The sequence below is a fragment of the Cyrtonyx montezumae genome, unplaced genomic scaffold (assembly GCF_038088225.1).
Source record: "Cyrtonyx montezumae isolate F1298 unplaced genomic scaffold, pur_monq_1.0 scaffold_30, whole genome shotgun sequence".
Taxonomy (NCBI): domain Eukaryota; kingdom Metazoa; phylum Chordata; class Aves; order Galliformes; family Odontophoridae; genus Cyrtonyx; species Cyrtonyx montezumae.
Window position 1 is genome coordinate 6976698 of NW_027072035.1, and position 144179 is coordinate 7120876.

At 37.1% G+C, this 144179-nt stretch overlaps 1 protein-coding gene across 1 annotated transcript; it reads left to right on the forward strand.

Moving 5' to 3' along the window:
- Positions 1-118125: 118125 nt before the first annotated feature.
- On the forward strand, positions 118126-118798 carry LOC136053430 (adenomatous polyposis coli protein-like). Its single transcript, XM_065744135.1, is given in 1 exon segment — positions 118126-118798. A coding segment is annotated over 1 exon segment (582 nt). The 5' UTR covers positions 118126-118216.
- Positions 118799-144179: the final 25381 nt, after the last annotated feature.

Here is a 144179-nt window from a genome sequence, read left to right on the forward strand (position 1 = left end):
ATCTTTGAGAGTTTTTCTTGTGTAATCATTGTCTAGAGTTTTAGGACTCCTTTAACGAGTCACCAGAAGTCAAATATCAGAGAATTAGTTCTAAGGTTATAAACTGCTAACATGCAAAGAGAGCAAGCTAGGTAAGGAAATATGAAACACATCTGCAGAACCCAGTGGAACAGAACACAGAAATCTCATTAATATTGACTGAAGCAAGTTAGATTATCCATGTGGATACAGCATAGTAACATACAACATACACATGTACCAGCCACATCTGTAAGTAATACAGCTGCAGCTATATTGGTTAGACCACTTATGGAACCAACACAAAGCTTCTGCTATGTAGAAATATTCTTAGAGACATTACTGACACGTTAGGGTTTTGAGTATAAAACCAGCTCAAAACTGTGTTTAGAACATGGGAAATTCCAGTGCACTAAGCATAAATACAGTTGTATAGCAACAGAACCCATGAGTTGCTCAGCATCTGTCTCAAATGTAAACTCCAGAGGGATTCTGCAGCCTTCATACTTTGTGCAATTTCAAATACTTCTTATTTTGTTTCAGTGGACAAGCCAAATATGGGTCCTCAGAATTCATATCCAGTAACAGAAACAATTTCCTTGATTCATACTTTCAGAAAGCAAATGGGTCATCTAGTTACAGTGTTGGTGAGGAAATGCAGATGAATTGTGATAGCTGCCACAGGTAGCCAAGGCTATGTAGGAAGGCAGATGACAGGTTAGCAGCCTAACAGTAGAGCTATGCACTGGTTAAGTTTGTTAATTAGATGATTAGGTGTTAGACATGCAGAAGTAAAAAGCATTTAAAAATATTTAACAGGAGTCTGGAAAGGAGAGTATAAAAGTATATTTTTGCAGTGAAGACAATGAAGATAAAAAGGAGAATGAACCACTGATATTATTATCCATCAAAACACTTAAGACTTAATGGAAGAAAATTGAAGGGAAAATCCATTCATTTATATCTTCATAATCCCAAGGAATTTCCAAAGTGGTAATAAGAGATCACTTGTGTCCTTTCTCCAGCAAAATATAATCCTCACCTACCTGACGTGAATGTGAAATTCCTTAAGTGGCAAAATCTTGCATATTATTCTTGCATGGAACAGCAATTTAAGATGGAGAATCTTTCCCTAACACTAAGGTGCATGAAAAAATGCGTAGAAGATAAAAACAGAATTCTGGGGGGAGGGGGGGGAGGGGGGGAGAGGGGGAAGAAGATGTTAGAAGCTGAAAGGACTTCAAGGATTTTAAGCATTCTAGGAGCAGGTGATACTGACAATAGCTACACATTTAAAACTGTCATGGTTTCACCTGGTTTGATCTGGTTCCATGCCAAGGGTGCAAAGGGACCCACATATCCATGCCCCAGGGAGGGAAAAGGTAGGGGGATGGACCTAGACGAAGAACACAGTGGCAATGAGATAAGGAAAAACTTGGTATGCTACATGTAGCAGCAGAATATGAGATAATACAATATAATGCAATATAATTGAAATCGAAGGAAGTAGATAAAATAAAATGAGACAGGAAGTCCTTACTCTTGTGCTATAGGTGAGATGGTCACAGAGCAAATAGAGAAGTCTGGCAACTCCCAGACCTTTTTATCTTTCCCTCCAAATGGAAAACGTAAACAGAAAAAGTCTTCTGGGAGTTGTAGTTCATTCTTCTGAGACCAGGAGACAAACTATTGACAAACCACCAATCTGCAGCATTAACTCTTTAACTCCCAGTACACTATATGATGTTGTGATGAGGAATACTGATGACAAAACATAAAACCATGACAAAAACCTAAAGTAGTCTCTTTCATAAGTTGTCTAAGCCTAAGGAAACGTGCTCCAAATCTACTTTACTGTGCAAAAGAGGAAAAATGTTTTGGTCTTGACCATTACCCTCTTGGGGTACAGTGTTGTATCCCTTATGCAAACGAGTGAATAACAAATCCAAACCCACACTGTTTTGTGAATAATATCAAGGAATACAAATGTATTAGTGTAAAATAACTGAACTGACTGTATGTCAGCCAGTTTGATATCATTTTAGATGTCTGACAAATAAATATATTTAAATATATTCTGCTTAAGTATCTAATGTATATGTACCAATGTCACACTGCATGGCTTTCTGAGCACTCAGTTCTTAAAAGATGTAGATACCTAGAAGGTGAAAGATTTTGTCACCAAGACTACGAATCAGTTCAGCACAACTCTTTGCAAGAGGCCTTTTCCGAATTGTAAGATATATTTCCAATCAAGACTAGTCACTGATATTTTTAGTTAACATTTGGGAGCTCAGTTTTACAGTCTTATTTAAATCTATATCACAGTTCCTTCCAGTCTGAAAGACATCAAAATAGGTAGCTTGATGAATAACAGCTTGATGGTTATGTATAATGCTAAAAAAAATATGAAATGTAAGAAAATATGGATTTCAACTTTCCTGGAAGCAGCTCTGAAAATGGAGGGTTAAAGTTTCTCTGTTTTTGTCCTTGGCCTTAGTTTGAAGCACTGAGGGCACAAGAATCAATCAGTAGATTTTTCACGTTTGCAAGAAATGATAGTACTAACAATAAGGAGAATGCACTAAGAAATATGTATTATCTACTTAAAGTAGTACAGTACTCCAATAGGGTGAAGGCTCCCACCTTTTCAATATGTTCAGCAGAAAGCCTACTCTCAGGTGTCCTGTTCTCATTCTCGGTCAGAATACCAAGGATCCTGAATTCCATGTTTCAACTTCAAATTATTTTCTACCTTTGTCTAGATCTCTTCCTACCGTTGCTAGGCTGCTAACAAAAGCCTAAATACCACACAATATACATACTCATTGAACTTTACAAAGGATCAGTAGGAAAAAACAAAATATGCACTTGTAAGCACTCGAGATCACAATAGGACCAAAATCTTTGTAAGGCAGCTGCACTTCTTTTGTATTGACACGCAGACAAAGTGAAGGTGAAAAATAACTTTAATGATCACAAAAACATTGATTTTCTTGCCACTGCTGATTTTAATGAGTTTAAATTCTTTCTGCTTAAAATGATCCTATGAAAAAAGTTAAATTAAGTACATTGTCCATTTTTTATTTTGAAGTAAATAAAATGTCTATTTATAACCTTGCCACACTAAAAATAACAAAAATTAAAAATAAAATAATTTTAAACAAAAAGGTCTTTGTACAATGAAATATAGCAGAAAGTGGACATAATGACATTACTCAGTATTACATGCTATTGTGAGGCAAATGGGACTTAAAAGATTTGAGCTGTGTATCCAATTAAAAAAAATTGTATATTAATTTTAGATTTACAGAGAAAGCAATAATTTTATCTCAAAAAGAATAAGAATTCTGTTTGTTTAGGCTTAACAGATATGGAATTAAAAAAAATGGAGAAAGAGCAAAAGATCAATCCAGCAAATATTTATTTTTTTCAGTTTAAATTCCCTTGTCAATCTTTCAAAACCTCCTTATGTATTCTTCTGTCTCTTCTCACGATGCTTCTCTGTTCTGTCCTGCTCCATATGCATCTTTTAAGTAGCGTAAAGGAAAGGCTAGCGATCACTCTTGGCCTCCCACAATTCATTCTGTCCCTATAAGGCATTCACTAGAATAGTAATATTTATGCTTCTTGGTTCAGGCCATGTGCAGACAGCTGGAAGAATCAGAGAAAAGAATAGCCAAAGAATTGACCATGCGTCATTATCATGCCCTTGAAGCAGGTTCCTTCCACTGCCTCTAGAAACAATTACATTGAAATAGATCACTTTCTGAGTACATTCCCAAACCCATACTGAGTTGCACTTCAGTGCATATGGTAAGGAGAGATTGCGTTCACTTCTGCACACAAGGTCAGGACATGGCAGAAGGGGGAAAAGAAAACACAAAGATGCACATATATATGTAAATCTTTTTTTCCCTTTGCTTGTATGAAAAAATGTGTCTTATTTTCCAATTATTTTATATATCTTGGAATTGACAAAATATTGGGAAAAGTTTTAGAATTATTTTTTTTTTCAGCCTGGCAGCAGTATGGTAGAAAAAATTATTGTACCTCAACAAAGCATGACTTTTTCTTATGTGTGTTTATGTGCGTGTGTAAGTAATATGTATCATTCAAAAGACTGAGAGAAGGTGATTCTGGAAATGAGAAAATGACTACACCGATTTTCTTTGTTATTCTCATACATCTAATCTGTGGAACCTTTGCCTTGGCAATTTCTATAGGGACTTTTCTTGGAGTTTTCCTCCAAGAAGATTTCTTTAGTAGTTGGTTTCCACTCTTTCTGCTCCCAGTAACCTCTAGTTATAACCTCTGATCTCTCACAAACAAGAGACTGAGTCAGACAGCATGCAAACTACAACTGTCTAGCTGTTACAAAGACGATTTAAGTTGGCAGTTCTGCCACAGGAAGACTGGCTGTGAAAGCCCCCATTCTCCCTGTGTCAGAGTTCACTTCTGTTATGAGTTAATAACTGAGCTTTGGAAGTGCTGTCATGTGCATTTCTCTTGAGCACTTCTGTGGAATTTTGGATTAAATTAGAATTTATACTGTAACTCTTAGTGGACAGTATTCCCAATATAGCTGAACAAGACAAATTATTCAACAGCTGTTATTCATGAAATACTCCATTCTAACACATAATCTTCAAAAGGAAACACTAAACAATACTGGTGTATAAAACGAAGCATTTTTTTGTTTGTTTGTTAGATTAACATTTTAGCCTTGATTGAATGTCTGAACTTTGACCTGAACTTTTTATATCACAGTGTACACTATTAAAAAAATAAAAACAAAAAAGTAGAACAAAGAATAAAAATCTCAGTAATTATTTAGTTAAGGCATCCATTCTAGAACCTTTGGATATGGAATCAGGTGAAAAGGGAAAAATGATTATTTCTGTGAAACTCTGGACTAAATCCAATGGGAGGAATGATTCCTACTGGATTATGAAGAAAGCTGAGATGAGGAAAAAAAACAGATTCAATAAATTTCAGCTTCCCTTTCTCCATTATCTTTCTTTTATTATTTTTTTTATGTAGTTCAGAGGTAGATCCTTGTTACCAGTTCTAATATTTCCTCCTCTTTTACATACGTCATTTGTAAGAAATTCAAAGTTGATTGTTCCACATTTTTCCCTGTAAGGCTCCTCTGAGAGTTCATGGTAGAAAAAGAGAACCAAAGAATAGGGACCAGGTTAATATGCTTTGGAATGCAGTCACTATAATCCTCCTGAAAGTATAATATAAAGTTTTCATGTAAATTAAAGCTGACTTTGCTTCCCAGATAAGTAGAGCATTTAAAAATATGTACTGTGGTGAAAAAATAACCACACGTGAGACATACTGGTACAGAGATCTGGATAGCAGGGACTTTATTCTCATTGTTTTTTCACCATATATTTCCAACAGCTCTATCAAACTTCTTGATTTACACTATCACACTTGGTAATATATTCCACCCTGAAAAGACTCTGTGTTTAAGTACAAGATATTCTGACATATGTGATAATATTTTCTTTTAGTTGCAGTACTTCACGTAATTTAAAGAGAATTTGGAACTTGGTGAACTTAACAGTCCTGACAAAACATTCTGCAACAGAAATCCACCTGTGTTTGCAAAGTTGTGATTGATTCATTTTCATTTAATATTCAAAAGACTGTCAATTAAATACACTTATAGCACAGGGGTACATTTCTAAAGCAAAATAAATAATGAAAAAAAGAAAAAAATATATAATTCTGCACTACTGTTAAGCACTCAAAAATATCATCACAAGAACCATGGAAGTCCTTGGCAGTGGTTCGGCATCTAACTGGACTTCAACACACTGTATCACAAAATCTTTACATATATTCCATTTCTATTTTCAGTTTCTCTTCCAGACCCTATGATGACAATTCTTTGAAATCAACGTTCTATATTTTCACAGAAACACCAGTTTCACCATTTATTTGATTTCTCTTGATTGTAACTAAGACTTTATTTTTGCCTTCTCCATGTTTATGTTACAATTTCATTTATTCTTTGTTGCTTATAAGATCAGAAAAAAAGAAGGAAAAAAAATCAATCCCACTGATAAATAATTAGGAATTCAATCTTTGATGTAAAGGTTTACCTTGAAAGTTTACCTCAGCTAGCAGGTAAATAATACAGTTATCATCATTTTCACCTGTATTATTCTCATTTTAATTCTTTGGCAAGATAATAAATGATAAAACAATATTTCAGATTTTATTTTTTACCAATACTTAAATACTAAATACAAAGATTTATTATTTAAATTCATTTCTGTATTTTCTCAAAAGAAATTCAAGTTCTGCTGTCACAAACGCACAATTTCTCATGGTGATCAATGTATGTAGAATATTTACCTTCTCTGTATGATCACAGTCACACATTGCACTCTTTTTTCTCATCACACATGAAAGCTGTGGTACATAACAAGTACTACATTCAAGAAAGTTCTCATAGAGCAGAAAGCAGAACCACAAGACCTTTTAAACACCTCAGCTCTTGATCTGTCATTTGTTTGTTATTTAATGCAAAAACTTTTATCTGTACATTTTGTATTGCACATTAATTTGGCTCTTATGTGGTAGAATATTTTAAGTTCATAGATATTTATAAATGATGACAATAAGTTGGGCAGCCCAACATAAGGAAGGTAAAATGCAACTCATGTACTGAAGACTGCAGCAAATGTTGGATTTAATATCAAAATGAATTTCTTCCAACTCAAACCAACAGAAACCACACTATAATTTCTTCCAACTCAAACCAACAGAAACCACACTATCTGCTTTTCATCTCAATTATATCTTGCTAGTCTATATGCTGTTGTCCACTGAGTACTTTTAAAAAAAATTGAAAACTTTGTTCCTTTGTTGTTCTTTTTATAACAGCTAAGGGTTGGACAAAAGTTGCAGTAAATATAAAACCCAAATTATGAAAGATCTTCTCATGAGTGCTTGTTAAAATTACTGATTACATTCAAGACTAAATTACAATTCCTTTTGGTTAAGAACTATAGTTCAGTTGATCAAAGTTAAACTGAAAACTTGTTAATCAAAAAATCTCTTTTCCAGTAAGACACTTAGATTAGTAAAAAAAATAATAATAAATATTAGTGTTCAAAGTGATACAACAATGAGACATCTCTGGCTAATTCATCCCATAAAACTGTAAGAGTTTTTCATTGCATTTGTGGAATATGGCTTAGACATATTCTGACTTACAAACTAGTAACAAAGCAATTTCAGAACTATATGCATGTTTGTAATTCGTTCTTGGCAAGTCAACTTACATATTCACCAGATGCTCTGCATTTTGCAGTAGCAATCTGAATCTCATGTCTGTTATATTCTTTCCTGCCGTGCTAAACATATCCATTCATGCTCACAACATGTATATGCTAGTTGACGTGCAAGTGAGCAGTCCAGCAGTATAAACTGGCAAGATCAGACTTGTGTAAAGTTTTTATTGCAGATTTACAGATGGACAGTTTCTCATTTCTCTGTGTTATTCATCAAGGTAGAAATGCACCACTGCAGGCAGCAATTGCTTTGCCTTTAGACTGACTGGTGCATTACCATTTGTACCAGATTTCTCCAGAGGTTCACACTTTTGAAAGATGGAGTCACAGTGCTGCTGCCCTTATTACTGCTGGGAAAAACTAAACAGACTGAGAAATGGAAATTCTTGCAACGGCTGCCACCTGTACTATATAAGATTAAGCAGAAGTTACTGTCATACGAAGTCTGCCTGTGTTTTTCTATACCTAGAAAACCATAGCTAACCCAGTCCATCATGTATTCTTCATAATGTTGCACAGGACCCCTGACCACTGTATCTTTCATGGAATAACAGAACTGTAGGGGTTGGAAGGGATCTCTAGAGATCATCTAATCTAACCCTCTGCCAGAGAAGGCTCCCTAGACCAGTTGCACAGGTAGGCATCCACGCAAGTTCTGAACATCTCCAGAGAACGAGACTGCACAACCTCTCTGGGCAGCTTTGTTGTTGGGTAGCTTTTTTGGTATTCCAGGATCCAAGTGTGAACAGAAAGGAATATCCTTTCACCACCTTATAACTTCTTAACAAGTTACATTTTTATGTCCTAATGATAAACTCTGAAAAGCATAATCTGAAAGTTTTTCCCAGGAAATGTAACATTTTGTTGCATTTCTTAGGTTAGTATCTATAAGTCCAGTCAAAGATTTATCACTTCAAGATGTTCATGAGGTCACCTTTATTGCCTTAAGAGATTATTACCAATTGTTCTGCATGTGGTTCTCTTCAAGAGTAAGAGTTGAACAAATGACATTTTTAGTAGCAAGAAAATTCAATTTGACATTTACTGACATTTACCATTCAAATTATCACAAAATGAAATACTATGTATACTTCTCAATTTATATAATCCACTTTCTACTAAGAATTGGCAAGGGTAACAGTTTGCTCTGTAGTTTTCTAATACGGACAGAAAGTAACTGAGTAAGAGAAAAGTTAGAAAAATCTGATGGAGCCAGGAGCTTTAGTATTATGGATCAGATTATTTGCTAAAGTAATTTAGGAAGAACTAATACTGTTACAGAGTCACAGAATCACAGAAAGGTTAAGGTTGGAAGAGACCTCCAGAGATGATAATCTCATTCAACACACCTGCTCAAGCAGAGATTTCTAAAGTAGGTTGTCCAGGGCCATATCCGAGTGGCTTCTGACTATCTCCAAGGCAGCAGACTCTACAGCTTCCCCAGGCAGCTGGTTCCAGCTCTCTGTCATGTGTTCAGAAAAGAACTACTTCCTGATGTTCAGAGGAATCCTCCTGTGTTCCACTGTGTTCCCATCACAGAATCACAGAATGGCCTGGGTTGGAGGAGACTTCAAGGACCATGAATCGCCAATCCCCCTGCCAAAGGAAGCGTCACAACCTCCCTGTTTAATACTAGATCAGGCTGCCCAGGGCCCCATCCAATCTGGACTTGAACACCCCAGGGACGGGATATCCACAACCTCTCTGGGCAGCCTTGTTCCAGCACCTCACCACTCTCATTGGAAAGAACTTACCCCTGACATTGAACCTAAATTTTCCTTCCCTCAATTTAAACCACTTCCACTTGTTCTACTGTTATATACCCTTTCAAAGAGTTGACTCCCCTCCTGTTTATAGGCTCCCTTTAGGTACTGAAAGGCTTCAATTAGGTCACCCTAACAGCCCCCTTTTCCCCAGGATGAACAATCCCATCTCCCTCAGCCTGTCTTCACAGAGAAGGTGCTCCAGCCCCCTGATCGTCTTTGTGGCCCTCCTCTGGAACCTCTCCAACATTTCCCTGTCTTTCTTGTACTGGGAGCTCCTGACCTGGACACAGTACTCAAGATGGGGCCTCACAAGAGCTGAGTAGAGAAAGACAATCACCTCCCTGTCCCTGCTGGCCACCCTTCTCCTGATGGAGCCCAGGATACCATTTGCTTTTTGAGCTGCAAAAGCACACTGCTGGCTCATGTTCAGTTTTTCATCCATCAGGACCCCCAAGTCCTTTTCTGCAGGGCTGCTCTCAAGGACTGCACCTTCCAGTCTGTATAAATACCTGGTGCAAGACCTTGCACTTTGCCATGCTGAACCTCATTAGGTTCACCTGGGCCCATCTTTCAAGTCTGTTGAGGTCCCTCTAAATGACATCCCTTCCTTCCACCATTTCACCCACACCACTTAGCTTGGTGAAATCAGCAAACTTGCTGAGAGTGCACTCAATTCTGCCTTTAATGTCATTGATAAAAACGTTAAAGAACACTGGTCCCAAGACAGACCCCTGGGGTACACTACTCATTAAAAGCCTCCACCTGGACATAGAACCATTAATCACCACTCTCTGTCTGCAGCCTTTCAGCCAAGTTCTTACCCATTGAGTGGTCCACTCATCAAATCCAAATCCCTCCAATTCGGAGATAAGGACGTGGTGGGCGACCATGTCAAAGGCCTTGCTCAGTTCCAGGTAAATGACATCTGTCACCTTCCCCTTGTCCACCAATGCCATCACTCCATCATAGAAAGCCACAAGACTAGTTAAGCATGACCTTCCCCTGATGTAGCCATGCTGACTGTCTTGGGTCATATGCTCATTCCTCATGTAATCAAGTATGCCATCCAGGAGGATCATTTCCACGAACTTTCCAGATACAGAGGTGAGACTCTGGCCTGTAGTTCCCCAGGTCCTCCTTTGCTCCCTTTCTTATAAACGGGAGTGATGTGACCCTTCCTCCAGTCATCCCAGACCTCGCCTGACAGCCATGACTTTTCAAATATGATGGAGAGCATCTTGGCAACTACCTCAGCCAGATCCTTCAGAACCTTGGGATGCATGCCATCCGACCCTATAGACTTGTATGCATTCAGTCTCATGAGGCTGACAAAAGTGAAGTGGTCTCAGACTTCCTCTGCCCTTACAGTGGGGGGAGGAGGATTTACCTCTCTGGTTCCCACCTAGAGGTTTAGGGATGCAGGGCTCAGGGATGTGAGAAATACTAGAATCCTGGTCACCAGTGAAGACTGAGGCAAAGAAATCATTCAGTACCTCAGGCTTCTCTTAGTCCATTGAAGCCATTTCTCCTTTTATATTTCCCAAAGGAGGAACACTCGTTTTGGCCTGTCTCTTCTGGCTAGTGTACCTCTAGAATGTCTTCATATTGTTTTTCAGATCCCTTTCCAAGCTCAGATTCTGCCTGTGCCTTGGCTATCCTGACCCCACATCTGCAAGTCCAGACGGCATCCCTGTATTCTTCTCAGGTGACATGCCCTTGTTTCCAGAGCTTGTATACACCTTTCTTCGCCCTCAGTCTGTCCAGCAGGTCCTTGCTGAGCCATGCTGGTTTTCTACCTCCTCTGCTTGCTTTCTTATTCAGAGGGTTGGAGACCTCTTGTGCTCTCAGAAAGGCATCCTTGAAGAGTAACCAGCTCTCCTCAACTTCCATGTCTTTAAGGACAGCATCCCATGGGATCTTGGTCTACAATCCATTGAACAGCTTAAAGTTCACTCTTCCAAAGTTCAGGGTCCTGACCCCACTCTTTGCCAGGCCCACATTCCTCGAGATCATGAATTTGACCACGGCATGGTCGCTGCAGCTCAGACTGCCTCCAACTTTAACACCTTTAATGCTCTCCTCTGCATTGGTGAGCAGAAGGTCCAGCAACTCTTCACCTCTGGTTGGTCTGTCCAATACTTGAACCAAAAAGTTATCATCAATGGATTTCAGATGCCTCCTGCATCTGAAGCAAGAAAGCCTTGTCAACTCCCCTTGACCAGGTGGCCTATAGTATACCCATATCACTAGCTGACCTTTGTAGTCCTAATTCTAACCCACAGGCTCTCAGCCTGTCTCTGACTGTTTCTCAGAGGTAGCTCCTCACAGTCTATCTACTCTTTGACATAAAGGGCAACACCCTCACCCTTCCTACCTCACCTACCCCTTCTAAAGAGCTGATGCCCCTCAGTGGTAATATCCCAGTTATGGGAGTCATTCCACCGTGTTTCCGTGATAGCAACAAGGTTATAACTTTCCACATGCACCATGGTTTCCAACTCATCCTGATTATTTCCCAGTCAGCATGCATTGCTATAAAGGCACTTCAGTTGGTCTTTCTGTCTCACCACCTTTTGTCATACCTTGTCTCATCACCTTTTGTCTCACTCTGTCTTCTCTGTACCTTTTCAGGTATTTATATATTGATTAGATCTCTCTATGCTTCCTATTCTCTAGGAGAAAAGTCCAGCTCTCATAACCTCTCCTTGTAGGAGACATGTTCCAGTCTTTTGATCATCATGATATCTCTTTATTGGACTTTTGTTCTATTATGTCTCTCTTGCACTGAAGGGCCCAGAATCAGGATCAGTACTCAACATGTAGCCTAACCAATGGTAAGTAGAGGGGAATAAGGAAATAATGACAATTCATTAATGGTAACAATTCTGTCTCTCAGTAGAACTTTACTCTCCTAAGGTAGTCTATGCTATGGATACTGCAGAAATAAAAGAGCTGTCTACCTTTTTCAGTCTCTCAGAGGACTCTTGTGGAGTTTCTGAGAGTTGAAGAAAAGTAGGTGCCAATTGCTTACACAATGTTTTGCCTGTGGCAATACTGCACTACCTGAGACTTCCTGGTTCCCATTTGTAAGCTGATTAGATGACCAGAGAACCAAGAATTAATCAGCAAAACTCACTCACCCTTTAATAATTAAATATGGCCAGTGTGAAATTCTAAAGGAAAGTGAAAAGCTAACAGTGGACTACTGTGGCCTGAATGAAGTCAAACCACTGCAGAGTGCTGCAGAGTCAGACATGACAGAACTTCAGTACAAACTGAAATCAAATACAACCTGGTGTTATTCTACAACTGATATCATCAATGCATTTTTATCAGTCCCTTTGGTAGCAGAGTGCAGAACATGTTTGCTTTCACCTGGAGTATACCCAAAATCAAATGCCCCAGAGGCGTAAATACACACCTATTATTTCACATGGGCTGATCCAGACTGCACTGACACAGTAAAATGCTTCCGAACATCTGCAATACATTGATGGCATCATTACTGGGTAAATGTAGCAGCAGAAATTTTTCAGAACAGGAAGGAAATAATCCAATCCTTCTGAAAGATATTTTTCCCATAAAGCAAAGTGGGATCAAGAGGCCCACACAGCAAATTCAATTCTTAATAATAAAATGGCAAGATGGACATTATTAGATCCCCACAGATGTGATGAACAAAATAATTGTTATGTCTCCACCAACTAGCAGAAAGAAAACACAAACTTCCCTAGGTGTTGTGTGTTTATGGAGAAGGCATATTCCAAATTGCAGTTTGATTATAAGCACACCTTATCAAATGATCAAAAAAAAATCCAATTTCAAATATGTCCCTGGGCAAAAATAAAACTAAAAAAATAATATGGGAGATGCAGTAACCCTTAGACCAGTTTGGGCAGGATAAGATGTAAAAAATGCACTCTACACTGCATCCAGGAAGAATAACCCCACCTGGACCCTCTATCAGAGAGCACTATGGGAGACTTGAAGTTGACACCTAGGATTTTTGAAGAGGGATACAGAAGATACAAAGTGCCTCTACTGAAAAAGAGACACTGACAGCGTAAAAAGGGAATCAAGCTGTTTCACAATTGGTTGGTTACTTAAGCACAGCTTCTCCTGGCACCCTGACTGCCTGTTCTGGATTGGATGTTCAAAAGAAGAGACAGAATCATTAAGGTTGGAAAAGACCTCTAAGATCTAGTTCAACCATCTATCTAGCATCAATATTGCCCACTAAATCATGTCCCTAAGCACATCTACACATTTCTTCACCACCACCAGGTAGAGTGACTCCATCAGCTCCCCATACAGTCTGTTCCAGTGTGCAACCACTCCTATGAAAGAAATATTTTTCTAATATCCAACTTGAACCTCCTCTGGCACAACTCGAGGCCATTCCCTCTCATCCTTTCACTAGTTACCTGAGAGAAGTGGCCAACCACTATCTCAATACAACATCCTTTAAGGTAGTAGTAGGGGGCAATGAGATTTCTCCTGAGCTTCTTGTCCAGCCTAAACAGCCTCAGTTCCCTCAGCCATGCCCCATAAATTTTGTGCTCCAGATCATTCAGCAGCTTCATTACCCTCCTCTGGACATTCTCCAATCCCTTGATAGCTTGTAGTGAAGGGCTCAAAACTGAACACTGCACTTGAAATGTGTCCTCACTAGAACTAAACACAGAGGAACAATCACTTCCCTGCTGTTGACACTATTTCTCTTACAAACTAGGATGCCATCAGCTTTCTTGACCACCTAGGAACACAACTGGATCACGTTCAGGCAAGCATCAACCAACACTCCCAGATTCTTTTCTTCCACACGGTGTTCCAGGCACTCTGTCCCAAACCTGTAATGTTGCATGGGGTGTTGTAACCAAAACATAGGATCCAGTACCTGGTTTAGATTATCTTCATGTCATTGGTCTCAGCACATCAATCCAGCACTCCTGCTACATCAGTTAACCTCCCCAGTCCACTCCCAGCTCCCTTTTGCTACTCTACAGTCTTCTCTCAGTGACTTCATCATTGCCAACCTAAGCTATCAATAAAGGATAATAATCACAAAATCACAGAATTGTACAGGTTGGAAGGGACCTCTAGAGATCATCTAGTACAACATCCCTGCCAAAGCAGGTCCCTAGCCCAGGTTGCACAGGTAGATGTCCTGGAAGGTCTTGAACATCTCCAGAGAAGGAGGCTTCACTACCTCTCTGGTCAGCCTGTTCTAATGCTCTGTCACCTGCATTGTGAAGAATTTCTTACACATTTGAGCAAAACTTCCTATGCATCAGTTTGTGACCATTTCCCCTTGTCGTATCACCACGCACTACCAAAAATAGTCCTGCCCTGAATCTTTGCCTCCCGCTCCTTAGATATTTATAGACATGGATCAGATCACCTCTCAGCTTTCTTTTCTCAAGGCTAAACAGACCCAGGGCATTCAGCCTCTCCTCAGAAGAGAGATGTCCAGGACCATTATCACCTTTATCATCATTGTCACTTCCCTTGACCTTCTGGCCACATTCTTTTTAATGTACCCCAGGATGTGATCAGCCTTCTTGGCCACCAGGGCACACTGTTGGCTCATGGCCAACCTGCCATCCACCAGAACCCCCAGGTCCCTCTCCTCAGAGCTCCTCTCCAGTAGGTCATTCCCCAACCTCTACCAGTGCATGTGGTTATTCCTCCCTGGGTGTAAGACTATACTTACATCTGGTTCCCCTCTGCCCAGCTCTCCAGCCTGTCCAGGTCTCACTGAATGGCAGTACAGCCTTCCAGTGTGTCAGCTATTCCTCCAGGATTCCTATTATCAGCAAACTTGCTGAAGGTGGACACTGTCCCCTCGCTGAGGTCATTGCTGAAGATGTTGAACAAGACCGAACCCAGCACTGACCCCTGAGGAACACTGCTAAGTACAGGCCTCCAACTAGACTCTGTGCCACCGATCACAACTTTTCCAATCAGTCAGTTCTCATTCTACCTCACCATTCACTCATCTGTTCCACACTTCCTCGGCTTTGTTATAAGGTTGCTATGAAAGACAAATATGTCAAATGCTTGCTGAAAACAAGGTAGACTAGCAGACAGCTGGTTGCTATTCAAGAAGCGAGTCTTAAATGAGCAGGAGCAGGCTGTCCCCTGAGCCGCAAAATGAGATGGTGGGGAAGAAGAACAGCATGGATGAACAGGGAGCTTTTCTTGAGTCTCCAGAAAAAGAAAATCTACCACCTATGGAAGAAGGGATGGATAACTCGGGAAGAGTACCAAGAAATTGTTAAGATGTGCAGAGAGAAAATTAGAAATGCAGAAGCCCAGCTTGAACTCAATCTGTCTGCTGGGGTAAAAGGGAGCAAGAACTCTTTCACAGATATATCTACACCAAAAAGAAGACCAGTAAGAATCTCCATTCTTTACTGGATAAGGCTGGGAATGTTACCACTTAGGATAAGCAAAAACTTGAGGTTCTCAATGTCTTTTTTAAATCTGTCTTTAAGAGTCAGACCAGTTATCCATAGGGTACTCCACTCTCTAACCTGGAAGTCTCAGCTGGTAAGCAGAATAAACCCCCCAGAATTCAGGAGGAAACCTACTCCAACTGGATTACTGCAAACCTATGGGTCCGGATGAAATTCACCTGATTGTGCTGAGGGAACTTGCTGAGCCACTCTCCATCAGCTATCAGTGCTCCTGGTTGACTGATAAGGTCCCAGAAGACTGGGAATGAAAGGTTATGGAGCAGATTGTCTTGAGGGACATCTTGCAACATGTGTGGAACAACTGGTCGATCGGGCCTAATCAGCATAGGTTCATGAAGGGCAGGTCCTGCTTGATCAGTCTGATCTTCTTCTATGATTTAGTGACCTGCCTGTTGGATGAGGGAAAGGCTGTTGATCTAGTCTACCTAGATTTCAGGAAAGCCTTTGATACTGTCTCCCACAGTATTGTTCTGCAGAACCTGACAGCCCAGGCTGGAGGAGTGGGTCCAGAGAGTGGTAGTGAGTAGCGTTAAATCCAGCTGGTGACCTGTCACAAGCGGTGTTCCCCAGGAGTTGGTACTGGGTCCTGTCCTCTTTGAAATCTTTATCGATGACCTGGATGAGGGGATTGAATGCACCCTCAGGAAGTTTGCAGATGACAACAAATTGTCTGGAAGTTTCAATCAGCCTGGGGGTAGCAAAGCCATACAGGGGAATATGGACAGGCTGGATTGCTGGGCTGAAGCCAATGGGATGATGTTCTACAAAACCATATGCCAGGTCCTGCACTTTGGCCACAACAACCCCCAGCAATGCTACAGGCTTGGGGCAGAGTGGCTGAAGATTGTGTAGTGGAAACAGACCTGGGGGTATTAGTGGATGCTTGGCTGAACATGAACCAGCAGTGCGCCCAGGTGGCCTAAAAGGCTGATGGCATCCTGGCTTGTATCAGAAATAGTGTTGCCAGCAGGAACAGGGAAGTAATTGTCCCCTTGTACTCAGCACTGGTGAGGCCACACTTCAAGTACTGTGTTCAGTTTTGGGCCCCTCACTACGAGAAAGACACTGAAGCCCTGAAGCGTATCCAGAGAAGAGAAATGAAGCTGATGAGGGGTCTGGAGTATGGGCCCCAATGAGAAATGGCTGAGAGAGCTGGGATTGTTCAGTCTGGAGAACAAGAAACTCAGGGAAAACCTTATTGCTCTCTATAACTATCTGAAGGGAGGTTGTAGTGAGCTGGGGGTCGACCTCTTCACTCTTGTAATTAGTGTTAGGACTGGAAGGAATGGCTTCAAGTTGTGTGAGGGGAAATTCAGTCTGGATGTTAGAAATGCTTCTTCTCCAAAATATTGGTCAGGTGCTGGAATGGGCTACACAATGAGGTGATGGAGTCACCAACCCTGAAAGTATTCAAGGAATTTTTAGATGTTGTGTTGACGAACTTGGTTTAGTGAGAACAACTGGTGATAGGTGAACGGATGGACTGAATGATCTTATAGTTCTTTTCCAACCTTGGTGACTCTATGATTCTATGAAATGCTTTATGGTGGTGGTTAGAACAAATGAAGAAGAACAACTGGCAGCTCAGAAGCCAACAGATGTGAATTGCTGCATTGTAACAAGTTATTGCTGTGTGGGTTGAAAACCTGACTGTAAAAGTGCATCACATAGATGCTCACATACCCAACTGTTATGACTTCGAAGAACATCACAATGACCAGCTTGCTGGTCACTATGCTAAGATGGAGGTGGCTCAGGTTGATCTGAACTGACAGTGTAAGACTGAACTACTTATAGGTTGATAGGCTTTCAGAAAAGAGATACAGCTTGGAGATGGACTCAAGATTGCAGAGTACGCTTGATCATGGACACTACTGCACACATATATTATCCATAAATATGAAATATATGCTGCTATTAAGCAATTCAAGAATATAGAAAAATTCAGTTATAAAGGAAAATGGCTGAAAAATCAGCACAAGGCATGGCTGACTGATTATATCACACTGTCCCAAACCCAAATCTATACTGGGGGAGTTATTGTTTTCAATGAATAAAGTAATATTAAGACAGTCATCAATAAAGATATTCTTCATAAATATACATTATTCCATTTTAGTACTCTATCTCATGCATATAGAATTCAATTTTCACTGTTTTTCAGTGGTTTCTACTATTAGCATGATAATGCTATATAATCACAACAAATACAACTGTGTATGTACCATGCTGGGATGTGGTCATCTCTCATCTCACTGAAGCAATATCCCAGCAAGACACATAGAATATCTTATTCCTTTAGTGTTATAAATACTTTTTATCTGCCACTGGGAGAAAAAAAATACATATTTTGTTGATTTGGATATTGATGGCTGACATTAACTGTTATGCCAGAGCATTTGTTTGAATGCCAGCATTTTTATTTTTGTATGTTTGTTTTTCCTTCTCCCATTTTATTTTATTTTCTTCTTACTTGGGAATTTATGCTTGTTAAGTACACTAAGATAAATTCATTCTGAGAGCATATAGAACTGAAAGCTGTTTGGTATACTGGCTTTTGATGTGATTATCTACCTTATGTTTCATGTAACCTATGCAGAACTTGCCCAACTAACAAGGTTAAGTTTAGTTACTGGTAGGGTAACATCTGCAATCAACAGATTCTTCAAGGAAAAGCCAAAATGCCAGAGCTCAGAGAACAGAGCTTTTTAAACTCATAGGTCTCTTTATACGTTAGTGAATACTTCATAGGTCTCTCTGAAAGTAATGCCTCCTATTTATTCCCATGGAAATTACAACAGATGCAAGGAGCACAGTAGCAATATTTGATAGAGTAAAATCTCAAAACACTGTTTTTTGACATAATCATCGTCATAAGCTATGCATGACCAACAAGAACTCGAATGCTATACTAATACAAATACGCTTGGATGATCAGAATGTGACTTGTCTATTGTGTTGCTGCTATCACTGAAACCCACCACCCACTGCCTCACTGTACATCCACTGTTTAGTCTCAATAAAAACTTGGTACGTTCCAAAGAATGTGAATGGATGCATTGAACAGCTCTCATATGTCCTTACTTTTCCATCATTGCATATGTACAAATTCAGTTTTAGTAGCAACACATGGAAATGTTCTTGTAGCAAAAATCACCACCCAGCACAAGAACAAGGAAAAAAAGTCCTAAATATTTGACCTTTAAGAAAATTTACAAGTTATTTAGCTTCATATTGTTTCTTGTGCTTGTGCTACCAAAGGACATGTATAAAGTCCCAAAACATACTTCCCCAGTGCAAGTTAGATGTATTTGTACTCTAACCAACTTGTCTACAGAATTGCTTGTTGTGCCTACATGAGGCCACTAGGAATCTCCACAGATATCAGTCATAACAGACACATTACATTTACACCAACCACTACTGATCCAATCTCAGAATCTGTGCTCCAGTATAAAGCTCCAGAGATTTCCTGGTTAGACTCTATGAGTGGTTCTATTAAATAAAAGCAGTAGTACTAACTCTCTTCTACTTTCTTTTACTCAGCTGACATTAATTAGCTGTTTTCCTTTTAGTATAGAAATTCAATTTTCGTCAAGTGACTGCGTTACCAATAATGCTGTTCACCAAAACATCTTACAGAACACTTGCTAGAGAGCTACAGCGTGGCAAGTAGTAAACAGATATAGAGGTGAAAATTTGAATACATCCTTTCAAAAGTATAAAACTAAAACGTTATGAAACAGTATTTTAAAACACTCTCAAGGAGGTCTCTGTTTAGGATTTAGCTTTTTTGTTTGTTTGTTTGTTTAAGTGTTTTCTTTTACCATTTTGTAAAACAGAAAAGTAGCTTTCTTCCTTGCAACTCAGAATTCTTCTGTTCTTTCAGGCAGTAAATAACAGTTTGTATTGTGTTATCTGGAAAATAAAATATTATGCTATCAGATTTTTGTATTCAGCTGCAGATTTGCACTGGGTTTAATGCCTCTTTATTTTCCATGTAAATGGATTTTCAAAATTGTTTCTGTGGAAAAGTGAAGGCATTTTTTCTCTATTTTTCCACTTAATGTCATTGAGCTGGCATTTGAGTGAATTATGAAAAATCAAGAACCTGAAAGCTATGGCCATGCTGAAGACCACTGCATAGTCAGAAGCGATTTCTGCAGAACAGTGAGAAAAAATCCAATAAATCTGGAAATGTGCACAGAGAATGCAGCAGTACTTTGTTATATTAATAATTTAGTTCTCATTTTTATCTCAATTCTTCATATTTTGTGAGTTTTGCCCTCTTACAGAAGCAAAAGCAGCATGAAAAATATTCACTAGCACAAACATTTTCAGATGATTTTCACTGGAATTATACTTGACTTTCCTGGACTTTGTTGCAACAGAAAGCTCAAGCTATTTGTTCATACTCGGTTTTCAGAATGGCAGTTACTATGTGTGTCTTTTATTATTAAAATATGAGAAAAATAATAAAACTTCTTCAGCCAAAGTATTCATCTCCTGATTCCTAAGATTGTGTTTCACACTGAAATCAGTGATGGCTGAATCTGAAAATTTATTTGTGAACTGAAGCCTTTGTTGCTTTATTCTCATAACCAGATTAAGGTATGGTATGTGCCTCTTAAAGTATCCAAGTGTTTCACTGATTTTGTGTCATTTGTACACAACATAATAAAGATCTGAAAGAAAAAGAAATTAAAAAACAAAAGTGTCTCTAATGGCTGGAAATTCAATCATTTGTTTTCTGCTGGAAGAAAAGAGATTTTTCTTTATCTATAAGCAAAATAAATCATACATACCAATTTCTGTTAGATTTGATACTTTTAAAAAGGGGAGTAACATTTTCTTTCTGTACAACAAATTCCGTAATTGCAAGAGAGATGAGTTAAATGTATGCTTGTGACACTGATTTTCCATATGAAGTAAAAGCACATTTACTCATATCAAACAGAAAAAAGAGAGAGATGTAACAAATTCCTGACCCACGTGAATACCTTTGACAAACAACAGGCTATCATCTCATGCTGGAATGTGTTTAAATTGTATCAGCCAGAGCAATGCCAAAGACTTTTGGACCATGTAGTGTCAGAACAAGAATGCTGGAGGATAACAGGAAATACATTATAAAGACAGCAATCAGGTTTCAAGATTTCTAACACTTGTTCCAGTGGAATCTGTCATTTCCAACTTTTCAACACCTGCTCTGTCATATAATGCGTTTCATTTCACAGCTCTCAACCAAGTCCTGGATGCTGCTTAGCTTGTACTATAGCCGTAAGCTGAGTGGAGTGAGGAGGATACTGGCTGTTCATAGGGTTCTTTGGATATTGCATTTTTGTGTGATAGCTAAAAGTGTGTTTCTAGTTTCAGCTTGAAGATGGCAGTGGGACTAGGAAGTTTTGGCACCTGTATGGAGGCTGCAATTTTCAGTCAACAATCACTCTAAATTTATTAATTTTTAATTCTTTCTGTGGATTACCTTATGCAACTTTGAAAGCTTGCAGTCATCTTTAAGTCTTATAATAAAACAATTTTATCATCTTTAGAGTATATTTCTTTTTCATTGTGACAACAAATTTGAATGAAGAAAAAATATGCCAGTACTGCATACTGGGAAAGTAAGTACTGAACATATCGCCTTGAAAATCAAGCAGACAAGAACCTAGTTAAAAAAAGCTTCTAGATTGTTTGAAATGGCCATTAATTCTTGTAAAAGTTGTCTGTAGCATCATACTGGGAAATGCAAAAAGTACTGTGAATTTAAGCCTGTGTAAATCCTGAGTGTCCTTATGAAGCTTTCAAAGCTCGTAGTGCTATGCTGTGTCAGTACTGTGTTAATTAAAACTTCCTCAGTTTTACAAAGAGTCACACACTGGTTTGTTAGCATTTTCCTTAAAATTCTTTGGGAGCGACAGATTTAATCTCCCAAGAACAAATGAGGAACGTGCTGAGTTCTTGGAGAAAAAGCTTTGGTAAGTCTGTTCTTTTGGCTTCACGGGAAATCTGAGAATAGCTTATTTTAGAAAGCTTGTTGAGTGTCTCTACTTCTGTATCCACCAGTTAGAGTAGTAATAATGTTCTCTTCATAGATACTTTGGAATAATATCTATAAAAACTGATCACAATGAAGCTCAGAGAAGAGCTTTATGCTGTACATTTAGATTAGTGAGTAGGTAACTCCATATTGTGTTTATGATCTTATTAGAATATAACATGAAATATAACATGAGCTCTCAGAAAATAGAGAGCTCTGGAAATTATTATCAATCCCTTTCATAGAGGAAAAATACTGGATGTCATAGACTATTCACAGTGTTCTTGCAGTATTGCTAGCTTTTAGGGATGTTTACTGTGAAACAGAAGGGAATAAAAGAAAATATTCCTAGTTCGTTTCAACTGGAGGAGAGAAAAAGCAAACAAACAACAACAAAAAAAAAAAAAAAAACAGACAGGATATAAAGTTTGTAAACATATATTGTAAAGATGTTTGTCAGAGGATGACAACCATTTCTTTTTTATATAAACCTGGAAGCACTGATCTTTGCCACTTCAAGACACAAAATATATTTCTGTCATGCTGTCTTCTTTCCCTACTTCAGAAAGACAGGGAAATATACAATATAGAGTCTGAGTAGTCCATGTCTGATTTCAGTTACACCAAATATCTTTCGTGATTCATAAAACTTGCAATTGCTCTACTGTTGGAATTTCAGGTGCTGATATCCAAGGTACTATATATGCACACCCTGACATGTGGCAGTGACTCAAGAATAATGTATCTTTAGAGAATAAAGATAAATTAATCCCTTATTTTTAATTATTCAAGTTTTAAGTGCTAAAATTTATCTGTGTTGTTGTTTATTTATTTACTTTCATTGTTTCTGCTTTGTTTTGTTTGTAGTGGTGATAGTGTATTTTTTTTCTAAGAAGGAAATTAGGAACACAGTATCACAAAATATCTCAAGACAGTTTCCAAACAGTTCATCGTGACATCATATTCTGCTTAGTTCTACAGGGGTATTCCAGGCAGCACTGAAGATTTTGAACAAGATTTTATACATTTATATTCATTAGCGGTATAGAAAGTGGCAATATATATCAAGCCTAACTTAGCAGTGAAGTTATTTGTAATGGACAGATATGCAAGGAATTGGGAGATAGTATACTCAATTCTGCACTACTAAATGAATCAGGAATTAAGACACTCGTTTCATTTTTCTTTTCCTTTTAAGGCATTTTTGGCTGTCCAAGACTGATTTTGTATGTTTTGTTGAAAACCTAGTTATTTTGTCTATAAAGTAAAGTGAAAATAAAAAGCAACTCCACTGGAGCTTGGTTTTGGTTCTTATCATATCTCCTAGCAGAAATTTTATGAGCTGAAAAATTTGATGTCTTCTACAGACAACTTAAAATCTACAATCGCTCATAAATCTCATGAAGGTAAGCACTGCTGGAATATTATGCCCCACATAACGACTGGGTATCCATCACAAACAACTACAGTGTGCTTGAATTAGAAATTACTCCAAAAGCTTGCTGTCAGTATGGCTGTTTGGACTTCCCTGGTGTTTTCTCTAGAGGCTGAGTTCACATTACTCTTGCATGTTCCTTGCAGTGAGATAAAATTCAGACCATAACTTTTCAGACAGACTAAATTCTCAGTCACTGTGGTATTCACTGGTTTTCACTGATCCATCTGTATTTTTTTAAATAAAACATTCAGATATCATAATTGGACAATTTCATAATAAGGTTGTAAATGCCTTGACAAGATAACAGGTCCTGATATGGTATCATTACGTATTTCTGTAAGATGTATATTTAATCTGAAAATGCCTCAGTAATTTGCAATAGAACTCTACATATTTCTGAAGCTTTCATAATCACTTTTTCTCCTTATGAGAATCTAAAAATCACAGAATCACATAATTGTAGGGGCTAGAAGGAATCTCTGGGGATCATTAAACCCAACATCCTACTAAAGCAGTTTCCCTGCAGTAGGTTGCACAGGAAAGTATCTAAGTTGGTCTTGAGTGTATCCAGAAAAGAAGACTATGGAACCTCTCCACCAGTGCACTGTCACCCTCATAGTAAAGTTCTTCCCTACGTTTGTTGGAAGTTCCTGTGTAGCATTTTTTGCCCATTTCCCCTTGCCCTGTCACTGCACACCACTGAAAAGATCCTGCCCCCATCCACTTGAGTTCCACACTCACATTATCTGTGAACAGTAATGACTTCCCACTCAGCAGTCTCTTCTCCAGGCTGTACAGACTCAGGCTTTCCTCATATTGGAAATGTTCCAGGCCTCTTGTTGTCTCCGTGGCCCACTTTTGATCACAATTTTTAATGTATTTATCTTTCAGATAAGTTGAGATCCCAATCTTATTTTGTTTTGCTGACACATTCTTAATGTGTTCTATTGCAGTTATGAAAGCGTGTATTTAGTGATTTAGGGTAAAATCTGTAAGAGAATTTTAATTATTTGTACAAGTTATTTTTCATCCAGCATATTCTTGGTGCATACATACGGAGTGAAAAAGTTCATTTAAGAAGCTTTAGTTCCCAGGCTGGCACTGTAAAGTGCTAGAATATATACTCCAGGGGAAATTAATCTAGCTGAAGTAGTTTTGCAACAATCCATTACCTCAGAATAAAACCATCAGTGTCTGATTTCCTTGAGAAACTGTGGTTTCTGGAAAAGCAGATGTAAAAAGGGCTTCCCAGCCAAAAATAGAAATGAAAAATCATAAAATCTTTGTATACCACAAAGATTTCTATGACATAATTCTATTGGACTGAAAGAAGAACTGAAGTGAAGAAATAAAGAAATGAAAATGGAAAAAAAAATGAGAAGAGGAGAATACTGGGATCTACAAGCAAGTCTCTCCTCTGTTACCAGGCAAATCCCATATGGAATTGACCTTCTGGAAGCTGTATTAGGGCACATACAAGACAAGCAGGTGATTCAAGACAGTTATCATGACTTTACTGAGGTTAAATCATACCTGACCAATTTGGTGGCCCTCAACAATACTGTGACAACATATATGGGCAAAGGAAGAGCAACTGATGACATTTGTCTGGGCTTCCACAAGGTCTTTGATGTGGTCTAGACCATATCCTTATCTCTTAAGTTGGATAAATGTGGATTTGAAGGATAGATTATTCGGTGGATAAGGAACTGGTTGGATCCCCACAACCAGAGTGTTGTGGAACATGGCTCCTATGTTCAGTTAGAGTCCAGCTAAGAGTGGTATTCCTCAGATGTCCACCTTGGGATCATTGCTCTCTAACGTCTTCATCAATTATCTTGACAATGGATTGAATGTACTCTCATCAGATTTTCTCATGACACTAGGATGAATAGTACTGTTGATAAGACATAAAGAAGCTATGCCATCCAAACAAGACTGAGAAATGAATCTACATGAACGGAATGAAGTTCAACATGCTCAAGGGAAAGGTGCTATAGTTGTTTTGTGGCAGTAGAAGACATGAGTACAGACTGGATGAATAATTGAGAGCAGCCCTGTGGAGAAGAATAGGCATTTCTAGTTAATCAAAAGCTTTAGATGAGCCAGGAGTGTGCGCTAGCAACTTGGACAGCCACCTCTGACCTGGTCTGCTCTGAAAGAGAAGTGGCCAGCTGGAAGAGGAAGTTGTTTGTCCCCTTCTTCTGACCCCATGAGGATCCATTCAGGACACTCAGTGCAAGAAAGACGTGAAGAAGCTGAAGTGGGTCCTAAATAGCCCACGAAGATGGTCAGGGAGCTGGGGCACCAATCCTATGAATACAGGCTGAGAAAGTTTGACTTGTTCCTTTTGGAGAAGAGAAGGCTTCAGGGAGATCTCCTTGAGATCTTTCAATACTTAATAGGAGGGAAACTGGTTTTTTTTGCACTAATAGTGATGAGACTAGGGGAAATGTTTTTAATTAAAATAGAGCATATTTAGATTGGATTTTAGGAGGAAATTTTTTCAGTAGAGGCTGGTAAGGCGTTTGAACACATTGGCTGGGAAAGCTATGGATGCCCCCGGAGGTATTCAAGGTTAGACTGGATGGGACTCTGGGCAACTTGATCTAATGAGTGGGGTGAACTTGTTCCCAGAGAAGTTGGAATTAGGCGATCTTTGTGGTCTCTTGAAACCCATGCCATTTCATGATTCTATTATTTTTCTATTAATACCAATGGAATCCCAATTGTGCAGTATGATTTGATCTGCAGTTTATGAAAAATAAATGTTTCTTTTTGATCTTTACTTCATTCTTCACTTTATGACAAATACAGTCTTGAGAATTCATCATATTCATATCTATTACTTTTGTTAGTAAGCTTTGTTAGTTGCCTTTTTTTTCAGATAAAGACTTGAATCCTCTTAATTTTTTTACTTCTTTATGCTTCTTTGCCAGTCTGTGATGCATAAATAAATAAATAAAGATTAAAAATGCTGATAAATATTTAAACGCAGTTGATGCAGTAGAAATCACATTGACAGAAATCCTAAATGTGCAGGTGCTTCTAAAGTCAGTAGAGCCATCTCAGCAGAGTATCTAGAAAGCTTTAGTGGATCTGACTTTCTGTCTTGACTTTGTTTTACGAACATGTTCATACAAGCTCTGCTCTGAAGGTTAATACTTCGTATTTTATTATGTTGGCCTAGTATGTCAGAGGTGAATGTTAGTGATACGGCAATAGAGGTTGAATATTCCTAACAATATTTCATTAAATTTTTTTTTGTGTGACAAATGGCAGCAGAGGGGCAGTCAGACAAAATGGCATCTGACGTGGGATCTTGGGATAAGCAAAATATGAAATTGAATCCCTCAGCCTGGTAAGATTTTGCAATCACTGACATTCCCTAATGTTTCCTGAACATTTGTGGAGACCAAACAGTGGATGTGAGCAGAGTGAGGCAATGGGTGTTGCATTTCAGCAATGGCAGTAGCAATGATGGGTAGCCTCTGCTCAGTCAAATTTCTGTGAGTCGGCATGCAGGCTCTTGTTCACTGTTGATGAAAATAGTGTTGATTATGTTGAAAAACAATGTTTTGTAGCTGAGAATTTGTTCTATCAAATATCAAAGTATTATGCTCTTTGTATCTGTTGTAGTGACCAGGTGAAGAGCTTGTGGGTTAAAATTAGGGACCAGACCAAGAAAGAACATCTGGCAGTTAAGGTCTACTACAAGCCACCTGAATAAAAGTAGATGACGATGTCTTTTTGCTTCAGCCTGAAAGAGGCATCACATTAGAAGACTTTCATCATAATGGGGGATCTCAACCATTCAGATATCTGATGGAAAAGTAACACAATGAGCTGCAAGGAGTCTGAGAGACTACTGGATTCCATTGAGAGTAACTCACTTGTCCAGTTATTGGACAGAACAACCAGAGGTGATGCATTACAGGACCTGGTGCTCACCAGTGCAGAGTATTTACAAAACAAAATTCCATCTGTTTAAGGAGTTACTGGATGATATCCCCTTGGAACTTGCTCCTGGGGACATAAAAATATAACAGAGCTGGAAGGTATTCAAGGACTCCATTCTGAAAGCACAGGAGCTCTACATCCCTCAGAATCAGAAATCAAGCAGAGGAGGCAGGAAACTATCATGGCTGAACAAGCAGCTCCAGGTCGAACTGGAGGATGAGAAAGAAAAGTACAGGCATTGGATACAGGGAAAATACAGGGATGCCATCCATATATGCATAGATGGGATCAGGAAAGCTAGGGAACAAATAGAACTGAATATGGCAAGAGAAGTGCAAAATGAAGAATTCTTTAGATTCACTGGTCTCAAGAGATGTGCACTGGTGGGTGTGCCCACTCTGAAAATTGAAAAGGGAGAACTGGCTTCAGCATACACACAGAGGGCTAAGGTATTCAATGAGTTCTTTGCCTCTGTCTTTACTGGCAGTCAGGCTTCACACACCTCTTGTGTCCCTTATCCTCTAGGCAGGGGACAGTAAAGAAAAATCCTTGCTAGTGAAAGAGACAAGTAAATCTGAGATCACCTCACAAGACTGTATGTGCACAAGTCTATGAGGCCAGAAAATATGCATTCCAGAGTCCTGAAGGATCTGACTGATGCCAAGGCACTGCATCATATTTGAAAAGCCATGGATCCCATGTGAAGTTTGCAGTGGCTGAGGAAAGGGAAATATCACTTTGATTTTCCAGAAAGGGAAAAAGGAAGATCTAGGAAACTACAGGCTGGTGAGCCTCATGTCTGTTCCTGGGAGGATTATTGAGCAGATCCTCACAGAACTATGTTAAGATATGTATGAGATGAAGAGGTGGTTTGAGACAGGCAGCATGTCTACATCAAAGACAGGTCACATCTGACCAATCTGCTGACCTTCTACAATGGAGTGACTGCACCAGTGGACCAAGAAAGGGCATTTGACATAGTCTACCTGGACTTCTGCAAGGCCTTTGAGATGAAGAGTTCCACACCACATTCCTATTGTTAAATTGTAGAAATACGGATTTGAGGGCTGGAGTAATTGGTGGTTAAATAGTTGGTTTGATGGTTACAGAGTATTGTGGTCAATGAAACTATGTCCAGGTGGAGGCCCATGATGACTAGTGTCCACAAGGGTTCCATTGTGGTATGAGTGCTCTTGAACACCATCATCAATGGCATAGATAGTGGGATCAAGTGTACCTTCAGCAGGTTTTGCTGATGACATCAAGCTGAGTGGTCCAATTGACACAATAGAAGAAAGGGATGTGATCCAGAGGAGCCTGGACAGACTTAAAAAGTGGGCCCGTGTGAATCTCCATAGATCTTCCTAGACTGTCTTTCCTCCAGGCTGGACAACTTCAACGCACTCAGCTTCTTCTCAAAGGAGAAATGTTTCACTCTTCTTACCATTTCTGTGGCCCTCATCTGGACCTTCTCCAACAACTCAACATCTTTCTTTTGCCAGGGACCTCAGATTTGTATGCAGGCTTCCACATGGGGTCTCAGATGAGTTGAGGAGGAGAATCAACTATTTTGAGGTGCTTTTCATGCTTTTTTATGCTGCCCAGGTCGCACATAATTTCCAAATAATTGTTTATTTGAAGTATCTGAAGATCATAGATTTGTCTGAAGCCTCCATCACACTCTTCTAAAGAAACCTGCAAATCTATTACATAGCAATAGAATTTTAAACCTTATTAACAGTTTACTCTTTAAGAATTTGTTTCTTCTGTAATATACAGTAGTCAGTCAACAATAACATAAATTTTTTTTGAGAGAATTACAAAAAAGAAGAACCAACAATGAGTAAAGCACACACATTAATTTTGAAAAAGTAACAAAAACCACTGCTTAGCCCAATTCACAACTGTAATAGTTGAGAAATTCATTTTAGCTGAGGTGATGAGAACCGATGTATAGACCATTTCAAGGCTTCTCTATACATGCTCATCAGTTTAAATAAATAACTATTATCAAATTCTGAATCATTAAAACATGTTCAGCTCTTAGATTAGTTTATGTAGCCCCAGGGCACATGGTTCTGCAGAATTAAAACTCTCATTCATTTTACAGAACCAAACAAATGAACAACACATCACTTATGTCTAGCTCTCTCAGCTATGAATTATTTTCATCAGGTATCATGGTATCTTTAGGATCATATGTTGTTTGAACTAATAACGGGGCTGTGTGAACTTCATGCTGTACACACAATCTTCCACCAGTAGCATTTGCTCATCTAAATTTTCAGCTTCAAAAATACATGATTTGACTTTCAGTCTCTGAAATCACCATTCCTCACCAGTAGCTTTGCTGAATGAGGAAGTGTTTAATACAGGAAAAAGACTGTATGGAGCTGGAATGTGAGTGGAGAGGGACTGTAAAGGAAGATGAACAAAATGGAAGTTATCTGTCACCTCTTGAGACTGAGTGGAATGAAGGAATGAAGAATTAATGAAGAACAGTAGTAACTAAAGCTGGTTCTACTGTGGAAAATGAATCTCAGCCTTCCAAGAATAATTACTGTTTTTAGATGATCACTGGGGAGTAAGATACAGAGGTCTAAATTTCAGAAGCTAGGCAACCTAGATACACATACCCAGATTAATTCGTAGAAATTTCTTTTGACAAATTTGTTTCATCTACACAAGAAAAATAAACAACAGTCTCTCGTGTAACATTTACTGTTACTGATTGCTTTATACTTTAGTACCTTTAACAGTATTTCTGCAAATATTCAGAAATTTACAGCCATTTATCCTTATTTTTACCAGGGTACCATTTGGACTGACATTAATGTTTCAAAATCATTACTTTTTTTAACATACACAGCAATCTTTTAAACTTTTAAGTCCTACTCTGTACTGATTTGTTGATCTAAAATGTTTTCCACTTACAGTAGGTAAAAATTTGTATCATTTAAATAATGAATGATGTAACTTTCCCAAACTATAGTTGAAGATACAATTTTTCAAGACAAACAGCTTGTTTGTACCAAACTTGACTGTCAGAACCTGGAGGTTCGACTTAAACTTCTGTTATGGATGCAAATTGGTATCAAATTTAAACTGGAGTAATTTAAGTGGTCTGGGGATCATGCCCATTTGAAAACCTAAAAGCTGATCTGGGACTTTTGACAATTATTTTGGCATCTAAACAGATACAGTCATCAGCCCACTTAGTTAGAAATAGTACACACCATTTCACAGGAAACAAATAACATCAGGGAAACACAGATTATTGGTGTTATGGCCTAAATTAACTGTGCTTGCAGTGAGAGCAATGAGTCCACACATATATGAATTTGTAAGTAAAACAAAAGGAACAAAAAAGTCCAGACAGAATATAAACTATTTTAGATCTTAATTTGAACCTTCCTAACTCCTCAACACATCTAAAGATATATTCCCATAATCTGCTGAATTGTTTTTTGTCCTGATTTGGTCACCTGGAAAAAGAAAGGATAGGTCTTTTCTCTACTGTTCAAACTGTAGTTTAAATAGGGGAAGGATTGAATCATTTTATATTTTGCTGAGTAGCAAAGTGACTCTTTTATTTGTATTCCAAGGAGTTTATTCAGTTTGTTTTCATTGTTTGTTTGTATGTTTGTTTTTCCTAGTTTTGTTAGACTCAAAAATTCTTCCTTCAGGATTTGTTTGCTTGTTTTTTGTTGTGTGTGGGTTTTTTGTTTGTTTTGTTTTGTTTTTTAATTCATACACAGACTAATGATATCTAAGATCTAGATCCTCAATGTTAGCTGAAAAAAAATTAATGATCATTAGAGTCACAAAAATATTTAGATTCCGATCTGAGTCACAATACAGAGTAGTCAGTGTCTTAACTGTAGCTTGCATCCTAAGGGTATTTTCATATTTCCACTTTTCTTCTGCTTTGCCTGTTGCCATCTGTTAATTTTTATTTCATTGACTAATACTGCTCAACAAGATGTCTTAATTATTGCACCTCAAATTATTGCTTTTGTCTCATTATCAGTCCTTCTAAGCCCCTTGGCACTATTTTCCTCCTGAGAACTATGAATATTACATTAAACTGTCACACCAAAAATTCATTTAGCAAGTTTTCTGTCTCTCAGTACCCAGCAGATTTGTAGCGAGGGAATATAGAAAACAGTGACAACGATGATAACTCCAGTAACTAGAGATTTCTTGTCCAAGGATTATATGCAGAAAACCCACTTCTTTTATAAACCAGTAACATTTTATCTCAATAGTATCCTGTGACAATTAGTAATTATACATCACTGTATAACAGCATTTCATTCTGTCTCTTGTTCATAAGTTCATAAGTTCATAAGGTTGGAAAGGACCTATAAGATCATCTAGTCCAACCATCCTCCTATCACTATCTCTACCCAACTACTAAATTGTTAGTTGGCCATAACTCTTTTAGCATGATACATAATAAGTAATAATTCCCAACATACTTTTTCATTCATATATACATTTATTTACTTGTTTATTTATTTATTTATTTTCATTTATATGTATTTATATTTATTATTCATATCTCCTTTGAAAATTTAATTGTATGCATTCTGGTTTTCAGCCAACTGTAGGTCAGGAAAGGCTTAAACATTGTAGCTTTTTATCACTTGCACATCTCTAATTTCCTTCTTTCAACTTGTCTAATCTGTCCTACCTGGAATCCATTCTAAGATTAAAAATAATAATATAATGACAAATATAGTAACAAGGCAAAAACAAACAAACAAAAAACAACAACAACAACAGAAACAAAAAACCACCACCTCCACCAACAACAAAAAAGCCATAGCTGTTTTATATGACAAAAGACAACAACACCAATTATTACTGTTGAAACTTTCAGAATCTCAGGGCCTTGTTCTAATAAATAAATGTATTAAACTATGGAATATATAGCTCTGGTAAATAACAAAACTGTGCAAGCACTGTATGAAAGATCATAGAAGACAAAAGAAAATATCTCAGGTAAGAAGGTACTTTAAGTAACTTATTCAGTAGCATTCATGTGAAATAAATTAACCAGACAGACACTAAAAACAAAAGAGACAGTATGAAATCTAGTGTCTTGGATGCTGCAGCATGAGTGCCACTTCTTTCATGTTTTTTACGTGACTGAAACTAAGTTTACATCAACCCATAAATTTAAGAATCTAAATAAATTTTTGTTTGTATAAATAGGCTCCAAGTAACCAGAGAACTAAATGTAAACAGTAGTATTGTCTGTAGTTCATCCTGTGATAAATAGGAAGAAAATGGTTTAATAGTAAAGGCCATAATTATCCACGTCTCTCTGTTTACAACTAGTTTTCTTTCACAGTTAAAGTCATAAATGCCAGGTTTAATCATGTGTTCAGGTTGAACTAGGCACTGCCAATGCTGCAAGAGATCTAATCCTCTTCCATTCTTTCTCATTCCTTCTCATAATGAAATAATAATGTAAATTCACTTCATTGATGGGACGACCCATGTGAATTTATTATAGGCTTGGAGAAGTCTCTTGAAGGGGATAAATTCTTTCTGGGAACAGACTTGAAATAATTCAAACCAGACAAGAAAAAAAATGGAGCTGTCATCAGAGGCCAGGGTATGGAATGGATTTAATTTGTATGAATAGGCTTTTTAATAAGTATAACAAGGCTAAGCTCCAGCTTTACCAGGGGAGTATTACTGCTGTCATTTTACAAATCTTGATGAACTAACTTTATTTGAGGAACAAAGATCATCTGTAAATCCCATTTCTTGTTGTACTTCAGCTTGCTGTGGATGTAAAGATATTGTGCAGTCAGCAGGCTTAGTGACCAAGTCTTCTAATTATTAGAGTTAAGACAAATGTAACAATTAGCTCCTTGTATAACCATTTGTGGTCCTCAGTGACACATACCAACCTTTCCTGTAGAACAAACTCTATCTTTTAGTTAATGCTCAGATTTTTATCAGGTAAGGCTTGTTGTCAATATGATAGAATACTTAATTATCTTAACTTCCAAGGGCCATTTTAGCTAGTGTGAATATATAACAATTCCAAAAGGGGTAATAGCTCCCAGTAAATAAACATATCAAGAACATAGAGATTGAAACTAAAAATGACACAGCACAGATATATTAACCATGTATTATATCACTATGATATACCATATAATTAGTGAAATTAAAAGGTTTCCAAGTAAAAAGAAAGTCCCAATTTCATTAAGCAACTGTCACAAATTTCAAACTATCTCCACAGGGTTCATGGACATCATTACCACCACCCTGTTTTATGAAACTACTGTTCTGGCCACAGCAGGCAGGCTGCATTACTAACCCTAGGTTTCCTGAGAAAAAAATAAGGCTAGAGCAATCACACTGATTTAAATAGGCATGGCAGAATGAACTCTTTTCTTTTTACTATCTTATTTGTATGAATTACCTGAAATCAGTTTTAAAGTTTATCAAACAGAAAAAAAAAAAAAAAGAACCTTGCCTGCACCAGTAACGAAAAGTTTTTCTCATCTGTCTTCTATGTAGAATCATAGAATTGTTCAGGTTGGAAAAGACCTTCAAGATCAACAAGTCCAACCACAACCAAACCATACTTCCCTAACAACCCACTGCTAAATCATGTTCCTGAGCCCCACATCCAAATGGGTTTTAAACATGTTCAGGTATAGTAACTCAACCACTTCCCTCTGGAGCCTATTCTAGTGCTTAGCAACTATTTCTGCAAAGAAGTTTTTCCTTATATGCAACCTAAACCTCCTATGGTGCAACTTAAAGCCATTACCTCTTTTTCTGACACCTTTCACCAGTGACCAACCCTGCTCTTCACTGCAATCACCTTTCAGGTATTTGAAGAGAGCAATAACGTCTCCCCTCAGCCTCCTCTTCACAGTCCCTTCAGTTGCTCCTCATAGGCTTATTCTCCAAGCTCATCACCAGCCTTACTGCCCTTCTTTCAACGTGCTGCAGCACCTCAGTGTAATTTTTTGCACAAATCTTATGAAAATATCTTCAACATGAACATCAACTTTGTTCAAAGTCTGGTCAGAACTTTAGTTTATCCTAAATCAGATAAACTGCTATAAACATGGTCTTATTCAATGATCAGAATGAAACTCAATGCTAAGTGTTCTGTTATTACCTTTTATAAAAAAGCATAATGCTTTACTCCATGGACATTTTAATTTCATCTTCTGCTCAGCGTTGCATTCCTGAAAGCTTCCTCTTAATTTTGGTGGAAGAGGGATATATAGTAATCATGCTATGTGCTGCCAGGTTCTTCAGATACTACTGATACATGACTGAAGCTTTTTCCCTTTACCACTTAATCTTTAAAATATGTTAAAATTTCAGATGAAATACTTATTGCAGAAATCAGCTTTCTTCCAATAACAATTGCATTACTAATAATTTAATTACAATAATGGAAATTGATATAGCAATTCAAAATAAGAGATATGAAAGAATACAAAGTTATAGATATGTTTTAAAGAAACAATGGTTACCCAGTTACTTCCCCTCCTCAAACTGTTAATGATGTGAATAATTTCTTCTACTGCATCTTCTTAATTTCATTTTCATACCAAAATTATGGATTACATTTTGCACTAGAAAGAGACTAGAAAGAATATGACTGTTTAGATGTGAGGAATTAGATTTGAGGAAACATTTTTTCTCTGAAAGAGTGGTCAGGCACTGGAATGGCCTGCCTAGGGAGGTGGTTGAGGCACCATCCCTAGCACTGTTCAAGAAGCGTTTAGATGAGGTGCTAAGGGATTTGATTTAGTAGTTGGGTAGGAATAGTGATAGGAGGATGGTTGGACTAGATGATCTTGTAGGTACTTTCCAACCTAATGTACCTATGAACCTATGAACCTATTTAAATAAAAAAACCCATTGACAACCAATATTGTTTCAAGGCCTATATTCTTAGCATGCACCACTCAATCTGAATGTATGAGGGCATACATTTAAACAATGGAAAGTAAAATGAGTGTGGGCATTTTTGTTTTATGAAGCCATTGCAGGACTGTCTGAAAAATTAGTATTTAATTATAATGATAATAAGAGTGAGGAATTCACAACATAAACACTTCAGCTCTGTGAAGTCCCCTTACTGAACCACTACTTTGTACACACCATTATTATTGTTTCACATTTATTAAAAGCTATATCTGCTCTATTTTTGAACTTCTAACTTGAATGTTTCAGCAATAGGGAGTGTACAGCCTGTGTAACAGAAGTACAGAAACTAAGGGTCTGTATTTTCTAAAGGGAAGACTGAAAGCTAGACTTGTAACTCTTCCATGCCTCTGCTAATTTCTAATACAATATTCTCATGAGCATTACTGAACATAGAAACCTTCAGAAACAGAATCCTTCTGGTAGGATTTTCGGTATAAGAAAAACCTAAAATCTTCTGATCATTTTATCCAGGTCCCAAATTTGGCCAGGAAAAGATTTTAGTTAGTTCTGGAATAATCAGTGTCCTTGTTACTCTAGGAATAGATGTCACAGTTCCAATGCTTTCTAGAGAAAGTATTAAAACATTATGTATGCCTTATTTTTCTTCTGGCTTTCATGTATGCTTTTATTTTCTTGCAGTATTTCATGGTGGGATTTTTTTTGTTTGTTTTGTTTTTTGTTTATTTGTTTGTTTTTCTATGTATGATTTCATGATTTTGTCTGCTACTGTTCAGGTTTCCATTAAATTTTCTTCTTATCACTCACTACTGCATACTGGTTTTGCTTTTCTTTACAACAAAGATAAAGGCTTTTTTTCATTTTTGCTGTTCTCTGTCAAGTAATCTTTACATTTTATTTTTCCTAATTTATCTCATCTTCACGCCTTCTAAATTTTCTTTTTACCTTCTACCCAAATCTCTTGCCTTCATCCATATCTCTCTAAAATACAAGCTTCCTCTGGGCTACAGCACTCACAATTAAAAGGCCAAAGACAACCCATTTTTAAGGATTAAAACAGTTTTCAGAAATCAGCTACTGCATATGCTTATTTATTAGATTTCAAATGTTGCTGTTTTCCAAAATTCTGTGATTAAACCATTCTATAAATAGAAATTTGTATTGTTTTTTAAATTACAGCTTTTTTTTTTCTCTTAAAGAGCTAAAAATCATGACTGCAGGAAAACTTATGAATTTTCTCTCAAGATATTCCCCTTCTTTGCTCCTATTTCCACTCTTCTACCCTATATTTTGCATTATTTAATATTAGTTTGTGAACAAGAAAAGTTTTCCTGAAGCAATATTTTGTTTTATAGCTGAGTTAGATATCTTTAAAAATAGAAGTGCTAATGTCACAGTCTTCCACATGGAAATGCTACTAACACAAACATTGTATTTTTCTTCAGATAAGTAAAACTCCTGTATAAAAATGTCTTGCTAGTTAGGAAAGAAATCAGTTGACTTCATATCTCACACTTAGCCTCAACTTATATGAAACTGACCAGAGCATGAGATTTTCAAAGCGTATTCCTTTCTATAGCTGTTAATAGATCATCAAAGTGTGAGATCCTTTCAGAAAATAAATACATACATACATACATACATACATAAATTAACCCCCCTTTATACTTGCCTCTAATTATTTTTCCCTATACATGAAGATGAATTAGACTTTGGAGCATTCTGAAGTGTAGGTGTCACGGTTTTATTATTTTTTTTTAATCATTATTCCACATCATAATATCATGTAAGGCACTGGTAGTTAAAAGAGTTAAGGCTTAAATTCCACTGACTGCTGAATTTCTGGGCGCCTGGTTCTCATCACCTCATCTCAGCAGTGTGTGCTCTCTTGCCTCCAGCTTTAGAGTAAGGTCTTCAGTTTTGGACACTCTCACTTTATTTGATTTATTAACTTCAATTCCAATTATATTGTGTTATTTTCATTTTGCAAGTGGTGGGTGTCATGTGGCCTGTTACCACTTTGTGGACATTTTTACATTTGAAAGCACTTCTTTGGAGGTGCTTGCCTTCAAAAAAGAGTGCTTAAGAGTGTTTACTGGCAGAAGATCTGGCTTCTGATCAAACAAATGGTATGGGAGAATGGGGCATGATTCTATAGTATCCTGTTGTCAGCCGTTTGCGGGACAGTTTGTCCCGGTACTGTGACTACTGAGGCAGGGGACCAACAGGCTCACACCCCGGGGAAGAAAAAGTGGAAAAGGGAAAAAGGAAGAAGGAAGATGGGCCTAGGAAGAAAACAGCGGCAACGATCTAAGGAGGAAAACTGATTTACTAAATAAGATATCAGAAAACAAAATAATATAATGCAATATAATTAGAATTGTGACTAATGATACAAATAAAATGAGCAAGAGAGAGAGTGTCCGACAAACCGAAGGCCTTACGCTAACGTTGAAGGCGGATGGCTGCAACAAACACCCACGGCTGAGCTCGATCCCAAAGGGAAGAGAGATGGTCCCATGACTGCAGACAGTTTTTATCTTTCCCTCTGGGCGGAAACACATAAAAATACAGAGCACACAGTCCTCTGGGGAATGTAGTTCTTTGCTTCTGAGACAGATATACTTAGAACTATTGATGATCCACGCAGCTAGAGCATTAACTCTATAACTTCCACTACACTACATGATGTTATGATGTGGAATATCAATAATATAGCAAAAATCATAAAACCATGACACCTGTGATGGCAACATAAAATTTGGATTCTCCATGCTCTCTCTGGCAAGGCTTGGAAGTTGGGAACAAAAGAGTTCCTGCTGCGATCCAAAAGCCAGGAGCTGTCCCTCCAAAAGGAGCTGACTTGACCACTTCAGGCTTATAAATAGTTTGTACCTTTGTTAAGAATGAAAAAGAAGTCGTTGTCAAACAAACAACATAAGCTCCAGCTACCCATCACTACTGCAGATCAGTGTCTGAACTACAAGGTATGTTGGAATCCCAGGAGTGACTATTTTTCTCTTGCTTTCTACAAATACTTCTTGCTTTTATTTCCTATTTCTTCTCTATCACCCATCTCCCTTTCCCCATTTCCTTAAGCTGCTAGAATCTGTAATAAACTGATTGGGCTAACATTTGACCTGTTGTGTATTAATCTCACTGTCAGGTATACATATATCAATATATCCTCTCCCTACTATTGATTAGAGCAAGACACCTTTCCCAAGGCATGGGTCCATGGGTCCCCCACTGCATTAGTCACAGAGCTGAGCCTAATCACCCAATAAACCATTGATGGTATGCTAGACAAACAAGCAAAAGGCCTATATGGGCCGAAAAGGGCCAGCCCTCTTCAATATCTTTAATGCTGACCTGGATGAGGGGATTGAATGCACCCTCAGGAAGTTTGCAGATGACAACAAATTGTCTGGAAGTTTCAATCAGCCTGGGGGTAGCAAAGCCATACAGGGGAATATGGACAGGCTGGATTGCTGGGCTGAAGCCAATGGGATGATGTTCTACAAAACCATATGCCAGGTCCTGCACTTTGGCCACAACAACCCCCAGCAATGCTTCAGGCTTGGGGCAGAGTGGCTGAAGATTGTGTAGTGGAAACAGACCTGGGGGATGCTTGGCTGAGCATGAACCAGCAGTGCGCCCAGGTGGCCCAAAAGGCTGATGGCATCCTGGCTTGTATCAGTAATAGTGTTGCCAGCAGGAACAGGGAAGTAATTGTCCCCTTGTACTCAGCACTGGTGAGGCCACACTTCAAGTACTGTGTTCAGTTTTGGGCCCCTCACTACAAGAAAGACACTGAAGCCCTGAAGCGTATCCAGAGAAGAGAAATGAAGCTGATGAGGGGTCTGGAGCATAGGCCCACGAGGAATGGCTGAGAGAGCTGGGATTGTTCAGTCTGGAGAACAAGAAACTCAGGGAAAACCTTATTGCTCTCTATAACTATCTGAAGGGAGGTTGTAGTGAGCTGGGGGTCGACCTCTTCACTCTTGTAATTAGTGTTAGGACTGGAAGGAATGGCTTCAAGTTGTGCGAGGGGAAATTCAGTCTGGATGTTAGGAAATACTTCTTCTCCAAAATATTGGTCAGGTGCTTGGACTGGGCTACACAATGAGGTGATGGAGTTACCAACCCTGGAGGTATTTAAAGAGCATTAAGACATTGTACTGAGGGACATGGTTTAGAGAGAATCATTGGCGATAGGTGGACTTTTGGACTGGATGATCTTGTAGGTTTTTTCCAACTTTGGTGATTCTATGATTCTATGATATGAAGCTTTTATTCCCGTATGAGGAATGTAACTGATATAACTTCTGCACAATGAGATAAAACGTAGTTTATCTCATTGTGCAGAAGTAGGAAAACCTTGTGTGAGAATTGACATGTTTCTGATGCTTTTTGGCAGAATGCAAGCTAGAATAAAATATAATAGTTTGAAATATTAAAATGATGTTTACCGTGAGATGTTTTAAGAATTGTGTTGTATATGCACTTAGTATTTCAAAGACAATAAAGATCTCGTGAATACTGGCTATTGTCCCTGTTTCTCAAAAACATGGAAGCAACAAAGACTTAAAATGTGAAGCCCATTTGTAACTGGGATATGTACGGTGGGATAGTGCAGAATAAGACATCGACCTCTAAGGAAATAATCTGAGAGTCAGTGTCTTAAAAAACACCAGACCACTCTCCTGTTCAATTTTTTGAGTGTTCACAGCATTACAGAATATTCAGATATACCCCATGCACACTCACTTGCTAGATGTCATCAAAAGTTAATATACCTCTGATCATCACTCACATACAAATAGGTGGTGACCAGATCAATTAAGAGAAAATACACTAAGCATTTGCAGTAATTTATCTCCATGATCGGGGGTATATTTTCATTGCTTAAGCAGGCTTTAATGCATATTATTGGAATTCAAATTCGTCAACATACATGTGGCATTATCAGTCAGTAGGAGAAAGACCATAAATACAAGGTAATCTTCTGGAAGTAATGTCTCCTATTTATTTATATTGGCCCAGTATGTGGATATTCTTAGTATGTTAGGTGGATATTCTTAGTATGGCAGTAGAACTTGAATGTTCCACCAATATGCCATTACATTTTTTTGCTGTGTGATAAGTAGCAGCAGAGAGGAAGTCTCACAAAATGGAAATGACATGAAAGTGTATATGAAGAAAAGGCATGGAGTTGAATTCCTTCATGCAGAGAAAAATGTAACCTACTGAAATTCATCAACACTTGCTGAACATTTATGTAGACAAAACAATGGATGTGAGCTCAGTGAGGTAGTAGATGATGAGTTTTGGAAGAGGCAATAGCAACAATGCCTCATCTCCACTTACACAGACTTCTATGTACATGGCATGCAGGCCCTTGTTCTTAGGTAATGATGACAACTATGTTGGAAAACAGTGTTTTCTATCTAACTATTTGCTCTATCCATGTTGTTATTGTGCTCTTCATATCCATTGTAGTTTCCATGGAAATAAATAAAAGGCATTACTTTTGGAGTAACCAATTATACTTAGATCTGATGCTACATGCAATAGCAACAGCAACAAGACCTATAAATAAATGGTTTACTGTAATTCAGGCTATGCAATGGAGCTTGTGTTCTGTTCTACTTTCATCCCTCATTCGCCACATAATAGAGTTGCTTTGTAGTACTACAAAGAGCCTCCCTGTGGTGACCAAATGTAAAGCTGAATTTGTGCTTACAAAAGATAATTCTAATAGTACCTTTACAATTGCACGCTGTAAATGTACAATACTTATCACTGGAAGATTAATATGAGAAAAAAATATAAAGATTCTTTAAGTATAAAAATTAGCTTACCTGCTCCAACTTCAGTGCAAATCACAATTACTCTTTAAAGATCATCTGTCACTTTACATATGACACTGTTTCTGAAAAGAAGATGAAAAAAAAAAGTGAAAGATGTTCATCTCTATACTGAATTGTTCATTTCTCTTCCGCAAAGGAGCAAAATTGCTGGATTGTTCTGTTACTGATGTTACATTTCCTTTTCTGGTAAAATATCAGAGCTGAATCATGACTTCCTTAGAGTAGGTCTTTGTTGTTGTTGTTGTTGTTGTTATAATGAAATACATAATCAACAGGTAAAACAATTGAGTTGTTTTCTTAATTTTTTGTTTCATAGACAACTGGGACAGGGGATCCATGGACCCACGTCCAGGAAAGGAGAAGAGGGAGAGGGAAAAAGTAAAAGAGAGATGGACTTAGAAACGAAACTGTGGCAACAATTTGAGGAGTAAAGCTTATTTACTAAATAAGATATTGGAATGCAAAATAACATAATATAATTGGAATTGAAGCTAATAAATCAAATAAAATGAGCAAGAGGGAGTGTCTGATAAACCGAAGGCCTTACGCTAAATGCTGGAGACGAGACAGCAGTGAGCACCCATTGCTAGTTCGATCCGAATGGAAAAAGCCCATGTCTCATAACACACAAACAATTTTTATCTTTCCCTCTGTGTGGAAAACAGAAAAATGCAAATCAATGCAAAGTCCTCCGGGGTACATAGTTCTTCTTCTCTTCTGAGACAGGGATACCTGGAGCTATCAATGACCCATGGAGTTGGAGCATTAACTCTTTAACTCCCAATGCACTACGTGATATTATGATGTGGAATACCAATAACAGAATTCATAAAACCGTGACAAATGTCCTCATTTGTATGGTAAAGAAGGAAAGTAAAAATGTAATAGACAGGCGAGAAAAGCAACAACAAACAATGGAGACAGCTCAAATATTTTTTGTTACTATAATAGGTACACAGGAACATAAATGAGTCAAAGGATAAAAATTCCTGCTGTTTTCACATTAGTTGAAATTTAGAAAGAGAAACCATATGTTCTGTGTTGATCTACAACTGTTCTGTGTGGAAAGAACTCCCTTTCTGCCTGCAAAGCTTTCGAAGATTCAATTTAGCTAGGAATATCAGCTTTTCCTGAATAACTGCTTAGTTGAAAGATATGTGAGACTTGTTAATGTCTGATCCATATCAGCCACTAGAAAAAGACAGTCACATTTGTCTGCTGCTTTTGAAGGGCAAGGAAGACCTTACAAAGTATTTGACAAAAATACTGTGAGTAGAAACACTGCTAGTCAGTTCCTACATATTGCTTTCAGTGCATTCTATGGTGGGTTAGTCAATAGGTTGAGGAAAAAAATCATTTTGACAAAGTACATACATAGATACATGCCAGAAACTGCTTTTTTGTATATAGCAGAATAAAAGTTAATAGCACTGCTTATATAATTTGTTGCTCTAAAAGTAGTGCTATTTCTTTCCATGAAAAGTACAACGGCTATGAAGAACACAATGACAACGTTTGATAGAGCAAATACTCAACTATATAACAGTTTTTCAACATAGTCACCACCATTAACTATGCATTTTCACCAGTAATGTACAAGAGCCTGCACGCCACACACATAGAAACCTGCATAAGTGAAGATGAGGCACTGTCGCTGTTGTCACTCCTGAAACTCACCATCCACTGCCTTGAAGTGCTCACATCCACTGGCTGGTCTCCATAAATAAGTGTTGAGAACCCAATTTTACTTAAATATCTTATATCAAAACTTACAATATTGAAACATACAAACATCAAGCCTAACTTTTCTCTTTTTACTCCCTAGAAAAGGAAGGGATATTAACAAAACCATTATGAAGAAGATGAAATTAAATGACAATTTTTTGACACAGAGACAAAAGCCAGTGTAAATTCCCCTTTTGCCCCATAACCAAAGAAACTTAGGATTTCTCTCTTATGATACATTGTTCTGTACATATGATAGATCTTGTTTGACACGAATACCGTTTTGACAGATTGGAAGCCAGATTTCCTCTATTCTGACTTGAACTGAGCACTAGATTTCCCACATGTCATTTATTACTTGTGTTTTGAATGTGATAATATAATAGGATATTCAGGGAACTTCTGCTCCTAGTAATAGTATTCTCTTTTTTTACAATAATTAATTACCAGATGACTACTATCATTACTTTAATAGAACAATGGTGTAATTCAACAGTGTAACGTAAGACATACAATAGAATCATAGAATGACTTGAATCAGAATGAATATTAATTATATCTTTTTCCAAACCCTTCAATTCCAACCCACTAAATCAGGTTGCCCAGGGCTCCATCAAGCCTGGCCTTGAAAACTAAGGGTGGTCAATGTATGTTGGAAGAAATGTGTGATTTGTTTATTTTTCAGTGACACTTTTAATATCATAATTGATTCTACATCTGATGCTGCTAGAAGCATGGTAATTTCAACAGGTTATATTCTATATTTTGTTTTGTAATTGAAAAAAAGAGTGAGTACCTTAAATATATATATATTTTTTCTTTCAATACGGGAGGAGAAAAATTTAATTCATTTTTCAAATTATTACATAATTATATACATACTCTTAGGATTTTAATTTAAAATAGTTTTAGAAATCATACCTGACAAAAAATCATAGATATTGGAGACTTCAAAGCAGTCAGGAACTATGAGAGAAAACAGTGAAATATTTCATCACAGACAATCTAATAAAATTCCAAACAAAAAGTTTTCACTGAAATAAAGAATATAGAAATCACAAAGCCAACCACAGTAGTGACAAATGTCCCTTAGCTGCCTTCCACACTGTGAACCAGAAGGCCAGACACCTCAAGCATTTGTACAGCTATTGGGGGTCCTCTTGCATCCCTATAGGGAAACCTGCATTCTCTGCTGCCTTTTATTCTCTGAAGAGTCTGTCTACTGATGCATGCAGCATGGGGAATAAGCAGGAAGAATTAGAGACCTGTGTGCAGTCACAGGGCCATTATCTTATTGTTATCATGAAGAAATGATGACGACAGTTTGCATGACTTGAATGCAGACATGGATGACTATGCATTTTATAAGAAAGACAGAAAGACAGGCTAACAAATGGTGTGGGGGGGGGGGGGAAGTGGAGTTGCTCTTTATGTGAGGGAACAACTGGAATGTATTAGCCTCTGTCTAGGTATGGATGACAAAGAAGTGGAGAACTTATGGGTAAGAACAGAAGGGCAGGCTACTATGAATGAACTTTATGTGGGTGTTCATTACATGACACCTTATCAGGAGAAGAAAGTTTATGAAGTCTTCTACAGACAGCTTGAAGTAGTCTTGAGATCATAGGCATTGGTTTTCATGGGTTATTTCAACCAACCTGATATTTCCTGGAAACACACAGTCCAGGAAGTTCCTGCAACACGTGGAAGATAACATTCTGATGCAGGTTGTGGAGGAACCAAAAAGGAGAAATGTGCTATTCTTACAAACAAGAAAGGACTGGTTGGGAATGTGAAGGTTGGAGGCAGCCTTGATTGCAGAGAACATGATACAGTGGAGTTCAAGATCTTACATGGAAGAAACAAGGCAAAAAGTATAATTTTAGCCCTGGACTGCAGGAGAACCAAGTTTCACTTCTTAAAGGATTTGCTTTGATTTATCAAATCCGTTAGATTATAGGAATGTAAGATAGCTCAAGAGAGTTCGTCCACATTCAAGCATCCCTTCTTCCAAGCTTAAGACTGGTGCATCCCTAAGAGTAACAAATCTGGCAAAAGTGGAAGAACACACTCATGAATGAGCAGGGAGCTCATGGAAAAATGCAAACAGAAAAAGAAAGACTACAGAAAGTGGAAAAGTATAGAAACATGAGTATAGAAACGTCTGGGCATGCAGGGATGTCACAGAGGGTAAGGCCCACTTGGAATTAAAATTGACAAAGGAAGTTAAGGACAGCAAGGAAGGCTTTTTTAACTGTCAGTAGCAAAAGGAAGACTAGGGAAAGCCTAGACTCACAGCTGAATGAGTTAGATACCCTTGTAACAAAGGACACTGAGAAGGAAATGTTACTTCTTTTTTCATACTTTACTGTAAGGACTATCCATCGGGAATCCCAGAGCCTGGAGATGAGAGAGGATTGGGAGATTTCCCCTTGGTCATGGAGAAGCTGTTCAGAGATCATCTTGGCATGACATCCAAGAGAAGGTCCATTCTAACCACTGTGATTCTCTTATTCTGTGTTTAACAGAGGATATAAATATCTGTAACAACAGTAAGGTTATCTTTTTCCTAATGTAGACAGGTATTCTCATTGCTCACTGTGAGTACAGAGGGAGGTTCCAGTCTATTCTACCTGATTACAGATGACATGTCACATGGGAACAGCACAATGTTGTACCAGGGGAAGTTCAAACACAATATTAGGAAACATTACTTTAATAAGAGAGGGGTCAAACACTGGAACAAGCTTCCTGGAGGAACACTGATGCCATGTGTTGGTTAACATTCAGGAGGCATTTGTATAAAGCCCTTATTAATATGCTTTTCATTTTTTGGCTAGCTTACAGTGAGAAGAGGAGAAAAGAGGCCTCTACTACCTCCTCCTCCTCTTTCTTCTCTTCTAAGGGAGTTGAGACTCTTCATTTTCTGTCCTCTTACAGGGGCAACTGACATTGTTTTTTTTTTCACATTGGTTTTAATTCACGAATTCTGGTGCCTCTGAGGTTGATCAGGCTGGTCACTTTGAATGGCCATTCTCTCTAGCTTGGCTAAGAGTCTGTTTTGTTAAGCTAGGAGGGAATTTAGTTCAGCTTGGAGCAAGGCATGGTGAGACTGAATATGAAATTGATTCAGAAACCAAGTATTGTGAAATGGTAAGCATTGCACTCAATGCTGGGGGAGTCCTGTTCAGACTGGAGGATGTCTTGCTTAGATTGGAGGATGTCTTGCTTGGATTAGAGGATGTCTTGCTCAGACTGGAGGGTGTCTTGTTGAGACTCTCTGTCTCAGATTGGAGGGTGCCTTTCTCAGATTGGACAGCATCTCTTTCAGTATGGAGGCTGTCTAAATTGGACTAGAGAGTCTGTTTCTCTGCTAAAAGACTCTCTCTCTGGATCTGGAGACTGTCCCCCTCAGCTTAGAGACTCTCTCACTCTGTTTCAGAGACTCCATGCTTCTTTGTGATAGTACTGAATAAGGCTCGGTAAGCATAAATCAGACCCAAAATAATTTGGGCCGATTCAGATCTGTCTGAGCTGCAACATCCCTGTGTCAAACACCTGCTTAGGTTCTCAGTTTCTTGCAAGTGTTCAGGAGAAAAGTTCCATGACACCGGTGATGTCCATTCCTCTAAAGTCTCTCCCAAATCCCTCCAAGCTCCTTGCCAGTCAGTATTCTCTGGTTCTGGGGAAGGCTTCTCAAAATATTTTAAATACAGATACTGATGAGAAGTGCATTCAGAGAGGCTGACACCATGACCATTAGATGAGCATTCAAAAAATGTGTAATGAATTCAAGGATAGACCAGGAAACTGTTTAAAGATCACAAGTTTGGTAGAACTAGCAATTCTGTCTGGATTTGCTCCCTCTGAAACTGAGTGCCTCATTGTATACAAAGGCCAGGTAGGTATTTCCATCAGTATTTTTAGTTTATCATGTAGACACCAAGCTCCATGGATCAGACTGGCAAACTTAATCAAGTCCTAGTACATTATGAGCACTGAAAGGGAAAAAAAAAACAAGTAAATGTAGCCCCTTTAAGAACAGTTTTAAAAAAGAAAGCATTTTTTTTTCACTTTACTAAAACAAGTTAGCAGCACCCAAAAAAGTATACAAATATCCCAGAAAAGTTGGCAGTACTTGGACTTCAAGGCTCTGTTTTGGGTACTGCACCTGCAGTACAGATACAATTACTAATGAGAGAGAGATTCACTCTAAAAGTACATCTCTACCTGGTCAAGGCAGTTAATTGCCCCATGCTGGATGCCAAAAATGTCAAGGAATTACAGCCTGGTTCGGCCCTGTTACATGACAGTTTAGGTTGGAGGACCCACAGACCCACATCCAAGGGAAGGGAGAGGGAAAAGGGAAAAAGGGAAAAGAGAGATGGGCCTAAAAACAAAACAACTGCAATGATCTGAGGAAAAAAGCTTATTTACTAAATAAGATATCAGAATGCAAAATAACATAATTGGAATTGAAGCTAATAAATCAAATAGAATTAGCAAGAGAGAGCGTCTGATAAACCGAAGGCCTTATGCTAAACACTGAAGGCGAGACAGCAGCGAGCACCCGCTGCTGGGTCAACTCGAAAAGGGAAGAAACTGTGTCTTGTGACACAGTTTTTCTTTCCCTCTGTGTGGAAAACAGAAAAATGCAAATCAATGCAAAGTCCTCTGGGGTACATAGTTGTTCTCTTCTGAGACAGGTATACCCAGAGCTGTTGATGATCCACAGAACTGGAGCATTAACTCTTTAACTCCCAATGCCCTACATGATGTTATGATGTAGAATACCAATAACAAAAATCATAAAACCATGACATAAACATAGAAAAAAATAAATGACCATCAACTAAGTAACTCTTAATAGGAGAATGAAAGCACAACATTAAATCACTTTCCACATTTTCATAATAGCAATAAACAACTCAATGTTATAAAACAATGAATTCTGAATCTGTGTCTTTTTTTTGTTTGTTTGTTTAGTTTTGTTTTGTTTGTGGTTTTTTTTACATTTTTTCTCACAATTCTAGAAGGTCACATTGAAACATAACAGAAGTAAGGACTGATAGATGCAGTGAGATTTGAAATTTTTGAGATGATTATTTGTATTAGAAAAAATTGATACTCTCTGGAGGGATAGAATATTTTATAACAAATATATCTACATAAAACTAGTCACATTTTTATTCAGTATTTTGTTTCTTGGTTATCATAAATGAAATATCAAGCAAATATGGTGTGTGAAACTTTTAAAAAACTACTATCTGGTTTGAAATCCAATTTTAAAATGTGTAAAAGATATATAAAATAGAAAGATGGGATTCTTGATTGACTAAATTTATCAAAATAAATATGTTTGTTAAAATAGAGCAGAGTATATAATATATACTCTGCTCTGTACTTCCAGTCTTCCTCCAAAAAAGCCTCCCAAAAGAGAGATAAATACTTACTTTGTTTAATAGTCCTTTTATTCTATGTGTCTATGTTTGTCTGTTTTTTGTAACAAACATACTGTATTGTTCCAGTGCATTCAATGATGATGAATGAAAGCAGGAATGACTTTTTCTGGTTCATTTTTCAGTTTTTCCACAAAAGCATGAAATGTTGTCCGATGAGCCATTGTTCTCATCACATCTGGAGGAACTGATATTCTATTATCCTGAAGAAGTAACACTTCTATGTCTTGCAAAAAACGTTTCAGTAAATATCTCTTCCCAGAAGAATCAGTAGTGGAATTAGTATCCGGTACTGAAAATGAAAGACAGTCAGGAAAATAATCAGTATACAGTAACCTCCCAAGTAAGTATGCAGAAAAATATTTTGCAAATTTCAATGGTTTTAGCTTGCATTTAGCACTCATTGAAATGTTGAGTCAAGAGATTTTCCTCAAAAGAGCATGAACTTTCTTTTCTTTCACTGTTCTTTTCATTTCAGACTACATACTTTACAATATCTTCTAAATAGTGATTTGTATATTAAAATACTTTTTTTATACTCATTGTTACACCATATGAGTCATACTGAGCCCATATTTTGATTGCTTTTGGCAGTGTCCTTAACATGACATCTCTTGGTAATAGCAGCAGAGTAACCTCACCCTTTGCCCGTACTAAAACATTTACTTTAAAGAAAAGTTAATCAATCCTACAATTACCAACTGCTCTACACAGACAGCTTTGGAATTCCATGAAGATTTGCACTCATTCAGAAGAATCAGTGCTGTCAGGATGCTTCCAGTGGAAATTAGAGACTTTTTTCTTTTTTCTTCTTCTTTTTTCTTTTTTCTTCTTTTTCTTGTTTTCTTTTTTCTTTTTTCTTTCCATTTTCTGCTTACTTCCTCGAGCTCACAGAAATTACTTTGATGAGTATGCTACGTATTACATACTACTCTCCTTGCTTGAGTGATAAGCGTGATGAAAACTTCTGCTGTCTCAGGAGAACTGCTGAAAATTAAAGATTTGTAGAGCCTTTTATTAGACTCTGTAATAAGATCTAAAGGAACTTGAAACTGACAAAATCACAAAGGTAGAAATATCTAATTAACAAATGTAATAATATCATATGCGCAAAAACATGAACATATTTATGTTTGTATCTACACAGAATTTTTTCTGTGCATGAACTTGGGTGTTTATTGCAGTTGTTGGGGAGGTTTTTTGTCTTGCTTGGTTGGTTTTCTGTTTTGTTAGTTTGATTTTAATGTAGCCTGAATTTAGTTTAGTTGATTGCAAAGGAAATGCAGAGCACACATACACTGGGCAGGCTCCTGTTCTAAATATTTCTGCAGCCACCTCTTTTTTCTAACTTCCTCTGGTATTGTCAGGGAAATCCCAACTATAAAATAATTTCTCACACTGTAAAGCATGATTCTAGTGCCTTTGGTCTCAGAGTTTTTCAGCAAAACAAATACCTCAGAAATAATACATCTATTTCCATTAAAGTGCAATAGAAAAACATCATTGTATTCTTAGCTTTTCATAGGAATTTCTTATCTGAAAGAAAATTCTGGTAAGTGCAGAAAACCACAACTAAGAATACTGTATGAAGCTGGTAGCAATACAGAGGTGCAATATGCCATGTTGCAGGAGGCATAATTCGTCAGAACTGCCCTCTGACAAGTGGTGCTAGAGGAAAAACATTTTCTTTTTCCTCAGGAATTAGAAAATAACGCAGTGCAAGATAATGATTTAGTAAGTAAGTAGTAATATGTTTATAAAAAGTGTTAAACTGTCACCTCAGGACTTCAGTCCCCATTTCAACCATGTTTTTCTAAGTTCTGTAAAGGTCAGTTTGCTAATAAATATTGGTATTTTTACTATTATAATTAGTTAAAATAGTAAAATTAATAAAATAAGAACCAGGATAATAGCTTCAAAAATTGTTAGTATTTACATTTCTTGGTCTATATTTATGGAGTACAAAACATACCCCCTGGATGAACAAAGGTAGAGAAGAACAGAGCTTACTGTCTACTGTAGCCAGTATGTCTACAAATTCTTATGGTAAGAAGTTATAAAAGTGAGGGAAGCCAGAAAGGTTTGTCAAGTGAACAATGTGGAAAGCTAAGATCTTCCTTTTTTCTGATGAAAGTGACTTACAGCTAAATTCAGTCTTACTTAAGTGCTAAACACAAACATTGAGCTTCCACTAATTCTACAGTTCCAATTTTTTAGGTACTTCTCAAGTAACATCAAATCCTACAGATCCATACAGTACGGCAATACATGAATTTTCATAACATTTATGTATCTGAAATGATTAATTTACAGAAAACCTGTATATTCAAATACACTGTAACCATATCTTCCCTACATATCTCTGGAAGATGTTTGAATCAGGAATTGCTTGATTTTTGGGACTCTACCTGGAAAACAGCATTACAGCGTATGTGATTGAATTCTTCTTGTACACATCTTCTCTTGTTCTTGGCTTATGAATTTGCTCTGTTATACTCTATGCCCTCAGGATCACATTATTCAATCTGCGACGGAAAAGGTGTCTTGGACTAAGAGATATACCTACTTTTCCTGCCTGTCAGGAAAGTAACCAAATTCTGTTTCAAATCAGAAGATATTATAGTATGCTGCTTAAAGCCAACCTAATTCCACTCTTGAGTAAAACTGGCAATGTATCTTCTTTCTTCTGTATTTTACTGAAGAATCTGACAAGATTTGGGGTACAGAATCTGATGAAATTTCTATTGCTCAGCAGTGGTCAAGACTAGTCTTGTACATGCAAACAGTAACAACTTTGTTTCTGGTATAAAATGAAAGGTTGCAGTGTTCCTCAATACCACCGTTCTTACAGCTCTCTCACAGATTAGGCCCTCTAAATCTCAACAGTCCATCTGTAAAACAGTTGTAATATTTTTTCCCTGCATACACAAGGTTCTCTGGAAATAATAGATATTACAGAGTTTTGTATTCTCCATCCACTGGAGCCAGGGATGGTGCATAGTTTAGGTCTTCATTCTATACCTAAGAAAACAGATGCTGACAGTGGTTAATTTGTCATCTTTCTTTTCTTATTTTACTCATTTCAAGCAAAAAGTGGGTAAAATAACAATACTAGGGCTTTACAAAAGTCATACTGCTCAGAAAATTGCTCTTGAGATTTGGCCAACTTGCAATGAGTGTCTACTGAGATTTGAACATGATTCCATATTGAGCCAACAATGACATTACAGTAAATAGCTCAGAGTTCACTCACAATAATATCAGAGGTTGTATCATTTTAACAGTCATCCTAAGCAATTCTAACTATCAGAATGGTAGAATCATAGAAACACTTCTTTAGCATATATGTGCTGGAGTACTAGCACAGGTTGCCCGGAGATGTTGTGCAGTTGCACTCTTCGTAACTGGATGTGGCCCTGGGCAGCACGCTAAGTGTCCCTGCATGAGCAGAGGTTTAGACCAGATGGCCTTCAGAATTCCCTGTCAACCTCAACCATCTTATAATTCTGTGAAGCAATAAAAATAAAATAAATTAAGGCATTTTCCTCCACATTAAAGACTCCATCCTTAGAGAGGGAACCATGAATCAGAGATATTGTACCCAACTTGACATAGTTGCTTAAAATCAGTAAGACATGCATAATGTGACTGAGGAAAGGGAAAGTCTTTGAAAGTCTTTTTCCTCTTTTTCTTCATACTTATATGTTAAAATATAAACATCATAGGAATCCTAATGTAAACTGTGTATAATAAAACAACCCACTTTCTTGATGCTACCAAGGTTTTCAATATGTTAACAGCAAATAGTTAATAATAAAAATGCCTCTTAACTAAATGAAAAAGATTATGTCCAAAACTTAATCTCACAGTGATGGCCATACTCATATAATTATTCTCTAAAAAGGAGAATTACTTGAAAGGCATTATTACCTATTATATTCTGTTGTCACTGACAAATTTTGGCAAGAATTGAAATTGCTACTGTTGCTATGTAGAGGTATGTAGCCTGAAACCTGTTCTAGATTTGTTTTCCTCTAATCTAGACAAGGTAATAGAACACTTACCAAACAAGGGATTTATTTATTTTTTAATCAGCATGGAAAACAAGTCTGTTTCATTATTGTAATTTACTGAAAAATGAATATGTATATATGTTTCTGTATATATATTATGTATATGTATATATATATATATATATAATGGCATATATATATATATATATATATGGCATATATATATATATATATCCATATCATCCGAAGAGATTTTAGTAAAAGGAAGAAAACAACTGAAATTTGTTCATAGTATCCCAGAGAATCAAGAATAGAACTAGGCTAAATCTCACAAGAAGAATAATATAAAATCAAAGACCTCCAGCAATTAGAACTATTTTTAAAAGTAAAATCTGAATAATAAATCTTTGCATTACATCAAACACAGAGAACATCAGAACTTCCAACACAGATTACTAGTAACATTTTCTGTCAAAGATACAGTCTGCTGAAATACACACAGACAAAACTATTAGAATGTTTTACAAGTATTGTGTTCACAATACATAATAAATACAATAAAGTTAGATTCATGATTTTACATTTTCCAGACTAAATAGAATGAGAAAATTGATATCCATAAAAAGATTTTCTATTCGTTAAATTGAGTAGAGAGCTCATACTTATTAAACTAGTGCAGTTTGACTGTTTCTCAAACCCTGGACTTCAGAAGAGATTACACTCTTTTGGCCTGCTTACTATCACTGAACCAGCTTTTTTACATCTTCACAGAGAAGCCATTGAACTGACTTATTCTAGTCCAAAGCCCATCTTTTCTTAATTATTTAAACAAGATCCCCTCTAATTAACAAATTTAAAAACATACCAACTACAGGGTTAGACTCTTCACTGTTCACATATTTGCTTCCAATAACAAAACAAAACAGTATGTGATTGAGAATATTGTCTAAGAAAAGCAAGGAAAAATGCTGCAGCTTTTTTATAACTTTACATGGCAAACCTTGCTCAGGAAAAGATTCAGATTTAGAATGTATTGATGGTAAAATATTAATAATTCAGAAAATAAAATATTTAATATATGATCAGCAGAAAGGAAAATGTTTTTAATCTTATTCCATCAAGGCTTTATTTAACATCATCATGTAACTCTCTTTAGAAATAGTATATATTCAATTTGAACCACATTTTCCATCTTTTCAAGAATTTTTGCTTTGAACAGTGAAAACTAATAATGCACATTCTTTTCAAATACAGTCTTTCAAAACAATAAGATTGAAATATATAAAAGCTTCCTCTTGTTCATACATAAAGGCTATTTAAAGAGGGAGTGGATCTGATGGGAAAGCATTTTGAGCATTTGCACAAAAGAAAGCCAGATGAGATCAAGTTTCTTCTCCCATTGCACAAAGTTAAGCAGAAAGGCCAGCTTGTCAGCAAATGTTTAACTACAATGAAATTCATGCCCATATACAATTCACTAATTGGATATTTCAACATAATTTAAGTATAGGAAATTCCATGTAGTAATCCTATAACAATCTTCCATTAAATTCTGGTCTGACTACAATTAATAATCTCTGAATATTCAGGATTACAAGAAGGCTCTCCTGTGGTTGAGGCACAAAGGCTTTAAACTTGGAGATAATTTTGGAAAATGTGATGCTGGTAAACAAATACTTGCTAGGCTTTTTAAAAAAAGAAATAAAAAAGGAATGAGAAAGGAGCAAAGAAATTGCCATTTAGCAGAAATGCAACATGAAGTGAATTACCTTCATGAAAACTTAATGTAAATGACATCGCAGCTAAGTTATGTTTTATGCAACATTGTTCAAAGCGAGATGGTAAAATGAGAATATAGAGAGACCATTTTCTCTTTCATGTTTGCCATAGGATACAGCAGTAAAATGAAACTCTTCCCTGTATTATTATTTTGCAGGATATTTGTATGTTTATAAGTTCAATGTTGTTCTTCAGAGCAGGGTTTTCTTATTTTGGGACCATACCTATTTCCTTGTTCTGGTGCTTTGTAGCAGCCGTCGGTGTTCCAAATCTGTCTCTATTACATATTAGATAGCAGTACCAATAAGAGCTATTAGAGTATAATCTGAATGAATTAAATATGGTTGATTGTTTAAATCCTCAGATAAAATGCTTCTTTAATGAGATTGATAATGTCTACCTCACTCCTTTTGCTCAAAGATTTTGAGAGTGCACTTGACAATAAATGCTGTGTTAAGGGACAGGATATGAACTAGTACCTACCCTAAAATGTAAAGTGAAAGGCCAAAACTGTACTGTAAAGAGAAGCTGCCTTTTGAAGATTTTGAAGGTTTTGCATGATGATTCAGTTGCTGCATCCGCTTTCATCCCATTACAGACAGATTTGGATTAAATGGCTATCTACAGATTATTTCACCTTTTCCTTTTAAATGTGGCACAATTCCTGTCTTACTTATTCTCAGCTGCTAGCAGAAAATTGTCTGTGTCTTAGGAGGCCTTGCATGCACTTTTAGGTTAACTCATTCCCCACTCTTCAGTACCTCAACAGGCAGAATTACGGTCTGATTTGTTACAAAAGATTGAAAATGTGGTGTTAATGAACTGGGGAATTGAGGGAAGAGGAAGGACTTCTTATGGTTAAAATTACTGAAATGTGTTTCCTCCCTCAAACACCCCTCTTCAGCCTGCATGTATGTTCCAATCTCTTTTACAATATTATGGGAAATGACAAGAAGCCTAAGAAAAAAAGAGAACAAGAGAAAATGAGGATGAGCCAGCCTGTAATTTTAGATTATAAGGAATTTATTTGATTAAGTGGTGCCTGCTGATGTAAGAATTACATTCCATTCTTTAGATACTAAAGTTTAGCACTGCAGCAATCTGGTAGCATAAAAATTCTGCTTCTTTTAATCCTTGAAAGTCTTTCTCTTCTTCTGTATTCTCGTTAGAAACTGACGCTCTTACTCATTTGGGAAGATGATTTCACTTATTGGAAAGTCACTACTATTTTAGCAAAAAAATGTAGCAAAGAGCAGGAATTTAAATAGTATGTATGGAAAATTGATCCTTTGTTTACAGTTATGAATTTGTTCTTCATTAAAAAGGAGTGAAAAATGTTCAGATAGCTCTGCAGTGTGAAGGAAGTTTATTTACATTTGGCTTTTTTGTGTATTACTATGCTTTGTTTTATTTATTTTGAATTTAACAAGATATTGTTTGGCTTCTTTACTTATTAACCAATACTACTCCCTTGCTACCTAGATTTTCATGTATTTAATATAACCTCCAAAGACTTTTTAGTTACTGTGCATTTGAGGTATAATTCTACTCGCAATGATCTGTGTTGAAAAGTATAATCAAGACTTTTGCACTGAAGGAAATCAATCTAGTGACAGTGAATGGTCTTTGGTCTCACAGGGATAACCTCATCTGTAAAAAAAAATAAAAATAAGTCAAGCCATACAAATGAAGTAACCTTTCTTTTCACAGAATTTTTTAAGGAATTCATGTGTAGAAAATTTAGAATACTTCTTTTTTTTTTTTTCCAGGCTGTCAGCTACATGAACAATTAAAAATAAGGGATATTCTTTAGTATACACTGGCTAAATCAGCAGCTTGTACATATTTATAAAGAAAATGGATAGTATACCAAAACATTTAGTCAAAACTGAGGGTTGCTTTTTTCAAAACTCCATGCAGATACAAATACCTATCAGCAGATCACAGCTCCCACTGCTCACATAGATACCTAAAACTTTACAATAAATTGTTTCCAGGATTTCATTTTGTTTTCCTTCTTATCTGTTTTTAGCTGTTATGCAATGCTTGTTCACAACTCATTGGTCCTATTGTATGTTCCACATTTATAGTCTGAGCTGTTAATTAACAAAAAAAGATGTTCACATTCAAGAAGTAATTTTTGAACCTTCCAAAGAAAAGGTGGAATTAAAATGAAAACTACTATGAAATATCTGAAGCATCATTATGAAATAAAGATAGATGAATTATCAGAAAAATTTGTTCCAGCAGATAATGCATAAAAGCAAATGTAGTAGTTCTTCTAAGAAATAACCATGAAGTTTTCCAACTCAGCAGACTGATTTATTGAATAATGCCAACCTCATAAAAATCATTTCTGCAGCTTAATCTTTCTTTTCATAGTCTAATATATAATTTATTAATTTGGAAGGAAATTTTGTACTACTTTTTCCCTTTTAGTTCATTTTCAAATCACTGATGTGTAAGTGACAATCCTAGTCTCAACAGAGCTGCTTGTCAACCTTCAGTTTCAGTTATCCTCAGTTAAATTTACGTAACCTCTGTGAAGATTAAGGACACATTTAGCTAAAAATGGTTCTGTAGTTCAGAGAAATGGAAAACTTAAATGCAAGTTCAGTTGAAAAAAGTAGTCTAGCCATTTGGCATGTAGCTTCTCCTGTATTAATGCCCTACTGAGTTATTTACCATATCACTGGTGTAAACTAATTTGTCAGTTTAGGCCAGTAAACCTCACTTTCAGCCCTGGAAAGATGGTGGAACAACTTGCTCTGGCTGCCTTCTCCAAGCACTTTGAAGAGAAGAAAATTACCAGAGTAATGGATTCACTAAGACAAAATCTTGCTCAAGAATCCTGATAGCTTTCTGTGATGTCATGACTGGCTGGGTAGATGTTGGGAGAGCAGTAAATGTTCTGCACTTTGACTTCATGAAGGCTTTTGACTCCATCTCCCATAACATCCTTGTCACGAAACTTAGAAGGTGCAAGATAGATGAGTGGACAATGACATTGATTGAAAACTGTCTGACTGGCAGATCTCAAGGCATTGTCAGCAAATGCAAATCACATCATAAAATGATAGAATCATAGAATGGCTTGAGTTGAAAAAGACCTAAAAGATCATCTAGTTTCAACATCTCTGGTAGAAACAAGGGGGCCCCACATTGAAACAAGGTCACTGACCACTAGACTAGGCTGCCCAGAGCCACATCCAGCCTTGTCTTAAACGCCTTCAGGGATGGGACATCCACAACCTATCTGGGCAACCTGTTCCAGTGTGTCACCACTCTCTGCATGAAAAATTTCCTGAACATCCCACCTAAACCTCCATCTCAGTTTAAAACCATTCCCCCTTGTCATAACACTAACAACCCATGTAAACAATCATTTCTCCTCTTGTTTATATGCTCATGTCGAGTACTGGAAGTTCTCAACGAGGTCTCCCCAGAGCCTTCTCTTCTCTGAGATAAATAAGCCCAGTTTCCTTAAACTTTCCTCATAGGAAAGATGCTCCAGCCCTCTGATCATTTTAATGGCTCTCCTCTGGACCTCTTCCAAGACCTCTGTGTCTCTCTTGTGCTGGGGTCCCCAGTCTTGGATGCAGTACTCCAGCTGGGGCCTCACAAAAGGTGAGTAGATGGGAAAAATCACTTACTGTACAACCTAATAGAGAAAAAATAATGGAGTTAGTTCAATTAGTAAAGAAATAATAAAGCTAGTGTATTTTCAGATATCCTATGTAATATACTTAGTAAGTTGAAGTGGTCTAATCCTTAGCCTCTTTGCTTAGGCACAGTTTTCTCATTTTAGTGCCCTACTATGAGCCTGAAATCAGATTATGAAAGATACTCATCCAATAAAACAAAAATGAAACTGATAAAATGCTGATATAGCCTATGTTTTTTTCACAATAAAGAATATCATTTAGAAAATCAGCCACAACCTTTTTCTGGGATCATAAGAAAAAAATTATCCAAAGATGATGCCCCTTATTCCTTCCAACTTCTCTTTCTGTACATTCTTCTAAGGAAAATCCAGGTCCAGAATCAAACAGCTACAGACATCAGCAAGTCTTAGGTGCTTCCAAGTTTGAGTACATCATATCTCCTGTGAGCCATGACATTCTACTATAAATAATGAAAACTCCTCATGAAGTAAGGTTGATGTTAAAAGGAAAGCAAAGATTTGGATGCTAACTAAAGTGTGCTTACCAATTGGAATATGAGAGAAACTGGGTAAACTAGAAGTGTCAAATTTCTCAAATCATTAGTGCATGATAGTGTTGTTCTTTCTTTAGACTGCACCATTACAAAAGATGTGCCTCCAAGTTAGGCAAAGCTTTGAAATTGATTTTTTTTTTTTTTTCTGAACAATATCTTCATTGCACAGGCAGAAATCTACTGATAAAAATTAGAAAAAGGAGGCTAAAATAAAACAAAATAAAAGGGAAATAATTGAAAATATTTAAGGTTAGTTTCCTTGTCAGTTGTATCTAACATTTTATGCTTTACAATATCTAGGCAGTAAAAGATTTAGAGTAAGGGAGTGGTTGTCTTGAGTTGGAATACTCTCAGCTTCATGTCCATAACATCAGGACTGTAAGCAGTTTATGATAACCACATATCCTAGAGTAACCTTTTTTTTTTTTCCCATTAAAGTGAAATAAGAAGTCTTTATATCATGAGCCAAGTGTGTACTTTGTCCATCTGTAAAATTTAAACTGGCAGCTCAGAATGTTTAACAGCCGTTTTGAGTCGAGTCTTGTGGTTCACATGGATTAAACTGCCCACTCACTAGGACAATGAGGCAGCTAATCCAAACTATGAGTAAACATAAGTAGGGTTTTTTTTTAGTTCACTGTAATGGACTGATTTAATGAACTCCAGACTAAAATTCATAAGCCAGTCCACCAATTTGGAATGACAGCTTTTCATTACTGTCTTGGATACATACACATATAGGAGAATTCATGCATAAGTTTCCTTGTCAGATCAGTGAATACACATGAATAGTGGACTCACATCTTCCTTTATTTTAATATATCTAAATGTAGAAGGGAGACCACATGGATGCCAGTGTTCAGTCAAGGAGTCAGAAAGATTTTTATTGTCAACAGGGTCTCTTCTTATACCTCTTGCGTGCAGACAGTACTTTTCCACTAACAGTTTATTGGTTAACTATCCTGCTAAACAACCATAAGTGTTTTATGAATTCTTATCAAGAGGCACATAACAAAGCAATGCCTGACCTTGAGGCACCCGATGATTCTTTACCATATTCCTTGTTTCTTCCTTTCTTAAGTATTTCACCACGGGTTTCATGGTCAGGAGTCCAATATTTTTACCAGCCTTAGGACTTGCTGAGTCACTAGGCAACATTCCCACATCCCTCTCTTGTTTGTTTATAAAGAATGCACAATTCATAGCATTATCTATCATTTTCTGTAGACACTGTAGCAAGCAAGTTACACAAATCAAGATGCAAAGAAAAGCTACTAAGTACACAATTGCTAACTTTAACAAACTTCAAATCCACCCTGAAAAACCCCAGAAAAGATTTTTAAAATTAGCCTGTCCTTCATCAACCCACAATTTCTTAATCCCATTTTTTAAATCCTGAATGTTTTAATGTATTGATTTCAAATGGTCCAACAAATTCATACAGCACATACCATCCAAACCTTGGCATCCATGACCTTGAGCTAGTAACAAGAAATCTATAGTGGCTCAATTTTGCAGGGTGGCATGCCTAACAGAGTCTAGTAACAGCCCACTTAAAGCCAGAGACGTTGCATTAGATTGCTTATCTAGCCAACAGCTCAGTTTGTTAAGTGTTTTTAAAGCTTCAGCTGAAGCTATGCCTGGGGCCAAGAGGGAAGCTGCTATTATCCCCCCAGGCCTTGAAAACTTCACTTTATCATTGCATTTGGGTTGAAAAGCATGAGTGCTTTATCTTGAGCATCTACGGTGATGAGTAATCATAGAGATATTAAGTGCTATTAAGATCCATTTTCCTAAACTACATGGGGCCCCACTAATATGGGAGGGTATACCAGACCATACTCTGTCCCCAAAAATGAGAAAGATGCCTGCTGGCAATCGAAATGGGCAGTTAGATCTTAAAATAGTAGCTGATGTATAGTTACACCAAGCAGTATTTATAAACATCTAAGCTAGAATTAACACTTTGACCTAATGATCAATCCTGTTCACTATTATTAAAATATAAACAGTAGTCTATCAAATCCTAACCATTCCAGCACTTATAGCTTGACACAGCTTTGCTGCTGGAAGGGCAGCCATCCATCTAACGATTAACCATGTCACTCAAATTAGATGGAACACCAAGCACAGATGCGGGGTTGGGACAGTTGTCTAGGGGTGTCCCCACCAGGCATGTCAAGAATGGGTTTTCTGGTGAGGAGGTTGACAGGTAAACCATATCTTGTCCTATGTTGTTAGCAAGGGTGACCCATACATTCTGCTGGAGTTGAGCTGGAATTCGTTCTCAAGTAACATGCTGTTACACCAGGAGTCTCTGGCCCCGTCTCCCTCTCTTACTCCAAGAGTTCTGCTTATGAGCTTTAGAGGGGTGACGGTGCAGTGATTGTTCTAGTGCTGAGACACATCTGCCTTGGTCAGCACAGACCACAAGCTCTGAGATTCTAAACTCACTGTTTTCCTTAACCCTTTTGCCCTTTTTTCCACAATTCCACAATTTGTTTGCTCTATTACAGTTCGACATAACATCGAAACAGTCCAACTCCTATCAAAACCCACGATGCAAACAATGCACATATTCAACTTTCACAGACATCCAGTATTAGTCTCATGATTAGATAACTCAATTATAAAAACTGGGCCCATTACCTCATTTATGATCTCAATTTCTTATTCATTGTTCCCCCTGGCTCACTAGTGACATCTTTCCAGTGAGCCAAAATCCAATCCTGGGTGTATTTTTTGGTATTTCTTTAGACATCCCCTGTCCCTTAATAGTCTTTTACATTTCAGTAGACCTTAAATATTGTATGAGTGTTTAAACAAGAAATGGAATTCCACAAAAAAACAAAAAAACAAAAAAAACCCACTATTACAACACAAAGATTTAATAATTACACTGACAGTGATGATGACTAACAGAATTCCTAAAACCAAGAAATAGAAAACCAGTTCAGATATTTACTCTTTCCACACATTCCCACTTGCTCAGCACTTGAAACACTTAAGTGATACCTGTCCAGACCCTTTCTCCAGGGGGGGGCAGGGAGGTAATACCATCCTTTAACACCTTGTGTAGGACATCTCATGATTTACAGGTTCCCCTCCAACTTAACATACCTGGTCCACTGAGTTCTTCTCTGCCCCCACAGTGATTTGGCAAAGGGAAGGGGCCCTTCCAAGAAAGCTCTAGGTGTGCCAAGAGGGTCCCCCCTCTCAACTGGTCCTGTAGCCAGGCAGAATGCCTCCTGTCAGGCTTCCAAAATTGGTGTGCAGATGTTTATTATGGCACCAGGTGCAAGAGGGATATCTCCTGCCTAACTCTCACACTAAAGAGAGAAGTGACTACATATTTAAAGGCATAGCACACAAACTCAGTACATTCCAAGGACTCAATCCTCCAAACCATCCCTCAAACCACACCCCTGTGCTACTGTTTTCAGCTTTTGCACATCTTCCTGTAGCTGCTGGATGCTTCAATGAATGGACCTAGAGTTGTCTGATAAAGCCGTGCAACACATTCCTTCAAAGTCTGCATATCTGTGTCCTTAGGTGAAAAGCAAAATTGCCCTGCCTGGTTGACACATTCACATCATGGACCCTTGATCAAAAGGATTTTCTGGGTCACTGGAGGGTGCAGTGGCAAGGACTTGCTATGGCTGGGGGCAAAGGGGGGCAGACAGTGTAACATCTGGATCAGTACATAAGCCTGCCACTTCCTCACCGTCCGGCAGCTTGGGTGTTCCCAACTGCAAACCCTCACAACACTTCAGGGCTTCAAAAATTGCTTTCCAGGGGCCAAGCATCTAGGTCAGAATCTCATCGTTTCTAGTCTCAGAGTCCCAGAGCCTGACACCAATTTGAACCCTTGTGTCCAAGTTGTAAATCGCCTTACTCGTTATCATAGGGTTGTTCTCAGAGGCCCACACAAGCATCTGCTTCAAAGCTGAAGCAGGCACAGACTCCCCCCATTTTTTAAGGCTGACCTAGAAAGTTACCAAAATCTTTCTCTATTCTGACATAATATTATTCCCCATAGCCTACTGCTGCTTATCTTTGTCCAGCAAAAGGCAAGTACATGCACAGAAGTGCTTTTCACAGCACCATTCTCCTCTTACTGCTTCTTTCCAGCACAATTTTCACCTTTTTACAGTGAAAGGGCTACTTCATCTCAGCAGCTTCTCAAGTTGGCTTCCTTGCAGCCTGAATTTCACTCAGTAAGGCAAAACTCCCCCTTCCTTTCAGCAATTGTCACAGAAACACAGAACTGTAGGGGTTGAAAGGGACCTCCAGAGTTCATTGAGTCCAAACCCCCTGCCAAAGCAGCTCCCTAGACCAGGTTACCCAGGTAGGCATCCAGGTGGTCCTTGAAGGTCTTCAAGGAGACTACACAATCTCTCTGAGCAGTCTGTTCCAGTGCGCTGTCTCCCTCACTGTGAAGAAGTTCCCACGCACATTTGTTCGGAACTTCCTATGCTTCATTTTGTGGGCGTTTCCACTCATCCTATCACCACACACTGCTGAAAAGAGATCAGCCTCGCCCTTTTGCCTCCTGTTCCTTAGATATACATACACATGGATCAGATCCCCTCTGAGTCTTCTTTTTTCAAGGCTGAACAGACCCAGGTCTCTCAGCCTCTCCTTGTAAAGGAGGTGTAGAATGGAAGGATCACCTCCCTTTACCTGCTGGCCACGGTATCTTTTTCATGCACTCCAGGATACCATTGGCCTTCTTGGCCATCACCACCAGGGCACACTGCTGGCTTATGGCCAGCCTGTCATCCACCAGGACACCCAGGTCTCTCTCCTCAGAGCTCCTCTCCAGCAAGTCGTCCCCCAACCTCTTCTGGTGAAAGACTCTACACTTGCTCTTATTAAACCTCATCTGGTTCCTTTCTGCCCAACTCTCCAGCCTGTACAGGTCTTGTTGAAAGCCAGCACAGCCTTCCATCATGTCAGCCATTCCTCCCAGCTTTGTATCATCAGCAAACTTGCTGAGGGTCTACTCTATCCTCTCATCAAGGTCACTGATGAAGATGTTGAACAGGCCCCTGAGGAACACCACTGGCCTCCAACTGAGCTCTGCCCCACCAATCACAACCCTCTGAGCTCTGCCAGTCAGCCAGTTCTCACCCCACCTCACCATTCACTCATCTATTCCACACCTCCTCAGCTTTGTTATAAGGATGCCTTCGGTGACTGTCAAATGCCTTGCTGAAACCAAGGTGGACTACATCCACTCCTCTCCCCTCATCCACTCGGCCAGTAAAGGCATCATATAAGGCCATCAGTTTGGTTGAGCATGACCTCCCCCTGGTGAGCCCACACTGACTACTCCTGGTAACTCTCTTTTCTTCCAACTGCCCAGAGACAGCATCTAAAACAAATTGTTTCATCACTTTTCTGGGAATGGAGGTGAGGCTGACTGGCTTGTAGTTCCCCAGATCCTCCTTCTTGCCCTTATTGAAGACCGGAGTTACATTGGCTATTCTCCAGTTTTCAGGCTCCTCTCCCATTCTCCAGGACCTCTCAAAGATGATAGGAAGTGGTTCAGCAATCTCCTTTGCACAGGTGGATGCATCCCATCAGGGCCTATGGATTTGTGTATACTGATGTTGCATAGATGCTCTCAGAACATCTCCTGCCTCACCAAAAGGTAGTTTTCCATTCTCCAGACCCTCTCACTTACCCCCACAGTCCAGAAGCCCTGAGGGGGAGTTCCCACAGTGAAGACAGAAGCAAAGAAGGTGTTCAGCATCTCCACTTTCTCTGCATAACCTGTTACTAGAACACGTGCATCAGTTAGTAGGGGTCCCACATTTTCCCTAGTCTTCCTTTTACTGTTGACATACTTAAAAAGACCTTTCTTATTATCTTTTATCTCCTCCACTAAGTCCAATTCCAGGTTGGCTTTGGCCTTCCTCATCTCATCCCTGCAAACCCTGACAACATTACTATATTCTTCCTAATTGGTCAGACCATTATCAGTTCAACTGAACCTACCTTCACGAGGCAAAAAGATCAGGTCCCAGTTTTAGGTCCCTGTTTCAAGGAGTTGCTATTTGTTTCAGGTCAAATCAAGACAAATTTCTGTTTTGAGCTGTCCCTGTTTGGGCGCTAGTTGTGTCAGGGGAGAATACATGGACGCCAGTCAAGTAGTTAGGGAGAAAGAAGTTTTTTTTATTGTGAACAGTGACTCTTCTTATACCTTTTGCCTACAGACAGTACTTTTTCACTTACATTTTATTGGTTAAGTATCCTGCTAAACAACTGTGTTTTATGAATTCTTATCAAGATGCACATAACAAAGCAATGTCTGACCTTGAGGCACCCAATGATACTTCACCACATCCCTTGCTTCTTCCTTTCTTGGTTATTTCACGCAGGGTTTCATGGTTAGATGTGCAATGTTTTCACTAGCCTTGGAACTTGCTGAGTCCCTAGACAACGTGCCCTTGTCTAAAGACCTCATGTCCAAAGAAATAAATTTACACTGGAAGCATTCAGATGTTATTCTATTAAAACTACTAAGTTCTTCAGACATAAAACTATGTCTCAATTTCTTAACCAAAAATAACTCACTCCTTTTAACATTTCCCAAAGCTGGCTTTTTGCTAAACCAACATCATTACTAAAAAGCTCATCTTCTAAGCTCTAAAATCTTACTTTCTGTAATTGTGGTAGGTCATAGCTTAACTGTTCTAAATTATTAGCTATAAAAAATCCTTTCTAATTGTACACAAAGTCATCACTTTTAGGGGAAACAAATATAATTATAAGAAGATCAGAATTCAAGGAATATGAGAAGTGAGGGCTACAGATATTGAGAGAGCATAAATAATTCAATGATTAAAATCTTTATTTAATATTTTTACTGAGAAATAGAAGCTTCATTAATCTTCTATTAACTTATCCCTTAATCTCTAACATTTCCTAGGAGACAATGATTTACCACCAGGTTTGTAATAAAATGGGACCAGGAAGGAAGCAGAAAGTTTCAAATAATTCATAAGTCCTTTTTTTTTTTTTCAGAAGAAAAAAATAATGCAATACTTTCTGAAAGTCTTTTTAGTCTTCCAGTTTCCCATGACAGTATGACATTCTTCAAAATGTAATATTACAAAAATTAAAAGATAAATATTAATATTAAAGATAAATATTAATTTTAACAAATGTTATTATACTCCAAACTATTTTGTCCTTTACAGTCTTGGCAAGAGTAAGGATTTAAATAAGGAGATTGTGCAGTACTGAAATTTATCTTTGTTCCTAGTCAAGAATTCTGAACTAGGAGAACAGAAATCTAAATTAAAAGACTAGTAGATTTCCTTATCTGTCATTGTAATATGTCTTTCTACAGACTGAGAACATAAGAAAGGTGTTATAAATCAGCATTATTTCAGGGTGAGCCTCCTTGTTAAAATTACTTTCTCAAATAATCTTCCTTTCTTGCTTTGTTTGTGTGTTTGTTTTGATTGATTTTTTTTATATGTTTAATTTATTTTGTATATTTATATGCTTATATCAAAATGCTAACAGAAATGTTGAGCATTGGAAAGTGTGCCAGAGTATGTAAAGTTTGAACATTAAAAAAAAATATGAGGAAAAAGATTCCAATATAATTTATGAAAAATATTGTTATATTGATAAACTAATAGGAAAATATAAAACATTTCACACGTGACTTTAACATCAACTATCAAATTAATAAGAAACATAACTGATTATTGAAATCTTCCTTATTCTGAAAGGTTTTTCTTCTATCTGGTATAAAATTAAGCCTGTTTTAAGATCAATATTCATTTAACCTGTTGAAACTTTTCATACAAATGATTGTCAGAATAGTTGTGTCATCAATCCAGCATTACATTACAGTTTGTATATAGTGTCTACCAGCTCACTTTGTTTAGAAGAGGTGGCTGAGGCATCTAGGACTGTTTAGTGTTAGAAAAAGGAGATTGAGGGGAGACCTCACTGCACTGGTAAGAGAAAGAAGATTACAGTGATGAGATTATTGGTCTCTTTTCTCAAATGGCAGGAGATAGGATGTGAGGAAATGGCTTCCTGTTGCAGCAGGTGAATTTCTGCTTAGATATTGGCAAGAATGTCTTCATGGCATGGCAGTGGAATGAGCTACCCAGGGAAATAGTGGAGTACCCATCCCTGGAGTTATTTAAAAGATGTGTGGATTTGGCATTAAAGGACCTGATTTTGTCATGGGATGTGGTAAGTCAGGTTGATGGTTGTACTTGAAGGTATTTTCCAACCTATGATTCAGTGAAAGAGACTTTCCAGTCTACGTCTGAGAGAGAGGGTAGTTGACTAAAAAAATAAATAAAATAGTCCAAAAAGTAATACTTGAGTAATCACTAGTAGTATAACAGGAAAAAAATTCTAAAATAAGAACAGAAATCTCACTGAAATAGCATGATAACTGAAAGAAGTTTACCAAGAGTAGTTTTTTATTGTGTGAATAACATTACTGTGAGCTGAGAAATTAATCTTGAAAGACATGCTCAGACTTTCTCCTTGTTTCAGTAGAATCACATCGTTATGAGTGAAAAATAAAGTAGCATAGCAAAGGATAATTTGCATTTTTTCTATGTAATAGAAGAGGTATCATGTGAGATGATAATTACCACAGATATAGCACAGATTTCTTCAATTTAATCATAACAGAAACTTAAATTAACTGTTGCTGTGATGTGGCAGTTGCTGGCAAATACTGAATTCTTTCTGGTAAGCCATTACTGTAAGCATGACAGTAAATACTTAGGAGGAAACAAGTAAAATACATCAGTATTTTTTTGCTTTCTTTCACAGATTATCTCCTGAAACATTATATAAATAAAAGCTTCTCAGTCACACAGTAGTCAGTGCCACTGGTGTCTTCTGAGATTTTTACTTTTTTTCTTTGCCAATTTTATTTCTCCGTTTTTTATTTTATGCACTGAGAGAATTATAGAGGGCTTTCATAAAAAGTTCAGAATGAAAGATAGAGGGAATTACGTCCTCTGTTTAAAAAATCTGATTGTCTATCCCAAGGAAAAATGACCAGAGATTCATGCAGATAGAAAAATGGACTATAGAAGTTGGAAATGTTAATTACTAAAGAAACAAATTCATTTGTAACTGTGAAACAGTATGAAATAAGTATATCAAAGTAAAAACAGTAGCCATATTCTCATGACAAAAAGTTTTTGTTTCTACTAGGTTCAGATGAGAAAACACTTTTTGTTTTGTTTTGTTTTGTTTTCTTCTGCTGTATGGAAAAAGAAATAACAGCTGTGTGATATGGACTGAAGAAAAATCCTCCTTGTGACACTTCAAGTGTATGAATGTTAAGTCATGTATTTCCTCTCAATTTATTCAAAATTTTCTCCAATTATTCTTTATTCATAATAATGCTAACATAAAAGGAAGGTGATGGTAACAGGTTCTCTTATGAGTGCATCCTCTACAATAACGCATACAGTAAGTTACTCCAATTTAAGAGAATAATACAGTGCTCTTCCATAATAATTTAAATGGTGGGTTTTTGGCTTGCTTTGGCTGCATTGAATGAGGAGAAATTTTTTGAGGCCACCTATAAGTAATGTAGGTTATTCTAAAAGTAATGACTCCTATTTATTTCCTTGGAAACTGCAATGGATGCAAAGAGTCTAGTAACACTTTTAGACAAATATACACTTTTAGTAACACTTTAGGTAGAGCAAATATTCAGTGACAAAACACAAGTATTCAGTGTATTCACCACCACTAGCTATGCCTTTTCACTTGCAACATAAATGTAAAATTAGTGGAATATATGCACTTTGTGAAACAAATGCATCAGTCTGGCTCAGTGGAAGTGGTTGTAATTCTTAGTGAGCTCTCAGGGTGTTCATCCAAGATTTTTGATGAAATTTTATTCTTCCTGTACTTAACCCTTGAACATAGCTGTTCACAAATGTACATACTGCCAAAGAGCAATGACATGAATAAGCTGCAATTGTGAAGCAAGTGATGTTTTTATCTGGTCAGAGAAGTCTTATAAAAGTCTAGTAGAGGGGTGTGATCAAAATTCTTGAGTTGAATATCTAATTGCATCTCTATATATTCTGTACACTGAAAATTCATAGGTAGCATACTAATGTCAACTGAAAATGAAGTTGCATTTAAAGACAAAAAATAAAGTTATTTTTTTCAACTATATTGAGATCTATTCTCAAATTCGTTAATCAAAACAGAAAGCATGGCTGCATATTTTTGCTCTTTATGGAACTATGTTTAGTCAGTGTACCAAAATACATACAATTATTTGCCATAACTTGAGTCAGCACTGTGTTGCACCTTCTCTGTGCCCCTGTTTCAGCCCAGACAGTGTCACATCAGTGTACACTGATGTTTGTTTGTTATTGAGCAATGAGTGCATGCCAAGAGGTGGGCCAGACTGTTGAGGGGGCAAGAGCAACCTCTATGATTGCCTGGGGCAGAGTAAGGCCACAATACGAGCTGTGCTGGGCTGCATGTGACCCACAGGCCACGGATTGGACATACCCAATTTAAACTCTGTCTAACAGTTTTTCTATGACCTTTTCAGTGGTATTATAATATGCAATGCTTTGGCCTGTGGTGCTACTTCACTAACAGTATCTGGTGGAAACTTATAGCATTGTATAAAACACAAAATGTTACAGGTTTTGCTTTATTATTTACAATTTTCAGCCAGGTTTGCTGGCCACATGGGAATTCCTCTGCTGAAATTACATGTGGAAGCTTAAAGCCACCTCCACTGCTGTCTGTGTTAGCTACACAGGGCTGGAACAAGAGATTTCCACTTCAGTCCTATCAAATAATAAAAGCAGACATCTGTTGTTAGCATTGCCAATCTTTTGACTCTTGCTGTGTAATGAAAAGATTATATAGAAGAATAAAAATATCACTCTAACACAGTTCTGCAGATTTAAAGCAGTAGAGTACATTTGTTCCTTTTTATTTTATTTTATTTTTTGCATGCACAAGTAGTCGGAAAGCCAGTTATTCTCTGAACACTGGCTCCATACTCTGCTTGTAGGTGCATAGTGACACCTTGCTGATTCCTTTTCGGTTTGTTTAACACTCCTAATAGCTAGCTCCTAATGCCATGTACACTCTCTTTATGCTAGTAAATTCTGTTGAAACTTTGGTCCTTGACTACCTTTCAGTAAAGGCTAACTTAAGCATGGTCTCATTTCACTTTGAGGCCATAAAAGTAGGAATACCTTAAACCTCTTCCTTAGTATGTCAGATATATAAAACTTAAAATGCATTAAGATTTTAAATAAATAAGTGAATCTTATTACTTGTTCAGTATTCTTATTTTCTTCCATGACATAAAGAACAGGTTCCACTCTTAATCTACTCTAAACAGGTAATTATTTATATGCCACATCACATAAATAAATCTTTTGTAAATTTTACTACTTTACTTGGTGTCAGTGCTTTTCTTATAAACTTAAATTTGACTCAAATGTTTCAGGAAGTACTATTGAGTTTACCTGCATAGCCTCTAGAGTGGCAGCACTATTTTTATAATCTTCAGAATAGGAAGAAATAAGAAGCATTCCTAAAATAAACCAAAGCAAACAAACAACCAAAAAAGCAAAAGCAAATGTGGTCATAGAGTTGACAACAAGCATATAAAGGCTTGTATTCAGAAAATGAATCCATTTTATTTTAAGATTAAGAAAGTGCATACAGGAGCTATGAACCAAATTCATTCTGTCTGCAACGTAGTGATGAATTCTTCCCGGGTCTTACAACCATATCACACTTTAAAGAGCCCTCAAGTAAGAAAAATTGTATACATATAGATGGAAGAATTCATCCACCCCCACATTAATTCATTCTTAATAATCCACTAAAATTCATAAAACATATACCACATAAATCCTACTTGGTATATAGCTACTTATTAACTGAAAACCTTAATATGTCATAAAGCTCAAAAGAAACTGGAAAATGACACTCAGAATGCACTGGAAATGTGAGTGCTGTAATATATGGAAGACAAATTTATAAAACTGCAAAACATGAAGATTTAAAATAAACACATTTCAATCCCCTGCAGAAGTTGTGCCAGAAAAAATAAAAATAGAAATAGAAATAAATAAATAAATAAATGGGGGTGGGGGGGGACGGACACGACACTATTGCATTTAAGATGCTCCTAGGAATCTTTGTAATATGCAAATAAATAGTATGTTCTTGCAGAATAGAAAAAGGTCCTGAATCCACTGACACAAAGGTTTAAATTCAATGTAAAAAGTGCGTTCTTCCTCTTGTTCCCTTCACTTTGTCACTTCTTCTAAGTTAGGAAAGGCTATCCCACACTGAATTGACAGCTCTGGGTATATGCGTCTCAGAATGATACAGCTAACCCAAAGGTAAACTCCTCCTCTGTCTTGGTAATTAATGTGGTTGTTCATAGAGGTTTTTAATACTTCTTGATTGGCAGGCAATACTAGTCTTCCACAATGAGGAATGGAAAAAGCATTTTATGAACACATAGCATATAGTCTGTAGTATATATACTAATGCTACATTTCACATTCATGTGCAGATTTAAATGGCTACTCAGGAGAAAAGAAGAAAAACTTAAAAATAGGAGAGCCCACGCAGACTGATGTTTTCTAGGTAATCTGCAACTTCACATGAAATTTTGATTGACTTTCTATCGCTATTGGCAGAAAGCCTCATTCTAATCATCCATTTACAGGAGGAAACTCAGACAGTTTTGAGACTGCTTTTGAAGCCTGCACTAAGCAGTCCAGAGATGTTCGTTAACTGTTCTCATGCTAGTTCCATTGCAGTTGGCAGAGATGTACCTATTGCATCTCCTGTACTGTGTGACCACTTTCACAAAATTGTACTTCACTTTCATAGCTGTATGGGGTGCTGCTTAAAGGTTTCATAAAAATGACAATTTCTATACTTAAACTTTTTGTGAATTGTGAAAAAGTACTTTCAAAAGTATTACAGCTGCTTCAAATAACATCATTTGTACTGGCACTCAGTGTAGTTGTTAGAGTGTGCACACTTTTTCTTAGCCTTTTAATGAGAGATAGTACAGAACCAATCCATGTGATAAATCTTATTCATAGATGATTTATTTTACTGCCATGCTCCCATTTCCCTTACTATTTCCTGAGCTTCATGAGTGAACTGTTTGGAGCAACATCCAGACAACTTGAACTCCAGGTGATCAAGAGGGCTACTGGAAGGGAACATTCTATTCTCACAGCTTTTCAGAGCAGACAGTGAGGGTGCAACACCTTCCCATTTCACCTCCCTCAAAACAGGACTTGTTCACTGGGGTTGAAGTAGACCTTGTGTTAGCAGTTCTCCCCTTGGTACACACTGAGCTTCCCACTGTACTCTAGGCTGGAATTCACTGGGGTGCTCTCGCACTGTTCCCTCTCTCAGCACTACTCAGCTTAGCTTTTAACTAGTCCCTCACACTGCCAAGCTGTTATCGTCTACGTTTTCTACTGAAAACTGCATCTTTCATCTTTTTTTTTTATAGAGCCAGTCATGAATTTGTTTTTATTAAACTTATTTTCAGAAGTTTAAATACCTAAGTGAATATCAGTTTTTCTAATGAGTTTTCATTATCTACAACTTACTGAGGTAGGGGAAAGAAACATTGTTTACAAGTGTTTTTCTCTTCAAAAATCTAAGATGTTGATTGACCTGACATTTGTGGGTTATAAAGATGAGTTGGAATCTGAGATAGTTTAGTCCAGGAAAAGATGGCTCAATTTTTAAAGTGTCCATTTCAACACTATTCAAAACAACTGTGATAGAAATAGGTTGATTAGATACTCAAGGAGACTTAGCATCCCTTGAGAAGATTTCAATGCTTTCATTAAATTGACTTGGATGAAAATTATAGTTATCTCCCTTCATTTACACAGTTGTTGATTTAAAAAAAAAAAAAAGTATACTTCAAGCAAAACTGAATATTCTATTCACCTAAAATTTCTTAGCAAATATATTTTGTTCCATCTACAACTGTTCTATTTCTTCAATCAACTGAAAAATCAATTATTCAAATTGATTCAAATAAAATCTCTCTTGTTAGTCTTAAAGTTGCTGAATATTACCTCCTCAAATAAATATGGATTGTATATTTTTAATCCTTTCTATAATTGCTCTTGTTCTGTAAATCATTGTTAAAATTCAACTTATTTGATTTCCCAGTGTTAAAAATTTCTTTATACTTTGCTACATTGTCTTCTAATCAAATCAAGGAAAAACTACTTAATGAAAAGCTGTACAATACTGTTATCTATCAAGCATATTCACTGGTATATTTCTGCAAGTTTCTGATATAGCTAATGGTCTAGTGGAAAGTTAATATTAATCCACAACAAGCTATTAATGAAACTGCACTGCCTTTAATTATGTCAGGATAAGACTGATGTGTTCTTTGAAAGTGCCATTTTGAAAGTTTAAAATGAAAAGGAGGAAGGTTGCTAAAACAGTGTAAGTACATGGAGAAAGAATATTTTCCCTCTTCTCACTCTGTAGACAGCAGATCGGTAATAGGACTGAATAAAGAACACAGATGTATTACCACACATGGTGGTATCATTACTCTGCCTTTTAATTTCCTTTTGCTAACCAGAACTGGATCGTGTTGAGCTGTAAGGAGTTGGTGATCACTTCATACTTGTGGAGTCTGGTTGTTTCTTTACCACAGTACTTATCTGAGTTAATCCTGGAGAGAAGCAGTGAAGAACCATTTCTTTCTCAGATTTCTGCCTATCCTCAGATATGTAAGCCATTCTAAAAGTAATATCTCCTGTTTGATACCTTGAAAACTACAACATATACAAAGAACACAATAACACAGTATGATAGAGCAAATTCTCAGCTACAGTGCACTATTATTCAATATAGTCAACATTTGCCAATTCAAGAAGATGAGCTGATAAAGATAGTTTTCATTTCATGGTATGAGAGGTCTGCATGGTTGTCCAGAATGTGGCTTGTGTTCCACATCATGGTCACCACTGCTGAAATGCACAGCCCACCACTCCTCTATGTTCACCTCCATTGTTTCATCTCCTTAAACTTTCAGGAGGTGTCGATGAATATAATTTAGAGTAATTTTTTCCATATGGTGGAATTCAGTGACACACCTTTCCCTCATATGCACTTCCAAGTCAGACACCGTTTTGTCAGACTATCCCTCTGCTGCCATCTGTCACATGGCAACAAAATGTAGGGAATGTTCAACCCTTACTGCCATGCCACCATTTGCTTCTGACATTTGTGCAAACATAACATAGGAGGCATTACTTTCAGAGCAGCCCTCTTAGAATAACCATGGATATTTCCAAAACAGAGATTAGCTGATCTTCTTACATCTTTGTATTCCTGACAGGCTCTTTATTAAACAAGTTGTTTTCTTTCTGCTTCGGTATTAGTAACAGAACAGCAGAATCCAGCACTAGGTAAGACCTTGAAATCCAAATAAATTTTCAGTCTTCTCTCACAAGGAGAAAATCATCTGGTTTGCAATGGCTGAGACTGCTAGCTACTTGAAGCTAATATTTATAGAGAAAAAATCATACATGTGGCACATGTAGAGGAAAGGAACTTTGCTACTTAACAATCATGCAAAGATAGCTCACATACTCCAGATCATTTGCATTTAGTAAAAGAAGAACAAATGAAGAAGTCCTGGATCTTCCAGCAAAGGTAAATGTAATAAAGCAACCACTGTTAAAAAATCAAGCAATGGTTTCACTCATAGTAAATCTGATTCCCCTGAGAGGCTATCAATTCTACCACCTTCAAAGTTATACATGCACAAAATACTGTGGCTAGGATTCCACCATTCACTTAAAAATTAATATCATTAGAACTTGTTCTTTACTCAGTCCATATGGAAGTGTTCTTTATTAAGGAAAAAGCTCTTTATGTATATGAGTATACAACTAAGAAGTCCACACACTCTGTCAAATTCTGTTCTATTGCACATTTGTTCCACTCTTCATATTTCTCATGGCCAGGAATTCATCACTATCTCCATTTTGCATGACCTGAGCTATATTTCTGACATCATTTTGTTCAGACCTACCTTATTATAGTTCAGCTGGAGATCCTAAAATGTCTGCTGGATGTGTTTTGAGTTCTGTTATTTTTTATCTTACCCTATTTGTCTTTTTCGTCATACTTAATTTTTCTTTCTGGAGCTCATCTTCAAACAAAAGCTACAGTGCACCTAACAGCATTAAGGAGGGAATCTTATGGAAATGATCTCTGAAGCTAAAACCTGAGCTTGCAGGTCAAAATAGATGCCTAGAGAGAGAAATCTGGAAAGGGAAAGAGATACAGACAGGGCAAACTTCACATCATAGTGTCTGATTTTTAGGTAGCTTACTTTTAGTTTGAAATCCATTCCTAAATTTAAAAAAAATAAGTGAGAGTTCTCAAAATAACTGAGAAGAGAGCTGTTTGAATTACATTGTTTAAATGATCTTAATCTAGGTCCTTTAAAAGGAAAGATCACAATCTACATTCTTCCACTGAATTTGGTTTCCCGCCTCGTACTTTCAACTGAACTTCTTTTTCCTTTGTTTCTTTCAAATAGCAGTGGTAAAGCACTAAATTGCCCGCTTTTGTGAAAACATGTTTTTAAGAAAAATCTCTCTCTTGTGCTGTATATGATAAAAGTGGAACAAAAACTGGGATATGTACACTCTATATTATAGCTAAAATTTTCTGTAGCCCCCTCTTTAATTTGTAGTGAATGCTATCAACCTTGACTTTATCTGGAAAGAAGCTCTGTGGAGAATGAAGGGATATCTTAATGAACAGCAGGTTGACTAGGAGCCAGCAGGGTGCCCTTACATCCAAAAAGGCCTATAGTGTTCTGGAGCACATTAGGAGGAGTGTTGCCAGCATGACAAGGGAGGTTGTCCTTCCCCTCCACTCTGTCTTGGTGAGGCAACATCTGGAGTATAGTGTCTAGTGCTAGGCTCCGCAGCTCAGGAAAGAAAGGGAGCTTCTTTAGAGAGTCCAGCAGAGGGCTACAAAGTCCTTCTGTGCTGTTCAGCCTGGGGAAGACTGAGAGGATAGCTGATCAATGTTTCTAAATATCTAATGGATGGGAGTCAAATGAATGGGGCTAGGCTCTTTTCAACAGTACCCTGCCGCATGGCAATGGTTATTAGGCACTATATGGAGCACAGGAAGTTCCACAAATACATTAAGGAACACTAGTTTGAGTGTGACAGCACTGGAGCAAGCTGCCCACATAGATTGAAGAGCCTCCTCTGGAAATACTTGAAAGCCACCTGGATGCTTTCTTTGTGTATAGGGAACCTGCTTTAGTATTCGGTTGGACTAGAGGATCTCCATAGATCTCTTCCAACTCCTACAATTCTGTAATTTTTTCTTCGTATGCTACGAACTCTACTCTCTTCTTTGTGAATTTCATGATCTGGTGCACATCTAATGTTTCCTTCCCTGCATGTGACAATGGTGACAATGGAAATTATCATAGAACAGGATAAACTGATATTTTCATATGTAAAGTCATGCATCAAGACCTTATCTAAACTTAGCCGTTCATCAAAGACTATCAGATGTAGTAGAATAGGCAAGTATAGCACATATAATGTGCATTTCAGGAAGACATCTTTTACTGATGACTTAAGTGAGTATCCGCATCATAATAGAGCTTAAGAATTACATGAATTAATTAGAATTAAGAATTAGTATGTATAAGAATTAAGAGTTTCAAGCTGAGACTCAAATACAGCACTCTATGTAATACATTATCTAAATTAGAACCTCAGTGTTCTTGTTGCCAAGCAGACATTAAGAAGTTACATAAGTTCAAAATTGCTTTTAAAAATACTCTACTAGTAATTTCAGCATTTATACTTTCATAGAGCAGTTTAAGCCTTTAGGTTATCCTAAATATTATTCACCATTTGCAAGTTTCTGTACTTTCAGAAATATGACTTTTAGGTCTTAATGGTACCAGAAGTTTTAAAATGCCTTGAAACCAGACACTTATCTGAGGATTTGGGGCAATTTAAGTATTTATGCTATCACAAAACAGTTCAAGGGCTTACAGTGTCTTGAATGTTTAAGATGGTCTAAATATTCATATTATTTCATTTAGGAAGGTTTGAACACTCCGTTTGTTATAAGAACTTTAATTTGAGGCACTTTAGCTTGTAAATTATCTCAAAAACATTTCTTGTAAGTGGAAAATTACTAAATAATAATATAAAAATATTACAGAAATTAAAAAAAAGAAAATTTAGAATTTGTTGCAGATTTATTAAAGAATTTTTATTAAATTGTTATCAAACAGCATAGCCTTTGAAAATCACGCATGACCATTTTTCCAGGAAGTTTTGAACATGGATGACTTTCAAATGCCAGTTTTGATCACTGTTACCACTGGAAAAATGAAATGTCTTGCAAAAAAAAGTCTTGTAACACTGGTAAGGTCATATGTACACAGTGCAAATATGAAAATTGCAGTATTTCATTCTTTTGCTTCTATTTGTTTTTTGGATATCCTACATGGTATCATTGCTTTCTGTTGCCCATGTATAGGTGTATAGGTGTATTGTAAATGTTAATCTATTTTCTACTTCGCTTCCACTGGACAAGAAACAATATTAATTAATCAAGCATAATATCTTAACACTTATTGCCAGCATTAATGGCCATATCTTGGTGAGATTCAGCAGTATGTTAAATTAATGGAGAGATCATTGTTATGATCTCTCCAACTCTATTATGGCATCTATGTAGTAAGAATAGAACAATGGAAAATAGTGGAAGTGTTAAGCAATCTGTCAACAGTTTTCAGGCTGGTTCAGCCTGGTTCCACGACTAATGAGGCAGGGGTACCCACAGATCCATGCCTCAGGAAACAGAAAAGGGGAAAAGGGGAAAGAGCAGAAACAGAAACTTCTCTGGCATATGTAGTTCTTCTCTTCTAGGACAGATATACCCAAACTATCAACAGTTCACGAAACTAGAGCATCAACTCTGTCTACTGCATGATATTATGATGTGGAATACTAATAAAAAAATCATAAAACCATGACACTATCTTAAAGCTTTTCATCAGCTAATTGGTATCAAACAAGAATATTGAGATATTAGTTGCTGAAATTTTATTTTGCAAACACAGTATTTCAGTCCCAAATCTACTCTCATAGAGTTTGAAAGTAGGTACTTTTCTCTACTTTTGTATGCACAAAATTTTTGTTCTTCTGGCATCTATATTTATGAATAATACCCTAACACTAATTGAGAACTTCTCTGAAAATTGCATCCACCAAAGATCACTATAGTTCTGGAATGTAAAGTATTAAACCATAATAGGACAAACAGCATCAATGAAGTCCTCAGCACAAAATGTAATTTGATACTGCTTCATAGCTGTCCTTCACTGAGCTCTTAGTATTTCCTACCATTTTCCAGATGCTTGCAGTAGTCATTCTGCATGCACATATTAAGAAAGACTGTCTTATTGTGCTTTACTTTTTATTTATTCTAGTGAAGTCACTGTACTGAAGAGCAGAATGTTTTCTATTCTGATGGCTGAATAGCATCTGTGGAAATATTTGACAATTGAAATCCTGCATAAACTTCCAAATCTCACTGGAAAAAAAGTGAATTCATACACACAGAAAAATACCTGATCGGATTAAAAATTCTATAGCCTTTAAAATATATGACATTTATCTGTTCAGACATAGTTGGTATTGATCTGGGAGATACAGTATCAGGGTAATACTCCACAATTAATTGTACAGATCTGTTCAATCTCCTTTATGAATTTAGCTCTGTGAAGATCTCCAGCAAGTTAAACCTTAAAAGCCATTCAGATGAAATTCAGGTACTGTTCTTTAATTATTATTAAAACAGATGTACAGGGAGGGAAGAAAAAAAATAGCAAAAAAGCAATGCTGACCTTATCCCACTCATTCTGATCTCATGAGGAGACTTCATTTGTGAGTTTTTCAAAGAGGATGACATAGCTGTCATGGGTTCATGATTCCCACAATGCATTTCTTTTTCTCTTCATTAATCTGTCACTAATTCAATCTGAGAAGGCTGTGTCATAATCATATCTTACATTTCTCCCCATTACTGTGGAACAAATTACAACATTTTTCATTTCAGAAAGGTTCCACTATTATTTCTGCTGTCGATATCAAGTTCACAAGGTATACCTCTCAGTTTTACCAGCTGTTACCTTAACTTAAAACCATTCTGTGAAAAAAAAAAAGGGGGTATCGGTATCACCTTCATTACATGTGTTGGAAGGATATTAACTTTTTAATACAAAAAAAAAATCATTTTATTTTCTTTCATAGTTGAAATTCCAACATATTTCCTAAAATGAAGACATTCTTAATGAAAATTAAAACCTAAAAATTCATATGATCTAAGCTAATTAAAAATATTAATTTCTAGCTTGATATGGAACTGTTATTGTTAAGGCTAAAATAAAATTATTTCTGAGGCTAGATTTCTCAGAAATTAATAATGTCAGACAGTTTATCATACACCAAACTTCATATACTAATAAAAATGAAATACTAGTATGAAAGCAATTGTTAAAATTTTTAACACCTGATGACTGATTTTTGTCACTTCATGACACACTACTCATATGGTGGTGAGGAGATGGAGCGGACTACTCAGAGAAGTTATGAATGCCCCATCCTTGAAGGTATTCAAGGCTGGGTTGAAGAGGCCCTAGCCCCTAGTGTCTGATTTAGTTGTTGGCATACCTGCACACAGCAAGGAGGTGGAGTTAGATGACCTTTATGATCCCTTTCAATCCATGCCATTCTATGACTCTAAGATTCTTTGACTGTTTCCATTCTTTGATGTTTGGTGGACTCAGTCCACTTTTCAGAAGCTCCAAGTCCGCAAAACATAATTACATTTGACACTGGCCGACAAAGGATAAATCTTGAATATTTATACAATCAAATTAACATCTTATTCCTATGAGTTTCAAGTTCTTTTGTGCATTGTCCTTTAGAAGTTTGTGGAATCGTTCCCTACATTGACCTTTTTGGTGGTAATATCAGTTTTTAATTTTCCCTATGCTAAACCTGAAATACAACCTGAAATTTGATATTAATTTTATCATGGAACAATAATTTTTATGCCATCTATTAAGAATAATGCTGATATTTCTCCATACATTAAGTGTAACCTGATTCTATCCACATTTTCCTGATGTATAATTTTCAAATTCATTTTGTAATTATGAAGACTGAATCTGCCTATCCAAGGCATATAGACCAAATTATCAGAATATTTGAGATGTTATTGATGATAGAATGTTTAACTGTTCCTCAAGCTATATTTTATTTCCTGATTTGTTTCATTGGCTAGAACTGGTCTGACTAATCCTGAGGTATGTCTATGTTATGTCTACTTTAATTAGGTTAAATAAGACCTGATTAGTAGATTGAAGCAGCTGGTGCTTGACACCCACATCTATGTTATCTGCAGTTCAGAACCTTTTTTTCAGACAGCATTTATTCTGGTCTCCTAGTGCAACACACTTTGTAAGTGTAGTTATGTTGTCCAAACCCTCAAATTCCAATGGAAATTTGGATCACATCTGGTGCACACCTGGAGTAGAGCTCGCAGTTTTTTTATTTATATATTTATTTTTAAAAAAGAAAACTACTTAATGTACCCAAGTTCTTTACATTGAACAAATCGTCAGTGATTGCAAAAGGCTGGTTTATTTTGAACTGCTCTAATGTTCCAAATGAAAATACCAGCACTGAGAGAACTAACACTGATTTCTTCTGTTTTTTCAAAATGGATATAGATAAGTTTAAGTGATGTGATAAATGCAGACAGAAAACTACCAAAACCAAAAGTAACGTAGCTTCGTGAATTTTGAAGCTGCAGTGCAAACGTTGTTTTCACCATCTGCTTTAAGCAGGGAGCTATCACAAGTGAAATTCAGTACATCTGTTCACCATTAGTTTGGGTAGCTGCTTTATCCCCAAACACTAATGTAATACTTTCCTTTTGAACAGGATATAGATGCTCTGAGGAACTGTGTTTTTTCTGTTACTCTAAGTTCTCTCACTGCAACAATGCCTCAAGGGTATGTCGCCTTTCCTGTGTTGCTTTTGTTTTTAGTGTGTAAATCTACAGAGGAAACTACACCTTCGTCATAGTTTTACAAAATCACATACAGTGAAAACATGCCTTTAATTTGACACTGCAACCAGGTGAAGTTTCATTTTTGAAAATGAAACCCTAGAGCAGTAATTCACAGTTAGTAGGTTATGCCATCTAGAATTGTTTTGCTATGAGAAAAAAATTTATAAAACAGGGAATCCTTTTATTCAAAATAACATCCAAACTTGATATGATTACCACAGTAAAGTTGCTATGATAGCAAGAAGATGACTTTTTTATCCTATTAGATTTATTACAATTGCTTTTTTAAATTTCAAAAATTAAATTGGCCCTTCCACACCAAAATACTGGTGTAGTCTTACATATGCAGTGTGTATCATCATCAATAGATAGATTTCAACAAACACCAACTCATCACTATCACTGCAATTTCATAGTAGTTTGATCTGTAGGTTGCACTGATGGATAATCTTTTGCAATCTTATTCTGCTTTGTCTATTAATATAAGGGATAAAAGACTACATGTCTTATGCTTCATTCTTAGACATTTGTAGCTGTTGGTTAATAATTATTAATGACAGAGATATATAAATATATAATGTATATATAAAAATATATAATTATATATATATCATATAATATGTTATATATTATATATTATATAATATAATATAACATATATAAATGTATATAAATAATAAGCACCAAGCCAAAGGAAAGTTCCATGTTTTCATCCACATCATTTCTTACAACCAAAGTCACAAGTAGAGTTGTTATGTCTAACCCCCCAGCAAGAACATCTGAAAGAACGGGATAAAGAGGGTTTAGCAAAGTACCCATTTCATTAGGAAATTGTGTTACTGGTGAGCTACAGAACATCAGCATGAGGCAGCTCTATATTTTCACCTGGTCACTCCTTTTGGAACTCCTGTACACTGAAGTGGAACAGGTTCTGTACAGGTTAACAAATCACAGTCTTACACACAATCTTATTTCCTTACCTAACATCCTTTCGGAGAACAACTGGATAGAATTTTGCTCACTTGCCCTTCTTGCTGTATAAAAGACCAATAAACACATCCTTCAAAACAATGCAAAAAGCTCTCTCTCCATTTAAGTTCACTAGTCTGTATCAGTATCATAGCTGTCATTATTTAAAAATAGTTTTATTTTCATTATACCTTCCACTCTCAAGCACATTTCATTCTAATATTTTCTTCTGTTCTTCTGTTTTGAAAATATTTTTTCTCATATTTTCTACTGTATTATGTACAATAAAAGCTGTTAAAGACAGCTTCCAATATTGGTAGAATAGAGAGGACTGGGGGAACACGTAACAAATGCAAGACCTGGACAGGCTGGAAAGTTGGGCAGAGAGGAACCAGATGAGGTTTAACAAAAGTAAGTTCAAGTCTTGCACCTAGGGAAGAATAACCACACGCACTGGTACAGGTTGGGGGGTGACCTGATGGAGAGGAGCTTTGAGGAGAGGAACCTGGGGGTCCTGGTGGTTAACATGTTGGCCGTGAGCCTGCAGTGCTCCTTGGTGTCCAAGAAGGCCAATGGGATCCTGGGGTATATGAAAAAAAGCATGGCCAGCATGTCAAGGGAGGTGATCCTCCCCCTCTACTCTGCCCTGATGAGGCCTCACTTGGAATACTGCGTCTAGTTCTGGGTTCCCCAGCACAAAAAAGACAGGGATCTCCTCGAAAGAGTCCAGTGGATGGCCACAAAGATGATAAAGGGTGTGGAACAACTCTCTTATGAGGAAAGGTTGAGAGACCTGGGTCTGTTCAGCCTTGAAATAAGAAGACTCAGAGGGGATCTGATCCATGTCTATAAATATCTAAGGAGCAGGAGGCAAAGGGATGAGGCTGATCTCAGAAGTGTGTAGTAACAGGACAAGAGGAAATGGTCACAAACTGATGCATTGGAAGTTCTGCACAAATGTCCATGGGAACTTTTTCACAGTATCACAGAAGCACAGAAGCACATAATTTTTGGAGTTTGAAGGGGCCCTTACAGATCATCTAGTCCAACCTCCCTGCCTGGTGATGAAACACCAGAACAGGTTGCCCGGAGAGGTTGTGGAGTCTCCTTCTCTGGAGAAGTTCAAGACCTGCCTGGACGCCTACCAGTGAAACCCATACAATTCTGTGATTCTGTGACGACTTCTGGATTTCTTTTAATTAAACAAGTTTCTGCACAATTGATTGATTATTGGATTCCATAAAAATCAGCCCTGTAATTCTGCTCTTCTAGTAAGACCACTATCCAGTAAGACAGAGTATGTTTACATAAATACCTCATCCACTGAAATAGGCGTATGTGCTCAAACTTAAATCTTGACATGTCACAGATAAATGTTTTCAAGATCAAGGCCACTATTCTGCTCTTCTCATCTCCTTTTTATAAGGAACCAAAACTTCACAACAACCTTCCAAACAATGATGTGTTCTTGCTACAAACTTGTGCCTACTCCAAGTGGCACTGGACTGAGTGATCCTAAGTAATGTCAGAGGATAAAAACACAAGAGATTATTAAACAGTCAATGACTGTTGTCTCCACAAAACTACATAAAAAATAAGAGGTGAAATTCTGACAAGCAGAGGATCTGGGACACGTCTGTGTCAATTATTTTGAGCCTTTTCTGTTTAATGTGGTTACGTACTGATATTTCGGACATTGTGTTATCTGGGAAATCAAATATGTCATAGATTTTAGGTGCAGGGTGTAGCAACACTGGCTTCTTTCTTTCTTTAGTTTAGTTTAGGGGTTTGGTTTTGTTTTGTTTTTCCTAACTACAAAAATACTACAAAAGTATTCACATTTAGAAGTTGGAAGAACTTTGGGAACTGCTCCCATGCATAAGACTAGGAGCAATAAACAACTAATTGTTTTTCTACATGAAATAAAATATGGATAAAAATTTGTTTCTCTTCAACTAAAATGAAGTAAAAAAAATTAGTTTTAGTTAGTTTTTAGAAAAAACTAATGAAAGGGTTCTCTTCTATTTCATTGTAGAAGTCTACATTTCTCTACATACCTAAAACCTCTCTTTGTACTATACACCAAATATTATCCCAGTTATCCAAAAAAAAAAAAAAAAAAAGAATATCAGTTAATTGATAAAAAATAGTTTTCAAAACAAGTTCTAGGTAGTTCTCTTCTTCAGAAACTGAAATATGCTCGATGAGTGCTATTTACTTCTCCAAAATATTTTCTTTGCTGTTTTTGTTTTTATTAATAAGTATTTATAAAATTTAACAAAGAAATTCAATAAAAAATAACAGGAGACTTGTTAGCTTGAATTTCTTGCATTTTACACAATAGTAATATTGTTAGATAAGTTGGTGTTTTTTGTTTTTTGCTTTTTTTATTTGTTCATTTGGTTTTGCATTCTTTAGCTATTATCTACAGGTAACCAACTTTCCTGTGGAAAACTTGATTGGAAAATGCCAGGAATTAAAGCTAAATATATGGTTTATTATCTCATAGTGATTATTCTTCAATGGGCAATCTTCTCCACATTAAATTGTGAAATTAAAAAGTCATTTCTAGCTATTTGCTATTGTAATTACACTACCACATTTTTTTAGAGAACCTGTCATGGCCAAATGCCCAACATGTAACGGATATCAGACATAAAATTAATTAGTTATCTAGCTGTACAAGGGAAGTTCTTCATGCTGTCCCATCTGACATACTAACCTTGCATTTGCTATAACTATCACTTGGAGCTCTGCTACTACAAGTATCAAGACAAGCGTACAACTACAGATTGATAGGTCATCTAGATATCTCCTTTCTTCTATTACAAAATAAACTGTTCCTTAAGGGGCAAATCCAGGGACAGAAATGACTGAGGCAGGATTTTCGTGATTTCCACAGTATCCAATTTATGAAAAATTCACTCTACTTTCACAAACAAATCATCCTGCAAGTCAAATGCACTTTAATGTAGGGCATAAATAATAAGATTCATGTATGCAAATAAGAGTCAAGTGTGGAAGAGTTAAATCTTTCCCTGGTTTCAGTGATAATATCTGATATTTCATGAATAATGTTTACGAATGAATGGACTTACAGTTCTAATATCAAGATCAAAAATCTATCATACCTTGTTTGCGAACCGTCTTGTTTCTCAACACTTCAGCTCGGTATGTCATCTTATTAGTCAGTATTTTATAAAAAACAGTTGTGTTCTGAAGGGAGCAAGAGAAATGATAACTATATCTGTAAGTTACTTTGGGAAAGTTTATTAAGAATTTAGGTCTTTCAATTTGTTTTGGTTTGAATTTGGGGTTTAGGATCTGTTTGATTATGGTGGTGGGTTTTTTTGTTTGTTTTGCTTTTGTTGTTGTTTTATTTTACTTTGAGGAGGAGAAAGAGAAGATAAATATATCCATATTCTGCTGTGATTACCTTAGAAGGATATAGTCCTGTCACAGTTAAATAATGACTCCAAGTGGGAAATATAATCAAAAGCTGAACGATGGTATTAACATCCCCTCTAATACTAAGGTCTATATTAATAAAAACCTGAAAGAAGACAGTATACCTAGGATATGAGCACACTGAATGCATCAAATGTGTAACATTATGATTGTTTTACTCATCAAAATTTTGAATTTCAATAGAAGAAAGAATGTGCTTTTTCACGGTCATTTTTCAAAACGTAGTACCTGAATTAAAGGAAACTTAAGTAACTGTTAGACAGAGACAATTCTATTAAAAATTGTCTTTAATAGAACATGACAGAGATTTTCATGTGCAATAGATTTTTCCTTGGGAAAAATAAATTGCAGTACTTCAACCTTTATTCCCACTTATTATAAAACTATTTTTTTATAGAATGGCATGTGCATATATCTCATTTACCAGAGTACTGGAAGGTCCATTGAAAGAATTCATTTTCAGAACTTGACAGAGGTTTTTTCAGGCCTAAATAATTGCTAGCAGGTTTCATTTGGTGTTTATGATACTTGCATTTGGTGTTTTTGATATTAAGTGTTCTCGAAAGATATGTGAAAGAAAATCATACTTTTTAGTACTGTTGCTCTTTTGACATTTTTTCATATAAAATTCAGAACTAATGGGTGATTTACAAAAAGAAAAGTATGAACAGTAAAAATTAGTCTCTTTGGAAAATATTCCTGAAAACACAAGTTGAGTTGTCTAAAACTTCAGGTAATACTTCTGAGTCATCCATTGTGTTTACTTAATGACTTTTTAATATTTCCATGTGAAAATTTCTTATGCACTCTCCTCCTGTCTGCCAATGCATGTGAAATCAATCACACACAAGAGTTTTGTGATTATCTTTCCTGGACATTGGAGGTGAATTTTAAAACAATCATTAAGAACTTGTTAAAAAATAAATAAATTAAATTCAGTCATTTTTTACTCAAAAAGACTGTATTTTATGTGTTACAAACAGACAAATAAAAACAAGCAAAATTCTAGTTCTATCATCACCCACATCTACTAAGATAAAATTAACTGAATCAAAGAATATATAACCATATATATTCTTAACTGTTTTTTCACTCTCCTGCTGTGACTATTCATTTTTAATCTTTTCTTGATCATAGATGTGTGCACATGTCATGTTTTTATAATTTATGTTTTTGGTATTCCACGTTATAACATCGTATATTACATTGGAAATTAAAGAGTTAATGCTCCAGCTCCATGGATCATCAATAAATCTAGGTATCTCTGTCTCAGAAAAGAAGAACTATGTACCCCAGAGGACTTTGAGTTGCTTTGAATTTTTCTGTTTTCCACTCAGAGGGAAAGATAAAAACTCTTCATGTATCATGAGACACAGGCTGTTTCCTTTCAGATTGACCTAGCAGTGGGTGCTCCGTAGCACCAGTGCTAGCATAAGGTCTTTGGTTTTCAGACACTCTCTCTCACACTTTATTTGATTTATTAACTTCAATTCCAATTATACTGTATTATATTGTGCTATTTTGCATTCCAATATCTTATTTAGTAAATTAGCTTTCCTCCTCAGATCATTGCCACTGTTTTGTTTTTAGGCCCATCTCCCTTTTCCTTTTTCCCTTTTCCCCTTTTCCTTTCCTGGTGCATGGGAACCAAGCCAAAACAGACCACAAACCATTCACAACATGATACTTATAGCTGTTGCAAGTTGATGCTGAACATCTTGTAAATTAGAACATGTTGGATATACAGAACAAAAACATCTAGCAGGAAGTTGACAATGAAATGCTAGTTATGGAACTATTTTTCATTATCAGTGTCAAATATTCTCGGAAGACATTTTTGTTCCCCAGCCACAGAGGTTTGAATGTCATGTTAAAGTAAGAGGAAAACTTTCTAGAACTGTAGTATTTCACCTAACAGGGAACAGTATGACTATGGAATAGGAAGAGACCAGTGTCATAACTGTGGCAAACATTTCATGAGTGAAAAGAAGTAAAAGAGTATCAGTGATAGTGCAGGATCATTTTGGATTTGGATATGGCTGTTGTGGAAAGGAAATAAAGTGTTATTGGCCATTTCTCTTATACAGCTATGTTTTCTGTCTTGTTCCATGTTTCTCAAATTGAGCAGAAGTTAGATTTTTAGATAATTCAAGGATTGAGATCCACTACTCTTCCTTTCATTTCAGTCACTCTAGAGGACAGATAACAGTAACTGTTATCTTGTAGATTTTTCCTGCCACCTTCTTATCCAACCTCTAGAAGTCACACCTAAAATCATCAGACAGAATTTGCTATAATTTACTCCCTACATAAAGCTAATGATGTAGAAACAGCAGACTCTTATATTTCCTCACCTCTAGTGCATGTAGGGCATAAAAATATTCTATGTGTATCTTCCTGGACCTAGTCAAAATATAATTGTGAGTCAAAATAGCTGGAATTGAGAGAAGACCCCTAATTATGTTATACAACATTGTACAGTCTGAATATTCTCTTTGGGGTGTGCATGTAACAGACACACAGTAATAAATCAGAGACAGCATAGTTAAATCCAAGGGAAAACATGTAAAATCCTAGCAAAATGCAGAGCATGGAAATAGTTTAGATTTAAGATGACAGCATTGAATTTGAAGGTAGCTGTCCCAGCTCTGGTATGGATAAGCAATCTGATATGCAATCAAGTCAGTCAGTACTTGGCCACCTGTTATGCTGGGGAATACCAAACTTGACAGTTCACTGTTAACACTGATAAGTAATGAACACAGATAGTTTTGTATCAGAATCAACATTGTGTTGATGATAAAGCTCTTTTTTGGATGTTGAGAGGATGTCAGGGATCAGAAACAATCTACTCTATGATGTCGTCACTTCATTATTATTGGCTATCCTGCACTAGAAAGCTTATTACAAAATTCATGTAGTTGGATAACCTCTTATCTTATCCTATTCTAGACTAATCAAAGTACATTCATGCTATTACTAACCTCATCAAATTACAAGGTAAGTAATTTTTCTTCTGCTCTTGCTATGAGAAAAGCTAACCTCTCTGTATTTGCAAAAAGCTCTGTGACATACTGATACTTTATACACGCAGCAGCAGAATAGGCCATGACTTCTAAGCTGTCCTTCACATTCAAAAGGTGAATGAACTGTTCTGTCTTTACTCAGCCAACACTGCAATTTCTTTTCTCTGGTAACAGCTGTATCTCTAAGTCTCCAGTTCCTTTGGATGACAATCCAAGTACAAATGACATGGGAGAGCAATAATAAACTTACAAGAATGCCAACTGAATCCAGAACAGGTTTCCCCGCCTCCTCCCACCTCCACTAGTTTAATACATATTTGTCCTTCATTTAAAAAAAAAAAAAAAAAGAGCGAGAGAGACAGAGAAAGAGACAAAAAGCAGGTGGAATCAGAGCAGAGCATCAGAATCATGAATATTTGTCACTGAAGAAACTAATTTATCAGTTTATTATATGTGTATGCCTGTTTCAATCATCCACCTTTAGAGGGTCTCTGATAAGGAGAAAAAATAAATTGATCTGATTATTAAGATCTGAATTATATGCTACAGTGATTTTCTTTTCAGTGATGAAGTTCAAAAAGCTTTGAATGAGTGGGTTGTGGGGGTTTTTTTGTTTTGTTTTGTTTATCTTTTATAAGATTGCACACTAAACACTGAGTTTCTTTTCCCTTGAAGACATGATAAACTACGTTCCTAAAAAATCAAGACAATCAGAACCTTAACTGCTTTTAAAAAAAACATTTCATCATTACAAGAAAGAACTGATATCCTAAGCATTAAAAGTGATCTGACACAGACGGAAAACATAATAAGCTGTAAGCTATAAATAAGCTATACAAATGGGGACTATGACTGTTACTCTAATACCAAATTAGATTAATACCTGTTAATACCTAACATCATTAGTCATGTTCAGATTTGTTTATCAACACAAACGTTACAGTAAGCAGTTCCCTAAATGGATTTACCTTAATACATGCAAGATCTAATATGGGCTTTAAAGCTTTTCATTTTTATCCTCGCTATTAAAACCTGAACTGGAAATACTGATATTGAATATCTAACTACAGTTATATTTTTTACCTATTTTCCTTATGCTATGAATTACCCATGCAATAGTTCATAGCAGTAGTATTGACTAGGAAATCATCAAACAGAAAACTTTTCCACTAACTGGCATGCATTGTAGAGAAATGTATTTATCAGTCACTTCTATTACTATCTGTAAATTGGTCATCATGGAATAAAGTCACAAGAATGTGAGTCATGCATTATTAAAAGAGACATTCCTTGTTTTACTTCCCAAAGATGTTAAAGGGAAAAATAAGCCACAGGCAGAGTCACTAGAAAAAATGACAGCATCTATGTAAACTCCATTTGCTGAATGTTAAAGGTTTCATTTTGAATGTTAAGGAAAAGTCATTAATTACAGGCACTTTGAGCATGTCTTTTTCTGGAGCAATTATGTATCTGCAGACCATAAAGCAAACAATGAATAGAAAATGGTTCATTATGAAAAGTGGGAATAGAAGAGAAGGAAAGCAAAGTAAAAACCAAGAGGGAATCTGAAAGCTTTCTTACCTTCCAGCAGCTCATCTTTTTCTTGGATAGCATTCAAATGGCCTGTTAACAGATATTTCCCCCTGTATCTGACTATAGTCTTTTAAGCAATATTTTTTCCTTGTCCTCCAAAAAAAAAAAAAAAAAGAAAGAATATAGAGTTACATAGAAAAGTTTCTCACACAGCTTCTCTTGTGTTGGCTTGACATACATAATTGTGTTTCTTCAGTATTTCATAATCATACAGACTACTAGATAAATCTTGTGTTAGTCTCGACTCCAGTAGTAGGAAATTTTTTCTAATGTATAATTTATTTTAACTTTCACTTGGAGTCTGATGGGCTTTGGGGTTTTTTGTTTGTTTGTTTGATTGATTGTCTGTTTTTATTTGTTTCTGAGGGGGGTTGGGGAATGATGGTTCATCCATTTAACTTCAACAGTTTAAGGCAAAACTTACAAGTTTTTTTTAGACAGTGCTAACTACCTGTTCATACACTCTTCCTTTCACAGGTGATTTTACATTACATTTCAATTAGAATCAGCTCCTCCACTGAGGAGCTGAGTACCTCTAGGGGTCTTATTTGTCAAGTTTTTTGTTTTTTTTTTATTCCTCCTCTGCTTTACTTTTGCCTGCAGCTAGTAAAAAATATCCAGGTTTATAAAGTCAGAGATGCCTCCTCTCCTCTTTTCTCATATTTACAAAGAAAGAAACAAAAAGTAATAAGACTGTGCAACTTTGCTGGTAAAATGTGTTTCAGAGGCCAGTAATATGGCATCATGGAAAACATAGTTTTTCAGATAGTTATGAGTCTCCAGCTCTTAAACCATTAGATACTGAGAGTGTCATACAGATGGCACATTCAGTCCCTTTGGAGTGATGTTGCTGTCAGAAACACTGTACCAGATGTACAACTAAGGAACACCAGCACTCGTGCCTGGAATGAAAATTCTGGGAGGCAGAGAAGTGGGAACACACACAAATGGATCAAATTTAATTATTATTGTGGCAGTCCTTCTCCAATTATGTTTTTAAAATGCTTTAAAAATGACACTTTGCCATTTATAATTATAAATATTAAATCAGCAAAAGTAGGAAAGTATCCTTATTAAACAAGTTTATTAGTATTTTTTCAATTTTATCTGTTTCAATCAGTTTGTTCTTTGCTAAATTAAAAATTGAACTACTGAAAAATAATCTTACTGTCTTTGGTAATGTAACATATAGATTACTTTCCAATAATCCAAGAAAATTCCAATAATTCTGTAAATATGAATTAAATTTACAGTGAATAAATGAAAAACGTTTCTCTATTGTGAGTAACAGATTAATTCTCCATCATATAATTTGTAATACTCACTAGTTTGCTCACAATCAGTATGCACAATTCCTGTTACAATTCTAGGAAGTTTTTCCATACATATCCCTCAAAAATATTTATAACCTTTATGTATCCATCCTTTTCTTGTCCCTGCTCATCTACACCAACTAGTCAAGAGTTCATCTACTACCAGTATTTTTTTTATCATCTTTCTTCTCAATTTAATTGCACAAGTAAGGCCCTCTATCACAGTATTCACTCTCAGTCTCCTTCACTTGACATTTTCAAATTGTTAAAATTATGTTTCAAGAATATTTATTTTCTTCCATATGTCTTCTGTGTTTTCTTCCTTTTCACTTTTTCTTTTCTTTCTAATTTACACTTGTATGGAAAATTTTAACTGATAGAAGTATTCACTGAACTGTAAAACCACTACACTGAAGAATCCTCATCATGGATTCTCTGATTTGTAACTTTAGTGTACAAACAGTTCTGTTATTTTCTTGTTTGTTTATTTTCTTTTGCCTTTAATTTAAAGTCTACAGACCAAATCAAGTAAGCATGTACTGGTCACAAGTGTGTTCCACTACAAAAAAAATGACACTGGCTGAAGAAAACACACCATCTAATTTATATCAGGAATTAAAAGTGTAGAAAACGATGTGGTAGTACTAGCACTGAATAAAATGTTGAGTTTCTTTATTTAAGGAGTATTATTTCAGTATAACTTCATATTAGAATATGGAAAGACACTTAACTGTACCATGGAAATGCTGACCCTAACTATCAGAACTAATTCTGACAAATTTTTTGTAGCAGAAGTGGTCTATCTCCTTCCTGTGAAAGCTGGTTTGAAGGCAGCTTTCTAGTAATTGTTGGCACTTATTTAAATATAAAAATAATCTGAAAAGTCACATTTGAAGAATAGAACTGTGTCCTGGTCAGCTCTCATTCCTTGTACTTTACAACCTGTGCTGCTACAGCATTGTGGTAATTTGTTCTTCGCTTTGAGCTTTAAGCTAGCAGGGCTCTTTGACCTCTTTGACAGGGCTTTAAATTGGTTTGAAAGGAGTGGAAGGTATTAGCAAGCTTGGCCATAATAAGGTGTGAGATGGCATGGCTAGGTGCTAGAGGAAGCATAGGATGATATAGCAAATGCCTTCAACATGCTGCCTGAGATGCACTGCTAACCCTGCAGCATGTTTGAAATCTTATGACAGTGAGCCAGGGACCACTGAGATAATAGAAGGCAACTGGGAAACTCAAAGAAAATACTTAGACGAATTAAGGAGCTATCCTTCAAGAAGTTGACAAAGCCAGCTGGTCAGCTGAAGTCCTGCTATACATAGCTTGAAAAACAAACACGAGTAACTGAAAACTACCATGCTACTAGAAAACCACAACGTAGTTGCTGTCACTGAAACCTGGTGAGTTGAGTCTCACTAATGAAATGCAGCTATCAATGTCTACAAGCTGTTCATAAGGTACAAGTGAGTATGAGGAGAGGAGGCATTGCTCCTCTCATCAAGGAAGGGTTATAGTGTGAACAGCTGTCTCTGAAGAATGGGTGAATGTTAAAGACTGAGGCAACAAAGGAAGCCTTGTGGTTGATATCAAGCAGAGCCTCTTAATGAAGCTTTCTTCCTGAAGCTACAAGGAGGCACTGTGGTCACAGGCTCTTACCCTGATGGGAAGACTTCAAACAACCCTGATGCTTGTTAGACAGATAGCACAGTGAGCTGTAGGCATTTCAGGGGGCCCCTGGAATACATTAAGGAAAACTTCTTGAGCCATGTAATAGATGCCTTTTTGTGTGTGTGTGTGGAAGGAGGGGGGGGGGGGGGGGTGGAATATTTTAGACCTGCTACTCACCAACTCAAGGAAACTGATCAATGATATTGGGATTGGAGGCTGCCTGGGCTGCAGTGACCATGTAGTGGTGAAGTTCACACTTCTGAAGCGTATTACAAAGACACAGAGTAAAATCAATATTCTAAATTTTGGGGAAACTATCTTCCAGCACCTCAGGGAATTAATCAACAAAACCCAATGAGAAAATTCCCTTAAGAACAAAGGAGTGGAGCAGAGCTGGCAGATCTTTAAAGAAGCCTTCCTTAGTCTACAAGGCTCTCCATCTCCCAGTGTAGGAAGTCATTAAAAGAAGGCAAGAGATAGACATGCTGGTCAAAGTGGAGAGCAAGAAGAAAATGCAGAGGTTGGCTGGATGGGACTCAGAGCAGTTTAATCGAGTGACTGTAAACCCTGCTTAGAGTAGGGGGACTGGAGCTCTATGGTCTTCGTGGTCCCTTTCAGCATAAGCCATTCTATGATTCTGTGGTTCTATGAGGCTTTTATTCAGTCTGGAAATTAATAGCTTTTGAAACTCTTTTATTGATTATAAACTTACGGGTTTTAATTTAGTTTTGAGTTTAACATTTCCCTCTTTTTAAATTATTTTTGTTTCCTTTTCTCCTTTTGCAACTTAGGCTAAATACTGTGGCTTGGAAATGAATCTAGTAGACACAATAAGGATTTTATGTAGCTTTTGGAGAACTAGCAACATTTGAGTACTGTTGTAGTAGGCGTAGCTGGGACATCGGGTTGTTACGTGACAGGACCTCCCCGGCTCTGAGACTGAACAATGACGCATGCTTAGGGGTGTAGACGAAGCATGAAGGAGGATATATAAGTCAGTGTCTGCAATTAACGGCATTTTACTGCTCACCACATTGGTGTTGAAGTGCAGTTCTTTGGCCCTGATCTGCTTTTGGATCAGAACTGTAGAATATAAGTGCGATATAGACTACAGAGTACCAGTAAATGTTGCAATGAACCGTACTTCCAACTCCTCCGGAGTAGAATCATGGAATGGTAACTTGACAGTTGGAAGAGACCTTTCAAGGTTATCTATTCCAAGTAAAGATAGAATTTCTATCTTTCTAAGTATTCCAAATTCTCATTTGTGCTTGGATGGGAGGACATACAATTCCATGTCAGGGAAACAAAAACAAAAACAAACAAACAAACAAAAACAACAAAAACAGCAGTGGCAATAATTGTGAAGCCCTTAAATTTCAAAAGGAATATTTGTGGAGGTAAGTGCTGGTATCAGTTATAGTGAATATAGACTTTCTCACACACACACACACACAAGAAACCAAACAACCCATATATCTTAGCTGACACCACATGTAAGAGTTAGCTTGGACAGTGCACCGTGTGAAAAAGGACAGGGTGCTTCCTACCCAAGCTGACAGCTGGCTTCATGCATCACCGAGTAGTTTGGCGTGAGGTATTACAGTATTACAAAAGAGGTAGAGGTAGCAGAAGTGAAGTAATCCTGTAGTTTGCCTTTATTATTATTACTATTCTTATTATTATTATTATTATTATTTTAAATTCAGTCTCCATGAAAAACAGGATATGGGCTCTAAATTACCTTATATATTGAGTTTGCTATGACCTGGTCTGCATGGAGTGTCAGAGTGGATGTCTGGAATAGCTGTGGTATTTAGAGACATGATTTGCTGCAGCTTCCTGAATTAAAAGTGCACCTTTGTTTTAGCTTAAACCACTGCAGAAATGGAGTGTTGGCAGGGTCAGTGACCTGTAGTCCGGCCACTGTGGCCCTTTGCTGTGTGACAGTTACTTTGGGCCAGGTCCTTTGTTGCTGCCTACAAGTTTAAAATACTGATGCTATTGTTTTCCATAACGCTTCAAGGGGCCAAGTATCATAAAAGAAAAAGGCCATGATAAATGGACAGCTTCTGTATTTTTACCTTCAAAGGTTGACTAACTTCATACACTTCTGTAATAACAGTTTCCCAACTAGAATTCTAACCAGGCATTTTTTTGTTGCCTTTTCACATTCTCAGTTCTCAAAAGTTCTAATGCAGCTAATATTCCTATTTCCTGTTCCAAAATAAATAAATAAATAAATAAATAATAAAGAGGTAGAAATCACTGTTGAAAAATGTACTCCTCAAAGGAGGGAGATTGTGGCCTGAATTAGCACATACATATGAAGATTCATACTTTACTTAACACATTCTGTTCTTCCCTCTTGCATTTCAATTTGGTTTTCCTAACAATAACTGAATTCCACTTTCTAAAGAGTTCCTGATTTTTTATTAACACCCATGTACCATTGGCTATCTTTTTTTGCAAGAAAATCCTAACTGAGGTAAGAATGCTAAAAAATAAATAAATAAAAAATCATGCACTTCTTAGTGCCTTGACATGGGTTCGTTAGTTGATTGGTTGGCTATAGTCTATAAACAGTCCATCTTTCCTATCTGTTTAACAAACAGCTTACAAAGTATCATTCTCCCTTAAAGCCATATGGAAAATTGTATTTTTTATCATTCTGCAGTTAAGGGAAACAAGAACAAACAAACAAACATCAAATATTCGTAGCTTTAAAAAAGATGCTGGGAAAAAAAAAAAAAGAACACCAAACACTCAAAGAAAGTGGTTGCAGAATCATTTAGTATTTAGTGAATCTCCATGAAAATAAGACATAAGTGTAAGCTACAGCTGATTAGTTGAAGCTCTTAATTAACAAAGTAGTTCTCACCTCCTATAATCTAGCATAGCTAATATTCTACCACTTAATCAAGCTGAGTTGTTCAAACCAGAATAATACTACAGACACAAAAGTACTCCTTTACACGTGGATTTCTTTGAAGATTCTTCATTTCTCTGTTTTTAATTGTAATGTGTTTTGACAACAAGAAATTTTCATTTTATCATAGATCTCAAATGTTCTGTGCACATAATTATTACTACTTTATCATAACAGACATTACAAGTCAACCAAAATCTCCTTTTTATGTGATTTTCACTAAAGCTGGTAGACAGGAACTGTTATATCTGAGCTGGACAGGTTTTGATTTAAAAGAGTTCTGAACAGCATAATTACTGTATTTTTTTTCACTATAAATTTAATCAATCACTGGATCATGTTGAGGACTCCTGATCGTTTTAAGGTGTGGTAGGTTAAAGCCTCCTACAAGAGAAAGATTATCTTCAGTAAAACAGATGATTGTTAGAGCATATCATATAGTATCTCCTTGTACTTCTAACTGAAAAGAGAATCTCTAATTCAGCAACAGTACACATACCCAGGCATTCTAAGACTGTCAAGTCCTCTTTAGCCATCTATATACAAGATACAGAGAATGAAAATTATTATAATAGCTAATATTTTCGTGGGCAAGCAAACAGATAAAGTGCAAACACAGAGATTAAAGCACACAGAAGCAGGGACAATATCAATTGCCAAGAATGAAGGACCTCATGAGATTCTTTATGTTAAGTATTACCTTACCTTTTAGCACTGTTTGTAAAGCTACATTGTGATCATTAGAAGGCTATGTATATATAGCAATGAATATTAATAGTGGAAATAATGTAAATATGGCTGGAATGAGATATTCATCCTTATTTAGACAAAACTACCTATTACTTTTGTAGGAAAAAAAAATGTGGAGGTTTATTTATTATCAATCCAGATGGCTGAGAAACTTTCTTTCAGATGAACTCTCTAATGGAAGAACTCAAAGAGAAAGCAATCAAGAATAAAGTATCTGATAAAAAAGGAAAACTTGGTCAAGTCACAACTAAAGTTGCACCTTTGATAATGGAAAAAGTTTGGTGAAAGTGCTGTTGGAAGCAGCCTGTGCAGGAAGTGGTGGAGTCACTATCCCTGGAGGTTTTCAGGAGGAGAGTAATGTTGCACTAAGTGACATGATTTAGTGGGCATGGTGTTGTTAGGATGTTGGCCGGGCTAGATGATCTTAGTGGTCTTTTCCAACCAAAATGATTCTATTCTATGATTCTATTAATTAAAAAAGTAATAATAACAATAAAAGAAAATGGTGGGAATCTGCAAGACTAGCATACTCTCAGTTATGAATCCATTGTCATTGTGTGAAATTCATCTTTGGACAATAAAGTTAACATAGTTTCTTCACATTCTGGTTGAACTGAAATGCATATATTCAGGAAAAAATCTGTGGAAAGTACATCTGACAGATGAAATATAAGCAAGCAAAGTGTAGCTCAATTTGAAACTAACAAGTTGATAGGAAAGTTAGTAAGATTCTTTAGGAACAAAAGGTGATTTACGATTGACACTAAGTGTACTTAATTCATACTGTCTTCCAATCTGATCTGAAATATTTAATGAAAATACCTATGGAGAAATATGAGACTTGTCATAAGAGACAGCTTGGAGAGGCTACAACCCAGAGATACAATTTATAAAGCCAATTTGATATGAGAGAAGAAAATGCTAGTTGTCCACTTTCCTCACAACCCTATATCCTAATACATTTGGCTTGTCTGTGCTGCATTACTTCATGCAATACCGCACTGGCACCTACAGAAACGGCAAAGAAATCCTGAAAGTTGAAAAAACTTGTTTTAAAATCTTATTTTAGTGTATGCAGATTTCATTTTTTTCCTTCAACTGTAGTATGTCAATTATTTACTAAAAAAGACTTTATTAATTGAGAGATGAAATTGATTGGTCCTTCTCAGGAGTTGTTTAATTAGATAAAATGATTACTGTACACTGTCAGGGGCAATCCTTTACTGAACCCCTGAAGGACACACTAGGTGGCCTAATTGGACTTTTCCATTTCTTTCTTCTACGATTTTATGTAGCTCTGCAAGACTAAAATATCTAATGAAATCTATTTGAAATAAACAGAGATTAGAATTTGGTCTACAGACTTTCAAAATCTTTCATCTGTTTCCTAAAGGTATATTTTTGTCTTTGATGTGTTTTGATATGTATTTTCTCTCATTCAAGATGTAGAAATGGAGACTACATTCATCCATTGTAGCAGTCCAGAAATTCAGCACACTACAGGTCTCTTGATTTTAGTTTACAAAGATGAAGTCACAGCAGTGTCTGTCTGAATCTGCTGGTGATATCTATTCATGTTTTCTCCTCTCAGTTAAATGTGGACAAAGAGAAAAAATAAATTTGAGATTTAATTAAAAAAAATAAATGAATTGTACGCTCAATAAACACCATCCCACTTACTTTTGATAATTTTCTTCAGTCTGCATAGTAAAACATAATTATGAAATTAAAATAATATAACTGTTCTCAAAACAACTCTCATGGGAAGGAATTCGGAAGGAAGGAATTTGGAAGGAAGGAAGGAATTTGGAAGGAAGGAATTTGGAAGGAAGGAATTTGGAAGGAAGGAAGGAAGGAATTTGGAAGGAAGGAAGGAATTAGGAAGGAAGGAAGGAAGGAAGGAAGGAAGGAAGGAAGGAAGGAAGGAAGGAAGGAAGGAAGGAAGGAAGGAAGGAAGGAAGGAAGGAAGGAAGGAAGGAAGGAAGGAAGGAAGGAAGGAAGGAAGGAAGGAAGGAAGGAAGGAAGGAAGGAAGGAAGGAAGGAAGGAAGGAAGGAAGGAAGGAAGGAAGGAAGGAAGGAAGGAAGGAAGGAAGGAAGGAAGGAAGGAAGGAAGGAAGGAAGGAAGGAAGGAAGGAAGGAAGGAAGGAAGGAAGGAAGGAAGGAAGGAAGGAAGGAAGGAAGGAAGGAAGGAAGGAAAAACAGGATCACTAATGAACAGAAAAGATTGAAGATTGAGGACAGATTTTTTAGATAGTACAGAGTTACATTAAATATTTCAATGCATGGTAAAAACAACTCCAAATTATACCTCATCTGTATTTTGTTACATGCATCCATAAACGTCAATTTCCTCTGAAAAATAATTGAAATCTAATCACAGTTTATTAACCATTGTCAAGTTTCAGTAAAAACAGACTAGTCTGAAAACATTCATTGGCATCTTACTATTACATCAAGCTTCTTTTTTTTCCTTAAAAAAAGCATTTATTTTCATTTAAAAGTGTATGTGTTTTTTGTTGTTGTTGTTATTCCTTAACATTAAAAATGTCATTTACATTCTTTTTCAATCAGTATCCATTAAGAGAACAGTTCACAGATGGATGCTCAGGCTTGTCCTATCAGAGAGAAAATGATAAAAGTGATTCCTTTCTTATTATCTCTGTGTTAGTATTCAGTGCTTGTCTACCCTAAAGCACATTAAACTGATTAGCTATGTTTATTGACATAATAGTTGCAGATCAGGACACATGTTGAGAAACATTATATATCCTATTAATAGGAATTATTATTTGTGTACTGCTACAAGAGCACATAAAGTATAATCTTCATAACTTCTTTATTCATTATTTCATCAGTATGAGAAATGTAACATATGTGAACTTATATCTGCTTCACTGGAAAGTTTCAGAATGTTTTAACAGTTCTAATAGCATCTGAGTTTTACTTTCTGTTTCATCTTCATTTTTTTTTTTTTATTCTTCCTGCCCATTTCATTAAATACAGAACAAAGAAACTTGTAATTGTTGCAAGACAAAAGCATTCTGTTTCAAATCTAGTTTTAAGATTCGGTAGACATTTGGGCCTAGTTTTCCTATATCAGAAATAAGGAGGAAGATGTGTAATTAGCTATATAAGAAACTGCTTAATATTCACTCTTCTGATAAACTCAGTACTAGCAAGTTAGTAATTTGTCATGCATACTGCAGACCACTGAAAATAAAGAGTTTTTTCAGACACACACAGTTAACTCAGTTGACTTAGAAAATTTCTTTGGTTTCCCAGACTGTTTTATCTTCATATATATTGTCCATGTAGATGAAAAATACTTAAGTTCCAAAATCAAAATTACAGAAAGCAGTGGGAATTATAATACAGAATAGAACTATAGCAAAAGTTAAAGTAAAAAAGAAAAAAAGAATCCAGGATTGATAGACAATCCATTGCAAAGGGCCTAATGTTCACGAGGGAGTGAGGGAGGGAGGAGGTAAGCTGGTTAATTTTTATTTCTATATAAGGTTTTTTTCAAAAGTGTGTTACAATTTTGTTTTTAACATCTACTTTCCAAGAAGCAGAGCTGAAGTTTTAGATTTTCATGTTGAAAAGAGGCTTAGAAGGTTTGCCTCAGTTTTTAAACTTATCTGTTTTAAAGAGCCTTAATAGATATTCTGTCCTAAAAGAATCTGGAAATTGTCTTCATTTTTTTCATTCTGTCCCTCTCATTTTTGTTCTGTATTTATTCTTCATTATCTGACTGAAACACTACATTATTTTGTGTTTTTCATTACTGCATCAGATTTACTCCAGATGTTTCTTAGCACACTTCCGTACCTTATTCTATTCTGGGATATTTTAACTTGCTGCCCTTAGCATTGTTTCTTTACAAAAATATAACCATTCTTTACCTGCTTTTTTCTACTTGTTAAACTTTACTTAGAGATTTTCAAATTTTATTTATGTTTGCATCCTCGAAAGTTAGCATTTTTGTTTTTGTTTTCCTTCTTATTTCTTTCCTATGCATCATGAAGCTCAAGTGAGTTTTCACAGACCTGGGAACTGGCACAAGCTGCTCAGAGAAGCTGTGGGTTCCCCATCCCTAGAGGTGGTCGCAGCCAGGTTGGATGCACCCTGGACAACATGATCCCATGGGTGGTAACCCTTCCCGTGGTTGGGGGTTGGAACTGGATAATCTTCCAACCAGGGTCTCTTTCAACACAAGCTATTCTATGATTCTATTAAACATGATTCTTTGATTTAAACTCTTCTGAATAGAAACAAATTTAGAGGAATTTCTCCAACAGATTCAAAACTTGAAATTCTCCTTCAGTACCGAACTTCTCTACTGTTATTTGATTTTCAGGTATGGAAGGGAGTACAAGTAAACCAGAATTTAATACATTTCTGTTGAGCTGGAAAACAGATATATAAAAAAAGAAAAAAAACACACTAAGACGAACTTGTAGGTAGCTCTGTAAAATGAAAAGACCCTAGAAATAAAATATTTATGCAAAAATTCAAATATATAAGAACTGTAGCTTGCAGAGCACACTGTGTTTTCTCACTGTTTTCTGTTATTAAGGCCTCCTACATAATTCTTTGCACTGCCTGAAAGCTTAGCTTTCAAGAAATACATCACTCCAGTGAACACTGAGAGGAAAGTTTGGACTTTTTTTTGTGTTGAAAAGCTGATGATCTGAGTTTGCTTATCTTCTAGCAAATAATACTGAGACTGGAAAAGGAACCGTATGACACAAATATCAAGGGAACAAACTTTTTCTCTGCATCCATAGTAGTATTAATTGTAACTTCAGAAGGAAATTTCAGGCAGTCCATCACTGAACTCTTTCTGTCAGAAAGCTCTGGAAAGCACTGCTTCATGTAGTCTAAACAAAGAAAGAGACAAGTCCTCAATTTGGTATCTCTTTAGGAAAAAAAGAAAGAAAAAAGAAAGAAAAAAAAAAGAAAAAGAAAAAAGGAAGAAAACACACATATGTAGCTGGTAATGTTCATTATATTTTTATTTATATCCATTATTCCAGGAAAAGGGTGATCAGCAGACAGCCAGAGAGCTATATATCGACCAAAAACCATTTATTAGCTTTATTCCAGTAGATCTGTTCAAATTCACCTAGGGAGGATGTAGACTTGTGTTTACATTCTACTCAGAAAAATGTCAACACACCTCCTTTGTTTTAAAATTTGTGCATATGCAGTCACACAAAAAAGGCTAAGGGAAGGTAGCAACTTGATCAGTAAAAATACCAACTCTTTTCTTTTGTGGGTTTGAAGAGATTATGAAGGTTGGTTTGGCAAAGCTCTTTCCCAGCCCCTTTTCCCAGGCACCCATCATAGCAGTATAATGCTGCTTCCTAACCAGCTTCTGTATCCACTACATGATACAGAGAATAGAGTACTCTGCCTTCTTTCAGACCTGGAAGAAGCTCTGCCCAGCCAGAAAGCAGCTGTCTCCACAGAAAAACCCTGACCATGAAGTCAAACATGGCATCAATAAATACACTGGCCACAGTTTGGAATATAGCACAGAGTAAATTCTCTTATTGCATGAAAAACATGAGGCAGCATCCACAGCTGGTGTAGCTCAGTAGTCTCATTGTTTTAAGCAGATCAATCTTGATTTCTGCCAGCTGAGTATCCAGTTCATACAACATTGGCTCTTTTGATCTTCAGATTCTTACAGCATGACTAAGGCTGGAATTCTGAAACAAACTGGAATTTTTGATTCTGTTATTCACAAGTCTTTACCAAAAAGTTGTTCCAGGACTGAACATATTCATAAACATGTCAGTTTCACAAGTCTGAACTTACACCCTACTGAGCCTGTTATTAGTCTGTGAAATTTTCCACTTTGAATTGCCTTTTTCATGACTTTTCTTCCTCAAATCTTTATCTTTTTAAATATAACTTTCTTTTGATCTTTTGCATATAGACTACTAACAGATATCTCATGGTATCAATTCTTTCTTTGTGCAGAGATTTAGCTGTTTATTATTTGAAACAGTTTAAATAATATTATCAGGGAGAAAAAATAAGCTTTAAGTGAAGCTTTAAGAAATGTAGCAGAAAACTATCATCTTTCCAGACATTTTGACTGATATAAAGATGAAGAATGAAGAAAATTGCACTTCTGACTAGTATTCATATAAAAATGCAAGTAATATACCTTAGTAGGATTGTCTTTTGACATGATTGGGAAAATAAATAGCAATCAGATGAATACTCTGATAAACAGAAATGCACTCAAAATAGTGCAAACTTAGAAATACTACACACAGGAGGATTTTACAAGATCAGAAAAATTCCAAGGCCAATGTCAGCTGATATAAATTAATTAAAGAATTTGACTGTTGTGAAAGTCATCACAGGAGCTAAAATGAGTAAATACATCTTTACATCCATTTGTTCCCGATCATGAGGGATACAAACAAGAAGCAACAATGTAATTGTTTTAAGGGTTAATTAATCTCAGTTCAATCCTTTGTTGCAAGAAGGCCCTAGTTTAGCCTCTTTTGCTAGTTGACATTTTGATATGTCTGTTTTCAACTCATCATTACAGTTATCAAAATGACACAGAATAGTAGTCATATCAGTGTTAAATTTTTAGAGTTTGTTTGAAATGCGCTCACATTTAGAGGCAGCGGATGACCAAGAAATTACTAAATGAAAGACTTTACAAAGCAGTTTTCAAGAACAGGTTTTAAGCTTTTACAAAGTTGAATCCAAGGTTTCTTAAGGCTTTATGTGACCTGAGTAGCAACTGACTGGCAAATGCACCTCAGGAAGCAGAAGAGTCAGTTTTATGCCAGTGACAACAGCTCACTTCGAGACAGACTGATAAGGTGAGACAAGGAAGCATGGGTAACAGCACACCATTTTCCTGAGAACAGAACTCAAGTGTGTTTCTGTATTCTTCTGAGATTTGAAAAATACTACACTGTTTCTTATCACTGTTTAGCTAAAAAAGCAATCAATTGGAATTACAGAACAGAAGCCCATTCTGATTCACATAATATTTGTATCTTTATTGTGCCCTTAAATAGGATATCCTTAATCTATTATGATAGCTTTTCTAATTAGGTATATTGACAGATAAAGGGTACTGGATTCAATGAAAACTCTTTCCAGATCTAACTGAAGATGGCAGGAAATTATCAGCTTTCCTGGTTAATTTTTCATTGTGTCACCCACAGCTCTAAGACTGAAGTTATTTGCATATAATAGCTCAGTTTGGAAGGTGGGTTTTTTCTTTTTCTTCTATTAAAAACAAAGCTTTTCCAAGTTTATTTACAATCATGAACATCACCTGCTTACCCTCACAAATGTATTAGGGTAGTTTCTAAAGTAGTTCTAATTATACAGATCAATTTAAAAGGAGTATAATGATTCTTATCTAAAACACTAAACTTCACACTGCAGGTAAGTGACAGATCTGTCTTGGCACTTGCAGTGTATGTGAATTTTCCTGCATATTATAAGTCTTTTTATGCCAATACCACTGTTACTTTTTAAATATTTGATGTGGTATGCATTTTCCATCAGGTATGATCCTTGAATCCTATCCGCCTCTTTTAAAACTTTCTGCTCCTTCAGTCATATGTAAAACATATGCCCAGTTTGCCTTTATTGATGAAAACTTGAACAGATGTATTTCCTTATCAAAACCAACAGATATAAAGACTACCACTAGAATTAGGTTTACTTCTGTGACCTAAGTGAAATATGTCTAATTCATTGCTATACAACTCTTGCAGCACATTTCTGTGTGTTAAGCACACACAGGACTTATTTCAGAAACTGCTGAAATAGCTGAATATGAAAGAATGGGAATATTCATGTTATAAACTTTCAGGATTGCTGAAGATTATGTAGCCTCACAGAAATCTAAAACTTTCCAAGTTCTCAGAAATAACAGCTATTCAGATTTAACTTCAACACTTAAAAGTCCATCTCAATGTAGATACATTTCAAGAGAAAAAAGCTTGGATTATCACTAATTTTGCAGAATTGCTAATAATTTATTCCACTGAAAGATTCAAAAAAATATTCAGATGAGTATCAAACTGGGATAAATCCAAATGCATATTGCAAGATTTCTACAAATTAAAGGACAGATTGTGCACAAAATAGACTTAGCCTGGGGCTCAGGCACTCTTACAGAGATGTGTCCTGAGAAGAGCATATGTGACATATAAGTGTTGTCTGTTCCTATGTATTTGCTGTCCCTTAAAAAGTCATGAAGAGAGCAGAACAACTCCTGAAATGTTTCCTTTTCAAGCAGTTTTTTGCATTCTGAAGCACTTTTAAAAGGATAAGAAACATGAAAGAGGTAATAATAAATATCAATTTTTGGAATAGCTGGGATTACAGTCATAGGATCACAGAATATTAAAGGTTGGAAGGAGCCTCTGGAGATCATCAAATCCAAATGCCTGCTACAGCAGGCTCCCTACAGTAGGTCTCACAGGAAAGGATCCAGGCAGGTCTTCAGAGAAGAAACTTCACATCCTCTCTGGGCAATCTGTTACAGTACTGTCACCCTCATTGATAAGTCCTTTCTCATGTTTGTATCTCCTGAGCTGTAGTTCTTGTGTGTTGCCCCTTGTGCTGTAATTGCTTAAAAGATGCTGACTTCAGCCTCTTGACATCTACCTTTTAGATCATTTTAAGCACCGATAGGATCTACACTTGGTCTTATCTTCTCCAGGCTGAAGAATAACAGATCTCTTGACCTTTTCTCATATGGGAGATGGCCCAGGCCCCTCATCATCTTTGCCCCTTGGACTCTCTCTAGAAGATCTCTGTATTTTCTGAACTGAGGAACCCAGAACTGGATGCAGACATTACTTCATAGTTGGGATGCTATGAAATAGGGACAGTAAAGGTCATAGATCAAAACCAATTGAAGGACTATATTGTAAACGTAATATCCAGAGGTGGCTAAAAGCATAGGAAGGTTTCTGTAAAAATTTCTCCTGATAAGACAAGTGAGAAACATTTCTGAAAATAGGAGTTCAGCTTTCACTCAAAATTTCATCTGCTGTTTTTGAGAGTGTGATATGTTATCCTTTATTCATCCATACAGCCTTAGTTTTCTAATCTTACTGCTGGTGACAGTGGCAGTTTATAGAAATTGGAGTTTCTATAGATCAGCAGTTGCAAAGTCTCTTGTAGTTTCTGATGTGTTTAACATGTGTTAAGCACATTTAAATGGAAGAAAGGGCAATGGCTCATTCTGCTCTGTGTAATATTTGGGATGGTGCTTTCCAAGCAAATAGTATTGCATATTTTGTACCCTCATAGGTAAGTGTTCATATGAATATTACTTGCTAACAGCACAAATAACTGCTATTAATTTCACCATTGTAATTTATGAGTAATCTTATAAACATGAAAATTCCTGAAAAAAAAAAATGCTAATCTAACACATCATCACATTATTAACAGTCTGAAGTATTTTTCACACTTTTCCATAGTCACCGTGTTTCTTTGACACTTAAAAGTTTGTAAATGTGCAGGTTCTTCTCTTTATGAATTTGTGTCAGGACGGATAGACACTTCAAAGGTCTAAAATCAGCCACATTGTGTCAGTTTGTGTAACTAGTCACTCATTGCAGTAGAGAAACTATGGCATTAGAAGTATAAACCTGTTCCTTACTATAAAGGTCCCAAAAAATAACTAGTGTGGATTCTGGATTTGTATAATTAGCACACACTAACTGTACCCTTGTCTTTTAGGCCAGTAGAAGTCTTGTGTCATTTACAAAGTTGATTTAAATCTTCTAGATCGGGCTTACATAGAACAGAAGCTTTGCAGTTAGAAAGTTCACGAGTTAATTTCACCCTAAAGTATAGATTCTGCAAAGAGAAAAAATCATGCTTAATGGCATATTGTCTCACTGATTTCTGCAGGGATCATCTGATTCGCAGCAGGGAGGACATTCCATATTTTGTCATACAGCTCTTATATCACATACTTACAGGTAGTAACAACAAACAGAAACTCCTTTAAATACTTTTCACTAAAACAACTGTCTTCACCTGAAAGTCTCCAACAAGTATTCCAAAAGTTCATAACATAAAGCTTTGCTAGCAGACAATTTTTTTTTTCTGAATTATAAGCACTATACCTTAAATCTGGTAAATTAAGGTGCTGAAGTACTTGTAGCTATGTCACTAAACTTTTTTTTTGTTTTTTTTTGTCAGTTTATTATTTTCATTTATTGATTTGTTTGTTGGTTGGTTGGTTTGTTTGTTTTTAAGTCAGATCTACTTTCTTAATTTATGGGCATAATTTATAACCAGGTATTTAAAAAACTACTGGCATAAAAATATGAATATTACAGGGAAAATTGAAAATCTGTTGCTAAGCAGCTTCTCACAGCTATCAAGAGAGTCAGGAAGAAGATGTACTTCCAAAGTCTGTGATTTCTGTTCAGAATGAAAGGACTAGATTATGGCAATTAGGCCATGTAAATTTATAGGTCTGATACCATCAGGAACCACATACCAACCTAAATCCTTGATTTTTTTAAATTTCTCCTTTTCAGCTTCAGATACTTCAAGATAAAGTTTTGGGTATACAATGCACTCTCAAATGTTGGGCTTACATGATTGTCTACTACATGGTATTTCTACTGCTGCACAGCTTATGCTTGTATTTTTTTGTATATCCTACCTTGTGGACTCATCTCTTCAGATCTGTTTTTAATATAATACAGAACTTTAACATGCCCATTAACCCCTAATTTTACTGCCGTTGATAAATTTTATCAAGAGCATACAGAGAAAAAAGAAAAGAAATGGAGGTGAAGGAGGAAGAAGAAATGGGAAGAGAAAGAGGATAATTACAGGGGAAGAGTAAGGGAAAGGGGAAGAGGAAAGACACAGAGGAAGAATCCATCTTTTATTGGCCTGTACAGATGGAAATCAGAAGGTACCAAATCCAGACCATACAGGAATTGTGGTAGGTCAGTCCTGTCAGGATCTAGGAAATCCAGAAGGATCACTTCTTTTCCTCTCCAGAAAGACAGTGCACATCACTTGCTGCGGGCTGCATATTCAATATTTTCTTTGATGAGAAATTCATGTCACCACCCCAAGGACTACCATTTGGACCTGGCTCACTGTAGTGACACCAAATCTCATCACTAGTAATAACACGATCCACAGAACTGTCACCTTCAGCTTTGTATTGATTCAACAGGTCCTGACACACTTGCATACAACGTTCTTCTTATTCCTGTGTGAGCATTCATGGGACCTACCCAGCACAAATTTTGTGATATTCCAACATTGCTACCATCATTTCTACTGCACTGACGCTGAAATTCAGATCTGTATATGCGGAAGACTGGCTTAGGAAAGGAGGTCATGTGTGCTTATCTTTGGAGCACTGCAAACAAAAGAGCACATTCAGATCACTGGATTCAGAGAAGTGTTGACCGGGCAATGATGAGGGAGTAAGTTTGCAGTGGAACCAGGTGGCCCTGATATGTGTGGGAAAAGAGGAACTAGTTGGACACTGCTTATCTCACAAGGATAGAGCAAGAACCACTGCTTAGCAATTATTCTAAAAATAGCATGTGTTCAGGGGTATAAAAGTATGTAACCTGCACAATAAAGTTGGCTCAGCTGCATAAACATATTGATGTCTCTCTGAGTCCTTGCATTGGCATCTTAAGAAGATGGTTCTGACGCAGCAGTGGTTCATTCACCTGGGGTCACTGCCACATGTTGTAATCTGCCATTTTGTGTGGATGAGATGATGAAGATGTTAAGCATTCTGTGGTGTGGCAGCTAAGCTATCTGGAATGTAGTATGTCATCCCCATGTCTGCTGCCATTGCTGAAACACATCAATTGCTTCTCTGTGCTCACACCCTCTGTTTGGTTTCCAAAAATGTTCAGCAAGTTTTGATGAAAATCAGTGGTTACCATTTTTCACACATGGTGGAATTCAGTGATGAACTTTTGCTTCATATGCACTACCTTGTCAGACACCATTTTGTCAGGCTTCCCCTCTGTTGCCATCTGTCACATGGCAACAACATGTTATGGAGTACTGGTGATGGGGGTATAACCTCTACTGCCACACCATCAAAATCTTCCTCCTATGCTGTGGGCTAAAATAATAAAATTGGAGGCATTATTTTAGGGGAGTCCAATTATCACACTAAAAGGGAAAAAAAGAGAAAGAAAAAAGCAAATTTCAGTCTTTGGAGAAAAAAATCTTGTAAGGACTAGAAACAAATGAGACCCAAAGAGATATTTAGTGTGTTGTTTACCCCCGGGCAACGGAACAAACAGGTTTAATATGACTCTTCATACAAAATCAATCAGGCTGAAGAACACTAGTTGCACATTAACCTTCAAAATAATTATGGAAAGAAGCTAAGATTCTACACATTTCCAGACTTAGAACTGTATTTATAAGAGATACACTCTGTGCAAATTCAAAAAGGTTACACTCAGTTCACATTTAAAGAAGAAATACAAAATCCTTGCAATTTTTTTTAAGAGTTAGGGCATGAAAGCATATAGAATAAATTAAAGAAAGAGAAATCTTGAAGAATTGAGATGGTGAGTGTACAAGTTTGGTTGTTTTAGACTGATAAGCAAGATGGTGTTTAACATTTACCTTCACAATTTTCCTCACATGCTTAGAGCTCAGTGAACCACATTACCTAAATATCATTCATCTTCTGCTTCCATTGTCTTTTTTGTTTTTCTTATTTGACTTTTAAATAATCTCAGTTTCTATATATGCTATTTTCATTTTCCTTCTGTAACTACAATGTCAGACTTGTGTTATTATCCTGATGGATATTTTCTTATTTTACAAACCTATATGGAATTTTTCCCATAATTGCAACTGGGAAAATTGGTGGTAAGAAGAAAATTTCTTAAACTTTACTCATAATTTCAGAGTTTCTAGATGTGCTGAAGGTATGCCTTTGATAGTCTAATTCTAGTCAAGATAGGACCATCATCTCATTATTATTTGTACACTTTATTCAATGAATTACTGGCCAGCTCTCAGACATTTCTCTACAAAATGTTGTCCATGCTTCTGCATTCTCAGATTTTCCTAGTAACCTCACTCTCCACACAGTAGTAAAAGAAAGAATTCATAAAGTGACTAAATAAGTAGCAAATATTTGAACTAAGATGTCTGTTGTATGGTATTATCTATTAGCATACTTTGAAGCCAGTGAAACAGCATTTATTTGAATAAGAAAGTTGCATGTTGAGAACTATTCTCCATTTTAACGTATAAAATGTTGCTCTACTAATTAAATAAATTCATGTACAAATTGGACTGAGGATGAGTATGTTAGTAGTCCTGAGTAGTGGCACTGTTATGAAAAACTAACCAAAATGTAAGAGGAAAAAAACTTAGAGGTGCTATGATGTCCACTTTTCTCTTACAAATTAAGTTTTACAGGGAAGGGTTATAGCAAAAGATGTCATTTAACTGAGAATAACTTAAATATAGAAAGGCTCTTCATGGTAATTCAGAGTGAACTTCTGGTTGGCTATCAGCTAGTCTCAGAAACATAGGCAACATTGTTCAAACAAATCAGGTACATTGTCATTAAAAACTAATTTTCTAAAAATAACAGTCCCAGATATATTTTTTCATCCATAATTATTCTAGAGAACTGTGCTATTTTTCAGTGAAGAGTAACAGAGTGAAATTGCACTCTGTATGGATGAGAGAAAAGGGAATTGCAGTAAGTGACAGCTGGGCTGTTGCTCTAGATTAAGATTCTCAAAGGGATTGCTAAGATTATTTCAGTTTATTAAAGAAAACCTAATTATATAGCACTATCCCACTAGCTGGACAGCAAAGCCATTCCATACTGGCCAATGAACATCCTGTCATTTGGTCATGGTGAAAAGGATGTCATTCAGAATATACTTGATCCTTTATGCTAATTAATATAAATAAATGAAAGATGCATTCCTAATGCACTTCTCTTTGGAGACAGTTATGATGATAGCAAACCTGATCAGGGAGTGGTGTTACTTTAAAGGATGAATTTCTAAAGGGAAAACAAATCATTATGATGTGCAAAGGGTAAATTTGTGAACTCTATGTGACTTGTGAGATTCCACATGAAGTGCTGATAAGTGTTCACAAGTAGACTGAAAAGATGAGATATCAGAGGAATCTTTTGTTTGTTTTTGTCTATTATTCTTGCAGGGGCAGAAACACACTGAAACCTAATTCAATTCCTAAAATACTGTGCTACTGCTGTATTTACATAAACACTTGCGAACTTTAATATTGTATTCCATTAAATGCAATGGTCACAAGTCGAAGCAGTCTTTGAAGTCAGAGTAAAGCTTCCTAATTCTTTATGGAAATATAGAAGAATTTACATGAACTTGAAGATTTTGTCATTTTCTAAGAAAACTTCATATGATGTTGCAGAGTGGTTATATTTTTGGAAAATGGTGAATAGGGACTAAAAATTATAACTTCATATGATTCAAATACATTGAAACTACATTATCACAGAATCACACTGAATCACAGAATGGCCTGGGTTAGAAGGACCTCAAGGATCATGAATCTCCAACCCTCCTGCCACAGGCAGGGCCACAGCTTCCCCATTTAGTACTAGGTCAGGTTGCCCAGGGTCCTATCCAATCTGGCCCTGAATACCTCCAGGGACAGGGCATCCACAACCTCTCTGGGCAGCCTTGTTCCAGCACCTCACCACTCTTACAGTAAATAACTTCACCCTGACGTCCAACCTAAATCTTCCCTCCCTCAACTTAAAAACCATTTCCACTTATTCTGCTGTTATCTACTCTTTCAAAGAGTTTACTCCCCTTCTGTTTATAGGCTCCCTTTAGGTACTGAAAAGCTATAATTAGGTCACCCCACAACCTTCTTTTCTTCAGGATGAACAAGCACAGCTCCCTCAGCCTGTCTTCATAGGGGAGGTGCTCCAGCCCCCTGATCATCATCATGTCCCTCCTCTGAACCCCCACCAATAGTTCCCTGTCTTTCTTGTACTGGGAGCTCCTGACCTGGACACAGTACTCAAGATGGGGCCTCACAAGAGCAGAGTAGAGAGGGACAATCACCTCCCTGTCCCTGCTGGCCACCCTTATCCTGATGGAGCCCAGGATACCATTTTTGAGCTGCAAGAGCACACTGCTGGCTCATGTTCAGTTTTTCATCCATCAGGACCCTCAGGTCCTTTACTGCAGGGCTGCTGTCAAGGACTGCTCCTTCCAGTCTGTACAAATGTCTGGTATTCCTCCAGCCCAAGTGCAAAACCTTGCACTTTTACGTGTTGAACTTCATTGGGTTCACCCGGGCCCACATTTCAAGTCTGTTGAGGTCCCTCTGAACGGCATCCCTTCCTTCCACCATTTCAGTCACACCACTCAGCTTGGTGAAATCAGTAAACTTGCTGAGGGTGCACTCAATTCCATTGTCATTGTCACTGATAAAGATATTAAAGAGCACCAGTCCCAAGACAGACCCCTGTCGGACACCGCTCATTACCAGCCTCCACCTGGACATAGAATGATTAATCACCACCCTCTGTCTGTAGCCTTTCAGCCAAGTTCTTATCCATTGAGTGATCCACTCATCAAATCCACACCCTTCCAATTCGGATATAAGGATGTGGTGGGGGACCATGTCAGAGGCCTTGCTCAAGTCTAGGTAAATGACATCTGTCACCTTCCCCTTGTCCACCATTGTTGTCACTTCATCATAGAAAGCCACAAGATTGGTTAAGCATGACCTTCCCCTGGTGAAGCCATGATGACTGCCTCAGGTCACAGGCTCACTCTTCATGTGATCAAGCATGCCATCCAGGAGGATCTTTTCCATGATCCTCCCAGGTACAGAAGTGAGACTCTGGCCTGTAGTTCCCCAGGTCTTCCTTGCTCCCTTTCTTGTAAATGGGAGTGACGTGACCCTACCTCCAGTCATCCAGGACCTCACCTGACAGCCACAACTTTTCAAATATGATGGAGAGTAGCTCAGCAACCACCTCAGCCAGCTCCTTCAGAACCTTGGGATGCATGCTACCTGGCCCCATAGACTTGTACGCCTTCAGTCTCATGAGGTGGTCCTGGACTTGCTCTGCACTTACAGTGGGGGGGGATTTACCATCCCAGTCTCTACCTAGAGGTTTAGGGATGCAGAGCTCAGGGACATGAGAAATAATAGAATCCTGGTTGACAGTGAAAACTGAGGCAAAGAACTCATTCAGTACCTCAACCTTTTCTTTGTCCATTGAACAACATGAAAAAATCATGCTTTTGAAGTAAGAGAGAGTGGCAGAGGTTGGGGAAGTGAAGTTTTTGCACAGTTAGCCAAGAGGCCAACACCATCCTTACTTGTGTAAGAAATAGCATTGCCAGTGGGAGCAGGGAAAAAATTGTCCCCCTCTACTCAGCTCTAGTATCTCAATTATTGTATTCAGACTTAAGAAAGACTGTAAGAAAGACAGTTAGGCCCTGTAGAGTGTTCAGAGAAAGACAGTGAAGCTGGTGAGGGGTCTGAAGCATAAGTTTCACAAGGAGTGGCTAACTGGGATTGTTTAGTTTTAAGAGAAGGATCAGGGAAGTCTTTAAAGCTTTCTGGAACTGCCTGAAAGGTTATGGTGAGGTGGAGATTGCCTTTTTCTCCTGTATAACTAGCAATAGGACTAGAGTGAATGGCTTCAAGTTGTGCCAGGGGTGGTTCAGGGTGGATATTAAGAAAAATTTCTTCTCCAAATGGTCAGGTACTGGAATAGATTGCCCAGGAAGGTGGTGGAGTCAGTATCCCTGAAGTTGTTCAAGAGATGTTTATATGTTGTACTGAGTATATGGTTTAGTGGAGAAATATTTGTGACAGGTGAACAGTTGGACTGGATGGCCTTGGATATTTTCTTGAACCTTGGTGATTCTATGATTCTACGAATGCATCCCGCACAGTTAGCTGTTGAGAAAGTACATTGCATCAGGGAGGAAGGAATTTATAACAAACAGTATCTGCACAGTACGCAGAAGTTTTAAGTTGAGAAAAGCATCCTCCTCTTTAACTACTGACTGGTGTCTTTTAATTCTCTTTGAGTTATATCTTTATGACAACAGTTATGTCTTTTTATTATGATTAATTGACTACAATTTGAGAGGTAATCTGTAATAATAGCCTTAAAATACAACCATGAAAAATTCTTTCATCTTTTAGCATATCAACTATTAAAGTGAATAATTGGTATCTGCTATGAACTGCAAAAGGATGGTGGATCTCAAATATTGCTCACATGTTGCTACAGATGTTCCTTTAGGAGTAAATCACAACTTGAGCTATCTGGCACTTCAGTTACATCCCATAATGGGTACCCTCTGCTCCTTCAGATCCTTGTAACACCTAAATTTCTTCAAATCTGAGCACGTATTATTGTTACCATCCTGCTCTCTAGCTAATTTTGAGCTTAAATACAGTTGTACTTCTTAGACAAGGGACTGTACTTCTTACCTGTCTTGACAGCAGTAAATAGCAGGCCCACCTCAGGTGTTTTCTGTCTACTCTGCTGTTAGCACTTCTCACTCTCTCTCTCTCTCTCTCTCTCTATTTTATTTTATTTTTGTTTTGTTTTGGTTTTGTTTGGTTTTTATCCAGCTTCATGAAATACACAGATTTTATCTTCAGGGGCCACATTTTCCTTGCGTGGTCTATTACTTTGTTTTGAAGAGAGTAAAACCGTTCAGGAATTGACATGCAAAAGTTCATCCAGCTTAATTTAACACTTATGTACAGTCCAATTGAGCCCTAGGGGATATTCATACAGTTTGCATACAGTAGAGTTTTTCTTCCTCTGAGGACCTGATTAAATTCAGTCACTGTACATTCAAAAAAATTATTATTCAAGTTACATATTTCTTAGTAGAATTACAGATGAATTATGTAGGCTTGAAAAGGCCTTTTGAGATTATCTAGTTTATCTCATGTTCAAAACAGGTCCAGAGAGAGATGGTTACTCAAGCCCATGTTCAGTCAGGTTTTGATACTCTGCAGGGATGGAGATTCCATATCTCTCTGATCTATACGTTTCACCTTTAAATTACTTAAGATTAAATGAATGAGTAGAATAATGTTTATTTGTATTAAAAATGCTTTCCATTCTTCTGCTCACAAAAAGTGAAGTCCTCTGCCGTTTAAGTGAACGTATGCTGTTATTCATTTGGCCACATCAGTATTGAACGTGTTTTTTGACACACTTTAACTTGTTGTACCCTACTGCTTAGCATCCTATCTGGAAGGATACCTCAGTTTACCTCTGTGCTCTTCCCATTACTGAAACTGAAACTGCCAAACTGTTAAAAAAAATGTGTTTTGGCCTTGATTAGTTTGTTTCAAGCTGGGCAGTTATGAATACTACAGAAATGTGCTTCAACTGACATGTCCATGCTACATTATATGCAGGTAAATGGTATGGCTAAAGTTTTATTAGAAGGAAAAAAAAAAAAAAGAAAAGAAAGGATAATGGGATAATGGAAAGAAAAAAAAAAGAAATAAAAAAAATCTCATAATGGTTAAGCAGATCAACTTTTTTCTTTTTGATATTTCATAATTATTCCGCTTGTTCTGCTTTGAGAGTAGAAAACAATAACTGTACAAAGAGCTATTACCATTTTATTGGAATTGATGGGGAAACATAGTTTATCAAAATTCTTCATCTCAGCACCTGTGACTAATGCCACATAGTACCAGTGAGCAAAAAAATCTAGTCATCAGTGTCTTACCCAGATTTGTTTTATTCCACTTTTCCCCATTCTTTGCAACCGACAATGTCCTGAACATTTCAGCAACAGCTGAAGAGCTGCTAATGAATCACACAGTAATGGATGGCAGGGAACCTTTTTGCAGTTACAATGTCATTACATTCATCAAAAACTCCTTGCCAAAGATCAACTCTCTCACTTGCTGTTCCCATTCCTTTTCAAACTGTTACTTCCATCCTATGGTGGTGATATCCCGGCATGCACAGCAGAGACACTCACTGTCACATTCCAATAACAGACCTGATAAAAAAAATAAGTCAGGTATTAGAGTTGTAATTATTGGGTGCTAAACAGAGAATATCTAGTATTATCTCCTGTACTTCCCTCAGTGTTTGCATCCTTGTTTCTCTTTTTTCCCCCATTTGCTGGAAGTTTAGTTCTCATAAATTTTAAACAGTACATTTCAAAGCATGTAACACTGTCCATATTCCAGATATTTTAATGGGCAAAATGAGGCATAACCATAATTACTTCCAGGGCATTTTTTTTCAATGAAAATTTAGGATTATGAAAGCAAAGAAATTTGGCTTAAAACATAAATAGAAATTGTTGGCAATCATCACGGTCAAATGGATGAAATATGTGGTTCACCCCAGATGGCCCAAACTGTTTGGAAAATTCTATTTACTTTGCTACACACTTTGAAAGTATCTAAGCAGTAGAGAGCATGTTTTTTTAATGGCTCAGACACTGGAAGGAGGAAGTGGCCTGCTGTTCATTTCAAGATCAGACACAATGCCTTGTCAGGCATGAAGAGTACCAGGTGGGACCACTCAGCTGACTAATATCAACAAAAATCTTGCATAATTCCCTTTAGACTTTCTAAATATGTATGCTATCTGCTTTTATCAGAATCAGAAATATGGAAGAGAAAAGAATGAGAAAAAAATTGATATATTAGACAAATGCATCTACCCCAGTCTATGTAGGATGCATTAGCCATGTGTCCCCTCACTTTCAGCCATCTGGGAGATGTTAGCCCAGGTATCAGAAACAGTCCAAACTTATAGGCACAGAATACTGCCAACCTCATCTGATTGCAGGAGGTAGATAAGCTCATCTTATTGGACAGCCTTCCTGCAGCTCAGGACACATTCAGATTCCAAGTGCTCTTCAGGATCAAGGAGAAGCAGGACAAGGGTCTGGCCACTTTCTATTCCTGAGGCAAGTTTTGTCTCCTGAGCCAGCACAATGTAGCATTCAGTGAGCTCCCTGCTCTTGGACTCACAACCCAAGAAGCTGTGTAGCAAGCCGATCAACTACTCCTTGGTGCTAAAGAAGGCATTGCAGAGATCATCTATGTTGCTGATTTCAGTTCTCCAGACTGATACTGACCCTTCCAGGAAGATATGTGTAGCTAATACCCATCTCTACTGGCATCTAAAAGGTGGGAGCATCAATCTCATCCAAATTGCTATAGCCTCGCCTCACATCAAGAATGTAGCATGTGACTCATATCTAATACATAAATCATATTTTATGGAGATTTTAATAGCACATAATCTGTATCTTACAGTTTTATTAACCATGGTGGCATTGCTGAAGACCATCTTGTTTCTGATGGGTTTCATGAATATGTTGATGACATTTTCATTGACAGAAATGTTCTAGAGATTGAACAGGTCATTCCATTGCCAAGACATGAGGAACTAATAAGCCATCAAGTACTTCACATCCTTCTGATCATATAGCATTATTATGTGACTTAAAGTGGAAATTGCTCAAATTTTGTATAGTGCTATTTGGTGTTTTCAACTGAACTTATTGTTGGGGAACTGAAGTTAAACCGTGGCTTGTATGCAACCAAAATGAAAGAGCAAACACAAAAAAGTTAATGCATTTAATGGTTCTACTGATCATCATCTCACTATTCATAATGTATTTCCAAGACTTTTCCTTTCCCAGTTTATATGCTAATGGGGAAAATATTTCAGATGTTGAGTTTTGAGTTTTGTATTATCACATAACCTTTTATAGGTTATTAAAAGGATTAAAATTATTTTGTTATAGACATACATTCAGTCTAATTGATAAGCGAATAAATTGAATCTCTTTTAATTCAACCTCAATATTATTACTGTCATAACAAGACAAAGTTTTTAAAGTAAACTCAAAAACTGGCTCATAGCAAGGTTGCTTTTTTTAGCAAATAACGTAGTACAAAGTACACACTACCTTCTGAAAAAAAAAATATCTATAATCGTAATTGAATAGATTTGCTCAGTCAAGAACTATATTTAAATCAAGATGATTGCTTTGGAAGTACTGTGCTTGCTCACTTATTATGGCTAGTGACTTGTCAATGGTTTACCTGGCTGGTTCAGCCTGGTTCCGCAACAATTGGAGCCCTGCAGACCCACACCCCAGGAAAGGGGAATGGGGAAAGGGAAAAAGGAAAAGGGAGATGGGCCTAGAAACAAAACCTATTCAAACTGGATTCCATATATTTTATATCTATTGTTCTTTCTGTTTTCTATAGTCATTAGTAATATAAAATATACTTAAGTTTAGATTAGCCAGCTTATAGGTTCATAGGTTCATTAGGTTGGAAAGGACCTACAAGATCATCTAGTCCAACAATCCTCCTATCACCATCCCTACCCACTGAACTACTAAATCAAATCCCTTAGCACCTCATCTAAACGCTTCTTGAACAGCGCTAGGGATGGTGCCTCAACCACCTCCCTAAGCAGGCCATTCCAGTGCCTGACCACTCTTGCAGAGAAAAAGTGTTTCCTCAAATCTAATCTAAATCTTCCCCGGCTCAACTTGTGGCCATTCTCTCTCGTCTTGTCATTATTTATCAGGGAGAAGAGGCCCACCCCCTCCTCACCACAACCCCCCTTCAGGAAGTGGTAGAGTGCAATAAGGTATCTTCTGAGCCTCCTCTTCTTCAGACTATACAATCCCAGCTCCCTCAGCCACTCCTCATAAGACTTGTGCTCCAGGCCCCTCACCAGTTTTGTTGCCCTTCTCTGAACATGCTCCAGGGCCTCAATGTCCTTCTTGTAGTGAGGGGCCCAAAACTGAACACAGTACTCGAGGTGCGGCCGTACCAGAGCTGAGTACAGGGGGATGATCACCTCCCTGCTCCTGCTGGCTATGCTATTTCTAATACAGGCCAGGATGCTGTTGGCCTTCTTGGCCACCTGGGCACACTGTTGGCTCATGTTAAGCCGAGCATCAACCAACACCCCCAGGTCCTTCTCCTCTCTACATTCTTCAAGCCATTCTGCCCCAAGCCTATAGCATTGTATGAGGTTATTATGGCCAAAGTGCAGGACCCGGCACTTGGCCTTATTGAACCTCAAGGTTCAATAAGGTTCAACCCAGAAGGCAGCTGGAGTATGAGGCAAGGCAAATCAGTGCTGCAATGGAATAACAATTGGGAACTTGTCAGGATATGGAGAAGCGAGCACAAGTCTGAGGGTAGCCCAGAATGGCTGCAGCTTCTTATGATCAGTTGTTAAAGCAAGTTGAGGCATTAAAGATGGAGAACTCCGACCTTCGACAAGAGCTAGAGGACAACTCAAATCATCTAACAAAACTGGAAACTGAGGCATCTAACATGAAGGAGGTGCTGAAACAGCTACAAGGAAGTATTGAAGAAGAGGCGATGGCATCATCTGGACAAACTGACTTACTGGAACGACTTAAAGAACTGAACTTGGAGAGTACCAGCTTTCCTGGAGTGAAGTTAAGGCCAAAGGTGTCTGTACGCTCATATGGGAGCTGAGAAGGGTTTGTGTCAAGCTGTTCAGGAGAGTGCAGTCTTGTTCCCATGGAATCATTTCCAAGAAGAGGATTTATGAATGGAAGCAGAGAAAGCACTGGTTATTTAGAAGAGCTTGAAAAAGAGAGATCTCTTTTACTTGCGGAACTTGAGAAGGAAGAGAAAGAAAAGGACTGGTATTATGCCCAGCTTCAGAACCTTACTAAAAGCATTGATAGTCTTCCCCTTACTGAAAATTTCTCCTTGCAAACAGATATGACCAGCTTGAGATGGAAGGGAACATTTTAACAACATAATTTAAATTTAAAAATTTCAGGGGAGATTTACATTTGATATAAGAAAAAGTTTTTATAATAAGACTAGTGAAGCACTGGAACAGGTTGCCCAAGGAAGTCATGAATGACCCCTCCCTGATGACATTCAAGGTCAAGCTGGCCCATACTCTGAGCTGTATTAGTTCCCAATCATTGCAGGGGAGATGGACTAGATGACCATTAATGGTCCCTTCCAGCTCAAATGAATCTATGATTCTATGACTCTATTTTATATACTGCATGAACTGTAAGTGTAAGCAATATACTGTACTAAACAGTCCCATTTAGATACACGAGTAATATCTAAAATCAAGGCTGAATACTCACTAATGGAGAAAAATTTTCAGGGCAGATACAGACATAACAATACATCCTGATAGCAAGAAAACCTTCATTACAGCTTTGCAAATCCCATATCCAGGAAGATAAGGACCACGTAATATATTAGAAGGTAGTTTGCAAAGATCTAGAGATTCCCCAGAAAATCTGACCTAAAACACTCTCCTTCCTGACTCAGAACTACTTAGTCAAATGTCTTTGACTACAAACTGAGAGGATTTTACTTGCTAAGAACCTATATTTTTAACAATGACTTCTAGAAAAAAAATCACTTCTGAGGGTGGAGTAAGATAAAGCATACTAACACTTATCACTGGATGGTGTAAGAACCCAGAATGATTTCTGGCTCAAAGCTTGTTCAGCAGCACCCATTCAAGACATAACCTGCTTGACAAGCTTTTGAAGTTAATGGTTAATTACCACAAACACAGTGGTAACAGGACAGACATTCTGTTCCTCTTGATAAACAAAATGAGGGCATCCCAATAGCTACTGTCACCATGACAAAGAGGACATAATGCCCCTGATAACCAGGATAGGCAGGAGTGCCCCTGGGAACCAGCTGCTGATGGAGAGGATAAAAACCTGAAGAATTCTGAGGAAGAATGGGTACCCCCTCTCTGCCAAACTGTAGGTGTGTAGGTCAACAAGACATCGCTGACCAACTTGCTGCCTCCCTGTGGACCAGTGAGATGTCACTGGATCCCTAGTGGCAACTATGAATAGCTTGTAAATCATTTGCTAGGACTTCTCTCTTTACTATTGCTAACTTCCCCATCTTCCCCTCTTTTCTTAGTAGCTTAGAATTTGTAATAAACCATTGGACAGCATTTGGCCTCATTTGTTGCCCAAATCATCCTCTGGGTATATATATGTCAAACCATTGCCTCCAATAATTGGATCACAACAGATGGTGAACTGCTTTGTCATAGTGAATCCTACATGCTATCACTACCCCAGTTGCACTTCCATCTGGTAACCTGATCACAGTTCTTTCACACAGAAAAAGAAACTATTGAGATGTCACTGCTGAAGTGTTCAATCACTGTATTAACATCTTTCCTGCTCTCAATAACCGTTTGTACTTTTTTGAGACAGTCCACGCTGATCATATTGTATGTTGCTTTGTGTCCAAACCATTCTTTTCTTTCTCTGGATCAAAGATGGCTTTCTGAGACATTTCTTGCAATAAGAGACTGAGTTATCCAGGAGGCAAGTGGTGGGTGTTGCCATGTGCCTGGCTAGTATCACTTTGTGGACAGTTTTACATTTGATACCATGTATTTGGAGCACTTAGCCTTCGAAAGGAAGCGCTCAAGAGGGTTTACTAGGGGAAGATCTGGCCTGTGATCAGATAACTCCAGCTTGGTATGGGAGATTAGGGGGTGATACCTCTGTATCCTCTGAATGCAAGATACAAGTGGGTGCCACCCTGCTCCCTCTTATCTGCTGGCAAGGCCCAGAAGATGGGAACAAAGGAGTTCCTGATGAGGAACACAAACCAGAATCTATCATTCCAAAGAAATCTGACTTGACCACTTTGGACTTATAAATTAAGGTGGTAAGAAGGGCCTCCCTACTCTCAGGCAGTTTGACACATCCTCCCAGCTTGGTGTCATCTGCAAACTTACTGAGGGTACACTCAATTCCCTCGTCTAGGTAAAGTCTAGTGCTAGTTTTCCTTAAAATAATAGAAATTTTGAAGTTATCTTGGTTTCATTTTAGTTAGAAGAATGATCCTAGTCAGCAGTGAGGAATAGTACTCATAGTTCACAATTTTCTTCATTAATGCCAGCAATAACATAGAATCATAGAAACAATCATAGAATCATAGAATCATAGAATCATAGAATCATAGAATCATAGAATCATAGAATCATAGAATGGCTTTGCTTTCACTGATCTCAAAAAATCATCTAGTTCCAAACCCCCTCCTTTGGGCAGTGTTGCCAGCCACTAAAACAGAAATTAAAGAGTTTTTTGTCTACTAGGACCCCCAAGTCTTTTTCCCCAGAGCTGCTCTCAAAGAGCTCTTCCTTCTGTCTGTACCTATATCTGGGATTGCCCTTAGTACAGCACTTCACACTTGGCCTTGTTGAACCTCATTAGTTTCACACTGGCCCACTTTTCAAGCTTGTTCAGGTCCCTTTCTATGGAATCTCTTCCTTTTATCATATCACTTGTATCTTTAACCTTGCTGTCAAACACAAACTTGCAGAGGATGCACTCAATCTCATAATCTATGTAGTTGATAAAGATGTTATGTTCAGTGTGGTATGAGATTTCATGCCATGATTTCAGCAGAGCATTTGACACCCTTTTCCACAGTATACTTAAAACAAAGTTGAGGAGGTGTGGAATAGAGTGGATGGTGAGGTGGTTTGAGAACTGGCTGACTGGTAGAGCTCAGAGGGTCGTGATCAGTGGTGCAGAGTTTGGTTGGAGGCTTGTAATTAGAGGTGTTCCTCAGGGATCAGTGGCAGGTCTGGCTCTGTTCAACATCTTCATCAGTGATGAGGGGATAGAGTCCGCTCTCAGCAAGTTTGCAGATGATACAAAGATGGGAGGAATGACTGACACATCAGAAGGCTGTGCTGCCATTCAACAAGACCTGTACAGGCTGGAGAGTTGGGCAGAGAGGAACCAGATGAGGTTTAACAAGAGTAAGTGTAGAGTCTTTCACACAGGGAGAAATAACCACATGCACCGGTACAGGCTGGGGGGTGACCTGCTGGAGAGGAGCTCTGAGGAGAGGGACCTGGGTGTCCTGATGGATGACAGGCTGGCCATGAGCCAGCAGTGTGCCCTGGTGGCCATGAAAACCAATGGAATCCTGGGGTGTATTAAAAAGAGCGTGGCCAGCAGATCAAGGGAAGTGATCCTCCCCCTCTATTCTGCCCTGGTGAGGTCTCATCTGGAGTACTGTGTCCAGTTCTGGGTTCCCCTACAAAAAAAGACAGGATCTCCTTGAAAGAGTCTAGTGGAGGGCCACAAAGATGATAAAGGACATGGAACACCTCCTTAATAAGGAAAGGTTGAGAGACCTGGGTCTGTTCAGCCTTGAAATAAGAAGACTCGGAGGGGATCTGATCCACATCTATAAATATCTAAGGAGCAGGAGGCAAAGGAGCAAGGTTGGACTCTTCTCTTCAGTGTGTGGTGATAGGACGAGGGGAAATGGCCACAAAATGAAGCAAAAGAAGTTCCGCACAGATATAAGTGGGAACGTCTCCACAGTGAGGGTGATGTAGCACTGGAACAGACTGCTCAGAGAGGTTGTGGAGTCTCCTCTGGAGACACTGAAGACCTGTCTGGACACCTACCTGTGCAATCTGGTCTAGGGAGCTGCTTTGGCAGGAGGGTTGGTCTCAGTGATCCCTGGAGGTCCCTTCCAACCCCTACAATTCTCTAATTCTGTGATTCTGAGAGTATAAAAGTTTAGAAACAGAATTTAAAACAAACAAACAACAAGTTACAGAAGGCACAACATAATCTTACTCCATTTAGTGAAATTACACTGTTACTACTTACAGAAAATAATGGAGTAATTTTTTTTGAGTTGGTTGAGAAGTAACAACTGACAGAGGAGACATAGTCTACCTCACTAAAAGAAATATGTATTACTTTGCAAACGAGATGGCCAGTCTGGTTAGGAAGTCTTAAAATTAGATAAAGTATGGGAAGGAGAGGGTTACTGAAACAGGGTAAATAAGCAATACATGTCTTGAGCTGTGATGTCAGGGGATGACAACAGCTGAAGAAATGCACTCAGAACATTTTAATGGAGGATACTTTGTACTTCTCCTGGGAAACTCACAGACTTAATTACTTCTCTTAAATGTCTGTACAAAAGGGATGCATTAGAGGGAATAAATAGGAAGAATTAGATATCTGTTTGCATTCACAGGGATGCAATACCAATGAAATTACAGAGACCTAAAGGGATAGTTCTGTCAACAGTTAATGGGCCAGTTCAGCTCTGTTCCATGACTAATGGGGCAGGGGACTCATGGACCCACACCCCCCAAAAGGGGAAAGGAGAAAAGGGAGAGGGCAAGGAGATGCACCCAAAGGCAAAACAGTGGCAACAATCTAAGGAGGAAAACTAATTTACTAAATAAGATATTGGAATGCAAAATAACACAATATAATACAATATAATTGGAATTGAAGCTAATAAATCAAAGTGAGAGAGAGTGCGTCTGAAACCAAAGGCCTTATGCTAAAGCTGAAGGCAAGACAGCTAGGGAACTTTCACTGCTAGGATGACCACCAAAAGAGGAAATCACGGGACATGTGTGCAGCTTTATCTTTCCCTCTGAGTGGAAAATGGGAACACAAAGTCCTCTGTCGTGTGTAGTTTCTACCTAGAAATTTGGCAGTCCACAGACTTGGACTATTACCTCTTTAAGTCCCAGTTCCTCACATGATGTTATGATGTGGAATACCAATAACAAAAATCATAAAACCATGACAAGTTCACATGACTGGAGTCTTTTTAGGAAAAGAATGGGACAGGAATGTGAAGTGATGGAGTTGTCCTTTACATTAGAGAACAACTGGAATATATAAAGCTTTCCCTTGGGTGGCTGAACAGTGAATCAAGAGCTTAAAGAACAACTAAAAGGCAGCTTAACACAGATGACAGTGTTGTGGGTGTTTATTACAACCCACTCAATCAAGATGAGGAAGTTTATGAGGTGTTCTACTGTGAGCTAAAAGTAGTCTTATGATCACAGGTAATGATTCTGGGGTAACTGAAGTGCTCATGGGGAACTTCAACAACCTGAGCATCTGCTGGAAAGATTTCCCAGCCGAACAGTCCAAGAGGCTCATTCAGAGGATTGATGATAGTCTTCTGACACATTGTTGAAGGAATCAACAAATGAATGGGTGCTGCTGGACCTTGTGCTAACAAATAAGGAAGGACTGATTGGAGATGTGAAAGTTGGCAATATCTGCAGTGACCATGGAAAGCCAGCATTACTTCATTCTAGTGCTGACTTTCTGGAGAATTGCTTTTCCTGTCACTCACAGTAAGAAACTTAATTTTATACATTTTGACATACAATTTCCATGAAGTGCCCACCTATCCCTAGAACTGCTATACATATGAAAATGTAATATTATACATGTGCTCTGTTAATATGAGGTTCTTCCATACAGGTCTTTGGTGGTTGTGAGGTTCCACAGGGAAGCGTTATCTATGCAAAAGGTAATGTTACTGTGTTCAGTTTTGGGCCCCTCACTACAAGAAGGACATTGAGGCCCTGGAGCGTGTTCAGAGAAGGGCAACTAAACTGGTGAGGGGTCTGGAGCACAAGTCTTATGAGGAGCGGCTGAGGGAGCTGGGATTGTTTAGTCTGAAGAAGAGGAGGCTCAGAGGAGACCTTATTGCACTCTACCACTTCTTGAAGAGGGGTTGTGGTGAGGAGGGGGTGGGCCTCTTCTCCCTGATAAATAGTGTCAGGACGAGAGGGAATGACCACAAGTTGTGCCGGGGAAGATTTAGATTAGATTTGAGGAAACATTTTTTCTCTGCAAGAGTGGTCAGGCACTGGAATGGCCTGCTTAGGGAGGTGGTTGAGGCACCATCCCTAGTGCTGTTCAAGAAGTGTTTAGATGAGGTGCTAAGGGATTTGATTTAGTAGTTCAGTGGGTAGGGATGGTGATAAGAGGATGATTGGACTAGATGATATTGTAGGTCCTTTCCAACCTAATGAACCTATGACCCTATGAACCTATGAACTGGCATGAACATTAATAACCAAGTCACGGACTCTGGAGCATGATGGAGAAATAACTTTTCCTGATTTTGAATTGAGAAACTTAGCATGCAGAAAAAAAGAAAAACTATATGGATTCTATCCATTGTATCATTCATATAATGTAACTAACAATCTCTAAAATCATGGCAGACTCTGAAATACACAATGACTACATTTCCTTAATAAGCCGTTCAATAGCCTCCGTTTCAACTGACACCATTTATCTGTCCACAGTCAAAAGACTATTGAATGTCTGCAATGGAAGATGGTATTTTTCACAAAACAACAATTCCAGGGTTAAGTGCTTCAGGCTAATATGTCCACATGCACCAGAATACCAGAAGAATTAATGCATAGATCTAAAAAAAAGTATTCTGCTCAACATTCTGAAATGCTGTACAGTTTGCAGGCACAGTTGTTTGCTCTGTTCAATACTTGTTTTATGAGTCCATAAACATTTCTGCAACAAGAGAAATCAATCCAAGAAACTGATCTAAGCAGCTGGTCAGTGTCCTTTTTGTCCTTCTCATTGTTCTTCCATCACAGCTGTAGGCATTTATCTACCAGCACCACTGCCAAAACCTCTGCAAAAGCTGTTTGATAGTCTGGTATTGGCATGAAAAACTGAGGCTGATTGTCAACAAAACATCAAATATGACTCAAAAAGCTGTAGTTCATTTGTAATGACTGCTGTCACAGTGCTGACCTTCAAATTGGTGAAGGCTAACTAATAAGAGATAGATCACAGGCAGCTGTGTACCCAGGGACTCTAAGATTTGCACCTGCTTCTGCCAGCTTGTAGGACAAAGTAACATGGAATCACAGAGAACACTGTAGGAAATAGTCTTGCCAGGTGATAACATAGGCTCATATAAACACCAGCATGGTAGCAGCATACCAACAAAATATATTTGAAGTAGCATCAGCTAGATGTGCCAGATGCAATCAGGCACTAAAATTTGTTTAATGTATTGTGAGACTGAAAAATCTGCATTTCTTCCAAGTATTAGTTTTTTGCACAACTTCTCAAATCACCTAAATGCTTTAGTATCACAAACCATTGTGATCCCAAAAGTAAAAAAACAAAAAAAAGAGTTCCTTTAAAATCTATTCAGAACTATTTTTTATATCCATTTTGGTCAGCCAGTACTTTGCTCAAACTAAATATTGTTCCATAAAGCAATGACCTTATCTTAAACGGAAATCTTCTAAAAGAAGAGAGTCACCAGCTAGAAGGTATTGCTATTCTGTATCAGTTAAGCTTTGCAATTAATAGCTTGTTTTTTTATCTTTAGTCTAAACATCTAGAACTGCTACCCTTTAATTTAGTGTATAAATCGATTTTACGCTGCTTTACCACACCTAATGAGCGTATTTGGATCTTTATCAATAAAAGCTAATGACTGAATGAAGATAGCTAATCAAATTAAAATAAATATATGAGATATTTATTTTATATCACTTTAAAAATACTATTGACATCATCTTTATGTGTGGAAAAAAAGATGGACTGTGCTTGTGTCTTGTTGATACCAACAGGCAAGACCTTCAGGCAAGAATTACTTTAAAGGTTATGCAAAGGTATTAGCAGATATACTAAATTTGTCAGACAAGGCAGTCATTCTACTTTGAGTAAAAAGCCTCATCATACATAAAACAATCACATCTTGTCCTTCTTTCTGTAAATTATGAGTATTGCTCATCCTAAGATAAAATCCTTGAGAAATACACTGTAACAGAATAGAGGGAGTTTTACCTATTTTAGCAGAACTTAAATGCACACCTTCAAAAACTATATGGAAGCATTAATTATTTTGGAATGTAAATGAAGAAAAACAAGATACTTTAGATGCTTTCACTGGGGAACAAGTAAACAAAATAAAGTAATATAACAACAGTAATCATTATTTTTTCCCTTCTTTTCACCTGAGAAAATCATATAACAGATACTTAAATAGGTCCATATTCTCCCACTGAAGAATGGTTCAGAATTATGTCTACGTAGTGAGAAACTCTTCAGTCCAGTATCTCTTAATCAAAATCAAAAAGGGCTATACTACTTTCATTACCATTGAACAATCATAAAAGAAATGGTATGTATATAGATTAGACAAAGACAGGGATAAATCTGCTTTTCTTTATTTTCGGAGTGAGTTATTACTATACTGTACTTTCTATCCAGTTCTCAATACACACCACTTATACAAAAGAAAACAATAGGTATTCTTAGTAAATGGTGTGGATAAAATTTACAGAAGCGAGTCTTTTGATTACGTTCCATTTTACTTCTGAGCTAAATGACTAATGTACCTTTTCTCCAAATCACAATGAGGAGAGTTTATTAAATACTTAATAGTTTGTACTGCACAGTGATTTAGTGGAAATCATTAAATACGCAGTAAAATTATGTGAACAAAAATAAATCAGGGGGAGGATTCAACACCACTAACATTTTAACTCTTAAGCATTTGTTTTTATTATGCTTGTATTGTTCATCAGTGAATCTCAAGTGATGATTAAAAAACAAAAACAATTAAAAGAACATTAAAAGAAACATTTACACACAAAAAATTGGAACCTATACTGAAAATAGTCAATTATATTTCGAGCTGAATTCTGTGTCCATAAGTACTCAACTGGAATGCAGTTCTCAGGATTAGATGACAATGCCTTCAGGCTGGAAATTATTAACACTTTGTAGATCAATTTTTTTTTTTAATCTGGTCCTTTAAACTAACTTGATTCCTTCCTCGTGACTAGCTTTCATGTAATCCAGTATGCCAGAATTAATCACACATATTTTCTTGATTCCCTGGTAAAATTTCACTCTCTATATATACACTTGAATCTTTTTTTCAGGATGGCAAAAAGAGGAATTTGAAGCACTTTTTTTTCCCACACAAACCACTGAACTAGTTATAGGAGTCATAAACCCCATTTTAAGTTGTAACTATACTGAGAGCAACCTGTGATACTGTTAGTGTTGTCTTCACTAGTAACTCAATAATTACATTCATGATAATAAATTAAGACATTTTACCTTAAAATTAACTGACTAGTCAGCTCTGCTGTTGACATCCATTCTCTCACTCTGTTGCTTCTCTGAACCTTTTAGAAGTGAAATCCTTTCTAAGATTTCAAAGTCACTGAACATTTGAATAATTTTACTACACCATATTATCATAGAACCATAGAATCATAGAATAACCTGGGTTGAAAAGGAACTCAAAGGTCATCTAGTTTCAACCACCTTGCCATGGGCAGGGTCACCAACCACTAGACCAGGCTGCCCAAAGCCATATCCAGCATTGCTTTGAATGTCTCCAGGAATAGGGCATCCACAACCTCTCTTGGCAACCTGTTCCAGTGCATCACCACCCTCTGAATTTAAAGCTTACACCTAACATCCAACCTAAATCTGCCCTGTCTTTGTTCAACAGCATTCCCCTTTGTCCTATTACTATCAACCCTTGTAAACAATCATTCTCCCTCCCATTTATATGCTCCCATCAAGTACTGAAAGGCCACAATAAGGTCTCCCTGGAGCCTTCTCCAAGCTAAACAAGCCCAGTTCTCTCAACCTTTACTCATAAAAGAGTACTCCAGCCCACTGATCATCTTAGTGGCCCTTGTCTAGACCCATTCCAATAACTCTGCATCTTTTTTGTGCTGGGGCCCCAGGCCTGGATGATGTAGTCCAGATGGAGTCTCACAAGAGCTGAGTAGAGGGGGACAATCACCTGGCTCTCCCTGCTGGGCCCCCTTTTTTAATACAGCCCAGGATATTGTTGGCCTTCTGGGCTGGAAGCACATACTGCTGCCTCATGCCCAGCTTCTCATCCACCAGGAACGCCAAGTCCTGGGGGGCATGCTTTCCAGGAGATCTTCCCTCAATCTACGTAAGTACCTGGGATTTCACTGACCAAAGCTCATTAGGTTCACACAGGCCCACTTCTCCAGCTTGTCCAGGTCCCTCTCAAAAGCTTCCCTTCCCTCCAGTGTATCAACTGCACCACTCAGCTTGATGTCATCTGCAAACTTGCTGTGGGTGCACTCTATTCCATCATCTGTGTCACTGATAAAGACATTGAAGGGCACCAGTCTCATGACTGACCCTTGGAGTACACCACTTATGACTGGTCTCCACCCATAGAACTGTTGATCACACATGGTTCAGTTTAAATGGAAAAGAAGAATGTGAAGAATATGTTCTGAGCTATGTATTTTCACATCCAACATCACATTCAGAATTTCATTGTAATCTCTATTCTCGTTCTTAATTATCATCATCCCAGGATGGAAGTTTTAACCTTACTTGTGATCCAGTCCTCAGAACTTTGCAGATCTAATCTCTCCCTGAATCGTGAAAGGAATTGGTGTTCCAGAAAAGTGCACCTCATGTTGAGATAGGAAGACCATCACATGCCAACAGCTTACAAAACTTACAGAGGGATATTGTCTTTCAGCTGACAACTAAATTCTCAATTCATATCTGAAATGAAATGATACCAGAAAAAGTTTCAGCTTAAAGTTCTAACTGGCATAAGAGCAGTGCTTTAAGTAATCAATAATTCCTTCTAATGGGGCACTAAAATTAAAAAAAAATTAATTTAGTCTGTACTCTAATGGCACAAAACATAACAAATCCATTTGTTATACACAGTTCCAGCTATTTTATCATTAGTTAATGGACAATCAAACCAAAAGGTAATATATGAATAAAGCTGGACATGAGCCAGCAGTGTGCCCTTGCAGCCCAGAAAGCCAACTTCATCCTTGTCTGCATCAAAAGTAGCTTGGCCAGCATATCAGGAGGTGATCCTGTCCCTGTATTCTGTGCTGGTGAGATCTCACCTGGAGGACTGTGTCCAGATGTGGAATCCTCAGTACAGGACAGACATGAACTTGTTGAAGCACATTCAGAGGAGGGTCACAAAAACAATTCAAGGGATGAAGCACCTCCCCTGTGAGGAGATGTTTTCAATGAGATAAGGCTCCAGGGAGACCAGAGAATGACCTTTCAGTATCTTTCAGTATCTAAAGGGGGGCTATACTATGATGGGCATGGACTGTTTAGCAGTGTCTGCTGTGAGAGGACAAGGAGAAATGGATTCAAAGGAGGGAGATTTAGACTGGACATAGGGAATATTTTTTTACAATACTTTAACAATAAGAGTGATGAGGCATTGGAACACTGGAACATGTTGCCCAGAGATGTAGAGGATGCCCTGTCTTTGGAGACACTCCAGATCAGTCTAGAGTCTTGACAGGATTCTGAGAAACGATCTAGATGTCTCAGTTCATGTCAGAAAAGTTGGACTAAATGACTTCTGGGCAACCCTTTCCAAGTAAAAAAGTTATATGATTCTATGATTTGAATATGAATTGAAATCTATTCAGAGATCTTCCCTTGGCTTCAGCAGAATTGATCTTTCAAGTAACTTTTCATCTTGGATTTAGATTTATGGTTAAGATTTTATCATTTTTCCTTTCCTTTATTAGGTAAAAATACATAGTTGAAAGAGATCCTAGGAGGTCAACAATTCATTATCTGCCAATGAATCTATTCCCCACAGATGGTCACTTAATGTACCCTAACATACCCTTGAGAAGAAGCTGCAATTATCTTTGATCATTTGATATCATTCACTGATACACTACAAAGCATGTTGGCCTAGAAGGCCAACATTATCCTGGGCTCCATCAAAAGTGGAGTGGACAGTAGGGTGAGAAAGATGATTGTCCATCACTACTCTGCCCTCATGATGCCCTGTATGGAGTACAGCTTGGGACCCTCATCTCAGGAAAGGTATGGAGCTGTTCAGTTCCATAGGAAGGCCATAAAGATGATCAAATTGCACCTCTCCTGTGAAGACATTCTGAGGGAGCTGGGCTTGTTTAGCTTGGAGAAGGCTCAGGAGAGATCTAACAGTGGCCTCTCACTACTTAAGGGTGCTCATAAGCAGGAGAGAACAACAGGTAGACAAGGGGGAATGGTTTTAAAGTAAAAGAGTGGAAATCTATGTTAAATTTTAGGAAGAAAATCTTTATTCAGAGGATATTTAGGCACTGGAACAAGTTGCCCATAAAATTTGCAGATGCCCCATCCCTGGGGTCTTCAAGACCAGGCTGGTGAGGCCCTGTGCAACCCGATCCAGTGCCAGATTTAGTGACTAGCAACCCTACCCACAGAAGAGGAGTTGAAACTAAATGAACTTTGAGGTCCTTTTCAACCCAAGGCATTCTATGATTCTGTGATTTTCATATAGATGTGTTGTTTATGTGTTTTTAATAAGGCTGCTATACACAGACTGTCCAAGTAAAAATCTTAAACACTAGTTTCTGAGGACAATGGTCAAATAGAGATAAAACAAAGGATATTAAAGGGTTAAGGGGCTTTGCAAATATAGATTTATATCAGTTGTGAAATAAAAACTATATATATATTTTTTTATGTGACAATATGGAAGTCACTGATAAATGGTTTGTGAGGTAAGAAAAGAACCAATAAAGGCATATATGTCTTTCCTAGGAGGTAGAATCCTGAATCACAAAAATTCACAAACACATTATTAGAGAACCGAGTTATTATCAATTTCCAAAATGATCTCCTGCATTCAGAGTTTTGGTAACATACACAGATTAATCACATTTTTAAAAAGAGCAAAATAAAAAAACAAAAGCTTAGAGTCCTGTGCCAGCCTCGCTAATGGTATTTGTTAGCTGCAGGACAAGAGACAACTGAAAAAAGTGGGAGATTTCAAAGATCAGTGTGTAAAGCAAAGGTAATTCAGGAGTATCTTATTTTGTTATTAATAGTTTTTGTTTCTTTAAATATAAATAAATATATATATATAACTTTTCCTCCAAGATCTCATGGATAATGGTCAAACAATTTTCTTTTATCAGCAAGACATCTATAAAATTATTCCAGCACTGTGTTTAAATAAGCTCATCTTTGGTTGGGAAAGCAAAATTGCTGTGGACATATGAGAGATAGAAAATGAACATTGATTTTTGTAAATAATTCTTCTAACAGGTAGGTTACTTTTATTTCATACCATGTGTAACCTTTTCATTCAGCAGAATTTAACATACCAGTATCTCAGCCCTGAGTCAGCAGATCACACAGCAATTGCTGAATTTTGGAACAGGATTAAATATTCTTCATTCATCAAATCTGAGCATTATTTTTTTCACTAAAGGAACAGTTTGTATTCTCTGTTGAACTGGAGACATGACAAGACCATGCTCAACAAATCTGTCTGTAAATATGTATGTAGATATGTATCTACAGATATCAACACAAACAAAGAATGTGTTAATCTACTTTATCATCATTAGTTAGGAATTATTAGAATAATGCATTTGAACTATAAAGTATCTTGGGAATAGGGCATATTTTAATTGTCTTTGTTTGACTATCTATTTTCCAACAAAGTTGTAGTACTTAAACTTACAATTGTTATTGCTAAAGTTACAATTGTTATTTCAGTTGACCAAACTCTCATTCTGAAGAGCAGAGTCACAGTGTTTGCCATGAGGGAAAGAATAAAGGTGAGAACTCTCACTGTAGCCTCTGAAATTAGAGCAAATGTCAAAATGTCTGTGCTGGTGATGCCCCACCTGGAGTATTGAATCCAGATGAGGAGTCCTCAGTACAGAGAGACATAGGCCTGTTTGAGTGCATCCAGAGAAGGGCCACAGAAACTATCCATATAATGGGACACCTCTCCTATGAGGACAGGCTGAGAGAGCTGGGGCCAACAGGCCTGGAGAAGAGAAGGTTCTGAGGTGACCTGATAGCAACTTTTCAGTATCTAACAGGAAGCTACAGGAAAGGAGACAGACTCTTCAGCAGTCTGTGGTAACAGAACAAGGGGAAAAGAATTCAAGGTCATTGAGGGTAGATTTAGGTTAAATACAAGAAAAAAGTATTTTAAAGTGAGGGTGGTGAGACACTGGAACAGATTGCCTAGTTGTTGATGCCTCGTCCCTGGAAGCTTACAGTGTGAGGCTGGAGAAAGCTCTGGGCAACCTGATCTAGCTGTGGTTTCCCTGTTCATTGCAGGGCAGTTGAACTAGATGGCCTTCAGAGGTCCCTTCCAACTCAAAGGGTTCTATGACTCTATAATCAGTAGAACTATGACTAGCATTAGCAAACAGTTGGCATCTCCATTCCTGATGACAATAAAACATTAAGTCTAACAGCTCACTGGCATGCAGTATGCACACTGTTGAAGTTATACTAGGATTGTTGATGAAGATCCAAGCTAAGCTTCTGAAAAGATATTCTAAACTCTGAAGTTTCAGAGAGGAATAAAAATATCTGAGAGCACATCTTATCAAGGACTTGTAGCAACAAAGATGACAAAAGTTAGAAAAATATTTTCATTACAAATCTCTGCCAAAGAATGTCAGACTGCTTAGAAGTGGGGGAGATACAAAATCAGCAGGAAACTGTGTTGACATTGTGTCCAAAATTTCTTCAGAACAGTGAAAAATAAGGGTTCAATTTGCTCAGCCATGTAGGGCGTGAGTGATATGATACTTCAGATTTAAAAACTGCTAGATGATATTACTATCAACCTAAACATCTTGAAATAATCTCTTGCTTGATGTTAAAACAATCAGTATGGCCATCTCATTGCATGGTAGACTATACTGGTTGCATTAGTATTGGGAACTCGTATAGTACTTTGAGGAAGAAGATCAATGTAAAAAGATTCCATATTCTTTACTACAGTATTCAACTACATTCAGAATGTAGTTTGCCTGTAATATTCAAAACATTTTGTAAATGTGAACTAGATAATCTCCACAGTATTATTAGATTTGTACTCTTCAGTTAAAAAAACACTGGGCACATGCCCTAGCTTGCTTTTCTGTCTATTCTGTTAGGGAATGCAAATGTCAGAAAATGAATCTGTGTTTCTGCTAAGAGAATCACTTGTTTCTTATTCTATATATTTAAATTGGTTTTAATCATCAGCACTTCATATATAACACATCCTTTATCTGTTCCCACTGCACACACTCTAAATTTAATTAAAATAACTGAAATGAAACTACAGATAATTTGTTTTTAAATAGACTGCCACATGCTCCATTTACATAAAACCCATTAGTTTGCATTAAATACAAATTAGCTGTTGATATGAAGTAAATCACATATAAATAGTTCAGAATAGCCTAAAAACCATGCATTTTAATTAACATAACTGTTAATCAGATTTATCCGTAAAGTAATCAAGACTCTCACTCACTCATTTTTCAGTACAATAGCCCACAGAATGAAGAACTATCCTGTACCACTGTTATTTTAACAGTAAAATAAAAACATAGGGAAGGAAGGAGGAATGTGTAGATTCAGACATTTATAGCAAATTATATTATTTTCAAATGATACTGCAACAGCCAAATCAGAGGCAATATGATCAAGATCTGCATTGCTGGGAGAAAATCTAGATGTCGGGAATCTTTTCAATCTTTGATGTTCAGTTGTTGCAAAAAAAAATAGGAGCCTCATAAAGAAGCTGTGAATATTTTTTTTCCTAGGCATTTTAATAACAAAAGGAAGATATAATATGACAAAATGAGTTTTTAAGACATTTCTTCATTAATTGTCATATGATGAAAACAGTCATTCAAACATCAAGACTTTCAAAATCTATCCCAAGAACTATGAATACCAGATAAGCAGCATAGAATCTTGCTAATCATTTTGTCAACTTCAAAGATGAGTACAGTAATTTTTACATGAGAATTCAGAACCTGAAGTATACTAGAAGAGTGCAAAATACTGACAAAAAGTCATCACCATGACACTTCTGTTAGTCTTTAGTCTCTCTCCCTCTCTCCTCTCCTCTCCCTCTCCTCTCCCTCTCCTCTCCTCTCCCTCTCTCCTCTCCCTCTCCTCTCCCTCTCTCCTCTCCTCTCCTCTCCTCTCCTCTCCTCTCCTCTCCTCTCCTCTCCTCTCCTCTCCTCTCCTCTCCTCTCCTCTCCTCTCCTCTCCTCTCCTCTCCTCTCCTCTCCTCTCCTCTCCTCTCCTCTCCTCTCCTCTCCTCTCCTCTCCTCTCCTCTCCTCTCCTCTCCTCTCCTCTCCTCTCCTCTCCTCTCCTCTCCTCTCCTCTCCTCTCCTCTCCCCTACCCTCTCCTCTCCTCTCCTCTCCTCTCCTCTCCTCTCCTCTCCTCTCCTCTCCTCTCCTCTCCTCTCCTCTCCTCTCCTCTCCTCTCCTCTCCTCTCCTCTCCTCTCCTCTCCTCTCCTCTCCTCTCCTCTCCTCTCCTCTCCTCTCCTCTCCTCTCCTCTCCTCTCCTCTCCTCTCCTCTCCTCTCCTCTCCTCTCCTCTCCTCTCCTCTCCTCTCCTCTCCTCTCCTCTCCTCTCCTCTCCTCTCCTCTCCTCTCCTCTCCTCTCCTCTCCTCTCCTCTCCTCTCCTCTCCTCTCCTCTCCTCTCCTCTCCTCTCCTCTCCTCTCCCTCCCTTGTTTCTCCTCTCCCTCCCTTGTTTCTCCTCCAATTCTCTCACCATCCTGCAATGAAGTGCATACAGAAATGATTGTGTGGTACTTCACTATCTACAAAGTTAAACCATAGCATTCAAGACTATAAATCATATATTTTGGAAATATATGTCCCTTTTTAATGGAGGGTACCTCCAAATTACACTAAATTTTGAAGGAGCTTGTATCTAATAGCAACAGAAGTGGCATACCTCAGCATCTCATGACCACTCAAAATTTGCAAGATTAGAGAAGTCTTTAAATTGTGGTATTTAACAAATCAAAGAAACACCATCCTGTGGAAAGCAACACATAATTAATTCAGTTCCACCGCAGCTGAATATAACCTGGATACACACACACACACACACACACACACACACACACAGAAACCCAGAAGTAAAACAGTCCAGTTATATAAATTATTTGGCAGAACAGAGAGCAATTGAAGTAGCATTAATGCAGAAAATTATACACTCCCTTAAGGTTTTGAACAAGTTAGACTGTCAACATTCCAGTTGTTGCAATGATACATACAGATTTGCTGCTGCTACTGTGGCTATAGGACATAGTAAGTCCAGGCCAGATGTTGAGTGGTAGAGACAATATTGAAAAATCATTGATCCAGTTTAGAATCATCTGCAATAAACAGAGCCACCTCACGATCGTGAGTAAACAAGGTCTGAGTGACTCACTAGCCTAAAGTAAGATTTGTGTAAATGTTGATCTGGAATTTTTCTCACATTCAGAGAGTAGGAAAGCTACTTCAGATCAAAAATGATAGTTCTAAACTGTTCTTTGGCTGGTTTCATATTTTTAAGATCTGCACCTTCAAGAGGACTTTCTCTAATCTAAAGATGAGTTTTTCTCTGGTGTAATTTAATTTCAAGTTTGTTTGACATACCTTTTTTTTGTATTCAGCATGAAATTTAAACAGCCTCAGTTGATCACAGAATTCAATAGATTTTATAACTTTATAAGGAGAACTGATATTTGATTATTCTGCAAAAATGATTCAATCTCTGGGACAATTTTGGTATGCATGTACACCCAGAGTAATTCTATTCAGTTCAGTCAGGAAGAACAAAGCATAATTAGCAAAGCATTAGTCATCCTAGATTCACTGATTCATCTTAGCTGTGTTTTACATAAAGCATTTATATACAGTGCATAATATGCTATGTGTCTTAATTTTAAAGTGATTTAGAAATATTAAATTCACCATAATATTCTCTAATATAGTACAACTGACACTAATATCCCGAGTAAATTCACAAGGGGAATTATCTGAAACAGTTCTTACACTTTTAAATAAAAAACAAGGAAAATATGCTATGCGATAGCACCTCTGAATAGAAAGAAAATCCATTATTATTATTAAAATAATGTTTTTACATGACTCAGCTTAGCATGGATCATCAGTCATACGTGAAGACTCATGTAGAAAAGAATCAGTGCTTCATATTGCTTCAAAGAGTCAGCTATCAACAACAACTAATTTGTTTTACCCTGCAGTTATTAGTAAAGTTAATAATGACAAAACAGCTATTTTTGCTTTATAAAAGTCATCTTGTGCAGGAAATGTTGCTTTCAGAAGTATATTAAATAACATATAATGACAAGAAACAACAAGATGGGCCCTGTCTCAGGGTATGTCTGGAAGAATAAAATAAGTACGATGTCCACAAGAAAAGGAAACACAAACAGGCAAGTAACCCCAAAATTATCCTACGTATATGGGATATAGGGTATAGGATATAAATTGTCTATATATTTCATGTATGTAAATTGTATGTATTATGTATTACATATTGTGCATTACTTTATATATTTAAATTCATTTATGTTTAGTAAGCCCAGCTACTCAATAAAGGTAACCTAAGTAACTAAGTAACCTAAGTAATAATTAAAAAAATAATAATACTCAACTTACTGAAGACCCAGACCTCTAAAACTGGTGAGTACAACCAATCAGAACAGATTAGTGGCACTTCAGTACTCAGAAATAGGACCAAGCTAACTGAAAAGCTTGCTTTCAACTGTTTGGCTGTATTCTGGCAAAGAAAAAAAAAAGTATTCAAAATCTAAAAACCCAACAAAAAAATGGAAAATTACTGGATGAGGTGTGCTGTGGCAGGAATGGTTAAATAGATGTTCCAGGTCAATTCTTTGGAAAGATCCTTATTTTATACTTCCTGTAAGACTCTACAGCCCTAGAATCAAACAAGAAGTGTATCTATTTCTTTTCTTAATTTATATAAAACTACAGTAGAATTCAGAGCAATATTTTAACATTCCAAATTAGCTACTGAAAGTAGGAAATTTTGACTATATGATACTCCTAATGATTAATATAGTTTTTACATCCTCATCCATCAGTTCACTGACTTTTTACAATATACCAGGACAGGGTCTTCTCAATGACAATGGAGAGATACACAGAAGTTTCTTTAAAGTGTCATTAATTCAAGTCCCTCTTAGTTATACAGACAAATTTGAAATTACATTTTAAGTAAATCTAGCTGCATTAAGTGATATTGTAGATACACTTTGCTTAGTTGTTGAACAGTAATTGTACTGTAATTATTGCCACTTAATGGAAACATGTAATTGAGATGCATACTGTTATTAACCAAGTTCCAACATGAAGTTGGCTGCTGTAATAATAGGAGCAATTATTGACTGATAAACTGCTCAGACTGGAAACTGATCCCAGCTAAATACTAATGTTCAAAAGGGAACAGGCAGTCACAGAGGCCAAAATCACATTACTCACACACCCTTGACATAGGTCCAATCCAGGTATTAAACAATTTAAGACATTGAGTTTTAAAATAACACAAAGAGCATATAAGAACAAAAGCATAATAATTAGGGACCTGAAGATGTAAGCCTGTTTTCAAGATGAAATTACAAGATTTACCGTCTGCTAGCTAGAAATTCACATAACAAATATAGAGAATGGTGGAAGATACATCCTAATGTAGATATTGTTAGTTATTTTCTCTGAGATCTAAAGATATCCTCAAGGATTATATCTTTGTACATGTAATCATGAAGGAGTTAAGATCAAATATAAAATTGTTGGAGTTATCACAGTTTTGAAGATTTTTCCTGTCTTTGAACCCAATACCATGTTAGATGCATTCATAGGTTCATAGGTACATTAGGTTGGAAAGGACCTACAAGATCATCTAGTCCAACCATCCTCTTATCACCATCCCTACCCACTGAACTACTAAATCAAATCCCTTAGCACCTCATCTAAACGCTTCTTGAACAGCGCTAGGGACGGTGCCTCAACCACCTCCCTAGGCAGGCCATTCCAGTGCCTGACCACTCTTTCAGAGAAAAAATGTTTCCTCAGGTCTAATCTAAATCTTCCCTGGCACAACTTGTGGCCATTCCCTCTCGTCCTGTCATTGATTATGTCAGTGTCTGTCAATTGTGGAAACTAGACAAAGGATACTTTCCCATCTGAATTTCCTGGGGAAAAAATGTGAATTTCTTGGTCATCTTTGATTACCTTCCTTTTCCAAGACAGCTGAACAACTCGTTTCCTGAACAACTTGATCAAAAGGATCTGAAAACAGTATTCACTAACCTACTCACTAAAAAACTCACTAACCTACAACAAGCAGAAATTGTGTCTGACAGGTAGTTCTTGTGGCAGGTGCAGAAGGTTAGAAATGACACCTGAACTACAACTTTCTCACAAGCATCTAGGATTCATGTTGGGTCCCAGAATAAAAACAAAAGCACAGGAAGAACTCTATAGTGGTAAACACTATCTGGAACCAATAAAATCTATAAGCACAGTAAGTTGCATTAGGAAAGATACTCTTATTAAGTCAACTGATAATGGAACGTATCCATGACAATTCTTTAAATAGGAAGAGGGAACTTAAACCAGCTATAGCTTTTCTGGGGGAAAGAATCTCATTTTGTCTCAATTACTAGGATTACTATGCAAGAAAATGTGAGTATTAGCACTAATAATATCTGCAGGAAGATTATTAACAATATTAGCAATAGTGCTAGAGGTAATCACCTCTAGTTGTGCCAAGGCAGAGTCAGGTTTGATGTTAGCAAAAATTTTTACTCTATAAGGGCAATCAGGGACTGTAATAAGCTGCCCAGAGATCTGGTAGAGACAGCATCCCTAGAGATGTTCAAGAAATGTTTTGATGTTTTGCTAAGGGACATGGTTATAAGGGAAATATTGGAGGTAGGTGGATGGTTAGAATGGATGACCTTGGAGGTTTTTACCAACATTGGTGATTCTATGATTCTAACATTTGGGTTTTGATTTTAATCACTAAAATTCTGCTTCCCACTTCCATGTTGATTTATATAGCCATCATATAATAGTTCATATATTGAAGATGGATTATTATTCTCCTCTCCCTTTCCACTTTCTTTGAACCCTCAAAATAGAGTAACAATATAATCATTTTAAAATTAAGGAATATATTGTAATGTGATTCTCTAGCAGGAGATGAAGTAAACTCAATATCTAAGCTTGTGGTTTCATGATTGGCTTAAATCTATCTGAATTTTTCCTCTCTACTCACCCCTGCCCACAGCTGAACAGAAGTTTCAATATGTTCTTCAGGCCATTATGTTATTTGAGATTTTTATTTGTGGCTGGGTTTGGAGGTTGAGGGGAGATTTTTTAAGAAAGAAAGGGATTACTGGAGCTGACAGAATATCTATAAGTGTTTCTAGCAAATAGAAAAAGAAACAAAAATGGACTATTGTCAAAATAACTAAAAAAATATTTCCAGGCAGTAAAGTTTTTGGCTAGGTAGGTTCTCAGTTACAAATACAAAATGATATGAAATTTAGATATGCAATCTACTGAATTATTCTTTCCTCTGATTATATATTCTGTATCCAAACTACAGTTTCTTTTAGACCCTCTAGGCTGGATTAGCAGACTATGCACATTTTCACATTTTGCTGGTTCATGCATTAGCCTATGGATGAAAAATGAACTTGAAAGCTGAAAATGTGGCTATATATATTTACAGACTCAGTCATTTTACATGACACAGAACCAATGGAATAAAATGAGATCACAAAGGAAATAGTATCCAAAAAAATATTCAGGACTTCAGAGTAAATTTGTGTTTCATTTAATTTCATTCTATTTCATACACGTCTATGTCTGTAGATTTTTTTTAAATAACTTCATTTACAATATGGTATTTGGAAAATAATAATAATAATAATAATAATAAGAGAGATAAAGATATTTCTTCCTTGGATGTTTTTAGAACTATTTTTAAATTCTCTAAAGGAAATTTTAGAAATGAGGAGATGCTTAAAATTGTATTTGCACTCATACCTTTTTTAAACATTTTGAAACTAAATCTAATAGAACTTACTAGTCTTGGAAATATGAAAATTTCCTTCCCCATAGATTATGAATGAATGACTTCTCCCTCTACAGCAACCTTGATGATTATACAAATGATAGCTGAATGACCAAACCTACAGAATTGTAGTCAATAATGTTAATCCTAGTTGGAGAACAGTCACTTGCAATGGTCAATATTGGATCCAGTCCATTTTAACATCTTCAGAGGATCATGCTATCATCCAGAGGGATGTCGGTAGGTTGGAGAAATGGACTTACTAAAACCTCATGTGGTTTAGCAAGGAAAAGTGCAAAATCCAGTATCTGGGAATGAACAACTCCAGGCACCAGATCAAACTGGAGGAAACCCAGTTTTGCAGAAAAGGACATGTGATGCTAATGGATACCAACTTGAACACGTGTGAGCAATTAGCATAGTTATAGTCCATACTATCAACTGATAAATAAGGAAATAAGTCATTTTTTCTCAGTTTAAATGAATAATAAAACTCTCTTTACCTGATTGCCACAATTTTTATTCAAAGCAGCTCATGGAGAATGCAGCTATCCATCTCATTGAGGTTTCTCCTTTTGATAGCTGCATGTTCAACTCATTTACCTCATGTAATTCATGCAACATTTTTCTCATTCAGAACATGAGATTTTCTCTTTTTTACTTAGTTGTTCTTTTATGCAAACCAGATGCATAGAAGATTATAAAGTTAAGGATGCAGGTAGCACCACTTAAAATTAAAAGAGTGGTAACATCCAAAATCAGAAAATTGGAACAGTGAAAATAGAGGGAATTTATTGAAGGATGAGTGTGTGAGTTTGTGAGAAAGAGAGAGAGAGAAAGAGTTGAATAACTTTATGAATTGAGAACTTTTTAAAAGCTCTACTGAATAGTCTCACTAAGTAATGTACAATGTTTTCCTCCCACTAGGTATAAAATGCATTAGATAATATTACATGAATGAAACAACAAATGTACTCTGACAGTTGAAGAAGCTGTTCTGTGAATATCTCACTTAAGGCATAATGGAAATATCCTTTAACTGATCCTACATTTGAAAATTATATAACAGTATAAATCCTTAAGATGTTCGGCAGATCAAAGAATCATAGAATCACCTGAGTTAGAAAAGACTCCCAAAGGGTATCTAGTCCAATTCCCCTGAAAGGAGCAAGAACATTTACAGCTAGCTCTGGCTGCATGGAACCTTGTCCAGCTTGACCTTTAGTGTATCCAAAGACAGGGCATACACCATGTTTCTGGGCAACCTGTCCCAGTGCCTTATCAACTTTATTGTAAAAAATTCCTCCTTGTATCCAATCTGAATCCTCTGCCTTTTAGTTTGAAACTACTTCCCCTTCGAATAGAAGTCTATTCCCTTCCTTCTTATAGCCTCCCCCTCTAGATACTGAAATGCTGCTCTCAGGTCTCCCTGGAGCCTTCTCTTCTCCAGGCTGAGCAGCCACAACTCTTTCAGCCACAACATCAGGGAAGATGTTCAAACTCCTGGATCTTTTTGTGGCCCTCCACTGGGCACTCTGCAACAGGTCTATATCTCTTTTGTGCTGAGGATTCCACATCTGCATTCAGTACTCCAGGTGAGATCTCCACAGCACACAGTATCACCTCAGGTCTCTGGAATGTATCTCACTGAGAACACAGACTTACAGATGTTCAGGTTACACAGGAAGTCAAACATCTGCTTACAGCAAGAGGGACATTGCTCCCCCATTTCCTACTTTCTGAACCAGTATTATAATATATAAATATATTTTATATATTAGTATATAATACATTAACTATTTTTCATGTTTACTCTCCTGCTATTTAGTAACCAGTACACTAGACTGGTAACTACAACACCACAGTGTAGTCTTGAAAATCAAAATTCTTCCTTGACTGCTGTTTTAATCATCATCAATGCATATTTATGTATGACCTCTGTCATGAGAGATACCAAAGGAAAGAATTCTGGGTAACAGTTAATTAGATATGTGACTCTTTAATTATAACAATAATTCCATTTCTAATTCAGTCTTTAGTCTCGCCATAGGCTTTTATATTTAACTAAAGATATTTCTAAAGCCTTCTTTGCCCCTTTCATAACATATTTTTCTGAAGTTAGTTGGAGTTCATAAAAGTAATACTCAGTTGTGCATTGCAATTAAAATTTTATCTTGTATTTTAGCTAAAGCTTATTTTTTTAAAAAATGCACTTTTAATAGTTTTCTATCTCAAACTATACTTACATAGTTTATATCCTACACAGTGGTTATAACTTCAGCTAATGCATCTATTTTTCCTTTTTTTTTTTCTTCACTTTTTATGAGAAACTACATGAACGATGTGTACTGGTCTCATATTATATAGTACACCAAAGCTGATACAATTGTTTTCAGTCCTTGAAATCATAATGTGGGTATTTGTGAAGAAAGAATGTACCATTCAAATGAAAACACCTGTTATGGTTTTATGATTTTTGGTATTGGTATTCCACATCACAACATCATGTAGTGCATTGAGAATTAAAGAGTTCATGCTTCAGCTCCGTGGATCATCGATAGTTATGGATGAGTATACCTGTCTCAGAAGAGAAGAACTATGTTCCCCAGAAGATTTTGCGTTACTTTGTATTTTAATGTATTTCCACTCAGAGGGAAAGATAAAAACAGTTTGCGTGTCATGAGAAATTCTCTTTCCTTTCAGATCGACCCAAAGGTGGGTGCTCACTAGCTGTCTCACCTTCAGCATTTAGCATAAGGCCTTCGGTTTATCGGACACTCTCTATTGTTCATTTTATTTGATCTACACTAGTAAATCATGACACTGACATGCCACAATAGACCATTCACTCTTCTGAAATGGATGCTGATAGCTGTATAAGAAAAATACCCCATCAGAAAAGATCTGATGCCTGAGAAAAAGAAAAGGTCTGATATGGAAAAGATCATCCATTATTTGATAGAATATGCTGTGGTGGAAATGTTACATGACCCTTCATTCATTCATGACAAACCAGCTCATAAACCTTTGACAACACCTAAGATCTGAATCTCAATTCATAGTTCTACTATAAAAGAGAAATAATGCTAATAAAGTCACATGAATGTGTTACAATATTACAGAATATATTATCTTTGTCACTTCTCTTGCACATCTATAACTACTCACATTCTGGAATTTTTGGAAATATTCTACTTTTCTTATCCTTGTTCATGTTATCAGAACAGTGAGTTATGGAAAAATTTTCCTTTGCCAGAACATACATGCCTTAAAACTTAAGAATTGAACCATAAACTTAAGGAGGTAGATACACGGGTTCTCCAAAATCATAGAACCATAGAATCACAAGGTTGGAAAGGACCTACATGAT